Source organism: Salvelinus alpinus, chromosome 14, assembly GCF_045679555.1.
Source record: "Salvelinus alpinus chromosome 14, SLU_Salpinus.1, whole genome shotgun sequence".
Taxonomy (NCBI): domain Eukaryota; kingdom Metazoa; phylum Chordata; class Actinopteri; order Salmoniformes; family Salmonidae; genus Salvelinus; species Salvelinus alpinus.
In genome coordinates this window covers 13,902,275-14,046,453 of record NC_092099.1, presented here as the reverse complement: position 1 = coordinate 14,046,453, position 144,179 = coordinate 13,902,275, and the positions used below count along the sequence as shown (strand labels likewise).

The 144,179-nt window shown below is 42.6% G+C and overlaps 4 protein-coding genes across 7 annotated transcripts; 1 reads left to right on the top strand and 3 right to left on the bottom strand.

The window, feature by feature from the left end:
* The first annotated feature begins 35,183 nt into the window (after positions 1–35,183).
* On the top strand, positions 35,184–103,514 carry csrnp3 (cysteine-serine-rich nuclear protein 3). Of its 3 annotated transcripts, none has more exons than XM_071340527.1 (6): positions 35,184–35,460; positions 35,995–36,038; positions 92,897–93,070; positions 99,241–99,500; positions 99,749–100,045; positions 100,265–103,514. In XM_071340527.1, the coding sequence occupies exons 3-6, from the start codon at positions 92,926–92,928 to the stop codon at positions 101,411–101,413; spliced, it is 1,851 nt and encodes a 616-aa protein (XP_071196628.1). In that variant the 5' UTR covers positions 35,184–35,460; positions 35,995–36,038; positions 92,897–92,925; the 3' UTR covers positions 101,414–103,514. The 3 variants fall into 3 exon arrangements, with proteins under 3 accessions (XP_071196628.1, XP_071196627.1, XP_071196629.1); XM_071340526.1 differs by lacking the exons at positions 35,184–35,460; positions 35,995–36,038 and adding exons at positions 88,164–88,336; positions 88,607–88,673; XM_071340528.1 differs by lacking the exons at positions 35,184–35,460; positions 35,995–36,038 and adding an exon at positions 88,164–88,336.
* LOC139538459 (UDP-glucuronosyltransferase-like) lies at positions 56,238–65,673 on the bottom strand. Its single transcript, XM_071340531.1, has 5 exons — positions 64,596–65,673; positions 58,468–58,599; positions 57,294–57,381; positions 56,912–57,131; positions 56,238–56,616 (listed from the first exon to the last, which is right to left on the bottom strand). The coding sequence occupies exons 1-5, from the start codon at positions 65,520–65,522 to the stop codon at positions 56,331–56,333; spliced, it is 1,653 nt and encodes a 550-aa protein (XP_071196632.1). The 5' UTR covers positions 65,523–65,673; the 3' UTR covers positions 56,238–56,330.
* galnt3 (UDP-N-acetyl-alpha-D-galactosamine:polypeptide N-acetylgalactosaminyltransferase 3 (GalNAc-T3)) lies at positions 103,510–116,017 on the bottom strand. Of its 2 annotated transcripts, none has more exons than XM_071340530.1 (11): positions 115,326–116,017; positions 113,135–113,713; positions 110,022–110,194; positions 109,276–109,425; positions 108,672–108,906; positions 108,383–108,500; positions 108,009–108,209; positions 106,547–106,678; positions 106,235–106,336; positions 105,966–106,118; positions 103,510–105,781 (listed from the first exon to the last, which is right to left on the bottom strand). In XM_071340530.1, exons 2-11 carry the CDS (start codon positions 113,632–113,634, stop codon positions 105,668–105,670), a joined length of 1,878 nt encoding a protein of 625 aa, XP_071196631.1. In that variant the 5' UTR covers positions 113,635–113,713; positions 115,326–116,017; the 3' UTR covers positions 103,510–105,667. The 2 variants fall into 2 exon arrangements, with proteins under 2 accessions (XP_071196631.1, XP_071196630.1); XM_071340529.1 differs by lacking the exon at positions 115,326–116,017 and adding an exon at positions 114,028–114,751.
* A 2,366-nt stretch (positions 116,018–118,383) lies between these two features.
* Positions 118,384–138,108, bottom strand: ttc21b (tetratricopeptide repeat domain 21B). Its single transcript, XM_071340525.1, has 30 exons — positions 138,042–138,108; positions 137,745–137,796; positions 137,027–137,156; positions 134,135–134,245; positions 133,876–134,042; positions 133,459–133,581; positions 132,861–133,018; positions 132,070–132,154; positions 131,669–131,767; positions 131,212–131,404; positions 127,964–128,061; positions 126,036–126,236; positions 125,586–125,715; positions 125,314–125,471; positions 124,996–125,220; positions 124,519–124,757; positions 123,945–124,017; positions 123,561–123,671; positions 122,507–122,645; positions 122,251–122,357; positions 121,881–122,069; positions 121,462–121,572; positions 121,286–121,367; positions 120,958–121,108; positions 120,713–120,874; positions 119,699–119,894; positions 119,117–119,341; positions 118,916–119,036; positions 118,750–118,817; positions 118,384–118,637 (listed from the first exon to the last, which is right to left on the bottom strand). Exons 2-30 carry the CDS (start codon positions 137,775–137,777, stop codon positions 118,560–118,562), a joined length of 3,963 nt encoding a protein of 1,320 aa, XP_071196626.1. The 5' UTR covers positions 137,778–137,796; positions 138,042–138,108; the 3' UTR covers positions 118,384–118,559.
* Positions 138,109–144,179: the final 6,071 nt, after the last annotated feature.

Here is a 144,179-nt window from a genome sequence, read left to right as displayed (position 1 = left end):
TTTCAGTTTGCCATGGCAACAAACCAGGATCCATTAATGAAAATCTGTCCACTGGGCAGAGACATCAATTCAAGGTCTATTCCACATTGGTTCAACGCAATTTCGTTCAACTGACGTGGAACAAAGTTGATTCAACCAGTGAGTGCCCAGTGTGTTTATACTTTACTTTGAAAGACACCTGTGCATAGCCACGGGAAGTAGGGGTGCTGAGGGTGCTGCATTCACCCCCTGAAAAATCTCAATAAAAAAACAAAGATCATTTTTTGGGGAAAAGTAGTGTACTGAGCCTTTACTAGTCCTGTATTAGCAGTCCGATATAGCAGTCTATAGCACGTGCCAAAAAATTCTCAGCTCCCCTTCCCCCAAACATCTTCCCGCGGCTCCGCAACTGTGTGCGAAGATCTACAGGTAACTGCAAACATAAAAGGAAACACCAACATAAAGTGTCTTGCTAAGGTGTTGGGGCACCACGAGCCAGAAGAGCTTCAATCCACCTTGGCTTAGATTCTACAAGTGTCTGTAACTCTATTGGAGGGATGACACACCATTCTTCTATTACAAATTCCATAATTTGGTGTTTAGTTGAGGGTGCTGGAAAAATACTATCTCATGCACCGCTTCAGAATCTCCCATAAGTGTTCAATTGGGTTGAGATCTGGTGACTCATACAGCCATGGCATATGGTTTACATTGTTTTCATGCTCATCAAACCATTTAGTGACCACTTGTGCCCTGTGAATGGGTGGGGGCATTGTCATCCTATTGTCATCCTGTATAACGAACTGGATCCACAACTCTACCCGAACAATCAAATTAGGAATGAATAGAATCCTAGTCAACATGGGCGCTATTACCAAAGTTACTTTTTCATATACTACTGAGGTTTGCAATTGAAACCTGTTCCTCACAACGCTAACATGCTTGTGGATCTCAGGGAGTGGAGTGTGGCAGAAATGTTCTACAATGTCTGCAGGGACAGTACATATGTTCTGCAAAACAAACAATGTTCCATATTCTGTATAAAAACCCTGATTGTATTATCTAATAAACTGTCTTGTGGTGGTCTGTGACAGGGTGTCCTTGAAGATACTACTTTTGTTGAAATAATTAATGCCGAGGCAGAGAGCATATTGCTTTCTCTCACCAAGGATGCCTGGGTATCACAAGGAGGTGGGTGGATTAAACATTCTAATTTGTGTGAAGCTTAGTGGCAGCACAGAAAACTCCACACTGGAAAGAACTAAATGGCAGGTTGACAATTTGAAGAATGACCAATTTGAATTCACACAGGCAGGCAGGCAGAATGGGAAATCCTGGAATTATGCATGGGCTGGATGTTTGAGAGTGCGAGAGAGAGAGAATACTTCTATCTGTTATAGAACCAATTGCCCTCTATGGGTGTGAGGTCTGGTGTCCACTCACCAACCAAGAATATACAAAATGGGACAAACACCTGATTGCATTCAGAATTCTGCAAAAATATATTTAGCATACAACGCAAAACCCCAACAATGCATGCAGAGCAGAATTAGAACTATACCCACCAGTTATCAAAATCCAAAAAAGGGTTGTTAAATTCCACAACCACCTAAAAGGATGCAATGCCCACACATTCCACTACAAAGTCCTCAACTACAGAGAGATGAACCTAGAGAAGAGTCCCCTTAGCCAGCTGGTTCTGGGGCTCAAACAGAAACAGACCCCACAGAGCCCCAGACCAGCAACACAATTAGACCCAACCAAATTATTAGAAACAACCAAATTATTAGAAAGCAAAAAGATAACCATTTGACACCCTGGAAAGAATCAACCAAAAAAACTGAGCAAATTGGAATGCCATCTGGCCCTAAATGGAGATTACACACTGGCAGAATACCTGACCACTGTGACTGACCCAAAATGAAGAAAATCCTTGACTATGTACAGACTCAGTGAGCATAGCCTTGCTATTGAGAGAGATCACCATAGGCTGACCTGGCTTTCAAGAGAAGACAGCATAGCCATGGGAAGTAGGGGTGCTGAAGGTGCTGCAGCACCCCCTGAAAAATCGGAATTAAAAGTAGTGCTTTTACTAATCCTGTATTTGCAGAGCGATAATATAACCAGCACCCCCAGCCCCAGACCCACAATGAATTTGAAAACAAATCCAACATTAATAAAATCCCATATCTGAAAGGGGAAATACCACAATGTGCAGTCACAGCAGCAAGATTTGTGGCCCGTTGCCATGAGAAAACGGCAACCTGTGGAGCACAAAAAACATTGTAAATACCACCAGTACATATGTTTATTATTCGTACAACAGCTATTTGCACACTGCTAAAACAGTGTACCTAGCTGATAATATAACATAATATTTTTTCAACCTTTGAGTGCAATGTTTACTGTTCATTTATAAACAATTTTTGTTGTTCAATTGGTTTCTTCTCACTTTTGTTTGTCTTATTTCACTTTATTTCACTTTTTACGTCACTTGGAAATGTTAACATATGGTTTCCCTGGCCAATAAAGCACATTTGAATTGAATTTTGAGAGCGAGAGATGATCATGAATGAATCATGAATAATGGTGAGTGAGAAAGTCAGAGGCATAAATATCATAACCCCCCCAGAAAATGCTAACCTCCCCTCTTATTAGTAATGGTGAGAGGTTAGCATGTTTTGGGGAATGATCTTTGTACATCTCTAACTTTCTCACTCATCAACATGACACAATTTACCATACATTTCTATTCATTTATTATCTATTATATTCTATAATCTGAAACACAACAAAAACAAACTGCCCAAATCCATCCAAGAAGTTTGTAGTCACAAGCTTGATGTAGTTATTGCGTGCTAGGAATATGGGACCAAATACTAAACTTTTGACTAAAAGTAATACACTATAAGTTGATTTGTCCAAATACTTATGACACCTTCAAATGGGTTAACGAGATACATAACGTGCATTCATTTATAAACGGTAAAACAGACATGTATGAAAATATTCTCAAATTAAAAAGGTGCCATTCCGTACTTATTTCAAATCCAAAAGAAGAATCTATTAAGAAGATATTTTGTGAATTGGTATCATGCCTTTTGCTCTATGTGTGACATGACATGCAATAAGAAGTTTGCACAGAGGTTAAGAAAATATTTGGAGGATATTCTACCTGAGCAGCCAGATCATTAAAATTGAATGTCAGGTATGGCTTTCCACCCCTAATCATTATGTGGAACAGGGACAGATAAATGGCTGTTCTGACTACCCACACACACACAGCTGTCCGTCACTTACACCGTCAGGTATTCATCCATGACTTTACCCTCATCTACTAGAAGCTTCCCACTGGGAAAAAAGTCAACGTTGTTTTCACATAATTTCAACAAAAAATGTAAGTGATGATGTTGAATCAACGTGAAAACTAACTGGATTCGCAAAAAGTCATCAACATAAGGGAATTTTATTTAGGAAGACCTACAGTATGATGGAAAAGACACTACATACACTATATAGACAAAAGAATGTGGACACCCCTTCAAATTAGTGGATTCGGCAATTTCAGCCACACCCATTGCTGACAGGTGTATAAAATCGAGCACACTGCCATGCAATCTCCATAGACAAACTTTGGCAGTAGAATGGTCTTACAGAAGAACTCAGTGACTTTCAACGTGGAACCGTCATAGGATGCCACCTTTCCAACAAGTCAGTTCGTCAAATTTCTGCCCTGGGCTCCCAAGTGGCGCAGCGGTCTCAGGTACTGCATCTCAGTGCAAGAGGCATCACTACAGTCCCTGGTTCGAATCCAGGCTGTATCACATCTGGCTGTGGTTGGGAGTCCCATAGGGCGGGGCACAATTAGCCCAGCGTCGTCCGGGTTTGGCCGGGGCAGCTCTATTTATAATTTTTTACATTTTATTTAACTAGGCAAGTCAGTTAAGAACAAATTCTTATTTACAATGACGGCCTGCCCCGGCCAAACCCGGTCAACTGTAAGTGCTGTTATTGTGAAGTAAAGCTTGACACCATTGTACTCTGGAGCAGTGGGAACGTGTTCTCTGGAGTGATGAATCACGCTTCACCATCTGGCAGTCCGATGGATGAATCTGGGTTTGGCGGATGCCAGGAGAACACTACCTGCCTCAATGCATAGTGCCAACTGTAAAGTTTTATGGAGGAGGAATAATGGTCTGGGGCTGTTTTTCATGGTTCGGGCTAGGCCCCTTAGTTCCAGTGAAGGGAAATCTTAAAGCTACAGCATACAATGATATTCTAGACGATTCTGTCGTTCCAACTATGTGGAAACAGTTTGGGGAAGGCCCTTTCCTATTTCAGCATGATAATGCCCCCGTGCACAAAGCGACATTTGTCGAGATCGGTGTGGAAGAACTTGACTGGTCTGCAAAGAGCCCTGACCTCTACCCGATTGAACACCTTTGACATTAATTAGAACGCTGACTGCGAGCCAAGCCTAATCACCCAACATCAGTGCCCGACCTCACTAAGGCTCATGGCTGAATGGAAGCAAGTCCCTGCAGCAATGTTCCAACATCTAGTGAAAAGCCTTCCCAGAAGAGTGGAGGCTGTTATAGCAGCAAAGGGGGAACCAACTCCATATTAATGCCCATGAGTTTGGAATGAGATGTTTGACAAGCAGCTGTCCACATACTTTTGGACACGTAGTGTATCTTAAGGTGTCAAATAAACAGCAAATACAGCGTCTGTCAAACAGACACACACACAGGACATGGATGAGCACAACATTCACATTCATGGCAACAGCACATATATTTAGCCTGTGCTTGTCCTATGACACACAGTCACGCCTGTCATCCAATCTCAGACCCCCAAAGCCACTATGGACACTCAAGAAATAAGCTAAAAATAACCGTGAAGAAAAAAAGAGCCTTGATGACATAACAGCATTGACCTACATTCCCATGGGTAAATTATGGTTAATGGTTTGCCAATAACCAATTACAATATCTCGACATTTCCCTCAGTATAGTTTACAGTAAAATCCAGGCTTTTGCACTTATTGGAGATCAGTTAGACATAGATCTGTAAAGTAAAGCTATGTGTCTCATTCATTTGGGGAGTGTTGCCTGAAAGGACAGCTTATGTATAGGTACAGAACATGAAACAACATGTTCTCAGGAGGCCACGATGACATGGGTGTGGTATTTACTGTGTCTGGGAGAGTATACATGTGACAAAATCAAAAGGCTTTGTGCAATGCAGCCAGAGACTCACAAGGTCTATGAAGCAAACTCAGACAGAAATAACATGAGACTGATATGCAACATAAAAATGTCTGTCAAATCCTGCTATGATAAACATATTGGCACAGTGCAACTTCACATGTTCAATTTTTACAGATATTTGATATTGGCAAAATATTGGCAAACTTATTGTACTCAACACCTAAATTGAAGAACAATCAATAATACATATGCTTGATCTAGCAACTGCAACAGAACGTGTCTGTCACATTGTGACATAGTTTGCAAGAGCTCAATGTAAGCAGTCTTTCAATGGGACCCAAACCTTACATAGCCAGTCTCCTGGTGTGTAGAGTCTTGGCTGCCACTCTGTGGCAGAGACAAGTCATTACACTTTATTGAAGACCGCCTGTAATGCAGAGATCCTATACAACATCAGAAACGTAAAACCTCAAATCTGCATTTTGGGAAACAGCGCCACTGTTTGCCCCAGCACATTTGTTATAGTTTTTGTTTTGTTTATGAAACAGAGAAGAGGAGCATGGAGCATCTTGGTAAAAAAAAAAGCAATACATACTCTGCTGTTCTATCATGCGCACAATAACATGCAAGGATTTCTGAGGGAGGGATTTTTTTTGTATTTCTTTGTTGCTATAATATCACAAACAACAGTTTCACCTTTACTGATTCCATCTTTAATTGGTTACAGAATAACTAGCCTATTTCATTATATAACATATGACAGTTCAAGCTTCAGCCATATTAGGGATCACTCTAAGATATGTTGGAAACACAAATCTTAGGAGAGGCATTATTTTACCGTGCACTGCCACACAGCTGCTAGCTTGACGGAGATCCTGTCTTGCGCAGTATCATACAACTGTCATTTACTCACCAATATCCTGCCACTCTGCTCCATCGGCCATACACAGGATTGGCTTCCATTAGCAGAAGAAGCAGCTAGTAATCATGCATGTCTTGATATTGGACTGCATTTCCCAAGAAAAGCGATTCATATTTGTGTAATATGTCCATCGTCTTGTCTCTTGCACAATAATAACTAATCATGTAAAACGGAGTTAGCTCTGCAACATTAGAGAAACATTCATTACCCAATTGAGTTGGCTTTGTTGTATTTCATGTAAAAACATTGAGGTCTATTGCGCTGCATTGTGTTAACAGCCGTAGCCTAAGTTACGTTACAAAGTCATGCTGTGACTTTGTCAGGGGGGAGGTACACAAATGACATTGATGAAGAACATACTGTCATTGTGATTGGCTTTTGAATTCCCTAATCTACAGAATGTAGTGTCATGAGTTCAGCCCCAATGCCACAATTTGCTCCAATATAACTACCATCAGTGTGTGACATCATCATTTTTCATATCAGGTCACCTTGTTGCAAACGAGACCGCAGCAATAATCTGATTCAGGATACAAGTGAATTAAACAATCCACACAGACAGAGAGGGGGACACGATAGTGGCTTTAAAGAAGATGACAAGAGGGCATGTTTCATTAACACTCATTATTTATAATACAGGGAAAGTCCAAATATATTACTCAGGCAAATTAGATAGACAGTCGTAGCAGAAATTCATCCCAGACATACTAACCAGTGTGTGAATACACTGGGCATTCTAATCACCGGTCACTGTGAGCTTTGCCATCTCACACAGTGGGAGGATTGGCTCTTTCCTACAGAGGAGGAAGAGGAACACTTGGTGCATGTTTGGGTCAGGGCAACATTAGTCTGGCAATTAGGGATGCTGTTATGTCTGTCTTAATCCAGCTATATCCTAGAATTAAACAAATCAAGACAAGTCTAATCCTCTCCTAGCCACATGCTCACAATCCACAAAGCCTGACCTAAACTTTCTATTCCCCTCAGTCGCCACACTGCTCTCACATAGTAGTAATGAAAGGGAAGGATCACCCGATTATGGGACAAAGTGGATGTCATGCTTTAAATGGTCATAAACTGTACTGTATCAAGAGGGTGATTCATACATAGATCCCCATTCTCATCCATTATGAGTCAAATGGATTTTCCTTGCAGGAAATAATGTATTATGAGTTTGAGTCTTTGGCCATTAAAACAAATCTTAGGATTTGTTATTGAAAGCTGCATATACATAGCGAGAGCACAAACATTGCTGTGCATTTCCAGTGCTGTGTTACTTGAATTCAATAATTCAGATATTTCTATATTTTAAGAGTAGCACCCAAAGATAGCAGACTGTTTGAACTACCTCTAACATGACAGAAAGCACATGACTCTCACAAGGTATTATATTAGTATGCAAAGAAGGAACATACAGTTGAAGTCGGAAGTTAACATACACCTTAGCCAAATAAATTTAAACTCAGTTTTTCACAATTCCTGACATTTAATCCTTGTAAAAAATTCCCTGTCTTTGGTCAGTTAGGATCACCAGTTTATTTTAAGAATGTGAAATGTAAGAATAATAGTAGAGAATTATTTATTTCAGCTTTTATTTCTTTCATCACATTCCCAGTGGGTCAGAAGTCTACATACATTCAATTAGTATTTGGTAGCATTGCCTTTAAATAGTTTAACTTGGGTCAAACGTTTCCGGTAGCATTCCACAAGCTTCCCACAATGAGTTGGGTGAATTATGGCCCATTCCTCCTGACAGAGCTGGTGTAACTGAGTCAGGTTTGTAGGCCTCCTTGCTCGCACACGCTTTTTCAGTTCTGCCCACACATTTTCTATGGGATTGAGGTCAGGGCTTTGTGATGGCCACTCCAATACCTTGACTTTGTAGTCCTTAAGCCATTTTGCCACAACTTTGGAAGCATACTTGGGGTCATTGTCCATTTGGAAGACCCATTTGCAACCAAGCATTAACTTCTTGACTGATGTCTTGAGATGTTGCTTCAATATATCCACATAATTTTTCCTTCTTCACGATGCCATCTATTTTGTGGTTATGTTGATATAGGACTCGTTTTACTGTGGATATAGATATTTTTTGTACACGTTTCCTCCAGCATCTTCACAGGGTCCTTTGCTGTTGTTTTAATATTGATTTGCACTTTTCACACCAAAGTACGTTCATCTCTAGGAGACAGAACACGTCTCCTTCCTGAGCGGTATGATGACTGCGTGGTCCCATGGTGTTTATACTTGCGTACTATTGTTTGTACAGATGAACGTGGTACCTTCAGGCGTTTGGAAAATGCTCCCAATCATGAACCAGACTTGTGGAGGTCTACAATTTTTTTCTGAGGTCTTGGCTGTTTTCTTTTGATTTTCCCATGATGTCAAGCAAAGAGGCACTGAGTTTGAAGGTAGGCTTGAAATACATCCACAGGTACACCTCCAATTGACTCAAATTAGGTCAATTTGCCTATCAGTAGCTTCTAAAGCCGTGACATAATTTTCTGGAATTTTCCAAGCTGTTTAATAAAGGCACAGGTAACTTAGTGTATGTAAACTTCTGACCCACTGGAATTGTGATACGTTGAATTATAAGTGATATAATCTGTCTGTAAACAATTGTTGGAACAATTACTTGTGTCATGCACAAAGTAGATGTCCTAACAGTCTTGCCAAAACTATAGATTGTTAACAAGAAATTTGTGGAGTGGTTGACTGTATTTCTCACCTAAATCAATAAAACAGAGACCCAACCAGCCACAGGGTGGACTAAGTTCAAAGAGCATGTTAGCCAATCCTCACAGATAGGCTACAGTGGAATGATAATAGTTCACATTAAATAAATGAGTCAAAAAAATCTAAGCGGATAGGTCCTCAATTACCTTCAATTATCTCATAGTTGTCATGATTCATCACAAACCCCACAGAGACGCTTAGTGCTTTTGCCTGTTTATCCGTTTATCTTTTTTAAGTGCTGTAAGTAACATTATCAAATCCTACTTTTGATGCAAAGTTGAGACTGTACTTGAACATTGAACGAAGATTGTACGCAGTAATGGACTACTCGTGTACTATTCCTAGTGCTTTTATTTAAAGTACTTATGATTGTAAAAGGTGGGATGGATGTTGTCAACTCTTCCAGAGGTGAAACATGAAAGAGGATATTATGTTTTTTTATTGATGGTGTAAAGACAAAGAGCTGGTCTGTATCACTCAGTAGCATTGGGCCTGCTGCTCTCATGCATAGAAATTACACATTTGCATAAATGTTTACAACATATTCACTCAGTCCCTTACTTTGTTTCTATTTATTTTACGAGCAACATTTCAATGAGAACTGCCTTGGAGACATACAGCATATCTCAAGTTACGTAATGCTTTTCTACACAATGATCCAAATACCATATCCCCATCTACATAGATTGAATTATATGAATGAGTTTAAATAAAACGATTCAATTAAATCTATACAATTTATCGACAATACAGAACAGTCTCACAATCTGATGAAAAATATATAGTAATTTGATTTGATAGCATGATATAACAACACACTCACAGTCTGCTGTGCTGAAGGATTCTTCTGTCTTACTTCTGAAATTGTGAACCTCCCTCATCTTATTGTTGACTTGTTCTCCCTTAACCGGTTCATTATAGGCTGTGGCCACTTGCGGCTTGGAGAGACGAGAGCGTTTGTGGTTTGGGCTCCACTCACTTATACAGGTAGATTGAATTTCCATTGTTGGGGAATTGTATCGGCCTGGTCCACATACACAGGATACATGTAGCGGGAGGGGAGGACACAGGTCAGTACACTCCACAGGGTTTCACTTTCTATGAAATCTGAGAGGTCTCTTTCAACAGACTGGGGTAACTGACTGGCTTTGAACAAAATACCCGATGGGCACACACACACTGAAATTCTACTGTGTTCAACACTCTTTTTACAATACATCACATACTTTCAATGTGAATATTTCAACTTGACCGTACTGTAACTGTCAGCATGACTTTAAATGTAGACATTGATTGCTGTGAGTGTAGAGGTATCATCCTAATGCACGACCATGACAATACACTACATGACCAAATGTATGTGGACACCTGCTCGTCGAACATCTCATTCCAAAATAATATGGAGTTGGTCCCACCTTTGCTGCTATAACAGCCTCCACTTTTCTGGGAAGGCTTTCCACTAGATGTTGGAACATTGCTGCGGGGACTTGCTTCCATTCAGCCACAAGAGCATTAGTGAGGTCGGGCAAAGATGTTGGGAGATTAGGCCTGGCTCGCAGTCTGCGTTCCAATTCATCCCAAAGGTGTTCGATGGAGTTGAAGTCAGGGCTCTGTGCAGGCCAGTCAAGTTCTTCCACACCGATTTCGACAAACCATTTCTGTATGGACCTCGCGTTGTGCACGGGGGTATTGTCATGCTGAAATAGGAAAGGGTCTTCCCCAAACTGTTGCCACAAAATTGGACGCACAGATTAATCTAGAATGTCACTGTATGCTGTAGCGTTAAGATTTCCCTTCACTGGAACAAAGGGGCCTAGCCCAAACAATGAAAAACAACCCCAAACCATTATTCCTCCTCCACCAAACTTTACAGTTGGCACTATGCATTGAGACAGGTAGCGTTCTCCTGGCATCCGCCAAACCCAGATTTGTCTGCTGGACTGCCAGATGGTGAAGCGTGATTCATCACTCCAGAGAACACGTTTCCACTGCTCCAGACAAAAAATGGCGGCGAGCTTTACACCACTCCAGCCGACACTTGGCATTGCGCATGGTAATCTTCGGCTTGTGCTCGGCTATGGAAACCTATTTCATGAAGCTCCCGACAAACAGTTATTGTGCTGATGTTGATTCCAGAAGCAGTTTGGAACTCGGTAGTGAGTGTTGCACCTGGGGACAGATGATTTTTACACGCTACAGCAATGTGCAGTCCCGTTCTGTGAGCTTGTGTGGCCTACCACTTCGCAGGCTGAGCCATTGTTGCTCCTAGACTTTTCCACTTCACAATAACAGCACTTACAGTTGACCGGGGCAGCTCTAGCAGGGCAGAAATTTTACGAACTGAATTGTTGGAAAGGTGTCTATGGAGGTTGCATGGCTGTGTGCTTGATTTTATACACCTGTCAGCAACGGGTGTGGCTGAAATGGCCAAATCCAGTCATTTGAAGGGGTGTCTACATACTTTTGTATATACAGTACCAGTCATACGTTTGGACACACATACTCTTTATTTTTACTATTTTCTACATTGTAGAATAATAGTGAAGACATCAAAACTATGAAATAGCATATATGGAATCATGTAGTAACCAAAAAATGTGTTAAACAAATTGAAATATATTTTATATTTGAGAATCTTCAAAGTAGCCACCCTTTGCCTTGACGACAGCTTCGCTCACATGAGTAGGTGTGTCCAAACCTTTGACAGGTACTGTATAGTGTACATACAACAGTGACTGAATGACACCAGATATCCTCTGTTCACCTGAGAGGGATGCATAATTCAGCATAGGCCAGACCAGAGCAGGATCCCCTATCTATTCAGACCTCTCATGTTACACACCCCGGAGGCAGCAAGGCCATTGACCATTTAGATACTACTACACATAAAACACATGTCTTTAACAGGCTAATACAATACTTGTAATACCACAGCTATCATTATTGTCTCAAACTTTAAAAAAAAAGTAATAACCAATAATTAGCACTTTGTTTCTCATAGAATATAAGCACATCAGTTATAATTATATGGTTATGTAATGTGTCAGGGGCTAAAGTAATAAGCACTACCAAGACAGTGTTTTACTGCTAATTGTGATGCCAAAACATAACACAGTCACTCTGAATAAAACAAGGAGGAGAAATGCAAAAGGCAAAATGTATTTAAAACATTCGGGTTCACAGTAGTTGAATAAAGATGTGTGTTTATGTTCAGGTCACATGGTCAGGAAAAATGGGGCCCTACACAGAAAACATAATATTACATAATGGTACATATGCTGGGAGTACTGGTAGAAAAACTGGTAGACTCGCACTGTAGGCACCACAATGTATATCAAAAAAGATTTTTTACAATTCCTTTAGCAATGAAAGGCAATAACACTTGCTTGAGTGCTCATGTCAATTAGGTATGTAGGCGGAATGACAATGCTATGAAAGTGAGGTTCCAATGAAATGGGCAATAACATGTTACTTGCAGTAATAACCACAACCTCCTCTGTATACAATAGTACATGAAGCAGCACTGAAAAGCTATAGCTAGATGTATTATCACTGCATCATGAAGGAGTACCATAACATCTTGAGGATTTCTAACCATCCCTGCTCTAAGTGAGCTACTAGCATCATCTACTGTTCTTTCTGAGAAGCACATCCCCACCCAGCCAATAGTGTGTGATTGTGGCGTGCAATTCGGGGCGTTCCTGCATGTGGGCGTTGGACACCGCCGTCGAGCATCTCATTGGTTCGTTCCTGCACACTATCCTAACTAGCTAACATTACCCGTGTCGCCCCCTCCTACTGTGTACTGGAGTCTTCCTACCTAGCTAAGATAGCACACAGTGGCCTTCGTTTCCACTTGCCGATCACAGAACTGCGGGATAGTAGTGCCTGACAGGCAGGAGGTGAAGTAAACTGTCTACCGGTGTGCTAGCTAGATACTGGACCTATCCCGCCGGCTGTGTACACAGTGTCCTTCGCTAACGGCTGCTGAACACCTGCCCTCGCTGTTGTTAACAGAACTGCGGGAAAACAGTGCCCAACAGGTGGGGGCAAAGTAAACTGTCTACCAGTGTCCTAGCTAGCTACCTATCCCACCTGCTGTGTACCGGAGTCCAAGCTAGTTATTTTCATAAGTAGTAGCCTGTAGTCAGTGTTTTTTTTATTTACAATTAAATGCATAGGCTATTGCACAGGTGTATCATCATGGACCTAGGATCACTCAGAACTCATTCTTCTGAGTCCCTTGTTTCATATGCCTACAGTACATGGAATTGGTCAATAGGATGTGTACAGTACTGTAAACGCCTCTCACACATTGTATCTCCAAATAGTGCCCACTAGATGACAGTGTACTTCAATAATTTGCAACAGTCAGCATCAAGGCAAGTCTTAGTGGTAATCATGAGGCTATGGTTTTGAAAGCTTCCCGAACACTCAGTCTGGTGTCATAGAGTAGACGTAACATAGTAAATGATATGTTAGTTTGGTATGGTTACATAAGACAGATGGTTACTTAACCCTTTAACTAAACGCCTAGCTTTAACACTAATCTCTAAACCCTACCCTAGCTAATGTTAGCCACCTAGCCAAAATTCAAAATTATATTGTACGTTTGGAAAATTCGTAACAAAGACAATTGTTATATGAAATGGGTGATGACCTCCTCAAATGAATACATCATAACGTATCATACTAAATGGAACCACAGATTTACGTACAGAATAATATGAAATGCTCTGAGAGTCAGTTGCAGCACTAAACACAGTGTACACACAATTGGTGTAGACTCTACACAAAACTGTGTTTCTAGGCTACGTCAAATCAAACCAAATGTATTTATTAAGCCCTTTTAAGTTATTTTACAGAAACCCATCCTAAAACCCCAAAGAGCGAGCAATGCAGATATCCCACTGCAATGTGTTGTCAATAACAGAACACATTTAGCATTAAAACAGATAAGATGACTGAATGAGTGATAACAATCTAGTTTATTTATGAACACTTTAAAGTTTCAATTGAAAATTGAATGTGGTAGGAGAACAGCATGTGAATCTTTTTAATTGTCAGTCATACACTATGTCACAACGTCTGGAGTGGTGGGTGCGGAGTCAAACGCAGAGAGCAGAGGATACTGGGGAAACCGGAATTTATTTACGGTTCCAAAGCTAACGCCCAAAACAACAGGCAAAATAAATACAAAATTGTCCAACCCAACACAGGGCAAAAACGGACAGGAACACTACATGCACAACCTGACTAACAGAAAACAAGCCTGCACAAAAACAGGCGGGCCTAACCGGCTTAAATAGTACTGAATCAAAACAAAATAAGAGACATGTGCAACCAATAAGACAAAACAAACAGAAAAGGAAAAGGGGATCGGTGGCAGCTAGTAGACCGGCGACGACGACCGCCGAGCGCCGCCCGAACAAGCAGGGGAGCCACCTTCGGTGGGAGTCGTGACAGTACCCCCCCCTGACACGCGGCTCCCGCAGCGCACCGCCACTGGCCTCGAGGGCGACCCGGGGGACGAGGCGCAGGGCGATCTGGGTGGAGGCGGTGGAAGTCCCTCAGTAGTGATGGGTCCAAGATGTCCCCCACCAGTACCCAGCACCTCTCCTCCGGACCGTACCCCTCCCAGTCCACGAGGTACTGTAGGCCCCTCACCTGGCGTCTAGAGACCAGAATAGAACGTACAGTGTACGCCGGGGACCCCTCGATGTCCAGAGGCGGCGGAGGGACCTCCAGCACCTCACCTTCCTGCAGGGGACCAGCTACCACCGGCCTGAGGAGAGACAAATGAAACGAGGGGTTAATACGATAGTAAGAAGGAAGCTGTAACCTATAACACACCTTGTTTATCCTCCTCAGGACTTTAAATGGCCCCACACACTGCGGCCCCAGCTTCCGGCAGGGCAGGCGGAGGGGCAGGTTTCGCTTCGAGAGCCAGACCCGGTCCCCCGGTGTGAACACGGGGGCCTCACTGCGGTGCTGGTCAGCGCTCCTCTTCTGCCATCCACTAGCTTGTTTCAGTGATTCCTGGACGGCTCTCCAGGTCTCCTTCGAGCGCTGCACTCATTACTCCACCGCAGGAGCTTTGGTCTGGCTCTGATGCCATGGGGCCAGGACCGGCTGGTAGCCTAACACGCACTGGAACGGTGACATGTTAGTGGAGGAGTGGGGGAGGGAATTCTGAGCCACCTCCGCCCATGGGACGTACCTCGCCCATTCACCAGGCCGGTCCTGACAATACGACCACAGAAACCTACCCACATCCTGGTTCACTCTCTCCACCTGTCCATTACTCTCGGGGTGAAAACCCGAGGTCAGGCTGATCGAGACCCCCAGACGTTCCATGAACACCCTCCAAACTCTGGACGTGAACTGGGAACCCCGATCAGAAACGATGTCCTCAGGCACCCCATGGTGCCAGAAGACGTGGGTAAACAGGGCTTCCGCAGTCTGTAGGGCCGTAGGGAGACCGGGCAACGGGATGAGATGACAGGACTTAGAAAACCGATCCACAACGACCAGGATTGTGGTGTTTCCCTGAGACGGGGGAAGGTCGGTGAGAAAATCCACCGACAAATGCGACCACGGCCGTTGTGGAACGGGGAGGGGCTGTAACTTCCCTCTAGGCAGGTGTCGAGGAGCCTTGCTCTGAGCGCACACCGAGCAGGAGGAGACATAAAATCTCACGTCCTTGGCCAAAGTGGGCCACCAGTACCTCCCCCGAAGACTCCGCACTGTCCTCTCAATACCAGGATGACCCGAAGAGGGTAGTGTATGGGCCCATCGAATCAAACGATCACGGACACCAAGCGGCACGTACTGAACACCCGCTGGACACTGAGGAGGTGCAGATTCCAACCATAACGCTCGATTTCCACGTCCACCTCCCATACCACAAGTGCTACCAGACATGAAGCTGGAAGGATGGGAGTAGGATCGATGGACCGCTCCTCGGTGTCATAGAGACGGGACAGCGTGTCGGCCTTAATATTAAGGGAGCCTGGCCTATAGGAGATCGTGAAACAAAATCGGGTAAAAAACATGGCCCACCTGGCCTGATGCGGATTCAATCTCCTCGCTGCCCGGATATACTCGAGATTACGATGGCCAGTCCAGATGAGGACAGGGTGCTTGGCCCCCTCAAGCCAATGTCTCCACACCTTCAGAGCCTTGACCACAGCTAACAACTCCCGGTCCCCCATGTCATAGTTCCGCTCCGCCGGACCGAGCTTCCTCGAGCAGAAAGCGCAGGGGCGGAGCTTTGGTGGCGTGGCCGAGCGCTGTGATAGCACGGCTCCAACCCCAGCCTCGGATGTGTCCACCTCCACTATGAACGCCAAAGAGGGCTCCGGATGAGCCAGCACCGGAGCGTCGGTGAACAGCTCCTTCAGACGACTGAAGGCTCTGCCCGCCTCCGCTGACCAGCGCAAGCTTGCCGGCTTTCCCTTCAGCAGTGAGGTAATGGGAGCAGCCACCTGACCAAAACCCCAGATAAACCTCCGGTAGTAATTGGCAAACCCTAAAAACCGCTGCACCTCCTTTACCGTGGTCGGAGTCGGCCAATTACGCACGGCTGTAACGCGGTCACACTCCATCACCACCCTAGAGGTGGAAATGCGATAACCCAGGAAGGAAACGGCTTGTTTGGAGAACACACATTTCTCATCCTTGACGTACAGGTCATGTTCCAGCAGTCGCCCAAGTACCCTACGCACCAGAGACACGTGCGCGGCACGTGTGGCAGAATAGATTAGTGTATCATCGATATACACCACCACACCCTGCCCGTGCAGGTCTCTGAGAATCTCGTCTACGAAAGATTGGAAAACGGCTGGAGCATTCTTCAACCCATACGGCATGACGAGGTACTCATAATGGCCAGATGTGGTACTAAACGCGGTCTGCCACTCATCTCTCTCCCGGATACGCACCAAATTATACGCACTCCTAAGGTCCAGTTTTGTGAAAAAACGCGCCCAGTGAAATGATTCCACCGCCGTGGCGATGAGAGGTACCTGGTAACTAAACCCCACTGTGATGGAATTTATACCTCTATAATCAATGCACGGATGCAGACCTCCCTCCTTTCTCTTCACAAAAAAGAAGCTAGAGGAGACGGGTGACGTGGAGGGCCGAATGTACCCCTGTCCCAGAGATTCAGTGACATATGTCTCCATAGCCACTGTCTCCTCCTGGGACAACGGGTACACGTGACTCCTGGGAAGTGCAGCGTTTACTAGGAGGTTTATCGCGCAATCCCCTCGTCGATGAGGTGGTAATTGGGTCGCCTTCTTCTTACAGAAGCCGATAGCCAAATCGGCATATTCAGAGGGAATGCGCACAGTGGAAACCTGATCTGGACTCTCCACCGTCGTCGCACCGATGGAAACTCCTAGGCACCTACCTGAACACTCCTCTGACCACCCTCGGAGAGCCCCCTGTTTACATGAAATCTCAGGATTGTGATTAGCCAGCCAGGGAATCCCCAGCACCACTGGAAACGCAGGTGAATCAATAAGGAATAGACTAATCCGCTCCTTATGATCCCCCTGCATTACCATGTCCAGTGGCACTGAATCTAATGGTCGGCTATCTAAGGAGTGCACGGGGAAGTGTTGGTCTAGCGGCACCAGGGGAATCCCTAGCCTTAACGCGAGCCCACGATCCATAAAGTTCCCAGCTGCGCCTGAATCGACTAGCGCCTTATGCTGTAGAGAGGGAGAAAACTCAGAGAAAGAAATTAGTAGATACATATGACCAACAGGGAGCTCTGGGTGAGTCTGGTGCTGACTCACCTGAGGTGAACGAGGAGTGCTCTGCCTGCCCTCCCGACTCCCAGACGAGCTCCTCCAGCACCGATCGGCAGTGTGTCCTCTCCGACCACACCTGGTGCAGGAGGAGCCTCCTCCTCCGGTCCCCCTCGATGCGGCCCCCCCTAACTCCATGGGGATTGGAGCGGGAGGGCCGGGAGGTGGAACCAACAGGGCCCGTTCTGGACGCCCGCGGGCAGCCAGCAGGTTGTCTAGTCGGGTCGACATGTCAATGAGTTCGTCGAGGGAGAGGGTGGCGTCCCGACAAGCTAGCTGCCTGCGGACGCCCTCCCAGAGGCTACAGCGATAGTGGTCCATCAGGGCCCTGTCGTTCCACCCCGCCCCAGCGGGCAAGGTCCGGAACTCCAGCGCAAAGTCCTGCGCGCTCCTCGTCTCCTGTCGCAGGTGAAACAGCCGTACAACGGCGGGTGAACTCGGGGTAGTGGTCCCTCGCCGAGTCTGGGCCATTCCACACTGCGTTGGCCCACTCCAGGGCTCGACCCGTCAGATAGGAGACGAGGACGCTCACGCTCTCCTCCCCCGAAGGAGTCGGACGAACGGTAGCCAGGTACAGCTCAAGCTGTAATAAGAACCCGCCGTTCCGTCGTACTCCCTGGGGAGCGCCAGACTCAGAGCACCGGATCCAGACGCCATAGGAGGGGTAAGTGGTGCTGGCGGAGGAGGAGCTGGGGGTGAGGTAGGAAGGCCACTCCTCTCCCATCGGTCCATCCTCTCCATCATTTGGTCCATTGCCGACCCGATCCGGTGGAGAATGGCCGTATGTTGGAGGACTCGCTCCTTCATGGATGGGAGAGGAGGTGCAGCTGCTCCTGCTGACTCCATATGATGGTGCGGGCTTCTGTCACAACGTCTGGAGTGGTGGGTGCGGAGTCAAACGCAGAGAGCAGAGGATACTGGGGAAACCGGAATTTATTTACGGTTCCAAAGCTAACGCCCAAAACAACAGGCAAAATAAATATGAAATTGTCCAACCCAACACAGGGCACAAACGGACAGGAACACTACACGCACAACCTGACTAACAGAAAACAAGCCCGCACAAAAACAGGCGGGCCTAACCGGCTTAAATAGTACTGAATCAAAAACAAAATAAGAGATAGGTGCAACCAATAAGACCAAACAAACAGAAAAGGAAAAGGGGATCGGTGGCAGCTAGTAGACAGGCGACGACGACCGCTGAGTGCCGCCCGAACGGGCAGGGGAGCCACCTTCGGTGGGAGTCGTGACACACTAATCTCTTTCCCACACTTCAGCAACTAGCCTGGGTATGAGGTATTTATACACCAAGTTTGAAACTTGACTTTAAAAATATACAATTGTGTACAAGTTGAGAGTATTGGCCATATACACTGCTCAAAAAAATAAAGGGAACACTAAAATAACACATCCTAGATCTGAATGAATGAAATATTCTTATTAAATACTTTTTTCTTTACATAGTTGAATGTGCTGACAACAAAATCACACACAAATTATCAATGGAAATCAAATTTATCAACCCATGGAGGTCTGGATTTGGAGTCACACTCAAAATTAAAGTGGAAAACCACACTACAGGCTGATCCAACTTTGATGTAATGTCTTTAAAACAAGTCAAAATTAGGCTCAGTAGTGTGTGTGGCCTCCACGTGCCTGTATGACCTCCCTACAACGCCTGGGCATGCTCCTGATGAGGTGGCGGATGGTCTCCTGAGGGATCTCCTCCCAGACCTGGACTAAAGCATCCGCCAACTCCTGGACAGTCTGTGGTGCAATGTGGCGTTGGTGGATGGAGCGAGACATGATGTCCCAGATGTGCTCAATTGGATTCAGGTCTGGGGAACGGGCGGGCCAGTCCATAGCATCAATGCCTTCCTCTTGCAGGAACTGCTGACACACTCCAGCCACATGAGGTCTAGCATTGTCTTGCATTAGGAGGAACCCAGGGCCAACCGCACCAGCATATGGTCTCACAAGGGGTCTGAGGATCTCATCTCGGTACCTAATGGCAGTCAGGCTACCTCTGGCGAGCACATGGAGGGCTGTGCGGCCCCCCAAAGAAATGCCACCCCACACCATGACTGACCCACCGCCAAACCGGTCATGCTGGAGGATGTTGCAGGCAGCAGATCGTTCTCCACGGCGTCTCCAGACTCTGTCACATCTGTCACGTGCTCAGTGTGAACCTGCTTTCATCTGTGAAGAGCACAGGGCGCCAGTGGCGAATTTGCCAATCTTGGTGTTCTCTGGCAAATGCCAAACGTCCTGCACGGTGTTGGGCTGTAAGCACAACCCCCACCTGTGGACGTCGGGCCCTCATACCACCCTCATGGAGTCTGTTTCTGACCGTTTGAGCAGACACATGCACATTTGCAGGGCTCTGGCAGTGCTCCTCCTGCTCCTCCTTGCACAAAGGCGGAGGTAGCAGTCCTGCTGCTGGGTTGTTACCCTCCTACGGCCTCCTCCACGTCTCCTGATGTACTGGCCTGTCTTCTGGTAGCACCTCCATGCTCTGGACACTACGCTGACAGACACAGCAAACCTTCTTGCCACAGCTCGCATTGATGTGCCATCCTGGATGAGCTGCACTACCTGAGCCACTTGTGTGGGTTTTAGACTCCGTCTCATGCTACCACTAGAGTGAAAGCACCGCCAGCATTCAAAAGTGACCAAAACATCAGCCAGGAAGCATAGGAACTGAGAAGTGGTCTGTGGTCACCACCTGCAGAACCACTCCTTTATTGGGGGTGTCTTGCTAATTGCCTATAATTTCCACCTTTTGTCTATTCCATTTGCACAACAGCATGTGAAATTTATTTTCAATCAGTGTTGCTTCCTAAGTGGACAGTTTGATTTCACAGAAGTGTGATTGACTTGGAGTTACATTGTGTTGTTTAAGTGTTCCCTTTATTTTTTTGAGCAGTGTATAATTTGGATATAGTTGCTATCACTGATGTAAATAACCTGTTAGTTCATATGCCTTGACAAAGTGATATACAGGCCTAAGGCCAAGACAATAAGAAGACACAGTGGTAGAATAAATTCAACCACACCTTTGTTTCATCACACAAAACTGGAGAGCAACCTCTGTCCGGTGAAGTCCACAAAACCTATTGCATGTAACAAACAGTTACATGACCTACAGCATGGTCAAGCAAGTTCATGTTTCTGACATTTTCAGACTACTAAACAACTACTGATTTAGAACTAAAAGATACCAAAAACAATTTAGTCCAATCAACGTACGCTAAATATGATGTGGCTGTCCATGGTACTGATTTGTTAGATTTTTCTATTGTCTTATTGACTGTACGTTTGTTTGTGTGGAACTCTGTGTTGTTTTTGTCGCACTGCTGTTCTCAACTGGCCTACCTGGTTAAATAAAGGTGAAATAAAATAAATAAATGAAAATATTAAAATTGTGTTTGCGTGCAAGTAGAAAAAACATGTTGACTCACCCTACTTGTAGAATGCCTAAACATTCTATGACTCTGTCATACAGTACACACTTTTAGTTTTTGTTGTCCTAAGCTACCAGGCTACTGTCGCATACTGCCAGTCCCACCGTATCAGGAGCCTCTAGTGCACCATGAAAACATTGAGGTGCCAGCAAACTTTAGAGCTGGTATGTAAAATAAAAATGTTTAATGTATGATTATATGATACATTCCATTTCCAAATGTACATATGCCTAGACTTTTTTCCTCTTAGAATTAGTTGTCTCCCCTATAACACGGACGCCACATTGAGGGGCCAAGAGTCCGAATACAAGTAAGTGAAGCATTATTCATGAAAAAGTCATTTGGAGGATAAATACTGATGGAATTTCAGAGGAGAAACAAGCCCCTTTATTCATATAATCTGTCTTTCAATTAGGACAAGCATCATATTCCCCAACATCATATTCATCACAGCAGCACGTGGATGACAGATGTGAATGTACTACATACTGTACCTCCATTTAGCCCAGATGAGACTATGCTAATCTGGGCATAACTTGCACATCTCTTGTTGGTGTATAATTGTTTTCAGAAGTGTGACAGTGGTTAACTGCTCCTTTTTTCCTATAGGTCCGGGTGGTATCGGATCACTGAGTGAAGAAGTGGCGCAGGTTGCTACCATGCTAAGGAACTTTGTTGCTACTGGGCAATCAGGTAAGAACATCTCCTTTTGGTGTAGCCTTAAGCATCATGGTTTGTAATTGTTTTTCGGAGTTGTCATGACGTTGCCCTCTTTGGACACCGCGAGCACCATCCCCCTACCTCGGCACCATCTCTCTCTGTCTCCTACAACCAGGCTGCTGTGGTCAGAGAGGTTGTAAATTCCTAGGGAAGATCCTGCCTCATGGCCAGACAGTATAGAGAGAGAGTGAGTGTCATAGAGAGAACAAAGGAATTTCTTCCACCTCACAGAACTGGAGAACCGAACGACATTTATGTTCTGGAGAAGGTATAAAAGATTGGTGAAGAATCCAGCTACAAACTGGTCCGTTTGGTACAATTTTGTGAAACTCATGGGAGACAATACGGCCACATTACCATAATGCTGTTTATACAATAGCCTCAGATATGAGGCTTACATCTAATTGTTGTATAAGATGAATGAGTGAGGATGATACTGTTTGTGAAATTGTGTAATGCGATTTTGGACTGTTTAATGAAGGAAACTCCAATTCCCTTTGGAGTTTAACTAAATCAGAGGACCGCCCATGAGCACAGTTATGGTCTGGCGTCCTGGGACAGGCCCTTTTCTGCTCTTCCGAATAAAACCCCCACCCGGGTTTTCTATCATCAGACCGAGCTATCCTCAATTACGAGATGGCTAAAGGTTGCAGACCAGCTTATCACGAGAGGGCCAAGGTTTGAGTAGAGACCATAAACCTAAGGTTTGAGTAGATGGCTGAATCGTTTAACCATACCACTTGGTTAAACTCTTAGACTATTGATACCGACAGAATAAGAACAAGTCTTTGATATTAATTACTAGTCTGCAGCTAGGAATTCGGTATCATTGAACGCAAAGACCGACAACCGCCGAAACATCTATTCTATAACGACATGAATGAATGTCACTCTGAACTATTCATTCTAACCGCGACACAGAGAGCGAGAGGGCGGTCAGACTCTCCAACAGAAACAAACTTTTCAACAGAGATCCCGACGACACACTGAGCGTAAATATATATATATTGATTGCAATTGTTCCCGAATGAGTGAGCGTTCATGTGCAAAGGATTAGCATTTCAATTGTTATAATTATCACTCTGTCTAACAAGCCGCCATACCGGTTTAGCCCACTAGGGCACATCCCCCTATCATTTCTTTGTAAACATATCTATTTTGTTTGTTTGTGTGATGCATTTCTGTGAATTACTTAGTTAGTAAATAAATGATTTTAAGACAATTGATGTATGGATGACTCATAGTGAAGACTGGGTTCGTGCAGATAACCAACAATTTACGACGTTTGGAATGAGACTAACGTGAGGTAAATAATAATAATTTAATTCGAAGACTAATTGAGCAGATATTAAAATATCTGAAAGTTATATTAGGAAAATTATAACTTTGTAATCTGAATATTTTCCTTGGTGCCCTGACTTCCTACTTAATTACAGTTACATGATTAATCAGTTTAATCGCGTAATAATAATTACAGAGAGTTATTTGATAAATAATTCTTCAGTTTTAATGATGCCAAAGACACGACAGAGTGTTACGGGGATTAACTGCTTTTTTTTCAAATAACAAATTTTTGCTGTGGCGTACAGTATGGGAACAGTAAATGACCGAAAGCGTGAGATGGATAATAAGATGAATACCTTGTTAGCCTATCAACAGGCCAATGGGTCGGTTGGAGACTTGTCCTTTCCTGATGATATCAATCTCAAGCTGGAGGACAGGCAAGACCTGGAGCTGCTGGAGAACAGGCTGAGCCAGGACACCAAGCTCCAGAACAGACTTGTAAGTGTGCTCAGAATTGTATATAGCCATTGCTTTTTCCGGGAAGAGACATTCAACTTTGACCCTGTTGTTGCAACCGTTGTAACCTGACATGACAGCAGGGTGTTCTAAATTCCTCCACTGATATCAGTTTCTATAGACTGTCACAATACATGTATATAAAATATAGGGGGTGGGGGAGGGAAATATGTTAAGTGTGTCATTTCTAATACCTTTGCATTTGTAGCTAAGGTTTCTGTCTGTAAAGGGTGCCAAGGACCTGAAGTCAACAGGGTGGCAGATGCTACCTTGCATTCTGTCAAATCGGCTTGCCATCGCCATGACCTGGACTGGTGCAAGGGATAATGCCTGTTTCAAGGACTTGTTTCTAAAGACTATTCTTCACGGTAAGTTTTAATATTATTAATTGCGTTACTTTTAAGTACATTTTGTAAACTTTTTGTGTAAGATCTTGTGCAATTCAAATACAATTCAATGTTCTTTCTTTATTTATAGGAGCCCCTCGGAAGAACCCTGCAACCCGGGATCCCACGGATGAGGGGGTCCAGATACACGTCACCCGTTACCAGAAAGGGGCATGAAGGCGGGAGAAGGCGACGCGCAGCGGAGAGGGATCCACCGCAGTGAGGGTCAACATCAAGTCTCAGACCACCTGTCTCAAAGCCAGCCTCTACCCTTAAGTCACAAGACTGTTCCAACAGCTGAACCCTGGGCTGACTACTGCACCCTACCACCACACACTTACCATTTATTCATATTCTGTACACACTTAAATCTCCACAAAGCTTGATGATTATTTGAATGGTTATTTGAATCCGCTTTGTAGTGCTAGGGAAAAAACCAAAACGCACATCCAGGGGGGCCCCAGGACCGAGTTTGGGAAACCCTGGTCTACTGGACCAATACAATAGTTATGTAACCTTACTGCACTATGTAGATCATTTCATTATACTGTAATTCTATGCTGCTACTGCACTGTAGTTATTCCACTCTATGCACATGGGCAAAAATGTTCATAGTAGGGTGACAGGTTTTTAGACATTTTTGGTAATTTATTAAAAACAGAAATACCTTATTTACATAACTATTCAGACCCTTAGCTATGAGACTCGAAATTGAGCTCAGGTGTATAGTGTACCCAATGATCATCTTTGAGGTGTTTCTACAACTTGATTGGAGTCCACCTGTGGTAAATTCAATTGATTGGACATGATTTGGAAAGGCACACACCTGTCTATATAAGGTCCCACCGTTGACAGTGTATGTCAGAGCAAAAACCAAGCCATGAGGTTGAAGGAATTGTCCGTAGAGCTCCGGGACAGTATTGGATCGAGGCACAAATCTGGGGAAGGGTACCAAAAAAATGTCTGCAGCATTGAAGGTCCCCAAGAACACTGTGGCCTCCATCATTCTTAAATGGAAGATGTTTGGAACCCTCAAGAATCTTCCTAGAGCTGGCCGCCCGGCCAAACTGAGAAATCAGGGGAGAAGGGTCTTGGTCAGGGAAGTGACCAAGAACCCGATAGTCACTCTAACAGCGCTCTAGAGTTCCTCTGTGGAGATGGGAGAACCATCCAGAGGGACAACCATCTCTGCAGCACTCCACCAATCAGGCCTTTATGCTAGAGTGACCAGACAGAAGCCACTACTCCTCAGTAAAAGACATGACAGCCCGCTTGGTGTTTGCCAAACGGCACCTAAAGACTAAGACCATGAGAAACAATATTCTCTGGTCTGATGAAACCAAGATTGAACTCTTTGGCCTGAATGCCATGTGTCACATCTGGAGGAAACCTGGCACCATCCCTACAGTGAAGCATGGTGGTGGCAGCATCATGCTGTGGGGATGTTTTTCAGCGGCAGGGACTGGGAGACTAATCACGATCGAGACAAAGATGAACGGAGCAAAGTACAGAGAGATCCTTGATGACAACCTGCTCAATGAGGACTATAATAACTGTTTCCCAGTTTATCTAACTTGCTGTCAGTCTACCAAATGCGAACTGAAAATATGGTTTTGTCTCAGTGTACAAGAATGGGTGTCATGCCTCCTGTGAATATGATATCAGCATGGTTGTGTGTGTGATTAGGAAACATCTTGGGATTTCAGAAATGTACACTACATGACCAAATGTATGTGCACATCTGCTCATTAAACTTCTTATTCTAAAATCATGGGCATTAAAATGGAGTTGGTCCCCCCTTTGCTGCTATAACAGCCTCTACTCTTCTGAAAAGGCTTTCCACTAAATGTTGGAACATTGCTGCAGGTACTTGCTTCCATTCAACCACAAGAGCTTTAGTGAGGTCAGGCACTGATGTTGGGTGATTAGGCCTGGCTCGTAGTCACCGTTTCAATTTGACTAACTGACTTGCTGTAAAGGTGGCATCCTATGAAGGTGCCACGTTGAAAGTCACTGAGCTCTTCAGTGAGGCCTTTCTTTTGCCAATGTTTGTCTATGGTTATTGCATGGCTGTGTGCTCGATTTTATACACCTGTCAGCAACGGGTGTGGCTGAAATAGCCAAATCCACTAATTTCTTCTAATGTCCATATATTTTTTTATATAGTGTATAGTATATCATGTGTTGGGCTAATGTGTTGGATAGATGTAGAAAGACGTTATAGAAGATGGAAATGCAAAAAGTGCATTTCACCCTATATGCCTATAGGCTTATTTTATTGATCTGCATCCTTCTTTTATTCTTGATTTAGTTTAGTCTTATTTTATTACATTTTTTACTATATTTACAATGTCACTTATTTGATTCCTTTACGATGACACTTTGATTACTATGTGAGAAGCCTGTCAATAAAAAATACAATTTGATTTGTCTGTATTTATTTGTCGTTACCTGTTGATCCCGAGTGCTCATTACTAATTGGGTAGCCAACAAGCCTGCAAGCGTGTTTGAGGATTTCTATTGGAGAAGCAATTTTTGACTGTCTTCATACGGTACTGTCTTTGCCTGCACTGTTGGCTGCAATGACAAACAAGCCCAATAATTGTTACCAGAGTAGCTGAGTTGTGATGTTTCACCACTGACCTGCTACCTTTTCAACCAAAAGATTCCAACAAATACGTTTTTGACAGTTACAACCTTATCAATATGGATAATAGCTAGTCTGACCATATTGTCATTGTTAAGCAAGCTAGCTAACTTTATTATTAGCAATGTAAGCAAGGTTTTCAAGCTAACTAAAATCTTATTGGTTGAAGAATTGTTCCAACTTTAAAAGCACTTGAACACAGTGAGCTCGTTTGAGTGGTAAGGTGAAAGCAACCGACTGTAGACGAAAGTTGAGGAGTGAAGTCGGGGGAGGTGCATCTGCAACAGCCGAAAGTCAGAAACTGATGTGGTTTTCCTACAGCCAGGCTCAGTGCAACATGGCAGTTGCCATTGTTTAAAAAAAATATATCTTTATAATGTCAAAAAAACATCTCCAAAATATATGTGTGTACAATCAAGTGGTGACAGAGAGAGCCTCAAATATCACACTAATTTGTACATATCCACATGAATTATGGCAATTACGGTTCCTGTTTCAATCTTGTCTTCATCATGTTCACATGGGTCAAACAAAAACACCCTAATAATTGATTGACAAGAGCCTCCCACTATGCAGGCCATGGCCGCAGGATGAAGTTGGTGAAGAGCCTACATGGGTAGGCAGATGAAGTTGGTCTGCCTACATGGGTAGGCAGACCAGTCCAAATTTCATGACCTTTGATCACATGATTTTTGTAAAGTTCTTGCAGTTGATATGTAGGCGCAAGTCATAAAATGTTTATACTCACAATGCAACACACTTTGAAAGGCGGTAACCAATGATGGTCAGCGACGTGTAACAGTTTCCCATTTCCCAGGAGCATGTGAAGCCAGCATAGAGATATTTCTGTACAAAGGTTTTAGAGGACTATCGAGCTCCATAGTGGAGGTGTCATAATACCCATAAAACCTAGCGGTCAAACAGGGAAATGGTTCTAATGGTTTTTCCGCCATTCATTTTTCCCATTGATGGTTTTAAAAACACTTAAAATAAGGGTTGTGTTTTGTATAGGCTAACCCTGGTGTAAAATTTTGATTACCATGTAAATCTCTCTCGGACAAGGGGACTTTTATACATTTATTAGTCTCTATTTGCTGTCTGATTCAAAAATGCCAATTAGCATCAAAGAAGACATCATGCAATACTCCAAATCCCTGCAAGCTCTTGCACGTCATCTCTAGCTGACAGGTATTGTGTCAATTTTAAACTTGCACATGACAGTTCACAGAATTGTCAATGTAAAGAAATTAAGCAAATGTATTAATTACTAACAATAGATAGTTAATCCAAAGATTTTTACCTTTGCCTTGATTCGTCAGTCTCGTCCAGATCATCATTGGACTCCCGAGTGGGAGAGGTGTCACTACAGGTGTCACTACAGACACCCTGGTTCGAATCAAATCAAATGTATTTATATAGCCCTTCTTACATCAGCTGATATATCAAAGTGCTGTACAGAAACCCAGCCTAAAACCCCAAACAGCAAGCAATGCAGGTGTAGAAGCACGGTGGCTAGGAAAAACTCCCTGGAAAGGCCAAAACCTAGGAAGAAACCTAGAGAGGAACCAAGCTATGAGGGGTGGAGATTATAACAGAACATGACCAAGATGTTCAAATGTTCATAAATGACCAGCATGGTCAAATAATAATAATCACAGTAGTTGTCGAGGGTGCAACAAGTCAGCACCTCAGGAGTAAATGTCAGTTGGCTTTTCATAGCCAATCATTGAGAGTATCTCTACCGCTCCTGCTGTCTCTAGAGAGTTGAAACAGCAAGTCTGGGACAGGTAGCACGTCCGGTGAACAGGTCAGGGTTCCATAGCCGCAGGCAGAAAAGTTGAAACTGGAGCAGCAGCACGGCCAGATGGACTGGGGACAGCAAGGAGTCATCATGCCAGGTAGTCCTGAGGCATGGTCCTAGGGCTCAGGTCCTCCGAGAGAGAGAAAGAAAGAAAGGAAGAGAGAGAGAATTAGAGAGAGCATACTTAAATTCACACAGGACACTGGATAAGACAGGAGAAATACTCCAGATATAAGACTGACCCTAGCCCCCCGACACATAAACTACTGCAGCATAAATACTGGAGGCTGAGACTGGAGGGGTCAGGAGACACTGTGGCCCCATCCGATGATACCCCCGGACAGGGCCAAACAGGCAGGATATAATCCCACCCACTTTGCCAAAGCACAGCCCCCACACCACTAGAGGGATATCTTGAACCACCAACTTACCATCCTGAGACAAGGCCGAGTATAGCCCACAAAGATCTCCGCCACGGGGCGGGGGGGGGAAACCCAGACAGGAAGACCACGTCAGCGACTCAACCCACTCAAAAGATGCACCCCTCCTAGGGACGGCATGAAAGAGCACCAGTAAGCCAGTGACTCAGCCCCTGTAATAGGGTTAGAGGCAGAGAATCCCAGTGGAGAGAGGGGAACCGGCCAGGCAGAGACAGCAAGGGCGGTTTGTTGCTCCAGAGCCTTTCCGTTCACCTTCACACTCCTGGGCCAGACTACACTCAATCATATGACCTACTGAAGAGATGAGTCTTCAGTAAAAACTTAAAGGTTGAGACCGAGTCTGCGTCTCTCACATGGGTAGGCAGACCATTCCATAAAAATTGAGCTCTATAGGAGAAAGCCCTGCCTCCAGCTGTTTGCTTAGAAATTCTAGGGACAATTAGGAGGCCTGCGTCTTGTGACCGTAGCGTACGTGTAGGTATGTACGGAAGGACCAAATCGGAAAGATAGATAGGTAGGAGCAAGCCCATGTAATGCTTTGTAGGTTAGCAGTAAAACCTTGAAATCAGCCCTTGCCTTAACAGGAAGCCAGTGTAGGGAGGCTAACACTGGAGTAATATGATCAAATTTTTTGGTTCTAGTCAGGATTCTAGCAGCCGTATTTAGCACTAACTGAAGTTTATTTAGTGCTTTTTCCGGGTAGCAGGAAAGTAGAGCATTGCAGTAGTCTAACCTAGAAGTAACAAAAGCATGGATTAATTTTTCTGCATCATTTTTGGACAGAAAGTTTCTGATTTTTGCAATATTACGTAGATGGAAAAAAGCTGTCCTTGAAACAGTCTTGATATGTTCGTCAAATGAGAGATCAGGGTCCAGAGTAACGCCGAGGTCCTTCACAGTTTTATTTGAGACGACTGTACAACTATCAAGATTAATTGTCAGATTCAACAGAATATATATTTGTTTCTTGGGACCAAGAACAAGCATCTCTGTTTTGTCCGAGTTTAAAAGTAGAAAGTTTGCAGCCATCCACTTCCTTATGTCTGAAACTTTAGACTTCTAGGGAGGGCAATTTTGGGGCTTCACCCTGTTTCATTGAAATGTACAGCTGTGTGTCATCCTCATAGCAGTGAAAGTTAACATTATGTTTTCGAATGACATCCCCAAGATGTAAAATATATAGTGAAAACAATAGTGGTCCTAAAACGGAACCTTGAGGAACACCGAAATTTACAGTTGATTTGTCAGAGGACAAACCATTCACAGAGACAAATTGATATCTTTCCGATAGATAAGATCTAAACCAGGCCAGAACTTGTCCGTGTAGACCAATTTGGGTTTCCAATCTCTCCAAAAGAATGTGGTGATCGATGGTATCAAAAGCAACACTAAGGTCTAGGAGCACGAGGACAGATGCAGAGCCTCGGTCTGACGCCATTAAAAGGTAATTTACCACCTTCACAAGTGCAGTCTCAGTGCTATGATGGGGTCTAAAACCAGGCATTTCGTATACATTGTTTGTCTTCAGGAAGGCAGTGAGTTGCTGCGCGACAGCTTTTTCTAACATTTTTGAGAGGAATGGAAGATTCGATATAGGCCGATAGTTCTTTATATTTTCTGGGTCAAAGTTTGGCTTTTTCAAGAGAGGCTTTATTACTGCCACTTTTAGTGAGTTTGGTACACATCCGGTGGATAGAGAGCCATTTATTATGTTCGACATAGGAAGGCCAAGCACAGGAAGCAGCTCTTTCAGTAGTTTAGTTGGAATAGGGTCCAGTATGCAGCTTGAAGGTTTAGAGGCCATGATTATTTTCATCTTTGTGTCAAGAGATATAGTACTAAAACACTTGCGTGTCACCCTTGATCCTAGGTCCTGGCAGAGTTGTGCAGACTCAGGACAACTGAGCTTTGGAGGAATACGCAGATTTAAAGAGGAGTCCGTAATTTGCTTTCTAATGATCATGATATTTTCCTCAAAGAAGTTCATGAATGTATTACTGCTGAAGTGAAAGCCATCCTCTCTTGGGGAATGCTGCTTTTTAGTTAGCTTTGCGACAGTATCAAAAAGACATTTGGGATTGTTCTTATTTTCCTCAATTAAGTTGGAAAAATAGGTTGATCGAGCAGCAGTGAGGGCTCTTCGATACTGCACGGTACTGTCTTTCCAAGCTAGTCGGAAGACTTCCAGTTTGGTGTGGCGCCATTTCTGTTCCAATTTTCTGGAAGCTTGCTTCAGTGCTTGGGTATTTTCTGTATACCAGGGAGCTAGTTTCTTATGACAAATGTTTTTAGTTTTTAGGGGTGCAACTCCATCTAGGGTATTGCGCAGGGTTAAATTGAGTTCCTCAGTTAGGTGGTTAACAGATTTTTGTCCTCTGACGTCCTTGGGTAGGCAGAGGGAGTCTGGAAGGGCATCAAGGTATCTTTGGGTTGTCTGAGAATTTACAGTACGACTTTTGATGCTCCTTGGTTGGGGTCTGAGCTATTGCAAACGTAATAAAATGGTGGTCCGATAGTCCAGGGTTATGAGGAAAAACATTAAGATCCACAACATTTATTCCATGAGACAGAACTAGGTCCAGAGTATGACTGTGGCAGTGAGTAGTTCCAGAGACATGTTGGACAAAACCCACTGAGTCGATAATGGCTCCGAAAGCCTTTTGGAGTGGGTCTGTGGACTTTTCCATGTGAATATTAAAGTCACCAAAAATGTGAATATTATCTGCTATGACTACAAGGTCCGATAGGAATTCAGGGAACTCAGTGAGGAACGCTGTATATGGCCCAGGGGGGCTGTAAACAGTAGCTATAAAAAGTGATTGGGTGGGCTGCATAGATTTCATGACTAGAAGCTCAAAAGACGAAAACGTCATTTTTGGGGGGGGAATTGAAATTTGCTGTCGTAAATGTTAGCAACACCTCCGCCTTTACGGGATGCACGGGGGATATGGTCACTAGTGTAACCAGGAGGTGAGACCTCATTTAACACAGTAAATTCATCAGGCTTAAGCCATGTTTCAGTCAGGCCAATCACATCAAGATTATGATCAGTGATTAGTTCATTGACTTTAACTGCCTTTGAAGTGAGGGATCTAACATTAAGTAGCCCTATTTTGAGATGTGGTATCACGATCTCTTTCAATAATGGCAGGAATGGAAGAGGTCTTTATTCTAGTGAGATTGCTAAGGCGAACACCGCCATGTTTAGTTTTGCCCAACCTAGGTCGAGGCACAGACACGGTCTCAATTGGGATAGCTGAGCTGACTACACTGACTGTGCTAGTGGCAGACTCCACTAAGCTGGCAGGCTGGCTGACAGCCTGCTGCCTGGCCTGCACCCTATTTAATTGTGGAGCTAGGGGAGTTAGAGCCCTGTCTATGTTCGTAGATAAGATGAGAGCACCCCTCCAGCTAGGATGGAGTCCGTCACTCCTCAACAGGCCAGGCTTGGTCCCAGAAAGAGGGCCAATTATCTACAAATTCTATCTTGTGGGAGGGTTAGAAAACAGTTTTCAACCAGCGATTGAGTTGTGAGACTCTGCTGTAGAGCTCATCACTCCCCCTAACTGGGAGGGGGCCAGAGACAATTACTTGATGCCGACACATCTTTCTAGCTGATTTACACGCTGAAGCTATGTTGCGTTTGGTGACCTCTGACTGTTTCATCCTAACATCGTTGGTGCCGACGTGGATAACAATATCTCTATACTCTCTACACTCACCAGTTTTAGCTTCAGCCAGCACCATCTTCAGATTAACCTTAACGTCGGTAGCCCTGCCCCCTGGTAAACAGTGTATGATCGCTGGATGATTCGTTTTAAGTCTAATACTGCGGGTAATGGAGTCGCCAATGACTAGGGTTTTCAATTTGTCAGAGCTAAATGGTGGGAGCCTTCGGCGTCTCAGACTACGTAACGGGAGGAGTAGAGACCAGAGAAGGCTCGGCCTCTGACTCCGACTAGCTGATTAATGTTAATGGGGAGAACCGGTTGAAAGTTTCTGTCGGCTGAATGAGCGAAACCGGTTGAGCATTCCTACAGCATTTCCCTCCAGAAGCCATGAGAAAGTTGTCCGGCTGCGGGGATCGTGCAAGGGGATTTATACTAAAGTTACTATCTGTACTTACTGGTGGCACAGACGCTGTTTCATCCTTTCCTACACTGAAATTACCCTTGCCTAACGATTGCGTCTGAAGCTGGGCTTGCAGCACAGCTATCCTCGCCATAAGGCGATCGTTCTCCTGTATATTATGAGTACAGCGACTGCAATTAGAAGGCATCATGTTAATGTTACTAACGTAAACTCACTCACTTTTGTACATCGCCTTGGTCCGTACAATTGACCTTATTTTAGCGCCCCAAAAACGTAATACTTCCAGATCAACTGTAATGTCAATACCATTGTAAAGCACAATTTCTCCCCTTTCCAACAGAATCAATTACATGACCCCCACGCTGCCCGTTTCTGCATGATTCAAGAAGGCAATGAGCCCCGTAGGGTCTTTTTTTTAAATGGCGGGTGGGGAAGCGAAACTAATGCGTGATAGTGAGAAGGAGAGATGTTGTGTGGGAAAATTGCTTTTTTTCACCCGGTCTGTCCAACTTATCACCTTATCGCCTCTAAAATGTAAATAAAACACTATAAAGAGTTTATATAATGTGTCATTACATACCTATTTGAAGGTTTGTGTCGAATTTGAATCGGGTTTTTAGGGCGGTGCTAAAGTGATCTTAGAAGTAAACAGTGCCTTTGAGAATGATGATTGCATGCAATGATGTCGCAAAAAATGACTAGGTATCCCCCCTTACCCCTGTCACTGTCTATTTCTTGTTTTTAAACGATGAGAGAAGTGCTACACCTGGTGGAGAGAGATTATAAGACAGAAATAGTTGCTTTATGCGTTGCTGTACGTTACGACATGACACGTCACGATGTAACGGAGGGTCCGTTTTTTAAACTTTTCTCCAATACTATAGAGCCATTACCATGTCGATCAACGCTTGAATAGAAATGTAGTTCACACCAAAGATTTTGAAGTCAACACAGTCGCTACAGTCCCAATAGTTTTCTTTGTAGCCTCGTTTGAATGTTGCGGTTGGGCACATTTGTACGGAATGGGGTGAGTTTAGGAATGGGGTGAGTTTACGTTACTTAGCCTTGGCTGTTGGAAGTCTGACAAACCATGTCCAGATAAAACGTCCGGAGTGAAAAAGTTGAGTGAGGGAAAAACAAAAAATATAAACGTAATTAAAAAGTAAAAACCGTAAAGTTGTCAGGTAGCAAAGTAAGGTTGGCAACAAAACGCGCAGCAGCACGTAAACAAGTCTGCAAGTTGTGACCGGAAATGACTAATGGCTTCTCTCCTGTGTGTACATCATATGTAGTACCAGTTGAATCCAGGCTGTAATTCAACTGGCCGTGATTGGGAGTCCCATAGGGCGGTGCATAATTGGCCCAGCGTCGTCCGGGTTTGGCCGGTGTAGGCCGTCATTGTAAATGAGAATTTGTTCTTAACTAACTTGCCTAGTTAAATAAATAAAAATATTGCATTTGTAGTTCTTTATGATAGCCACATTAGCAGCTAAATAGCATTTCTTTTTGGGGGATAAATACAGGCGAATATATTGATAAAAGTAATCTTGTCCTAGAGAGATTTACACTGTTATCAAAATGTCACACCAGGGTAAGTCTACACAAAACACAGCCCTTATTTTAAGTGCTTCTAAAATCCTCTATGGGAAAAACGATTGGAACCATTTCCTTGTTGGACCGCTAGGATTTTATTATGACATACTGTGGTGCTCTATTCCTGATTCCTTGAACCATCTGAAATGATTGGTTGAGGGAAGTCACGTTGCTGATGTAGACTGACGCGCACCATTGCGCAGATTCGATTATGCTGATCTGCCGGGCACCAGGCAATGGCCCAACAGGCAAAAGCGTGGAGGGAGGCGCGCCATTCTCAAATTGAACAATAATCTGTGCCACTTGGTCATTTTGTCAAGGCAGCAGCATGGTGCATCGTCCAGAAACATACAACATATATTTTCCATAAAATAAATATTTCAATTTTCTAACTATTTTTCATTGGGAAGGCAGTTAAACTAATCACTTTTACATGGGAAACACATAATTCTATTAATTACACACATGATTAATTACGTTACTTTGGTTTTAAGCCGTGATCACAGTGGGCTTTGAATAGAATGCAGTCAACTTTCAGCCAATGCAAAACACAGGTACAATGGCGCCCGGGCGCGATTAATCGAGCACCCTCAATGTTCCACGAGCAGCCGGAAGAACTGCCTATGAACGCACACTTTGGATGCGACACAACTATGCCGGTTAGGCAAATCTTAATTACGGTGCACATCAATTAGGTATTACTGCGATACTGGAGCTTTTTTTATGAATGGAGTGAATTACATTCTTTAAGAAAAAGCGTATAATTTGCTCGCTTAATTAGGTTACTCAGAGAGAAGGACATCATTGAACAATCAGTGATTGCTTATAAAGGCAGAAAAACGAAATTAATGGTAAGTGCCGCAACTTGAGGATCATTATCCTTAGCAATCTGGCATAGAGTTAAATCATGTGTTTGATCACAGTTTTCATTGACGTATGATTGTCTTTGTGTTGGAACTAAATAATTGCTGCCTTCAGATTGCATGCTTTTCGATCTTGTCCAGGAACCGTCAGAAATGATCTGTGTATATTTTGTGACATATTGAATATCGTGTGCGCGTGTGTGTGTGTGTGGTGTGTGTGTGTGAAATGCAGGTCTAGCTTTTAACAGAACAATTTACAGTAGTTGTTTTGCATGTTTCTGTGACTATTATTGAAAGGATTAATGAAAACATAATTTCCAACAGGTCAATCTTTACAGACCTTTCCAGTGAAAAGTCATGTAATGCACTGTATTCTATTACCTATATCACCTCGAGTTCATTGGTGGTTACATTTTACAGTCACTTTCAGCTTGATTTTATGTGGCACCCTGGTTGCTACACTGCTTCTGGAATTAATCGTTCACTCCAGGCTCATTTACGGTACATGTATTTTTTTCACAGAATAGAGACAATTCGTTACAGCATACCTACATCTTTTATTTAAGGTAAGACTAAGTCTATTGTCTCTTTTGTACTGTCTAACATGTTTTGCCGTGGAATACAGAAATGTGATGTCTCCTGCCTTCGGTTTGGGTAGACATGTTGGATTCATGGCTGTGAGATTCCATTAAAAGCTTGCTCAGCTGTTGCAGTTTTGCTACAAAAGCTCTTATTATAACATCCGATGGTAAGATTTGATCTTGATATTCAGACTGACAACTGCTCTACTCAATATAGACTGGTTATTAAATAGGAAAAACTTGAGTCAGGATGGAAGGGTTAGACCAGATACAGCTTCTGGTATAAATATGAAATTGATGCAAACACATTGTAGCATCTGTGATGTGCATTTTGGCTGTTATTTAGTCAGGATCATTATGAGATGGCAATAAGATGATATAAGGTACTCAATACATGCTTCAATGTTTCAACAGCATATGAGATACATGGAGTTTTCCAATGGCTTTTGACGCTGTGAAACACCCAATGGCTTACATTATTGGGCCTTGTAGATAATGGCTGAAAAGTCCTCTGGTGGATGTGCATTTATTTTCTTCAACAGACACAATACAGGCTTTACCGAGCAGTCGTATACTGAGTGCCATTTTAGAGAGCAAAACATAGTCTTAGTGGATTGTGAATTTAGATTTTAGGTATAATTGCAAGGCTGATTATTCAATGCCTTAACAAAATGGGTTAGATAGCAAAGGTCATGTAATTGGATGTCAGTGTTGGCAGCAGCTGGGGAGACATGCTGTGCCAGTGAAGTGGTGGGTTGGAATATGGCAGCGTGTCTCGTTATCCAGCAATACACTCTTTGTTGTGGCTCAACCATTCTCTTTTGCCAAACAGGAAGGAGCTACTGAGACAGCTCTGTGCAACACACACACACATACACATACACATACACATACACATACACATACACGCACACCCAAACTCATTCCAGCAAAGTGATTGAGATCTGTGAGGCAAGAGTGGGGCTCCACCTCTTATCTTGGCAATGATTTTTTCCCTCCCTAATCCATCTGTTAGTCTATCCAATCCGTCAGCAACCTGTCCTCGCAGGAATATGACTTAATTAGTACATGTCTTGTTACATAGTTAAATATGCACTCTCAAACTTTTGTATAATTCCAGCCTGTAGTTTTGAAAGTGGTGCTCATGGGCCAAAAGGGGTCCACGTTTTTTGGGTACTACGTCGTCAAATTGTGTACAACGTCATCCGTTTTGTATGATATGTTACGTCCTGCAAATATTAGAAATAAAGTACCGCTCAACCAGCTTCATAAGGTAGTCACTTGGAATGCATTTCAGTTAACAGGTGTGCCTTGTTAAAAGTTAATTTGTGTAATTTATTTCCTTCTTAATGCGTTTCAGCCAATCAGTTGTTGGGGTGGTATACAGAAGAGAGCCCTATTTGGTAAAATACCAAGTCCATATTATGGCAAGAACAGCTCAAGTAAGCAAAGAGAAATGACAGTCCATCCTTACTTTAACACATAAAGGTCAGTCAATACGGAACATTTCAAGAACTTTGAAAGTTCTTTCAATTGCAGTCGCAAAAACCATCAAGCACTATGATGAAACTGGCTCTCATGAGGACCGCCACAGGAAAGAAAGACCCAGACTTACCTCTGCTGCAGAGGATAAGTTCATTAGAGTTACCAGATTCAGAAATTGCAGCCCAAATAAATGCTTCATAGAGTTCAAGCAACAGACATCTCAACATCAACTGTTCGGAGGAGACTGCGTGAATCAGGCCTTCATTGTCACGCCCTGACCTTAGAGATCCTTTTTATGTCTCTATTTTGGTTTGGTCAGGGCGTGAGTTGGGGTGGGCATTCTATGTTTTGTGTTCTGTGTGTTTGGCCGGGTGTGGTTCTCAATCAGAGGCAGCTGTCTATCGTTGTCTCTGATTGAGAACCATACTTAGGTAGCCTTTTCCCACCTGTGTTTTATGGGTAGTTGTTTTCTGTTTGTGTGTCTGCACCAGACAACTGTTTCTGTTTCGTTTGTTCTCTTTGTTGTTTTGTTATTTAGTGTTCAGTTTTCTTAATAAATCATGAACACTTACCACGCTGCGCTTTGGTCCACTCTTTCTTCATGCAACGATGATCGTTACATTCATGGTCAAATTGCTGCAAAGAAACCACTACTAAAAGACACCAATAATAAGAAGAGACTTGCTTGGGCCAAGAAACACGAGCAATGGACATTAGACTGGTGGAAATCTGTCCTTTGGTCTGATGACTCCAAATTTCAGATTTTTGGTTCCAACCGCCGTGTCTTTGTGAGACACAGAGTAGGTGAACGGATGATTTCCGCATGTGTAGTTCCCACCGTGAAGCATGGAGGTGTGATGTTGTGGGGATGCTTTGCTGGTGACAATGTTGTTGATTTATTTAGAGGTCAAGGCATACTTAACCAACATGGCTACCACAGCATTCTGCAGCAATATGCCATGCCATCTGGTTTGCGCTTAGTGGTACTATCAGATGACCTGGCCTCCACAATCACCCGAGCTCAACCCAATTGAGATGGTTTGGGATGAGTTGGACTGCAGAGTGAAGGAAAACCAGCCAACAGATGCTCAGCATATGTGGGAACTCCTTCAAGTCTGTTGGAAAAGCATTCCAGGTGAAGCTGGTTGAGTGCATGCCAAGAGTGTGCAAAGCTGTCATCAAAGCAAAGGGTGGCTACTTTGAAGAATCTAAATTCTTAAATCTTTTTTTTTGGTTACTACATGATTCCTTATGTGTTATTTCATAGTTTATGTCTTCACTATTATTCTACAATGTAGAAAATAGTAAAAATAAAGAAAACCCTTGAATGAGTAGGTGTGTCCAAACTTTTGACTGGTACTATATATATATTACATATTTATATTATATATGTATATTACATGCATATACAGTTGAAGTCGGAAGTTTACATACACCTTAGCCAAATACATTTAAACTCAGTATCAGAAGCTTCTAAAGCCATGACATAATTTTCTGGAATTGTCCAAGCTGTTTAAAGGCACAATCAACTTAGTGTATGTAAACTTCTGACCCACGGGAATTGTGATACAGTGAAATAATCTGTCTGTAAACAATTTGTTGGAAAAATGACTTGTGTCATGCACAAAGTAGATGTCCTAACCGACTTGCCAAAACTATAGTTTGTTAACAAGAAATTTGTGGAGTGGTTGAAAAACTAGTTTTAATGACTCCAACCTAAGTGTATGTAAACTTCCGACTTCAACTATATATATATATATATACATTGTGCCTTCGGATAGTATTCAGACCCATTGAGTTTTCCACATTTTACATCCTTATCCGAAAATGGATTACATTTTTTTAAATCCTCACACAATACCCCATAATGACAAAGCGAAAACAGGTTTTTAGAAATGTTTGCACATGTATAAACCCCCCCCAGAAATACCTTATTTACATAACTATTCAGCCCATTTGCTATGAGACTCAAAATTGATCTCAGGTGCATTCTGTTTCCATTGGTCATCCTTGAGATGTTTCTAAAACTTGATTGGAGTCCACCTGTGGTAAATTCAATTGATTGGAAATGATTGGGAAAGGCATACACCTGTCTATATAAGGTCCCACAGTTGACAGTGCATGTCAGAGAAAAAACCAAGCCATGAGGTCGAAGGAATTGTCCGTAGAGCTCCGAGACAGGATTATGTTGAGGCACAGATCTGGGGAAGGGTACCAAAACATGTCTGCAGCATTGAAGGTGCTCAAGAACACAGTGGCCTCCCATCATTCTTAAATGGGAAGATGTTTGGAATCAAGATTCTTCCTATAGCTGGCAGCCCGGCCAAACTGAGCAATTGGGGGAGAAGGGCCTTGGTCAGGGTGACCAAGTACCTGATGCTCACTCTAGAGTTCCTCTGTGGTGATGGAAGAACCTTCCAGAAGGACAAACATCTCTGCAGCACTCCACCAAAAGGCACCTAAAGACTCTCAGACCATGAGAAACAAGATTCTCTGGTCTGATGAAACCAAGATTGATCTCTTTGGCCTGAATATCAAGCGTCACGTCTGGAGGAAACCTGGCACCATCCCTACGGTGAAGCATGGTGGTGGCTGCATCATGCTGTGGGGATGTTTTTCAGCGGCAGAGAGAGTTGTCAGGATTGAGGCAAAGATGAGCAATGTACAGCGAGATTCTTGACATACCTGCTCCAGAGCACTCAGGACCTCAGCCTGGGGCGAAGGTTCACCTTCCAACAGGACACTGACCCTAAGCACACAGAAAATACAACGCAGGAGTGGCTTCGGGACAAGTCTCTGAATGTCCTTGAGTGGCCCAGCCAGAGCCCGGACTTGAACCCGATCAAAAATCTCTGAAGAGACCTGAAAATAGCTGTGCAGCAACGCTCCCCATCCAACCTGACAGAGGTTGAGAGGATCTGCAGAGAACAATGGAAGAAACTACCCAAATATAGGTTTTCCAAGCTTGTAGCGTCATACCCAAAATGATTTGATGCTTTAATCGCTACCAAAGGTCCTTCAACAAAGTACAGAGTAAAGGGTCTGAACACTTATGCAAATGTGATCCTTCAGTTTAAAAATGTTTAGAAATTAGCAAACATTTCTAAAACCTGTTTTTACTTTGTCATTATGGGGTATTGTTTGTAAATTGATTAGTGTTTTTCTTTATATATATATATATATATACATTTTAGAATGAGGCTGTAACAAAATGTCAACGGGTCTGAATACTTTCTTAACCTGTTTAAAAAAATATATACTGTAAATATTTAAAAATATATATTTGTATGATATGTTACAAATCCAATTTGTACACATATGTTACTAATTTGTTGTGCTTAAGAGAACATTAAAGAACATTGAAACATTCACTAAATGATATTACCGGGGGCAAACTTCCCACCCTACTGGAAACCTACAGCACCCGATTCCATAGGAAGGCCAAAAAGATAATCAAGGACATCAACCACCCGAGCCACTGCCTGTTCACCCCGCTATCATCCAGAAGGCGAGGTCAGTACAGGTGCAACAAAGCTGGGACAGAGAGACTGAAAAACAGCTTCTATCTCAAGGCCATCGGACTGCTAAACAGCGGCTGCCTGCACACACTATTCTACGGTATCTTAGTCACTTTGAAATTGTGTTTACATATTGCATCACCCATTTCATATATATATATACTGTATTCTATACTACACCACTGACTGTTAAACAGCCATCTCCAGCACATCAGAGGCTGCTGCCTATAGACATAGATTAGGAATCACTGGCCACTTTAAGGAAATTAAACACTAGCCTCTTTAATAATGTCTCTGTATCTTGCAATACTCATCTCATATGTGTAAACTGTACTCTATACTATTCTATGTTATCTTAGTCACTTTAATTGTTTGTAAATATTGCATCATGCATCATATGTATATACTGTACTCTATACCATGCCACTGTATCTTAGTCCAATGCTGCTCTGACGTATATATATTCTTAATCCATTCCTTACTTAGATTTATGTGTATTTTGGGTATATGTTATGAAACTGTTAGATATTACTTGTTAGATATTACTGCACGGTCGGAGCTAGAAGCACAAGCATTTCCCTACACCCGGAATAACATCTGCTAAACACGTGTATGTGACCAATAAAATTTGATTTGATTTAAATGTATTTACCTTTTGAATAACTGAGCCTTTGAATGTTGGTACCTTTTGAATAACTGAATCTGCCATGCGTTGCTATTAAAAACTGTAGCATAGATGGCTGGGGCACATTGAATGTGGTTCATTAAAGATCTAGAGGGAAGGTAGTGCGACTTTTAAAGATAATAGTACAGAGTAGAATGTCCCTGCATGACTCTGGGGCGGGTGAGTAGTCTTCTCACAGTTTCACATTCAGAGCCAACAATTGTGGGGATGACAGGGATTCATGCTTTCCTTTAAACTTGGCCTGCAGTTCCATTCATACTGACTTGTAAAACAGGCCAACAGGCCAGGCTAGAAGATTGTTTTTGGGAGGGAGTAGCTGGTGCTTTAGATCAGCAGTTCATATCTTGTTGATCAGTTGGAATGTTCTGTTTAGGAAGCATGTCCTTAGGCTTAACAGGACATTGCATGTTGATTATTCAGGGGACAAGATCACAACACAACAATTCAACTGTTTTGAATCAGTCTTAGATAAATATTGATCTGATGATATTCCTATTTTCTCACCTTTAATGTCTCAACTAATGTTCACCCCTCTTGAAATTTGGACACCACGTCAATCCATTCTATAGACTTACAAAACTGTATATGCCAGTGTTAAATTAACGGCCAAATGCAACCATTTTTATCTCAATATCAAATCATTTCTGAGTAACAATTATGTACCTTAGTGTGATTGTTTCCAATTAAAATTGTCAAAAAGAAACAAAAATTGCTTCTTAGCAAAGAGCAATTTCTCAAGCAATAATTTTTCTAGGACTGTCTGGGAGTGGTCTGAGTGGGGCGGGTAAAACTGAAAACTAGCTGTAATTGGAAGAGAGGTTTGGAACACTCTTTCTTATTGGTCTATTAACTAATTTACTGACCGTTGATGTCACCAGGCAGGGCAAAACTCCATCCCAACAAAACAGGCAGGAGTTTTCAGCCGGTCTTTTCAAATAGCTGTAACATTAAAATGCATTATCATAATTTTCACAATTTCATATTTGATATGACTAGTCCTTGAGTGTCTTTGATCTGGTTATGTACAGGCTTTGCTGGGTCTTTCAGGGTTTGGGATCAGGCTCCCATGAGATGTTACCATGACATCAATGTGGAATGTGCTTTCTCTCTCCAGCTTATTATGGGTTGACTTGAAATGTGTTTTCCTTTCATCTTGATGAGCTTGAAGTGATGGTTCTATTTGGAAACAAAACAAATGATTTGGACCTGACATGAACAGTTATTGACCAGTGGTGTAAAATATTTAAGTAAAAATACTTTAAAGTACTACTTAAGTAGTTTTTTGGGAGTATCTGTACCATTTATATCTTTGACAACTTTTACTTCACTACATTCCTAAAAAAAATGATGTACTTTTTACTATACATTTTCCCTGACACACCCAAAAGTACAGTAACAGGACAGTAAAATGGTCAAATTAACATACTTGTCAAGAGAACATCCCTGGTCATCCCTACTGCCTCTGATCTGGAGGACTCACTAAACAGAGAACATCCCTGGTCATCCCTACTGCCTCTGATCTGGAGGACTCACTAAACAGAGAACATCCCTGGTCATCCCTACTGCCTCTGATCTGGAGGACTCACTAAACAGAGAACATCCCTGGTCATCCCTACTGCCTCTGATCTGGAGGACTCACTAAACAGAGAACATCCCTGGTCATCCCTACTGCCTCTGATCTGGAGGACTCACTAAACAGAGAACATCCCTGGTCATCCCTACTGCCTCTGATCTGGAGGACTCACTAAACAGAGAACATCCCTGGTCATCCCTACTGCCTCTGATCTGGCAGATTCACTAAACAGAGAACATCCCTGGTCATCCCTACTGCCTCTGATCTGGCAGATTCACTAAACACACAAGCGTCATTTGTAAATGATGTCTGAGTGTTGGGGTGTGCCCCTGGCTATCCGTAAACAACAAAAATAGGAAAAAAATAACATGGTGCCCTCTGGTTTGCTTAATATATGGAAATTAAAATGATTTATACTTTTACTTTTGATACTTAAGTATATTTAAAACCAAATACTTTACTGGGGGACTTTCATTTTCAACTCTATTAAGTAATCTTGACTTTTACTCAAGTATGACAATTGGGTACGTTTACCTGCACTGTTAATTACTGGAGGTCCACATAAATATATTCCCCTGGAATCCAACAATTTATTACTGTATGTTAACAACTCTGATAGTGTGTCTGAATGTCATAAACACAGTACCATAGTTACGCAACCTATCTATTTTGATGCACTCTCATTGATAATGGGCCTGCACACCTTTTTCAAGGCATTTTTTCAATTGGATGTGAATTTTGATCAACTATTTATTTTGATTCAGAGGAAAATCAAGAGCACCTCTTTTCCCATTCCTACGAGTCTGGGCATGTCATCTTTCTCTGAATAAATTCTCAACAAATGATTTCCATCATGCTGCTCTATGCCTGCCATCACTATGGCAACCAGTTTTAATGTGGGGGGGGGAACTCTTTGATGAAATGACTAGCATTGTGGTATATGTTTTTACTTTGTCAGACCATTAGTCAGAGAAGTTGCAATACTGTAAACAAAATATTCCTCAGATACAGTATGAATCAGTATGAATCGCTAAGTGTTGATTTAGTATAACCACAGAACTAGAATGAGAGCCATTTTATTTATTTGAATAACTACATGAGAAACTATCATGTTACATATTTCTTCACGTTTTTGCATTCCGCTACATTAAACAATGCACTGTATTAGATGTTCATTTACAGTAGATAATCAATTTCTAAGTTTGTCTGATGATGATCCTATTTGTAGCTTGCAGGAGTCCGTATCCATTAGGATGAAGTTAGTTAATTAGGCTAAATGTATCATTTAAAATGTGAGAGCTGCATATATAGCTTTTAGCCTACAAAGGCACCTTCAAACCATGTTTTCGTTTGGTGTACTGAGATTATTTACAGATGAATATAGTTATTATTCCACTGTCTACGTACAAGTACTGCATGACCCGCTTCATGAATTTGACCAGATAACAGAGCTAATGTTTTACATATGAAAACGCTTGAAGATCTCAACAGATACTATATATAAATAATAAGGACGTCTGCTAACATGGACCCACACCCCCTCGGCTCCCTCCGCATGTAACAGAGATGAAAGCATCTTTGTCTCTGTGAGGTGCCTTGGCAGCTCTGTCTCTGCCAGAGCTAGGGCTTCTGTGAACTTTTAGATGGCATGGGAAAACACAGTCATAAATAAAATATGCGTTTATCAATAATTCAGCTTAGCATTGTGATTGACAACTAGTGTGAAATAACCTGATTATGCCTCCACAGTGCATGACTTGAATTACACCAAAACATGCCCAAGTTTGAATGTGTTTTTAAAAAGTTAAGCCACTATAAGCTGTATGTTGACTAATTATGGCAGACAATGGATCAATTATGTTGTCAGACTGTCAGATTCATTCCTTTGCTGCTCCTTGCGAGCGTCAAACCAAGAGCAGCATTATTTCAGCTTTTGTCTTTTCGTGAGAGTGTAATGATTTTATGAATCCATGTTATGAAAGACCATATGTAAAACATTAAATAGCTTTTTTAGATTATACACCAGCTGCCTTTGAAAAAGAATCAGACAAAAAACCAACCCTTATTGGGTGCACCCATTATAATATGTTATTCTATTTCCCTGTCTTTGAAAAGTAATGACATCCCCCTAAGATCCCCCCTGAGAAACTCATATTATTGGCAGATGTATGTTAATGGCCGATGTTATGAAATGGAACAGAGCAGCCCAGTTTGATATAATGGTACTCCAAACAACCTAATGGTTGGTATAAGACTCTATCTCAGTCATCCCTGGACCTGCATTGATAATAGACAGCGCCGGTGTTTCCTCTATTGTTCTGTGAGGAGGAGCAGATAGATCAATGGTCCCTGTGCTAGCTGCAGCAGGCAGGCAGCTCCCATCCTCCGTGTACAGAGTGCTGAGCAGTGGGCTGGTCTGACTCCCTCCTTTCCTTTCGTGTGTGGAGCTGTCTACAGCCTCAGGCAACATCAAGTTAACAAATGTACGGAGCCCATGCGAAAGCTTGATTTGCATAAATCTGTAAATGTACTACATTTTCTTGAATGGATTCCTTTGTGTTTCATTTGTGCATTGTTCCTTATGCATGTGACTTTCCAATTGTCACTGAGCTGCCTGAACATCAATATCCTCTTGGACTGTGTTGTTCTCCTTTTGATTTAATTTGACCATGAGCTTATCATGTATAAGTAATATGTAGATAGATTATATTATTGTGTTATTGATAGTTGAGAAACATTGAGTGTTTGAATATGACTGTGCCCTCTCCACCACAGCTTATTTATTGTGATTAGACAGAGCGGTCATAGTTGTATTTTATAAATGCATAGAGTGTGGTTTTATGTGTAGATTGATATATTGGTAATGTATTGTGCTAATGTCTCATAGTATTGTTCGCTAGGTCTGAAAACATCATTCTGCTGCACATTTTGATTGTTCTCAATATAATCACTGATTTATTTTCAGATGTGGTAAAGTATTTATCCATACCACTTTGATTGAAACCATCCTGTAGCCTACATTGACTTATTTTGTGGGGGATGCAGGCTTGACCAAGTTCCCCTTGGGACACAGGGATGCAAATTACATTGAGCATTCTGTTATTCCTGAACACGTGATTAACTGACAAGCGAGAGAGAGAATTGAAGAGAGAGAGAATAGAAGAGGGGATGGAGAATTGGAGAGAGAGACGTTCACCAAACATATTCCTCCGCGGCCTTTTCATGTATAATTTAGGAGGCTCGCCACCCTCTAAACAGTGCCATCGAATGTGGAATACATCAGCGTTGTGTTTATGTTCTCTCCGCCACATGCTCTGTTGCAGGAATCCTCCGTCAACATCATCTGTAGATATATAATCATCCAGGCCTCAGCTCCTCCTCAGGGAGCCCAGCTGAGACCCGGCCTGCCTCTCAAGGTTGCTGTTTAAGGCCGCGTCTGACACCAGTGATTTATGAGGTTAAGCCTAACCTCAGACTTCTAATATGGCAGAAGATCTTTAAATCAAATCAAAAATAAATAAATAATGCTTATTTTCCTAGCTCCACAGGGCAGTGATACCTAACAACACAAACAATACATGCAAATCCCCAAAATAAAACAAAAGAAATGTAGAAATATTAGAACGAGCAATGTCAGAGTCCGGGAATATAAATATATATGTATATGATGGTGTGTACAGACATTATGGACAGTATATGTATAGAAAAGGTGTGTACAGCAGTAGTTATATAAGATGAGCCTTGACTAGAAAACAGTATAAACAGTGCCTTCAGAAAGTATTCACACCCCTTGACTTTTTCCACATTTTGTTGTGTTACAGCCTGCATTTCAAATGGATTGAGATTATGTGTCACTTGTATACAGTTGAAGTCGGAAGTTTATATACACCTTAGCCAAATACATTTAAACTCAGTTTTTCACATTTCCTAACATTTAATCCAAATAAAAATTGTCTTAGGTCAGTTAGGATCACCACTTTATTTTAAGAATGTGAAATGTCAGAATAATAGTAGAGAGAATGATTTATTTCAGCTTTTATTTCTTTCATCACATTCCCAGTGGGTCAGAAGTTTACATACACTCAATTAGTATTTGGTAGCATTGCCTTTAAATTGTTTAACTTGTGTCAAACGTTTCGGGTAGCCTTCCACAAGCTTCCCACAATAAGTTAGGTGAATTTTGGCCCATTCTTCCTGACAGAGCAAGTGTAACTGAGTCAGGTTTGTAGACCTCCTTGCTTGCACACACATTTTCAGTTCTGCCCACAAATGCTCTACAGGCTTGAGGTCAGGGTTTTGTGATGGCCACTCCAATACCTTGACTTTGTTGTCCCAACTTTGGAAGTATGCTTGGGGTCCCTGTCCATTTGGAAGACCCATTTGCGACCAAGCTTTAACTTCCAGACTGATGTCTTGAGATGTTTCTTCAATATATCCACATAATTTTACTTCCTCATGATGCCATATATTTTGTGAAGTGCACCAGTCCCTCCTGCAGCAAAGCACCCCCACAACATGATGCTGCCACCCCGGTGCTTCACGATTGGGATGGTGTTCTGCGGCTTGCAAGCCTCCCCCTTTTTTCCTCCAAACATAACGATGGTCATTTTGGCCAAACAGTTCTATTTTTATTTCATCAGAGCAGAGGACATTTCTCCAAAAAGTATGATCTTTGTCCCCATGTGCAGTTGCAAACCATAGTCTGGCTTTTTTTATGGCGGTTTTGGAGCAGTGGCTTCTTCCTTGCTGACTGGCCTTTTAGGTTATGTCGATTTTACTGTGGATATAGATACTTTTGTACCTGTTTCCTCCAGCATCTTCACAAGGTCCTTTGCTGTTGTTCTGGGATTGACTTGTACTTTTCCCACCAAAGTGCGTTCATCTCTAAGAGACAGAACGAGTCTGCTTCCTGAGCGGAATGACGCCTGTGTGATCCTTCAGGCATTTGGAAATTGCTCCCAAGGATGAACCAGACCTGTGGAGGTCTTGGCTGATTTCTTTTGGTATTCCCATGATGTCAAGCAAAGAGGCACTGAGTTTGAAGGTAGGCCTTCAAATACATCCACAGGTACACCTCTAATTGACTCAAATGATGTCAATTAGCCTAACAGAATCTTCTAAAGCCATGACATAATTTTCTGGAATTTTCCAAGCTGTTTAGAGGCTCAGTCAACTTAGTGTATGTAAACTTCTGACCCACTGGAATTGTGATACAGCGAATCATTAGTGAAATAATCTGTCTGTAAATTGTTGGGAAAATGACTTGTGTCATGCACAAAGTAGATGTTCTAACCGACTTGCCAAAAATATAGTTTGTTATCAAGACATTTGTGGAGTGGTTGAAAAATGTATTTGAATGACTCCAACCTAAGTGTATGGAAACTTCCGACTTCAACTGTACATACAATATCCCATAATGTCAAAGTGGAATTATGTTTTTAGAAATGTTTACAAATTAATACAAAATTTAAAGCTGACATGTCTTGAGTCAATAAGTATTCAACTCCTTCGTTATGGCAAGCCTAAATAAGTTCAGGAATAAACATTTGCTTAACAAGTCACATAATAACTTGCATGAACTTACTCTGTGTGCAATAATAGTGTTTAACATGATATTTGAATGACGACCTCATCTCTGGACCCCACAAATACAATTATCTGTAAGGTCCCTCAGTCAAGCAGTGAATTTCAAACACAAATTCAACCACAAAGATCAAGGTTTTCCAATGCCTCGCAAAGAAGGGCACCTATTGGTACATGGGTAAAGATATAAAAAAGCAGACATTGTCCCCTTGAGCATGGTGCATTTATTTATTATATCAATACACCCAGTCACTACAAAAATACAGGCGTCCTTCCTAACTCAGTTGCCGGAGAGGAAGGAAAGCGCTCAGGGATTTCACCATGAGGCCAATGGTGATTTTAAAACAGTTACAGAGTTTATTGGCTGTGATTGGAGAAAACTGAGGATGGATCAACAACATTGTAGTTACTCAACCACAAAACGAATCTAAATGACAGAGTGAAAAGAAGGAAGCCTGTACAGAATAAAAATATACCAAAACATGCATCCAATAAGGCAGTAAAGTAAAACTGCAAAAATGTGGCAAAGAAATTTACTTTATGTCCTGAATACAAAGCAATGTGTTTGGGGAAAATCTAACACAACACATCACTGAGTACCAGTCTTCATATTTTCAAGCATGGTGGTGGCTGCATCATGTTATGGGTATGCTTGTCATCGGCAAGACCGCAGATTTTTATGGGGGGGAAATGAAATAGAGCTAAGCACAGGCAAAATCCTAGAGGAAAACATGGTTAATTCTTCTTTCTAACAGACACTGGGACAACAACCTAAAATGCAAGGCCAAATATACACTGGAGTTGCTTACCAAGGCCACATCGAATGTTCCTGAGTGGCCATTTTTTTATTTTTTTTATTTAACCAGGTAGGCCAGTTGAGAACAAGTTCTCATTTACAACTGCGACCTGGCCAAGATAAAGCAAAGCAGTGCGACAAAAAACAACAACACAGAGTTACACATGGGATAAAAAAAGTACAGTCAATAACAATAGAAACATCTATGTACAGTGTGTGCAAATGGAGTAAAGAGGTAAGGCAATAAATAGGCTATAGTAGCGAAGTAATTACAATTTAGCAAATTAACGCTGGAGTGATAGATGTGCAAGTATAAATACTGGTGTGCAAAAGAGCAAAAAAAGTAAATAAAAACATTATGGGGATGAGGTAGGTAGTTGGGTGGGCTATTTACAGATGGTCTGTGTACAGCTGCAGCGATCAGTGAGCAGCTCAGATAGCTGAGGCTTAAAGTTAGTGAGGGAGATATAAGTATCCAAATTCAGCGATTTTGGCAATTCGTTCCAGTCATTGGCAGCAGAGAACTGGAAGGAAAGGCGGTCAAAGGAGGTGTTGGCTTTGGGGATGACTAGTGAGATATACCTGCTGGAGTGAGTGCTACTGTTGGGTGTTGTTATGGTGAACAGTGAGCTGAGATAAGACGGAGCTTTACCTAGCAAAGACTTATAGATGACCTGGAGCCAGGGGGTCTGGCGACTAATATGTAGAGAGGGCCAGAGGGGCTTTGGTGACAAAATGGATGGCACTGTGATAGACTGCATCCAGTTTGCTGAGTAGAGTGTTGCAGGCTATTTTGTAAATGACATCGTCAAGGATCGGTAGGATAGTCAGTTTTAGGAGGGTATCTTTGGCAGTGTGAGTGAAGGAGGCTTTTGTGAAATAGGATGCCGATTCTAGATTTAATTTTGGATTAGAGATGCTTAATGAGTCTGGAAGGAGAGTTTACAGTCTAGCCAGACACCTAGGTATTTGTAGTTGTCCACATATTCAAGGTCAGAACCGTTCAGAGTAGTGATGCTAGTCGGGCGGGCGGGTGCGGGCAGCGATCGGTTGAAGAGCATGCATTTAGTTTTACTAGCGTTTAAGAGCAGTTGAAGGCCACGGAAGGAGTGTTGTATGGCATTGAAGCTCATTTGGAGGTTAGTTAACACAGTGTCCAAAGAAGGGCCAGAAGTATACAGAATGGTGTCGTCTGTGTAGGGGTGGATCAGGGAATCAGCCGCAGCAAGAGCAACATCATTGATATATACAGAGAAAAGAGTCGGCCCGAGAATTGAACCCTGTGGTACCCCCATAGAGACTGCCAGAGGTCCGGACAGCAGGCCCTCCGATTTGACACACTGAACTCTATCTGAGAAGTAGTTGGTGAACCAGTCGAGGCAGTCATTTGAGAAACCAAGGCTATTGAGTCTGCTGATAAGAATACGGTGATTGACAGAGTCGAAAGCCTTGGCCAGGTCGATGAAGACGGCTGCACAGTACTGTCTTTTATCGATGGCGGTTATGATATTGTTTATTAGTACCTTGAGCATGGCTGAGGTGCACCCGTGACCAGCTCGGGAACCGGATTGCACAGCGGAGAAGGTACAGTGGGATTCAAAATGGTCAGTGATCTGTTTGCTAACTTGGCTTTCGAAGACTTTAGAAAGGCAGGGCAGGATGGATATAAGTCTGTAACAGTTTGGGTCTAGAGTGTCACCCCCTTTGAAGAGGTGGATGACCGCGTCAGCTTTCCAATCTTTAGGAATCTCGGACGACACAAAAGAGAGGTTGAACAGACTAGTAATAGGGGTTGCATATAATGGCGGCGGATAATTTTAGAAAGAGAGGGTCCAGATTGTCTATCCCAGCTGATTTGTACGGGTACGGGTAACAGTTTTGACTTAAATCACCTTGAAAATCTATGGCAAGACTTGAACATGGCTGTCTAGCAATGATCAACAACCAACTTGATAGAGCTTGAAGCATTTTCAAAAGAATAATGTGCTAATGTTGTAACAATCTAGGTGTATTGAGTGTTGGCTAAGGCTGGCGAGGTCCTCAGCCTTCTGAGAGAGAGAGACAGGGTTATATCCCAAATGGCACCCTATTCCCTATGGGCCCTGTAAAACGTACTGCACTATGTAGGAAATAGGGTGCCATTTGGGACGCAAGCTGTGGTGTCTTAAGTCTACCCAGCTTTCCCCCTCTCTAGCTTCACAATAATCAGGAATACCCTGCCCCAATGTCTCTTATGCACCAGCGTCACTGCTGCACTGTCAAGGGATCTACCGAGACTGTGCATATGATTTTCAATAGCTTAAGTGTCAGAGTAACATCTGAAATAAGGACTTCTGCCAACGATGCTTCTTCAGCCTTCGTTTAGTAGAAACTGTTCAGCAAGACACACAAGGTGTGTAGGTAGACTGAAAACTGTATGCAGGATAAGACACATTCATCAGATATGATGTCAGTCACAGCTCAGACTTAACAACAATAGGACTCTTGGACAGCAGAAGTAGTTCTTCACCAATGCATTAGATACAGTAAATATGTTAGCTTTGGGATATATATTTCAAAATGTTTCTTCTATTTTATTTCCTATTTTCTAGTGTCATGTCTTCACTGAACATTCTGGGTTGGACACTTCATTAGCATATGACCTCAATACAACTGCACAGTTTGGCCACACATACTGCTTTAAGATTGATTGATTCACAACATTTTGTATGTTTATTTTCATGCCTGCAGTCACAAAATTGCTTCACAGAAATCATAAAGCCACTTTGCAAGTCAGACAAAATATAGGTCAATAGCAGTGGTGCAATGGAATTGTGTGTAACAAAATGCCTTCTCTCCAGCTTATGATTTGCATTTTTATTTAATAGAGCTAAATATGTGATACACTCATAAGAGTTCAGTTCAGTGTGTCCTCTATATCCCCAATTTGTATATATATAATGTAGATGTGTACAAGCTTAGAGAAAATAGTTACAAAAGGGTTATTGTGGGTTCCAGCTCAGGTAGAACTCTTTTGGGTTCCACGTAGAACCATGGCCACTGGAAGAATTTTTCCGTTGGGGGTGCATCTATAATGGCATTTGCATACAGTTGAGTAGGATTTCCACACATGGGCCATTTTTTCTGTGTTAGGTAATGTCAAAAATGATCCTTTTATAAACGCATGTCATGCAATTCTACGTCATTTACATTTACATTATACCACACACGACTGAAATGAGTGGCTACTCTGACACTGACAAACTGAGAGCAATAAAAATGACTTGGTTTTGAATGCAAACAATAGCCCAGGCCAATGAAGAGACACATGTAAATGATGTAAATTATGTAGAATTGCATGACATGTTTATAAAAGGCCCAATAATAGAGCACCATAGTGCCCACAAAGCTCATCACTAAGCTGAGGACCATGGGACTAAACACCTCCCTCTGCAACTGGATCCTGCACTTCCTGACGGGCCGCCCCCAGGTGGTAAGGGTAGGCAACAACACATCTGTCACGCTGATCCTCAACATTGGGGACCCTCAGGAGTGCGTGCTTAGTCCCCTCCTGTACTCCCTGTTCACCCACGACTGCGTGGCCAAACACAACTCTCACACCATTAAGTTTGCTGACGACGCCACAGTAGGTAGGCCTGATTACCGACAACAATGAGACAGCCTATAGGGAGGAGGTCAGAGACTTGGCTGTGTGGTGCCAGGACAACAGCCTCTCCCTCAACGTGAGCAAGACAAAGGAGCTGATCGTTGACTACAGGAAAAGGCGGGCCGAACAGGCCTCCATTAACATTGACGGGCTGTAGTGGAGCGGGTCGAGAGTTTCAAGTTTCTTGATGTCCACATCACCGACAAACTATCATAGTCCAAACACACCAAGATGGTCGTAAAGATGGCACGACAACTAATTTTCCCCCTCTGGAGACTGAAAAGATTTGGCATGGGTCCCCAGATCCTCAAAAAGTTCTACAGCTGCACCATTGAGAACATCCTGACCGGTTGCATCACCGCCTAGTATGGCAACTGCCCGGCAGCTGACCGCAAGGCGCGACAGAGGGTAGTGCGTACGGCCTAGTCCATCACTGGGGCCAGGCTTCCTGCCGTCCAGAACCTATATACTAGGCGATGTCAGAGGAAAGCCCAAAAATTGTCAAGGTCTCCAGTCACCCAAGTCATAGACTGTTCTCTCTGCCACCGCACGGCAAGCGGTACCGGAGTGCCAAGTCCTTAACAGCTTCTACCCCCAAGCCATAAGACTGCTGAACAATTAATTAAATGGCCACCCGGACTATTTACATCGACACGTCCCCTTCCCTTTTTTTTTTACTGAGACCGCTGGGCCACTCAGGAGCCCCGGTGAGTACTCTGTGCGCATATTCACTCTTTATCATTGGGCTGTGCCACTTGAAACGTTGTTTTTGGACAATCATTTCCTCCTCCAGGTTAGATGGACATCATATTGTAAAAATTGTGTCTCCCCTTTTCATAGGCCTAGATGAGATGGTTGTAGACAAGGTCGTTGGTATTGATCTGTTGTCACTGTCAGTAGTAGCCTATAGGCCTATACTACCCTATAATTTTTGTCGTATTAAAAAATATTCTGCTAATGTCTCCAGACATATAATGTGTATTAAAATAGCATTGAATGTGTCAATAAACACAAAAAGAAAGGAGAAGAAATGTATCTGATATATCAAATCAAATGTATTTACATTTACATTTACATTTAAGTCATTTAGCAGACGCTCTTATCCAGAGCGACTTACAAATTGGTGCATTCACCTTATGATATCCAGTGGAACAACCACTTTACAATAGTGCATCTAACTCTTTTAAGGGGGGGGGGGGGGTTAGAAGGATTACTTTATCCTATCCTAGGTATTCCTTAAAGAGGTGGGGTTTCAGGTGTCTCCGGAAGGTGGTGATTGACTCCGCTGACCTGGCGTCGTGAGGGAGTTTGTTCCACCATTGGGGTGCCAGAGCAGCGAACAGTTTTGACTGGGCTGAGCGGGAACTGTACTTCCTCAGAGGTAGGGAGGCGAGCAGGCCAGAGGTGGATGAACGCAGTGCCCTTGTTTGGGTGTAGGGCCTGATCAGAGCCTGAAGGTACGGAGGTGCCGTTCCCCTCACAGCTCCGTAGGCAAGCACCATGGTCTTGTAACGGATGTGAGCTTCAACTGGAAGCCAGTGGAGAGAGCGGAGGAGCGGGGTGACGTGAGAGAACTTGGGAAAGTTGAACACCAGACGGGCTGCGGCGTTCTGGATGAGTTGTAGGGGTTTAATGGCACAGGCAGGGAGCCCAGCCAACAGCGAGTTGCAGTAATCCAGACGGGAGATGACAAGTGCCTGGATTAGGACCTGCGCCGCTTCCTGCGTGAGGCAGGGTCGTACTCTGCGAATGTTGTAGAGCATGAACCTACAGGAATGGGTCACCGCCTTGATGTTAGTTGAGAACGACAGGGTGTTGTCCAGGATCACGCCAAGGTTCTTAGCACTCTGGGAGGAGGACACAATGGAGTTGTCAACCGTGATGGCGAGATCATGGAACGGGCAGTCCTTCCCCGGGAGGAAGAGCAGCTCCGTCTTGCCGAGGTTCAGCTTGAGGTGGTGATCCGTCATCCACACTGATATGTCTGCCAGACATGCAGAGATGCGATTCACCACCTGGTTATCAGAGGGGGGAAAGGAGAAGATTAATTGTGTGTCGTCTGCATAGCAATGATAGGAGAGACCATGTGAGGATATGACAGAGCCAAGTGACTTGGTGTATAGCGAGAATAGGAGAGGGCCTAGAACAGAGCCCTGGGGGACACCAGTGGTGAGAGCACGTGGTGCGGAGACAGATTCTCGCCACGCCACCTGGTTTATTTATATAGCCATTCTTACATCAGCTGATATCTCCAAGTGCTATACAGAAACAGCAAGCAATGCAGGTGTAAAATCACGGTGGCTAGGAAAAACTCCCTAGAAAGGCCAAAACCTAGGAAGAAACCTAGAGAGGAACCAGGCTATGAGGGGTGGCCAGTCCTCTTCTGGCTGTGCCTAGCCTATAGCCTAGGCCTACTCTTCGTCACTACACGCTCAGGTGTGCATGCATTGAACACTGCAGTCTTTTTTTTTAATAGCGATTGAGTTATATTATTAGCCTAAATTAACTATCCAATCTACTCATCACATTAGGAATAGTAGGCTATCTTACATAAGTCTACAAATGCGATGATAGATAGTTCCATGGAATGCTTTATTATAAAGGTGCATTTTCATGGTGAAAATATGCTTCCCCAAACTAGAAACTCACGCGCCCACTATGGGAGAGGGAAGAAGGAGAGACTCAACTCAAACTAAACTGTCTATCGTACAGCAGAGTGTGTGTCCAACTCCAAACCTCCACAATTGAATAGATAAGAGCATATCATGAGCGCACCGTTTACAAAATGGAGCTGAGATCTCTCCATGCAGAATGGGGCCCATATATAAATATCCCATGTTTTTTTTTCTCTCCCCTAACCCAATCCCATGATCATTTATATCAATAAGGCAACGGAAAAACCTTTTACAATCGTTTTATTTTATTCTTACAGTTTTACCATCCCACCACCAGGGGGTGCTGCAGCACCTCCAGCACCCCTACTTCCCACGGCTATGCACTCTTCTTCTTCATAGTCCTCTTCGTTCCACAGCACTTGCGGAAGCAGACTTTGCAGCATTTAACGGTGACGATGACAACAACGAGAACTATAGTGAGTAGCAGAGTGAACACGTCCAGACTGTGGTACTGGATCCAGTTGAGGTCGTGAGCGGCGGGTCTCAGGTGTTCCGCTCCGCCGTGACGCATCACAAACTCTGACCAGAACACGGCCAGGTCCAGGGGCTCGATGGGACGGTCCTTATGCACCGCTGACAGCTTCATCATCTTCTCCTTGTAACTGGGGAGGAAGGACAATACAACAGGATTTACAATCTCCTCATAGACAGCTCATGACTGCTAATACAGTATATAGGAACCACTGTGTCACACTACACAGTGCAGTATTCACCTGGGGCTGAATTTTAATGAGGAACTCAGACTTTCATGTAAATCATGCATGGCTGACAAAATTATATTTGCACTGAAACTCAATATGTGCGTGTAGATCTCAAGTTAGGATTTGGTCTCTGTACTGTTTGCACTGCTACTTGAGGTCATAGTATCTCCTAGTATTATATAACATGATGTCTGACCTCTTGTCGTTGATGACCTTGTTGAGAGCCTCCACCAGTTTTTCTGAGGTGAGATCAAACAAGCTGAGCACCTCCCCGACGCCCCTCACTGCCATGCGGTGTACGTTGTCACCCTGTTCAGCGAACAACGGCAGCATCACCATGGGAACGCCATTACAGATCCCCTCGTAGGTACCGTGGGTTCCTCCGTGGGTTATAAAGGCCTTGACATTGGGGTGGCCTAGAACATGGAACATAGAACATGAAACCACAAAGAAGAAGAAGGTATTGCTTCTCTTGCACAATGGCAACAAAGTAGCATGTTGTGTTTACTGAGAAGAGATCCCATCTGTAACTTCTGTAACCCAGGTGGTTTTCATTATAACTGAGAGACTAAACTAACCCAGCAGCTCATTCTGAGGAAGCCACTTCATCAATCTGACGTTGGCTGGAGCGTTTTTAGGCATTACTCCTGTGTACCTCCACACCACCTGAAAACATAGAGAACAACCGCTTACCTTCCTAATCAAGTCATATAGAATCATCCGCCAGTTCTGGATATAGTGGTGGAGGCACACCAGTCTGTAGTGGGATATAAATGTGTCTGGATTGTTTTAAGGCATAGCTCCAGTGTATATTTCCACACAAACTGAACAACATAGAACTGAAGCTTGCCATGACATTTGACATAGTATATGAAGAATGGAGAATATGCAAATGCCATTGAAACTCCACGTTATTAAAGGACTTGTTTTTAGTTTAGACTAACATGCTGACCAGACCAGACACATTGCGTGCACGAGCGTTGCAAAATACATTTACACATACATGTTATTCAATCATTGCACAGACGCTCGCGACAGGCGCTAAAATAGAAATTGGCTCTATTTGTGATGCAAGTCCTGTGTCTTAAATCTCCTCATTGGCTTTTAGGAGCATATACCCACGTGGGTGATTGAAAGATGAACTGACGTCCACACTCCAGTCTGTTGTAGTAATGCACCGTAAAGTTAATTGCCAACTGCCATATAAAGTCCAAAGTAGAAAAAGAAGCCTGAAGGAAGGAGGAGAGATGACAAGAAACAAATTCGGTTTACCGTTTTATCAGTGGATTAATTGTCTGAGTAGAGGACCATGTGCATTTCAGGTAAAATAACAACCCACATGTTTATATTCCAGGACAAATTAGCTAGCAACAGCAAGCTAAATTGCCATAAATGTTGAATGCTTTTCAACATGTCCCCAAATCAATATAATTGGTTGAGAGTTTTGATATTTTAACCTGTGTTTCCTGATCGTGTCTGGTGTGGTGGTACAAAATCAACATGAACGCGATGGCGCAGGCGCGCGAGCGAATTGGTCAGCATGTAATAGTGGATTGGAGATTAGGCCTATATGCTTAACATGCATAGTACTGTGCTTCTACATCTCAACTGTGAGTGAGAATTTATATTTTTAAGATGTAGAAAATATATTGTCAATTGTTGATATTTACAGAAGACGTATAGACTGTAAAGATTGTGTTTGTCAGAAAGGGTTACTTTTTGCCATTTGGGACATATTCGAGGTGTCCTTACCCTCTGAGGGATCTTGCTGAAGGCATCAAAAAACTGCTTGGCTTTCTCCTCTGGCATCTGAGAGACCATAGAGCCCAGGGTGAAGACCACGAAGCCATCCTCTCCCGACTCATCCACAAACTCCTGCAGATCCTGTTGAGGCACGGTGAAGAAATTTGTTCATTTACATTTTCGTCATCTAGCAGACGCTCTTATCTAGAGTGACTTACAGTCAGTGCATTCAACCACATATTATAGTTATTACAAGTAAATTTGATCATTTATGCTGCTGCTGTTGCTTTTCACGGGAGTGGAGAAGGATGCGTGTAGTTTGTTGTTGTTGGTCATAAGTCAAAAGAAAAATATACATTTCAGGTAAACAACCCAATGTTTATCTCCTAGGACAAATTAGTTAGCAACAACAAGCTAGCTAAATGTGACCGACCGGCTCAAAATCGGTCTTATGTAGCAAAATTTTAAATTGTGTTTTTTCTTTTTACATTGGATTAAAGTAGAGACTCAGAGCTACAAAATGGTATATCATACAATGCATTTTTGAGGAACAATGGGAAAGTAATTTTGCTTTGAAAGTTGATTAACTTGTGAACTCCCTTTTGAGAAAATGGCATTTTGAATGTTTTGGTACCTACTGGAGAGCTCTCCTTTGTCTTCACCCATTTAGCATTGTTCACACCCTCTTAAGCCAGCCCCACCCATCTCTTTAAGGATTCACATGTGAGGTCATGTGCTAAACAGTGAGTAGTGTAGTAAAGATTAAGACTAAAAGTGGTAAAAGTAGTAGCCTACAATAAGGAAAAATTCCAGATAAACAGAAAGTGTCCAGATAAAAATATTTTATAAATATTAGATGACACTTACCCAGACACACTTGTCTAAATTGATAGGTCATGTGAAATAAATGCTATAACCCACAGCCACATCAAATCAAATGTTATTTGTCACATACACATGGTTAGCAGATGTTAATGCAAGTGTAGCGAAATGCTTGTGGTGTAAAAAGTACTACATTGTCATACTTGAGTAAAAGTAAAGATACCTTAATAGAAAATGACTCAGGTAAAAGTACTACTACTCACCCAATAAAATACTACTTGAGTAAAAGTATTTGGTTTAAAAAAAACTTAAGTATCAAAAGTAAATAGAATTGCTAAAATGTACTTAAGTATCAAAAGTAAAAGTATAAATCATTTCAAATTCCTTATATTAAGCAAACCAGATGGCACAATTAGCTAGTTAGCTAGCTAACATTAGGTTATACTGTAACTAGCAATGCGAAATGGCATTCTGAGATAACATTACTACACACAGATCATAAACGTAATGTTAGCTAGAGAGCCGGCCATCTAACGTCAACTAGCTAGCTAACTGTACGCTTTAACTTGCAATGTATACATGGATGAATGCTTCACGGCAGACTGCAACCCCTTTCATTAAATAAGACATCCCGTGTAATTTCTGTTTTGTTTGTACAGCTTGCTTGGCACGTTATTCTGTCTAGTCACTCTGGGTTACACTGAGCGTGTGCAATGCCATAGCTTTAAGAATCATCTTAAGCTTTAACCCCCACCCAAACCCCATTTTACTCGCCGTAGCAGAGCTGGTTAGGCTGTTTTCATGTTATCCAGAGCATTGGTGACTATAAGTGTGCCCCTGACAACAATTTAATTACACTTTTTTGCCGACGTTTACTGACACCGGCCATATTCAACCAGTGTTGAGCGTTCGTAAATTCATCAGTTATTCTGCGCTCTGGCACACTCAGACGAGAGTGCTCAGAAACAGTTGTTGCAGTGACGTTCTATTGAAATGGATAGTCGAGTCTTTTGTTAAATTTTGTTAAATTCTACTACACGATACATTAAAAAAATGCCTCGTTAGACAGGATTACCTACACAAGCTGACCAGCTCAAATAAACAGAAGCGTGCTATATGGCATGGCTTTATCCAAACTCATCTCTCGGCATGTCCAGCCCACTCATTATCCCAGCCAATCATGGGTATTGGGAAGTTTGCTGTCTTTTTCTATGGCTTAACCAACTAGGCTCATTATTTAACAATTTTATTTGTATTTACAGATGGCATACAAGTTTGTTATTAAGGCACATGAAAGTTGAAGAAGTAATTTCTGCCCCCCAAAACTTTTTGATAAAAAAAAGTTTTAAGTTCAAACGGCTCTCCTGTGAGGTAGTGACCTACGACATACGTCTAGTTTCCTGGAACGGGTCACAAATGTCCATGAATGTTTCATGTGTGTTTCGACCTGTTCCAAAATTAATATAGTTGGTTCACAATTGGTGTTGGTATTGTAACCTGCGTGTCATGAACATTTCTGGTGGGGATAGATAAAATCAACATGCACACGATGGTGCATGCAGACACATGCGCGGATCAGGTTTGGTCAGCATGTTAAAGGCACTGAGTGGTCAATCTGACTTCTGCATTTGATGAGCAGCATTTATGCCTTGATCACGCCAACAGCGTCATTGCATTTTGGTACAACAGAAGTACATTAATTTCCAATGGAAAGCTGTGTTTGCCTTGCAGCATTGCATTGCAGAGGCAGTTGCAGTGCGTTCTGTGTGGTGCTTATGTTGGATTTATCGAACATGTGCCTCAAACTGTATTTGTAGAAGGCTTGACAGAAATGGTAGCAGAAGGTGAACGTTGAACTTTTGATGCACACATATCCAGATGATGCTGCGTACCATTTTGTGCAACGACGCGCTATAGGTGTGATCAAGGTGTTACGGTGATATGGTATTCATATTTCTTGCACTTTGCAGAGCAGCGCAGAGCTGTTGTCAAGGAAGTTGTCAAGGAAGTGAGTTTGTGTTTATACAGGATCTCCGGCCCTCACCTACCGTCAACCAATCATGTCAATGCGGAGCTATACGGAGCCTGCCGCATTATTACAACATTTGAGAGGTGCAAGGCAATGCAGTACGGAGCTCAATTTGCCCTCTGCGTGCTTCCGAAGGCTCCGCATTGCATCACACCATCCAAATGGAGCCTCCGACCATATTTTTGGTTCAAGCCCAAATTGTCTCTTGGTCTACTATAGTGCGAATCGGCTTGGTTGGTGGTTGGTGCTGTCTCTTCCTCCTTTCTTCACGTGTCACTCACTCACAGAACTGCCCCTCTCCCGCCTGCTCAAGCTGTACCTCTCTCTCCATCCCTCCAGTGTTGCCAACTATTTTTCAGTGAGATCTGCTATTGGCTCCTTGATTTGTCACTAGAAGTCGCGAGATGATGTTTTGCCATTGCTGCGACGACACAGCTGCAGTCCCCGACATAGTGTTTTGGTCCCCTCTCCCGCTGCACACCACCGCCTCTTGTACTTCTCAGCTTCTCTCACTCTCATTTACGGATGAATTGAGTGGAAAAAGTAGCTAAACGCTATCAAAACCATAGAAACCGTCGGTGTCAAAACTCCCCAAAGGCAGCCTGTAAGTAGTTGAATTTGTCGCTAGAATCTTTTACCAATAAAAGTCGCTAGAGGGGTCTAAAAACTCGCTAAATATCGACAAAATCACTAAGTTGGCAACACTGAGCCTATCACGCTTTATCAGCTCCGGTTAATAAAAAATGAAATTTCTGCTGCTTCCCTCACCGGGATTGGAATGCGTCTGGATCTGTCTATATGGAATGGGTCTAGCTGTTCTCGGGTCTGTTGGGAACGGGTCTCTATATTTTAAAAATTGTATTTATGCATATCGGGTCCGGATGGGAAAGCCTCATGTCCATTTCAGAATGTGTACAACTTTTTGGACCCTTGTCAAACTAGTTGGAACTAGAACACAATAGGGCCCCTCAGTTCTTCTGTATAGTGGCCACAGTCCAGGGGGAAAGAACTGTGCTATGTCCCAAATGGCACCCTATTACCTATGTAGTGCATTATTTTTGACCAGGGCCCAGAGGGCTCTGGTCAAAAGTAGTTCACTGTATAGGGAATAGGGTACCATTTGAGGCACATCAATGCTGTTCCTGGCTCAGGTTTCACTAACTGAACACGGTCTTTAGAGAAGAGACAGAATGGAGGGTAATACAGAGAGGGACATTCCTTCAACATTAATGTTGAGCAATACTTGAGTGTTTGAACAGTCTTCGGTCTGGTTAGCAAAATATTGACTGAAGGAGGGAAGGTGAAGTTGTGAAAGGATACCATTCTCTGATAACACACCCTGTATTCATAGAAGATAAAGGCATAATAAACCCCATAACAATCACAGCTAACCCTAACCCCACAAAACAATCCCTGCAGAGTAGTTTCCCTTCCTGAGGTTTGTAGGGTTGGAACTAGAACACAATAGGGCCCCTCAGTTCTTCTGTTAGATTATAGTGGCCACAGTCCAGGAGGAAATAACTGTGTTATGTCCTAAATGGCACCATATTACCTATGTGGTGCATTATTTTTGACCAGGGCCCAGAGGGCTCTGGTCAAAAGTAGTTCACTGTATAGGAAATAGGGTACCATTTGGGGAACATCAATGCTGTTCCTGGCTCAGGTTTCACTGACTGAACACAGTCTTTAGAGAAGCGAGAGAATGGAGGGTAGTACAGAGAGGGACATTCCCCCAATGTTAATTTTGAGCAATACTTCTCTTTCTACAAAATATGAGGAACCACACCTTAACTTTCCCTGCACATCTATCTGCCTTGTCCTTTTTCCTTCCCCAAGCTGAAGGACGTGATTAGGAAACATTTGAAAAGTAATGGGTGCGATTTGAAAGTTATGGGTGCGATTATGGAGCATTTCTATTGGTGAATTGCTTTTTATATTCTCTAAAACATTGTCAGGATTACTTGTGTTTGGCATGACTCCCATAGCACTCTGGCGTCTTTTATCAGTACCCACAATATTTACAAATGACAGGGAAGTAACTTGAACTCTAGGTTACACCAGGTTTGACAGATTGCAAGGCAAACTAGATGGTAAGTGTACATGAAGTGCAATTGATGGGACTTGCTTTAACTCTATTAAATTATTTTTGTGATAGTGGTAGAACTTTAAAAAGTGTAACGTTACTATTTAAAGCAAAGCACTTACATATAGTCAAAGTTAAATGTAGTAAAATAATTGGTCTGATTACCTTGATAGACCACTATATCAACCATATTTCTTTGGATTGTGGGGCATTTAGATCACAAAAATGTCTAAACTACAGTTGTTGCGTGTGAAAACTAAAAGAAGAAAGACAAGACAAAGTGATCTTCTGTCATAAAACGGGAATAAAAGGGAGGATCATGTGGACAACACTCTTAGGAAAGCAAAGCAACTCTCATTCAAGCTGTGGGTTTCAGATAAACAGATGCACGATTGACTTTTGTAAAATGTTCAGTGTAAAAGAAGTTTGATTTGAGTTGAATGATGTAATGATTAGAAAATTTTAGGCTACAATTTGGGAAGAGAAATAGGATTGTGGATCTAGTGATGACAGCTCTTTAAAAGTATTTTTATGGTTGTTGAAGAACTATGCAGAATAGGTTTGTATGCAGACCTACTGATAGCTAGCTGTTGTTCTAATAGATTAACTCTTTAGGCTAACAATGATCACTGAAAAGTACATTTCCTGAAGAAAATGTGGTGTGTTTGCTAGAATGTTTTAAACTATGTATGCTTTTGAAATACATTATAGTAGTGGTAGTTTCTGCAGTGGTAATGGTGGTGATTGGTTATAGTTGTATTGATTGATTGATTGGTTGGTTGATAGGATAGGCTAGCCTGGACATGTGAAAGTCGGTTTGGTGTCTCTAGCTTGAACGGTTCAAGAGTTACAATTATTGCTGGTAGGTATTATATGTGAACCAGAGCTAGGTAGCGATGCCCAGGAACAGAGCTGGACCAGAGCTATGGCAGACCAGAGCAGTAGTTGTGGTCAGTAGTTGTGTGGTCAGTGGTTGTGTTGCAGATTCTTTAGACCCTACAGTATGGAAATTCTGAAGAAATTCTAATTCATCAATCAAGTACAAGGGTGGAGCGAAAACCCGCAGACACTTGGCCATCTGTGGAAATAGTTTGACACATGTACCGTAAGGTTTCTAGACCTGAATCCATATAAGATATAGGGTGCACAGCTCTGCACAGTTGAATTTTCTGAACAGTTGAAGTATTTTTATAAGAGATTTACCTCTGGAAGTGGATCTCTTTTACCACAGTTGATGCCTCCAATGTGGACCATGTTGGGCATCGTGGGTTTGGGATACTCAAAGGAGTAGTCATACCTCAGCAACCAGATTGCCCCATGACCCAGCAGTTCTCTGTACGTCATGTCTTTCTCCAGGTACCTACTGGTCAGCTCGTCAAAGCTAGCAAACATTACCGTACACAGGTAGCTCTCCAGACTGTACATGAGCATGTTCTTAACTCTCCCTAGGAAGTCCATGTGGTCAGTGTTGCCGGAGAAGAAGCGTGGTACATAGGATGGGGGATTGGGGCACTGGGCAGCCCTATCCTCCATCCCACAGGGGATCCCCTTCAAGAAGTACACCACTGGAATGTTGAAGGAGTCAGCGATGATGGATCCACAGGGTAGGAAGGGGTCGGTCAGCATCATCTTGAACCCTTCTCCTCTCAGTCGCTGCATCAGGGGCTCGTCATACAGCAGACCCTCACAGCCTTTCACCTGCATGTCGGTGAAGTCAATCAGGCCCTGCACGTTCATAAATATGTCCGTTACCTTCGGGGCCTTGCGGAACATGTCGTCCTTCAATTTGTTGATGTTCTTGTCCAGCTCTGCCTTGTTGAAGGGGACCCTAAAGATCTCAGTCCTGTGGTAGTCAGAGCTCTTGATGAGGATGGATGTCTCAGGGACCAGCACCACCATCTCATGGCCCCTGGCCGCAAGCTCCTTCACCAGCAGCTTCATACTCAGCCAGTGGCTCCCTTCTACAGGCATCACCAGGACCTTGTCCCCATGGATGGGCCCTGGACACAGGGCTAAGCAGCACAGCAGAACCAGCAGTCCCAGCCTATGCCCCGGCCTCAGCACCAGCCCTGGCCCCAGCCTCAGCCCCTGCCCCAGCTTAACCACAGGAAAACTTTTCCCCCAGCCCATGCCTCTCTGCTTCTCTGCTCAGTTACACAAGCTGTGTTGTGAGATGGACACTACCTCCCTGAGGTCTGGCACTGAGTGCTACTGAGAGGCGGCTAGACCTCAGACTAAGCTGTGGGAGTATGTGTCTCCCTGCTAGGTCTGGGTCTGCCTGTGCAAGCAGGCTGTTATATAACCCTAGTCAGTCCTTCCTGTGGACTAAAGTTTAACTGCAGGCTGAATGGTTCAGGTTAATGATTCCTTAGGGCAACTGAGAGATGGAGAGGATTAGCTCGCTAGTAATCTCAATGTGACAGCCTTAACATACAGTATAGAGTAGCTGAGTTGGTTCTGGGTGCTGAGATTAGCTGGCTACTGGCTAGTGAATTATAATGCAAAAGTATAACAGCGATACTGATGAATAGTTGGATTTACTACTAACAAGTAAGCATTGCTAATTTAAAAGGAAGGGATAAAAAGCTTATTTCCAATAGTACTCATATTGTTATAAGTTGAATTGTTGGTTTTATTAGTTCTACAAAATAAACAGTTATTTATTAACTTCCAATTGATCAGCATGACATTGGAAAATAAAAGTAACATGAAAGGTAACCCGATGTCACAGGAAGGCTAAAAAGATCATCAAGGACAACAACCACCCGAGCCACTGCCTGTTCACCCAGCTATCATCCAGAAGGCGAGGTCAGTACAGTTGCATCAAAGCTGGGCCCGAGAGACTGAAAAACAGATTCTATCTCAAGGCCATCAGACTGTTAAACAGCCAATCATAACATAGAGGCTGCTGCCAACATACAGACTCAAGTCTCTGGCCACTTTAATACATGGATTTAATAAAGTTATCACTAGTCACTTTCAATAACGCCACTTTAATAATGTTTACATATCCTACATTACTCATCTCATATGTATATACTGTATTCTATACCATCTACTGCATCTTGCCTATGCCGCACGGCCATCGCTCATCCATATATTTATATGTACATATTCTTATTCATCCCTTTACATTTGTGTGTATAAGGTAGTCGTTGTGAATTTGTTAGATTACTTGTTAGATATTACTGCACTGTCGGAACTAGAAGCATAAGCATGTCGCTACACTCGCATTAACATCTGCTAATCATGTGTATGTGACCAATAAAATTTGATTTGATTTGATACAGATCATGCAACATGCAAGTCATAGTTACACTGTTAACCCTGCTCTGGGAGGAGTCATGGTGGTTTTCTAACATTTGAGCTATACCCTGAAGCTCAAAGTATTATCTCATATTTCGTGAGGAATCTTGACCATTTACCGTCAGCTCCTCCCACCCAAAACACTGACACGCAAACTTACGCTCTCAGTCGCGCAAACCTCCACACAAGTTTTTTAGCCTATACATTCTTTGTAAGAATTAGATATTTCATTGCTTTTTACTAGTAGCTAATCAGTTACATGGTAAAAATACAGATTGAGGGCTTCAATCAAACTGAGGACAGAGAAATATGTGTATATTGTTGAATAGATGCAGTTTTCATTAATTCGTCTATTTTCTCTTAAACCAGATGGTCTCTCTACCAGAAAGTAATGGACAATATTGACACAGATATAAAACATGTATTCTATTTATAAGGGGTGTCAAACTCATTCCATGGTGTGCCCAGTGTCTGCTGGCTTTTGTTTTTTTCCTTTCAATTAAGACCTAGACAACCAGGTGAGGGGAGTTCTTTAGTAATTAGTGACCTTAATTCATCAGTCAAGTACAATGGAGTAGCGAAAACCCACAGACACTCGGCCCTCAATGTAATGATTTTGACACATGCTATATATGAATACATTTTTTTAAAGTTATTAAAGGATAAATTACCAAAGTTACGATAGATTGGCATAGATTTTCTTTTAATTACCAAATATTCCAGTAACTTTGGGAAATTACAAAGTCCCCAGTCTAGACTGAAGATCATAATTAGTTGATTAGCTTGAATCAATTGTGTTGTGGCTTGGCTGGGGAGAAATGTTGTATACTGTTGGCTCTCGAGGAACAGTTGGCCTCACATTTAAAGGTAGATTTAGTAGACCTAACTCCCAGTTTATGTTAGCTCCCAGTTTATCAATTGTTTGTTTAAATAGCATTTATACAAGGTAGAAACATTGTTTCCTTGCTGAAAAATATATAGAATGCCAGTTTCAGTGAGAAGCATAGGCAACTTCAAGGCAACTTTGTAACAGCTGGCCGTGTTTTTCTAATGCCAAACCCGCCCATTAGCCGCTGAGTACCTTTTTAACCTGTTTCTGCAGTGGGCTTAAACAGGGTCCACACAGAGCGTTTCTTGTTAGTCATAAACAAATCTACTTTGAAACAAAAGTATAGAGCATACCTTATACTAGTCTGTCTGTATGTGTTTTTATCCATAACAAGGCCTAGATGTCTTTTAGGTGTCAAAAACCTCTCAAATGTCAAATTGTGTAAAATCTTTCTATCCATTCCTTAGAACTTACTGTATATGACATAATTTGTATGGCAAAAATTATGTAGACAATACTTTTTTCATGTTGTCATGAATGTTTGGGTTTAGGCCCATAAGCGGCTATAAACATCTTCAAAAGTTTTACCTATTTACAGTTTACAATTGGCTCATTCATCCCCCTCCTCTCCCCTGTAACTATTCCCCAGGTCGTTGCTGCAAATGAGAACGTGTTCTCAGTCAACTTACCTGGTAAAATAACGGATAAAGAAAAAAAAAAGAAAAAAAAAAAAAAAAAAAATTCACGAAATATACACTGAGTGAACAAAACATTAGGAACACCTTCCTAATATTGAGTTGCACGCCCTTTTGCCCTTAGAACAGCCTCAATTAGTTGGGGCATGGACTATAAGGTGTCGAAGCATTCCACAGGGATGCTAGGCCATTTTGACTCCAATGCTTCCCACAGTTGTGTCAAGTTGGCTGGATATCCTTTGGGTAGTGGACCATTCTTGATACGCACAGGTAACTGTTGAGTGTGAAAAACCCCAGCAGCATTGCAGTTCTTGACACACTCAAACTGGTGCGCCTGGCACCAACTACCATACCCCGTTCAAAGGCACTTAAATATTTTGTCTTGCCCTTTCACCCGCTGAATGGCATACATACACAGTCCGTGTCTCAATTGTCTCAAGGCTTAAAAATCCTTCTTCAACCTCTCTCCTTCCCTTCATCTACACTGATGGATCAAGTGGCAAGATGCTGCCGACAGAAAGGGCAGCTCTGCTTCTAGCTCATAAGCAACTTTGTAGTATTTCGTTTTTGTGTGTGTTATTTCTTACATTATAAGCCCAGGAATTGTTTTGTGTTATTACATACAGCCAGAAATATATTTTAGATGTCAGAGCGGCGTTAATACGACTTGCCCGAATTGGACCCTTTGTTCGTACCCACAGGGCAATTGAACTGATTCCAGAGGCTGATCCAAAACACTGCTGGTGGAGAAGAGGTATTCGGAGTGAACTTCTAGTACGACTCAGAAGGCGCGCACACCATCCACCGCTTCCAAGTATATTACTCGCTAATGTTCAATCTCTTGATAATAAAGTAGACGAGCACAGGGCGAGAATCTCCTCCCAGAGAGACATCAGGGATTGTAACATACTCTGTTTCAGGGAAATATACTGTCTTTGTCCTTACAGCCAGCTGGGTTCTCAGTATATCGCGCAGACAAGAATAAAGAACTCTCCGGGAAGAAGAAAGGCAGGGTTGCATGTTTCATGATTAACCACTCATGGTGTGATTGTAATAACATACAGCAACTCAAGTCCTTTTGTTCACCCGACCTAAAATACCTCACAATCAAATGCCGACCGTATTACCTCCCAAGAGAATTATCTTCGGTTATAGTCACAACTGTGTATATTCTCCGTCAAGCCAATACACTACAGCCCTCAAAGAACTTCACTGGACTTTATGCAAACTGGAAACCACATATCCTGAGGTCGCATTTATTGTAGCTGGGGATTTTAACAAAGCAAATTTGAGGAAAATGCTACCGACGTTCTACCAACACATTGACTGTAGCACTCACTCTGAGAAAACATTAGACCACTGCTATTCAGCTTTTCGAAATGTCTACAAGGCCCTCCCCCGCCCTCCCTTCTGAAAATCTGATCACGACTCCATTTTGCTCCTCTCTTCCTATAGGCAGACACTCAAACAGGAAGTACCCGTGCTAAGGACTACTCAACACTGGTCTGACCAATCGGAATCCACACTTCAAGATTGTTTTGATCACGCGGACTGGGGTATGTTCTGGATAGCCTCTTAGAATAACATGGACGAATACACGGATACGGTGACTGAGTTTATCAGGAAGTGTATAGGAGATGTTGTATGTAATGAGTCTGTGACTCAAATAGCATCTTGATAGACTGAAGGTGATGCTGTTGAATGACAGCAATCTGTCTTAGTGTTTGCCAGCATTAAGCAGAAGGATTTTCATAATTTAAAAAATAATACAGTTTATAAATTATGAAAATATGAAAAATATTAATAAATGGACGCCTGGCCACAAGATCGCATCTAAAGCAGGATCAGGATTTAAGATGCCAAAATAAAATACTTTTCAGTAATTGTTTTCACTATCCTAATGTTGTTTTTGTTTTGTGTTTTCTGATTGTTTTAGTGCATGCATTCAACAAACTTTGGACAATGTACTTCCATAGGGCCGCCATCTCCAAAGTTTACTCAAAAAAGCAATAGTTCTGAACTGTGTTTGATTTAGATTTTGTTGTTTTAGTTATTTCAAATTTGTTTACTCTCTTTTAAACTTCCATTGGTTGAAAGCTATTGCTCAGTTATCACTTGGCTCATGTAAATTCTGTAGTTGCCCCTTTAAACCTCTTAATGCCAACATCCCCTTAGTTTTCAATTTTTTCTCATGTAAATGTTGTAGCTAGATAAAATAATTAAATGCACAATTTAATTGCGAAATATTCAGTCTTTGCTCTTTTTTTCATTAGCATGCTGATGATTTCAAGTTGTATTGGATTTAGTTTGATCTGTTAAGACATTGAATACATGTTGTTTAGTATATTTAGTACATTTAGCTCAATTTTCTCAGTGAGAAGCAAGTTCATTTAAAGTTATACACTACCGTTCAAAAGTTTGGGGTCACAGAAATTTAAATTTTTTGTCCATTAAAATAACATCAAATTGATCAGAAATACAGTGTAGACATTGTTAATGTTGTAAATGACTATTGTAGCTGGAAACGGCTGATTTTTATTGGAATATCTACATAGGCGTAAAGAGGCCCATTATCAGCAACCATCACTCCTGTGTTCCAATGGCACATTGTGTTAGCTAATCCAAGTTCATAATTTTAAAACGCTAATTGATCATTAGAAAACCCTTTTGTGGGTTCGATTACAGGCTCAAAATGGCCAGAAACAAAGAACTTTCTTCTGAAACTCGTCAGTCTATTCTTGTTCTGAGAAATGAAGGCTATTCCATGCGAGAAATTGCCAAGAAACTGAAGATCTCGTACAACGCTGTGTACTACTCCCTTCACAGAACAGCGTAAACTGGCTCGAACCACAATAGAAAGAGGAGTGGGAGGCCCCGGTGCACAACTGGGCAAGAGGACAAGTACATTAGAGTGTCTAGTTTGAGAAACAGACGTCTCACAAGTCCTCAACTGGCAGCTTCATTTAATAGTACCCGCAAAACACCAGTCTCAACGTCAACAGTGAAGAAGCGACTCCAGGATGCCTTTTCAATGTTGTTAATACACAAAGTAGCAAAAAGACAGATCTAATTTGCATATTCATAATGGATTTGCAGTAAATTTGCAGCAACAGTAGAATGTTCGCCACAAGTTTCCCAGAAATGCCAATTTGCCACACCAGTTTGCCACAAAACGAATTTGCATGTGAAAATATTAGCTTGCTGCGAATTTGTGGCAAAAAAAATGTAATAAAAATGTAGATGATGAGCTCATTAAAAGTACATGTACAGAGCTGAACACAACCTCATTGTTGGAATATGAGGACATCACCACTGTTGGAACTGTATTAGAAATCAGTGTGTCAGGTCATGCCTTTGTATCAAGGACACCTATAACTTGTGAATTTTAAACAAAACGCATAAGGCATCCCTGTCCTTGGGCTTGTTAGCATTAAGCTATCATTACTTGAAGTTGAAGCATTTGCGGTTCCTCTTCAGTAAAAGCTGTTTTCAACATTTCTGGAACCCTGGGGCTGAAAACAAGTCCTGCAACTCTGAACAGCCTTTCACAGGCAGCTGAGGCAGGTAAGGGTGTGTTTCGCATCAGAGACAGTTTACAGACTGCTGGGAAGGACTTGAGCAACTCCATATGCTCAGCTGAACAGGCCAGGTATCCGTCCAGCTGTTTGAAGCTTTCTTGTGCTTGAGACGTCTTCATGGCAGAGAATAAGTTCTCCTCATCTGATGAACTGGTGCCATCACCTAGCAGCAGCCAGGGTTCTTCCATGTGGGCCTTGATGTAGTCCATTCCTGAAATGCAAGGGAGATGACAATAGAATTCATGCAGTTATGTTTTTTGTGAGCCTACATTAATCCCATCCCCCATTTATATAAACCAAGCAACAGGGCTAAGTAGGCTACTCATTGGACTGAACCACAAAGTCAGGATTGTAGTTTAAATGGGTGGTTCTCAAATCTATGAAGTGTCAACATGTACAATATACACAGTTGTTTATGAATAATAAAATATTGTTCATTAACCACATGCTGTCTTACCCATTCTGATGGTGGTGTCATCCTTTGTCCACGTTGTTGTGATTTTGGGGAGAAGGATTGCACCTGCGATCAGCTCAGGTTCTTGAAACGTGGCTAAAGCACTTCTTCAGTCCCAGTTGTAGCGCATCCACCAGAGGCTTACAGTATTTCAGGGACAACTTGATTCAGTCATGTTTTGTGATCAGTAGGTTGATAGTTGGAAGTAGCCACCCCATCTGGACATTGGTTTCAGCCTGCAGGATGTTGATGGCCTTTGCGACTGGGTTCATGGTGGCAGCATACTCTGTGAGGAAGGCGAGTTCAGATGGATTGAACCTGTGAAAAATAAATATACTGTATAATACTGTGTTTCCTAACCCTATAGAAAGGGAACCATTTCACCTGATTATAACTACAGTAATCAATGGCTGGATGAGTAGTTGACTAAATGGATCAATGATAATGTATGGCTACAATATGTGAAACAGTTATTTGTTCCCAAGCAAAGGGTCAGGAAACACTGCAACAGATTAAGACAACATTGAAGACCTTACATTATGATAAAATAATACATAATCCTTACTTACATTGGAACCTCGAAGTCTGTGCAGAGAACTCCCGACTCTCTTTTGTCTTTGACAATCCTCAGGAGTCTTTCTTCCGCTATCAACCAGGAGTTCCACCTTGTAGCATTCGGGTGCAGCAGCTGGAGGTCGCAAGCATTTTTAACCATTTTGGCTGCAAGTGTGGATCTGTAAGCCTCACTGGATGTTGCTTTCAGGGCAAGGACTGTAAATACTAAGTTGAGTTGGTGGCAAGCACAGCACTGGAGCTTCGGCAGCTGGTACTCGAAACCATCATCTTCATTCATGATCGTTACCACATCAACAAACTCCACTTCTTCACTCTCCTCTTGTTCCTCTTCACCATTTCCTGTACTGGCTGAGCTGCTTCACCACCCACTGCTTTGACTGCCTCGTCTTGTCATCTTCTCCAATAACTTGGAAAGCAAGAAGTTAGTGCCGTTTGTTGTTGTTCTCACAATCTTACCCCGGACTTCAAACTCAAAATGGATGTAATTTAGGGCGCCTGCCAACACATCAAAGGTGTACGATCCTCTCAACCGTTTACAGGCCAGGGCTGCAGAGCATCTGTTGAGACTGTCAGGGTCTATTCAATGGGCTGTAATGACAATGAAGCTCTGTCTTCTTGCAACCCAGCAGTCGGTGGTGGTGGCGATATGGCCAACTCCTCTCATGGCCTCAGTCACCTTATTCTTCATTTCCTTGGAGGCTTCATCAATAATGGAGCGCAGTGTGGGCCTTGATATGATCTTCAAGTTAGGCTGCAGATCCTGGACAAACTCTCTGAATGATTCTTGTTCTACAATATCAACTGACTGGAGCCCTTGGACCACATACTTCACCACAGCATTGTCAAGGGAGTTTTGAGACACTGTCTTTAGTAATGTGCTTTGCTTGATGGTGGAGGGAGTCTCAGGGGTATGTTTTCTCTTCAGTATGTTTTCTGTCAGTTCTCCAAACTTCTTAAGATGGTGTACATGCTTTCTTTAAAATAATAAGAACAGGAAAAGAGAAAGACATTAGTTACTTAGCTAGATAACTACCATCACCAAAGGTAAGGTAGTTAAGGTATAGGATCCACATTTTTTAAGCTATAAACAACATTAGTTAATTGAGAGTTTTTGACCACTATTTAATTAAGTCTACATTAATTAGCTAGGTAAGAAGAACAACTTTATCAACTAACACAAGGAATAAAATGGCTAGCTAACTAGCTAATCTAGTCGGTGTTAGCTCAAATTTGAACGCTAACGTTAGCTAGCTAGCTTGACCAGGGGTGTTAAGAGAAAAGGTTTTTGGCTACACTAATGTTAGTTGACTAAAATGTTCCCAGGTTCAGAAACTACTAGCTAGTTAGCTCACGTTAGTTTAGTTAGATAACAAAGCTTCCGAATCTGGGCATATTTTAGCCAGCTAAAGTAGGTAGCAACTAGCTAGTGAACTATTTAGCTATAGGATTAGCTAGAATACTCTAACACTGCTTGTTGCATTAGCAAATGTGGGCTAGCTAGGTTAGCTAATGTTAGCTAGCATGCTAACATTATTCTAGCTAGCTAGCTAGCTAGCATTTATTTTAGATGCGGCCAAGGGGGTTTGTCTTCATCAGGAGGTGGTGGTGGTAGAGTGATGTCAGTCATGATTGTGCAATGTCCGACATGCTTGGTCAAAGTGCTGCTGAGTGGATGACTGTTTTGCAAGTGACAGGCTCCCGGTTGGTGGTGTTTACACTTTAGAACCATTGGATTTGCCCAAACTGATGAACTGTCTTTTTTCCCCTGTCCTTGTTCCTGCCTATTTGATAATGGTCCATTCTAAATCTAAACAAATTTTACATATTAGTAAAGACAATATTAAATTGAGAATAGTCTGATGGGTGAAAATATGATCACTTGATGAGAGAACAGCTGTGCAGCCTGAGGCAAGGAACAGAGCGCAAGTTTTTATTGCGACTCTCAAATCATCAATAGCCTATAGTCGCATCATGCAGCCCATATATGTTTTGATTTCTAAGACATTCTAAGATTTGTATCATTCACAACTAAAGTTGCCAAATTACTCAAGATCTAGCTTATAGGACCTGTTTCAAATGATCGCTCCGAAATGGGAAATGTATCCGTTCTATTTTATTCAGCTAAGTTAAAATATATTCTTCTTACTATAAAATCATATAATATTAAATAAAGGCACAGGACTATAAGCATATCTTGTCAGCATATCTTATAAGCATATCTTGTCAGCTAAATGAACAAGCCTACAGCCTATGGCATGGAGCATAGCCAGATAATATACAGTAACTCATATTCTGTTCTTCGGAAATACATTTTCTTCATATAATATTGTTCCTTTAGACCTGAATAAAGTAAATAATGGATTTATTTAGATGGTGTAGATTACATTTATTTATTACACTTGTTAAACGTAGATGTTCCAAAGGCGCGCATCAGCGGCTTGTATGTGTGGAGGCCTGGAGATGCAAAATGTGTTTATGTTAATTACGGTCAATTACCATGAGACCATCAGACTTGTGTTGGAGGCTATTTTGTAAATGACATTGCCGAAGTCAAGGATCGGTAGAATAGTCCGTTTTACGAGGGTATGTTTGGCAGCATGAGTGAAGGATGCTTTGTTGCGAAATAGGAAGCCGATTCTAGATTTAATTTTGGATTGGAGATACTTAATGTGAGTCTGGAAGGAGAGTTTACGTCTAACCATACACCTAGTCATTTGTAGTTGTCCACATATTCTAAGTCAGAACAGGCAGGTGTGGGCAGCGATCGGTTGAAGAGCATGCACTTAGTTTTACTTGCATTTAAAAGCAGTTGGAGGCCATGGAAGGAGAGTTGTATGGCATTGAAGCTCGTCTGGAGGTTAGTTAACACAGTGTCCAAAGAAGGGCCAGAAGTATACAGAATGATGTCGTCTGCGTAGAGGTGGATCAGAGAATCACCAGCAGCAAGAGCGACATCATTGATGTACACGGAGAAGAGAGTCGGCCCGAGAATTGAACCCTGTGGCACGCCCATAGAGACTGCCAGAGGTCCGGACAACAGGCCCTCCGATTTGACACACTGAACTCTGTCTGAGAAGTAGTTGGTGAACCAGGCGAGGCAGTCATTTGAGAAGCCAAGGCTATTGAGTCTGCCGATAAGAATGCGGTGATTGACAGAGTCGAAAACCTTGTCCAGGTCGATGAATACAGCTGCACAGTATTGTCTCTTATCTATGGCGGTTATGATGCACCCATGACCAGCTCGGAAACCAGATTAAATAGCAGTGAAGGTACGGTGGGATTCGAAATGGTCGGTGATCTGTTTGTTAACTTGGCTTTCGACGACCTTAGAAAAGCAGGGTAGGATAGATATAGGTCTGTCGCAGTTTGGGTCTAGAGTGTCGCCCCCTTTGAAGAGGGGAATTACCACGGCAGCTTTACAATCTTTGGGGATCTCAGACGATACGAAAGAGAGGTTGAATAGGCTAGTAATAGGGGTTGCAACAATTTCGGTGGATAATTTTAGAAAGAGAGGATCCAGATTGTCTAGCCCAGCTGATTTGTAGGGGTCCAGATTTTGCAGTTCTTTCAGAACATCAGCTATCTGGATTTGGGTGAAGGAGAAATGGGGAGGCTTGGGCAAGTTGCTGTGGGGGGTGCAGGGCTGTTGCCCGGGGTAGGGGTAGCCAGGTGGAAAGCATGGCCAGCCGTGAAAAAATGCTTATTGAAATTCTCAATTGTAGTGGATTTATCGGTGGTGACCGTGTTTCCTAGCCTCAGTGCAGTGGGCAGCTGGGAGGAGGTGCTCTTATTCTCCATGGACTTTACAGTGTCCCAGAACTTTTTGGAGTTAGTGCTACAGGGTGCTAATTTCTGTTTGAAAAAGCTAGCCTTAGCTTTCCTAACTGCCTGTGTGTATTGGTTCCTAACTTCCCTGAACAGTTGCATATCGCGGGGACTATTCAATGCTAATGCAGTACGCCACAAGATGTTTTTGTGCTGGTCAAGGGCAGTCAGGTCTTGAGTGAACCAAGGGCTATATCTGTTCCTAGTTCTACATTTTTTTAACGGGGCATGCTTATTTAAGATGTTGAGGAAAGCCCTTTTAAAGAATAACCAGGCATCCTCTACTGACGGAATGAGGTCAATATCCTTCCAGGATGCCCGGGCCAGGTCGATTAGAAAGGCCTGCTCGCTGAAGTGTTTTAGGGAGCGTTTGACAGTGATGAGGTGTGGTCGTTTGACCGCAGACCCATTACGGACGCAGGCAATGAGGCAGTGATCGCTGAGATCCTGGTTGAAGACAGCAGAGGTGTATTTGGAGGGTAGGTTGGTTAGGATGACATCTATGAGGGTGCCCGTGTTTACGGATTTGGGGTTGTACCTGGTGGGTTCATTGATAATTTGTGTGAGATTGAGGGCATTTAGCTTAGATTGTAGGACGGCCGGGGTGTTAAGCATGTCCCAGTTTAGGTCACCTAACAGCACGAGCTCTGAAGATAGATGGGGGGCAATCAATTCACATATGGTGTCCAGGGCACAGCTGGGGGCAGAAGGTGGCTGGGCCAGTAACCTAAAGGTTGCTAGATCAAATCCCCAAGCTGACAAGGTAAAAATCTGTCGTTCTGCCCCTAAACAAGGCAGTTAACCCACTGTTCCTAGGCCGTCATTGTAAATAAGAATTTGTTCTTAACTGACTTGCCTAGTTAAAGAAAGGTAAAAAAATAAACAAAAATAAGCCTATGCATAATTTTGAAAATGCATATGCATATATACTACCTACCTCATCCCCATATTGTTTTTATTTACTTTTTTTCTCTTTTGCACACCAGTATTTCTACTTGTACATCATCATCTGCACATCTATCACCAGTGGTTCATTTGCTAAATTGTAATTACTTCGCTACTATTGCCTATTTATTGCCTTACCTCCTTACTCCATTTGCACACACTGTATATAGATTGTTCTATTGTGTTATTGACTGTACTTTTGTTTATCCCATGTGTAACTCTGTGTAGTTGTTTTTTGTCGCACAGCTTTGCTTTATCTTGGCCAGGTCGCAGTTGTAAGTGAGAACTTGTTCTCAACTGGCTTACCTGGTTAAATAAAGGTGAAATATTTTATTTTAAAAAAAGGTCACAGTTATTAAAATGTAGGACACTAAAGAGGCCTTTCTACTGACTTTGAAAAACACCAAAAGAAAGATGCCCAGAGTCCCTGCTCATCTGCGTGAACGTGCCTTAGGCATGCTGCAAGGAGGCCTCAGGACTGCAGATGTGGCCAGGGCAATAAATTGCAATGTCCGTACTGTGAGACGCCTAAGACAGCGCTACAGGGAGACAGGACGGACAGCTGATCGTCCTCGCAGTGGCAAACCACATGTAACAACACCTGCACAGGATCGGTACATCCAAACATCACACCTGCGGGACAGGTACAGGATGGCAACAACAACTGCCTGAGTTACACCAGGAATGCACAATCCCTCCATCAGTGCTCAGACTGTCCGCAATAGGCTGAGAGAGGCTGGACTGAGGGCTTGTAAGCCTGTTGTAAGGCCGGTCCTCACCAGACATCACTGGCAACAACGTCGCCTATGGGCACAAACCCACCGTCGCTGGACCAGACAGGACTGGCAAAAAGTGCTCTTCACTGACGAGTCGCGGTTTTGTTTCACCAGGGGTGATGGTCGGATTCGCGTTTATCGTCGAAGGAATGAGCGTTACACTGAGGCCTGTACTCTGGATCGGGATCGATTTGGAGGTGGAGGGTCCGTCATGGTCTGGGGCAGTGTGTCACAGCATCATCGGACTGAGCTTGTTGTCATTGCAGGCAATCTCAACGCTGTGCATTACTGGGAAGACATCCTCCTCCCTCATTTGGTACCCTTCCTGCAGGCTCATCCTGACATGACCCTCCAGCATGACAATGCCACCAGCCATACTGCTCATTCTGTGCCTGATTTCCTGCAAGACAGGAATGTCAGTGTTCTGCCATGGCCAGCGAAGAGCCCGGATCTAAATCCCATTGAGCACGTCTGGGACCTGTTGGATCGGAGGGTGAGGGCATCTCACAGTGGGGTAACATCTCACAGCAAGAACTGACAAATATAGTGCAGTCCATGAGGAGGAGATGCACTGCAATACTTAATGCAGCTGGTGGCCACACCAGATACTGACTGTTACTTTTGATTTTGACCCCCCTTTGTTCAGGGACACATTATTCCATTTCTGTTAGTCACATGTCTGTGGAACTGTTTCAGTTTATGTCTCAGTTGTTGAATCTCATGTTCATACAAATAAATCAAATCAAAGTTTATTTTTCATGTGCGCTGAAACAACAGGTGTAGACCTTACAGTGAAATGCTTAAATATTTACACATGTTAAGTTTGCTGAAAATAAACGCAGTTGACAGTGAGATTTTTTATGTGATTTTCGATTGCATTTGCATTGATGTCAGAGTGGTTAAAGAGACAATAGGGCCCTGAGTACCAGGCCATTAGGACCTGATGGTCGTTAGCAAGTTGGGTACTACTAAAGCATGTCCAGTGTGCATAAAAGGAGATTACCGCAACTCAACGGTCACGTGGATTTTTACTGCGGTCTTGACTCATGACTGCCCGTGTGACTGTAACACGGCCACTGCACCAGCCCTTGTCAGGAACCTTAGCCGAGTAGTTCGCTCAGGAATCCCTCTGTCTCCTACGGAAAGCAACCGGCATGCATATCAGGAGTATCTCTACTCTCCCAGTAGCACAAGTTTGAGTTCATTGTTGTTGGGTTTACATTAACCTTTGCTAGAAGCGGTCTGTTTGGTGGCTTGTATGGGTTCTTCAGTCTGAAATGCACTAAATGTTCCATCCCTTTAATCTTGCAAGCTATATCAAATTATATTGTTTGATGGACACTTACATTTTGAAAGTTATTTTATACTCAGCGATGAAGAATTGACAATGGAACACAATGTCGTCATAACAAGAACTAACATTGCTTTGTCCTCTCTTTCATGTTATGCTACCTGCATGCTGAGCATGGGCGGCACCTGGCTAACCCTTGTTCAACACCGATGCTGGCAACCAATGACAAGATCCTGGAACTCCTCACTGCTCTGGTTCCTTTGTCAGCGCTATGCGTCAGCTCTGAGCTATGGGCTGCACACTCCTGCATCGGCGCTGCTTCTCATTGGTCACGGCTTGACCCTCAAGATTATGGGCCATAATCTTCTACTGCCTACGATGTTTCACTCTGAGAGCGTGGAGCCTACATGAGTTCCGGCACTAATTACTAATATGATCATGATTGCGTCATCCATATGGTCCAGTAACTAGGTTGCTTTTGTTCTGCATCGCATCTGATACAATATATAACACTGTTAGCTCAGGTGGGTGGCTGGCACCCAGCAGTGCATCTATTTTGCAGGTGGTTGCTTGGGCTCATACGTAGAAAATTCTCATGCACAGATGACAGCTCATTGCTCAGCAAGACCACCTGGCGGTGGATCTATATTGCAGGTGGTTGGCTGTGTTCATATGTAGAATATCCTCATGATCCAAGATGACAGCTCATCTTGCCTCATCGAGGGTACCCGGTGGTGCGTCATATGTGAAATAGTCATACGGCTGCATTAGCTCATGCTACACATAGTTAGTACGTACACATAGGCCTAGTAGTCAGTCATGTATGGTAGAATGACCTTCGCTGGTCTATTGAGCGCTCTTAAACGGTGCATTCTGTCATACACATAGTTAATCAGCTGGCTGTAGTTATAATATCATCTTCATATGACACTTCGCTTGGGCTGTGAACTATCCTGAAGGAGCAGAGCCCTAACGCCAAACCATGCATCTTTTCTGATAAATGGTTAAACTTACACGTGATATTTTCTTTCTGAAATAATATACACTGAGTGTACAAAACATTAGGAACAACTTGGCTGGATGTCCTTTGGGTGGTGGACCATTCTTGATACACACAGGAAACCGTTGAGTGTCAAAAACCCAGCAGCGTTTCAGTTCTTGACACACTCAAACCGGTGCACCTGGCACCTACTACCATACCTTGTTCAAAGGCAGTTCAATCTTTTGTCTTGCCCATTCAACCTCTGAATTGTGCACATACATAACCCATGTCTCAATTGTCTGAAGGCTTTAAACCTGTCTTCTCCCCTTCATCTACAATGATTTGAAGTGGATTTAACAAGTAACATCAATAAGGGATAATAGCTTTCACCTGGATTCACCTCGTCAGTCTATGTCATGGAAAGAGCAGGTGTTCATAATGTTTTGTACACTCAGTTTCTGTTCGAATTTCATATTTAAATGGCAGAGAAGAATATGGAGTGATTTAAGTGTCGACAGAAATTGTATTTGAATTCATTGTTTTTGAAATTGTAATGCACAAATTGAATAGTTAAATTCATAAATTGAACTTATATTTAATGATTTGAAACTGAATTGAATGAATATTGCATTCCGTTTTAAAATTCTATTTAAATTCAATATACAGTACCAGTCAAAAGTTTGTACACACCTAATCATTCCAGGGTCTTTCTTTATTTGTAATATTTTCTACATTGTAGAATAATAGTGAAGACATCAAAATGATGAAATAACACATATGGATTCATGTAGTAACCAATTTTTTTTTTAACAAATCAAAATATATTTTATATTTGAGATTCTTCCAAGTAGCCACCCTTTGACCTTGATGACAGCTTTGCACACTCTTGACATTCTCTCAACCAGCTCATGAGGTAGTCACCTGGAATGCATTTCAATTAACAGGTCTGCCTTGTTAAAAGTTAATTTGTGGAATTTCTTTCCTTAATGCATTTAAGCCAGTCAGTTGTGTTGTGACAAGGTAGGGGTGGTATACAGAAGATTTCCCTATTTGGTAAAAGACCAAGTCCATATTATGGTAAGAACAACTCAAATAAGCAAAGAGAAACGACAGTCTATCATTACTTTAAGACATGAAGGTCAGTCAATCCGGAACATTTCAAGAACTTTGAAAGTTTATTCAAGTGCATTCAAAAGAAAACATCAAGCGGTATGATGAAACTGGCTGTCATGAGGACCGCCACAGGAAAGGAAGACCTAAAGTTACTTCTGCTGATAAGTTCATTAGAGATACCAGCCTAAGAAATTCCACCCCAAATAAATGCTTCACAGAGTTCAAGTAACAGACACATCTCAACATCAACTGTTCAGAGGAGACTGCGTGAATCAGGCCATCATGGTCGAATTGTTGCAAAGAAACCACTACGAAAGGACGCCAATAATAATAAGAGACTTGCTTGGGCCAAGAAATACGAGCAATGGACATTAGACCGGTGGAAATCTGTCCTTTGGTGTGATGAGTCCAAATGTGGCAATTTTTGGTTCCAACCGCCGTGTCTTTGTGAGACACAGAGGTGAACAGATTATCTCCTCACGTGTAGTTCCTACCATGAACCATGGAGGAGGAGGTGTAAGGGTGCTTTGATGGTGACACTGTCTGTGATTTATTTAGAGTTCAGGCACACTTAACCAGCATGCATACCACAGCATTCTGCAGCGATACGCCATCCCATCTGGTTTGCAATTAGTGGGACTGTCAATTGTTTTTCAACAGGACAATGACCCAACACACCTCCAGGCTGTGTAAGGGCTATTTGACCAAGAAGGAGAGTGATGGAGTGCTGCATCAGATGACCTGGCCTCCACAATCACCCTAGGATTAGTTGGACCACAGAGTGAAGGAAAAGCAGCCAACAAGTGCTCAGAATATGTGGGAACTCCTTCAAGACTGTTGTAAAAGCATTCCAGGTGAAACTGGTTGAGAGAATCCCAAGAGTGTGCAAAGCTGTCATCAGGGCAAAGGGTGGCTACTTTGAAGAATCTCAAATATAACATAGATTTTGATTTATTGAAAAAAAAATTGGTTGCTACATGATTCCATATGTGTTATTTCATAGTTTTGTTATCTTCACTATTCTTTTACAATGTAGAACATAGTTAAAATGAAGAAAAAACCCTTGAATAAGTAGGTGTGTCCAAACCTTAGACTGGTACTGTATATTCAATTTCAATATTGTAGATATTGCAATCCTTGTCTGTGTATCAAGTTTACAAACCATAATTTCAAGTGCACCAAAGTTTAAAATATTCTTCTCAGTTGCATTCAGATTCTGTTTTCAAATTCAGTTCTCAAAATTGATATTTGTGCATCTAACTTTCTCACTCATCTTTATTCATGATTTATTCAGGACCTTCCGTAATCATGTTAGCATGTGTGTTTAGTGTTAAGTAACATATTTTATTCTTAATTACAATAAAAGTGACTCCAAAATGACACAATACATTATTTTCCGTAAATGTATATTTGGCACAAAATTATCTGAGACAACTTAACAAACAGTAAATACATCCAACATGTTTGTAGATTAACAAGCTTGATGTAATCATTGTGTTCTATGAATATGGGACCAAATACTAAACTTTGGAAGACTTTAAGTGAATTTGTCCAAATTATTTTTGTCCCCTATGTACAAAAAGTGCTGTAGTTTCGAAACGGTTCAAAATTAATGGATGGAAATAACCTCAAATTAAACCTGACAGTCTGCACGATAGTCATTAGTCATAGTCATAGTCATTGTCATTGTATAATTTCAAATCCAAAGTGCTGGAGTACAGAGCTTAAACAATACTTTTGGAGCTCACTGTAGTTGAATATCCCTGTGTAGCAGAGCCTGGGGAGGGGCCACTGCCATGGACCTGAGATAGGAGGGATTTCAGGGTACAAAGGCTCAGTGAGGCACAGTAAACAGTTCAAACATAGATTTATATTACATAACTTAAAAACAGAAATGCTCAAGAAGAAGGAACTTAGACTCTAACCTCAGTAACAAAAAACGTTGTCCCTAATTGAAACGATAACAAAGCAACACCCCACCTCTGATTTGGTAAAAAACTGAGGGATGGGACTGGCGCGGTTGTATAAGTTGGTTAACCCACTTATACAACCGCACGCATGTGTCAACTGCACGCATGTGTCAACTGCACCGTGATCTTTAAGGCTGTAACATCTGTAATACATTATCATATACAATCTCAAAGTGCAGCAAACTTTGGCCCTGTTTTACGCTTTCAGGGTTATGATGGCTGTAACATCTGTAACTAATAAACGTATACAATGTCCAGAGTTCAGCAAACTCACTCAGCCTAGTTATTACAAATTAGTACAAATAATAAAAACCTACGTTTGAACTCTGCCTCACTGAGCCTATGTACCATGAAACCCCTCCTAGCTCTGGTCTGTGGTAGTGGCCTCTCCCCAGGCTCTGCTACACAGGGATATTCAACAATATTCTTATGGGGGCCAAATTGTGTTTGTTTGTCACACTCCCTTGTAATGTGTCCTGTGCGGCTTGTGAGTATCGTAAAGGGAAACAGAAGGCATGTAAATGCTCCATAGTCTCAGCTTTCAGGCATGGGGTCATAATAGCTGGCAAAGTACCAGGATGTTGGTTTGAATCAGAAAACCGAACCTGAACGCATTAGAGAAGTTGAATATATAAAACTTTGCTCAACTTGAAATGATGATTAAACTTCATACACAGACCAAGAATGCAATATCTACCATATTGCAACTTAATACAGAAATATTTCATTTTAATATTTAATTAAATAGAAATGACATTTTACAACTGAATTCAATATTCATTTCATTATTTAAACAGAAATTCAATTTCTGAATTCAGTTATTCAATTTGTGCATTACCAATGCAACATCTTAATAACATTTGTTTTATGGAAATAAACATACAATTTATGTTGGCACTAAAATCACTCCATAGAAGTAGAACAAGATGTCATACCCTCCAAGTTTATGTTTAAGTTGTTGGGAAAGTGGTCAAAGTGGCTGATTTGTGTCAAAAGTTAGAATGTTTACAGTGAGTAGAATGTTGGTAGTCATGGGAGTTTTCAACAATGGAAGCTTTAGAATGTGAAAGAAACCCGATTTCCTTCAGTCGATTGCCCGAAGCATCCTCTAGTGGCCTCCTCTAGTGGCCTCATGGGTGGAATGTTATTAATATTTTTCATAATTTCATAATTAATAAACATACTTTTTTTCAAACGCAGAAAATCCAGTGTTTTAATGTCAAACTTTTTTGTTATATTTCAGTCTTCTGTGATGTTTATAAAATGTAAATATTTGGATGCAATCTCAAAATTGAATACATTTCAACTCTATATTTAACATGGTACAGATGTCTTATTTTTTAAACTCATAACCATGTGTGAGGTGTATACTTTTGTTTCAAATTTGTTTAAGACTACCAAGAAACACACTGTGTGACTGTCACGATCGTGTGGAAGAGATTCGGACCAAAACGCAGCATGAGGAAAATAAGCCATCTTCTTTTAATTATTGAAGAAGGCAAAACGAAACAAAACACTTACAAACTACCAAAACAACAAATGATCGTGAAGCTAAATAACATAGTGCACACACACAGGCTACAAACGTTGTACATAGACAATTCCCCACACCAAACTAAAGCCTATGGCTACCTTAAATATGGCTCCCAATCAGAGACAACAGAAACCAGCTGTCTCTAATTGGGAACCCATTCAGGCAACCATAGACTTTCCTAGACAACTACACACAACATAGACACAGCTAGACAACTATACTAAACATAAAGCCAACTACTCTAAATAAACCCCCTAAACCTTACAATCACCCTGGACACTACAAAACCCACATAAATACCCATGTCACACCCTGACCTAACTAAAAAAATAAAGAAAACAAAGAATACTAAGGCCAGGGCGTGACAGTGACCCTGATTTAGCCAACTGCAGTGAAAGGTTAAACGGTTCAAGACTTACTTTTGGTGTGAGGTTTTATACTAATTTATGCACATGTTTATAGTTATAGTTGATAAAAAGTTTTAAAGAATTTGAAGTTGGAAAAGTGGTCAAAGTAACTGATTTGTGTAATAAGTTACATTGTTTACAGTGAATAGAATAGAATGTTGGGTGTGATGAATGCTGAAGAAATCCCTTTTTAATCTTGACATTTGTATTAAATTTTAAATTTTATTCACCTTCATTTAACCAGGTAGGCCAGTTGAGAACTTGTTCTCATTTACAATTGCGACCTGGCCAAGATAAAGCAAAGCAGTGCGACAAAAACAACAACACAGAATTACACAAAAACAAACGTACTGTCAATGGTGTGCGTACTGGTAGCGGAATCAGGTGCAGGAGAGGAGAGAGTTGTGAACAGGCGCATACTTTATTTAGGCAGGAGAAACCAACAGACGAACACCACTGTGTCAAAACCTCCAGCCAATATGCAAAAGTGCAAAACGCGCAAACAGTCACAATAATTATGTTCAAACAAATAAACATACCTCGTGACAAAACACGGAAATATACAAACACCAGTCTGGCGCACATAACACAAACCAATTTCACACAAAGACATGAGGAGGAACAGAGGAATAAATACATGTAGTGTGATTGGGGAATGAAAACCAGGTGTGCAGGGAACAAGACAAAACAAATGGATACATGAAAAATGGAGTGGCGATGGCTAGAAAGCCGGCGACGTCGACCGCCGAACGCCGCCCGAACAAGGAGAGGAGCCGACTTCGGCGGAAGTCGTGACACGTACATTCAATAACAGAAAAGAAAAATCTAGTACCGTGTGTGCAAATGTAGAAGACTAGGGAGGTAGGCAATAAATAGGCCCTAGAGGCGAAAATAATTCCAATTTAGCACTAATACTGGAGTGATAGATGTGCAGATGATGATGTTTCAAGTAGAGATACTGGGGTGAAAAAGAGCAAGAGGGTAAGTAATAATATGTGGATGAGGTAGTCGGGTGTGCTATTTACAGATTGGCTGTGTACAGGTACAGTGATCGGTAAGCTGCTAAGACAGCTGATGCTTAAAGTTAGAGAGGGAGATAAGCCAGGTGCGGTGTAATTAATAACTTCCCCATGCTCAAATGGATATTCAATGTCTGCTTTTTATATCTACCAATAGGTGCCCTTTTTGAGAGTCTTTAGAATACCTACCTGTTCTTTGTGGTTGAATCCCTATTTGAAAGTCACTGCTCGACTGAGGGACCTTACAGATGATTTGTATGTGTGGGGTACAGAGATGAGGTAGTCATTCAAAAATCATGTTAAAGACTATTATTGCACACAGATTGAGTCCATGCAACTTATTATGTGACTTGTTAAGTACATTTTTACTCCTGAACTTATTTAGGCTTGCCATAACAAAGGGGTTAAATATATGTATTGATTTATTGACTCATGTTGACATTTCAGCTTTTCAATTGTTATTAATTTACACAAAAAAACCTGGGGGAAAAAGTCAAGGGGAGTTTGTCAGACCTCTTCACTTTTCCCATATTTTGTTGCATTACAGCCTTATTCTAAAATTGTGGATTTACATTATGCACTGTGTATTAGGCCCTCGCACAAAGTGTTACATGTCTTCATCTTGGAATACACATTTTGTGGGCAGAGGAGTAAATATAATATATTTGTGTGTGTATTGAAGTACATTTATTGACATTTGGTGTAACTCTGTCTCTGTATGTTTGCCTTTTGTCTGTAATCAGCCATAGTGCCTGTAGCTCCTAACAGCACTGCTCCAGTGTTGATTTTATTTCCTGTCTGTGACTATAAAGCAGTAGATTAAGCCAAAGCTGTAGGAGGAAGTGCAGTGCTTCTAATGTTGAATCATTCTCCGATTGCGTGTAAGAATGGTATCATCCCTCCGACTCCACAAGCCACAGCCACACTAAACAGGACTTCCTTGGATAGGAAGTGCTTCTGCTTTAATCACTTCACTGGGGACAACTATTACAAAGGTAGATGGGCTCCTCTCTGCGGGTGATATACTGTAGTATTCACTGTGATGTGAGATCCTTATATTATTACTGTGATGGTTTGGATATTTAGTTGGTTTTGGGGCCAGTAAACTTTTGGCATAATTAGCTTGTATGGGGTAGGCTAATTCCCATTTGTCTGAGGTATACTTACAATTTTCAATGATTCGAAGACCTTTAGAATAAGCACAAATAATGCTCTTTTGCTGGATTTGTCACTTTCTGGAGATTTTACTTCCAATCTCAACGTTGTGAGCCATGCAATGGTTCCTCCTGTGGTTTTAAGCATTGTGCCCATTCATCTTACTGGGTTATTGAGCCTGGAATCAACTGTTTTTCTTCCGCTCCCTGCCCCTCTCTCGCTCACTCTCTCGCTCTACCTCTCTTCCCCTCCCCTTCACCATACCCTCCCCCTCTGCATCACTCTTACCCCCCTCCTCTCCCTCTGTCTTTCCCTCCCTCCCAGGCTCATGCTGATAAAAAATATATATCTGCAGACAGCAGGAGCACAGGCACGCCTGACTCTCTCTCAGACATCCCTCCCATGTGATCTCACAGGCTTCCTCCCTCCACTCCAGTCAGGATCCAGCCTTTCAGCCGGCAGCAGCTAATGAGTCTTTGTGTGGCTAGGGTGAGTAAGACAGAGAGGGGGAGGTAGAGAGGAAGGGATAGGGAGAGTTAAAGAGAGAGTGCCTATCTTCATTTAACAATAAACATATGGTACCGGCAGTGGCAGTCAGGGCTGGGAAATGTACAAGTCTCTCTGTGTCTCTCCCTATCTCTCCCTCTCAGCCGGCACTCGTGCCCTCAGAGCAGCAGGGTCGCAGTAAGTCAGTGGACTAAAGCAAAATGGGAGCCCTTCATTTATCATGTTTCACCTCTTTTTGAGTGCTTCATTTAGATTTTGCTCCCAAGTCTCACTGTGAGAAGGGGGTCAAAGGAGTCGGAAAACACGCCAGTGGACACAGGTCAGTCGTTTCTACCAGGGTTGGCACAAAGTGCACCCTTATGTATTCCTTTGCAGGACCTGATGTGTCATGACTTGCTACAGATGCTGTGGGCTTGTTAGTATTACTTGGGACGAGAGCTTTCACGGTGTCTCTCTCCATATAGCAGATCTGCAGTGTGAGTCTTGTGTGTCACCTCTGTGTATGGTGATTTGTGAACCTTATGAATGGGGAAAACGTTGTCCGTTTAATTCAGAATATGAGTGTGCCACCGCGGGCTGTGGATACAGTTCCTAAAGGAATACAGTTGGTTTGTACATGTGTGTGCGCTCAGTGAAGCCAGCACAGGGAGGGGCTTTGCAAGCAGGCTTTTGCTGCATTATTTCTCCCAGCATTTTCTCATGCACCGTGGTGTATTCCCAGCCTTGATTAGTTAGAACACAACATTGGAGGAGACAAAGAAAGAACTGCATGATGTAGAGGAGGAACGAGCGCTGTTCTCTGGCTTGTGCTGTTAGAAGTGGAGTCTGCTTACATTAACCACTGTGTTACAATACAGATGATGTTACCCTGTCCGAATGGATCTATTTTGGGATAGCTACAGTGTGAAATAAGACATCATGATCCTTGTTCATACAGAAAATAATATTTGTGTGCCTTTGGATTCTGGTAATAGGATATTTATCTTGTTATATTCTTAATTTGTGTGATTTCCTCAAAAATGATTATCCTCAATCTATATTGTATTCATGTGTTTTCAGATGTAGTGCTGCGGTGACATTTATGCTTCACAGACATAGGGCTGGAGGAGTATCACTGTGAAATCACTATTTGTGCTAGTATATTAGCATTTCCATGGAAACCACTTTGTCTATCAAAGAATAGTGCAGCATCCGCTGAGGGCTAAGAATACGAATGGTTTTCAACAATGGGGAACCACTTAAAATAATGACAAAATAGACTTACATTGTATGGGCCATCCCATTTGTAAAATGGAACTCAAATGTCCGTACTATTTTGTATTTTTCCTGAATTACATGGAGCATTGTCCAACTTCCCAGTTGGACACCTGTAGAAAAAGAGGTATTAACCCTCTTATGCCTTTTTACATTTCCTCCGTTGGTTATAGTCTACATCAAAAGGCTCAGTAGGTTACAGGAAACTGCTCAATGTCCTTGACATTTACGGTGTTTCATTTTCACACCGAATGACCCAAAAGGTGGATGAAAGTCTTTCAAGTTTTTCAATTATCTTAGCATTCAGGCAGTCTTTGATAGTTGCGTCATCTGTGCACCCTTTGATGCTAAATGATAAGGTCCAGTGACCATTCTAGACTGATTCAATATTTCATGAATGGAAATGCTGATAGGTTTTGGATCAAGGTATGTAGAGTTTGTTGTGATCCATTAAAGTGACAATGGAAAAGAATGATTGGCGTCAACAGCATGAGTTGCCTACTGTACATGCAGCGGGTGCCTCACATTGATGCCTCACATTGGACATTCCACAGTGCAAGTTACTGTAGTCGACGTTGAATCTCCTCCAGGGGCAAGCAGACCTATGTCATAGCAACTACCACACATGGTCAAAATAAAATGTCAAAGTTGATTTAACGTACAATTTTAAGGCAGCCATCTGCAATGGGATTGTGAGTTGGCTTAACATTTTGGCATATAGATGAACAAACATACATTCTTAAGTTAAATTGCATGTTCACTCAACTTTGAATTATAGGTTGAGTGAACAATGAACAGACAATTTAACTTGAGAATTTATTCTACCTTTAATTATTACATATATCATAAGGCCTTTCTTTGAGGGCCTAGTTGAAACTCCTGGTTAACAGGCTATATCAAGACTGCAAGTGCCATTATGCTGCCTTGCAAAGTGATGCGTAATTCCTATTGGAATCCAGCCAGAGTGAGGATATCTAACAATTTGAACTTTTAATCACCTGCATTGAGTATGACTGCCAGGGTAGGGAAGATTGATTATTGAGACAACCTAAGTCATATAAACTGGTACAGCCATCTCAGTAACGGGTGCAAAAAGTCCAACTACTAACAGATTGGATTAGTTTAGAAAAATGTATTTAATTTATGTTAGTGTAGCATAAGATATTAATCAACCAAACACAGATATTGAAACAAACAATTCTGAAAATCAACCTGCAATAGAGCATGCTGGGAAATATGATAATGATGGGTATGGCTTTTAGTGGTTTTGAGCAAACATACATTTGTAATTTGACTTGTCAAGCTTGTTCAAATTCAGCTCACTTCGAGCTGAGTTTGTTGATTCAACGTGCAATTGTAAGGCAACCAGCTGCAATATGATTGCGAATTTTGTCAAAATTTGAGCATAAAGCTGAACCAACAGCAGTGTTGCCTTCCAAAGGCAAACATGAATCTGTAATTCGACAACACGTTTTTATACATTCAGCTCAAATTGAGCAAAGTTTTTTGAGGGAACAAACGTTCACACATTACCTCAATGTCTTGTTTCTTTATTTCCGTGTCGAAAACAAAGAGGAGTCGGAGAACCTGCCAGTCATGCTTCTCTAGCTCTGCTGTCTATCTGTATGATAATGGTCTTGGATGCGTTTTAGAAGATGACTTCCTAAGTCATATAGTAAGAGAAACAAAAGCCAGACTCTTGTTGTCACATATAACGTTACGTTGTCAACATGTTGAGGGACATACATTTATTAGACAAAATGCAATTACTATTGTTTGTGTAATAACGCATAGATTTATTGATGTTTAAAATGACATTATTCATATCAAAATAATTGCTACAGATTACTGATGCAGACAATGACTGGCTGAAGACCAAGTGATGTAACATGATTTGTGGAGGGAAGGTATAGCAAGTTCCAGAAAAACAATGTTTGACAGTTACAAAGTAAGACTTCTTAAAGTCAGTAGCCTAATTTGGCACTTAGTATCTGTGTAGTTGACTGATGAGCCTGCTCTTGTTTTGATTGGTTTAATTGCATCATCTGTCAGAGTTTAATGGCTGTCATTGGTGGCTGCTCTCCACTGGCCTCTCGTGTAGTGGTCTGCTGTGTAGTGGCATTGGGGAGGATGAGGGACTCAGAAAGGGGCTGTATCCCGAATGTGTATCCCGAATGGCGCCCTATTCCTAATGGCACCATATTCCCTATTTAGTGCACTACTTTTAACAAAATCCCGACTATATAGGGAATAGGGTGCCATTTTGGACGCATACCAGGGTCTTTCCTCCGTCTCTGTGACACTGACAGCTAGCTAAACACTCAGGTTCCTTTATTCAGCCAATAGCACTTTACAGCCCTCTGGGTGCTCATCCCGGTCCACTGGAAAATGTTCACTTTCTTTTATAGAAGGTATAACCATGTCACTCATAATTTCCCCCTAAATACTACAAGTCATGCCTCAGATTGGAACCCCTCTATGGAGGAGCACTGAATGTGCAACGTTAACCATTTCACAAATCACTATTTGATTTTACATGCATGCATCTTATGCGCGCACACCCACACACATTCACGTGCGCACGCCCACGCACACGCACACACCCACACACATTCAGACAGTTTGTACAGGCATATTTAAATTCACTGCATAACCCAAAATAAGTCAAGCTGTAGTCAGGCTTTTTTAATTTCCCCTAAAATGTAATTAATACATTTTGAAGCCAGTGGATAATTTCAATCAGTAGCCGGCTGGATGCATTCATTGTGTTTCTGAGGTGCAACAACAATTAAGTACAGTCACATAATGTTTTGAATTTGTCATATGGTGCTGTGGCCGGATACTAAAAGCCTGCTTTGGGCATTAATGTCTCATTTCATTTTCACCCCATGTTGTTCTTTTGTGATAACATTTTTATTGAGTTGAACAACAGTCAGGCAGTGTTTTTATGAATACCATCACGAGGACAGGGCAGAAGAAACAGTCTCAGTCCAGTGTCCTTTTTCTGTGGTCACTCAATCAAAGACAGCAGAATGAACTTCCTGAGAGGTAGACGTAGCATGCAATTCGCAGCCTTTGCCATGCATCCAAGCTCCTTTGTGGCAAGGTGATCAATTGCCTGGGGACCATCAGGGAGGTGGGGGGGGGGGGGAGCTGGGCAGCAGCTGGGGTTGTTGTGTTCTGTGACTCACTGCTAATTGACTGTGTTGAGGAGTACTGCCCAGACCGGCGGGGCCTAAGCTGGGCATTAAATCATGTGTTACCTTCCTTCCCTGTTGATTGTTGCAGGTGCAGTGGCGGAGACGGAGAAGAGGGCCATGAGCGGAATACTTAAGAGGAGGTTTGAGGAGGTGTCCTCCTCGCCATGCTCCTCGTTGCGGGAGTCTGATTACGAGGTCTCCTGCAGCGAGAGCGGGGACAGCAGCGACAGTGTCAACCCCTCGGCCTCGGCCACCTTCACCCGTGAGTCACCTGGCTCCCACACACACAAGCACACACACACATGCACACACACACACACTGCTCTCTCCCCCTACAGTCAACGAAACACTACAAAACACTCATTGATATGCTCAACACTGACACAGTGTCGAAAGAACGAACAAATAGCTACATTCATTGTTCATATTGTACATTAGTGAAAGAGACATTCCTTTTTTAATGAAGCATGTGTCATTCTGTTACTAATCCATCATAATGTTGCTTTTGTAATGGATGTTGAGTGTGTTAGGAAACATATTGTCAATAATAACTTGTGATGTTCTGAGTTCTGAAGCCAAAAACAACCCATAGCCAGTAGGAATATAATTCCGATAACACAGTTGAAGAGGAAAGAGAAAAAACTGGATCAATCTGTGTGCTTTAACCCTGAAAGCGGCAAAATATTTTTATCGCAAAGGGGGGGGGTCCATTTTGACCCCAAACTGGTAATGATTGCAAAGAGACACTCTCTGTCAAGCAGTGACACTTTAGATTTGATTAGGTTTTTGTAATACAAGTAAATGGTTTAATTTCTCAAAGATAAGCATTCATGTAAAAACAATCTCACATGTATAGTCAAATTTGATGTTTGAAAACATATGTTTTTGTATGTTTACCATGCTATGAACAGATTTTGATCAATTTCTTTCATAGCCACTTCTTATGAACATGTGTCATTTATTAATTCAAAGTGTGTGCTTCTGTGATACTCAGAGGCTGAGAAATTGGTGACTGAGCTAATCTGACATAACGGTAGGACCTAAGATGGCCACCAATATGGGCAATATATGGGCCTATTGATTTTTTTTATAGTGGCTGCCATGCCCCCCAGGGGCCAAATCTGGGGTGTCTCCATATCTATATATTTTCATACTGTACACTATATATACAAAAGTATGTGGACACCCCTTAAAATTAGTGGATTTGGCTATTTCAGCCACACCCGTTGCTGACGTGTATAAAATCGAGCACATATCCATGCAATCTCCATAGCCAGAAATTGGCAGTAGAATGGCCTTACTAAAGAGCTTAGTGACTTTCAACGTGGGACCGTCATAGGATGCCACCTATGTCCTGACCTCGACTCCATCGAACACCATTGGGTTGTATTGGAACGCCGACTGCGAGCCAGGCCTAATCGCCCAACATCAGTGCCCAACCTCACTAATGCTCTTATGGCTGAATGGAGGCAAATCCCTGCAGCAATGTTCCAACATCTAGTGTAAAGCATTCCCAGAAGAGTGGAGGATGTTATAGCATCAAAGGGGGACCAACTCCATATTAATGCCCATGGTTTTGCAATGAGATGTTTGACTAGCAGGTGTGCACATACTTTTGGTCATGTAGTGTATATCTACCTCTGTGCCAAATTTGGTGCTTTTATCACAAAGTGTTTTACTGAGTCCACATTTTCAGCTTAGCCTCGCACCACTAGTATAGAAATACGATTATTTTTAATTCCTCCATATTAACACAGAAATCCTGGTAATTTATGTATTTTTTGTCTGAACTAGTGTCTGTGTTCTCAGCTGAGCAGCCATAGGGAGGGCTGTCTAGTCTCTAGCCATGTCTGAGCTGAACTAGTGTCTGTGTTCTCAGCTGAGCAGCCATAGGGAGGACTGTCTAGTCTCTAGCCATGTCTGAGCTGAACTAGTGTCTGTGTTCTCAGCTGAGCAGCCATAGGGAGGGCTGTCTAGTCTCTAGCCATGTCTGAGCTGAACTAGTGTCTGTGTTCTCAGCTGAGCAGCCATAGGGAGGACTGTCTAGTCTCTAGCCATGTCTGAGCTGAACTAGTGTCTGTGTTCTCAGCTGAGCAGCCATAGGGAGGACTGTCTAGTCTCTAGCCATGTCTGAGCTGAACTAGTGTATGTGTTCTCAGCTGAGCAGCCATAGGGAGGACTGTCTAGTCTCTAGCCATGTCTGAGCTGAACTAGTGTCTGTGTTCTCAGCTGAGCAGCCATAGGGAGGACTGTCTAGTCTCTAGCCATGTCTGAGCTGAACTAGTGTCTGTGTTTTCAGCTGAGCAGCCATAGGGAGGGCTGTCTAGTCTCTAGCCATGTCTGAGCTGAACTAGTGTATGTGTTCTCAGCTGAGCAGCCATAGGGAGGGCTGTCTAGTCTCTAGCCATGTCTGAGCTGAACTAGTGTCTGTGTTCTCAGCTGAGCAGCCATAGGGAGGACTGTCTAGTCTCTAGCCATGTCTGAGCTGAACTAGTGTCTGTGTTTTCAGCTGAGCAGCCATAGGGAGGGCTGTCTAGTCTCTAGCCATGTCTGAGCTGAACTAGTGTAGTGTCTGTGTTCTCAGCTGAGTAGCCATAGGGAGGACTGTCTAGTCTCTAGCCATGTCTGAGTTAAACTAGTGTAGTGTCTGTGTTCTCAGCTAAGTAGCCATAGTGCGGGCTGTCTCGTCTCTAGCCACGTGCAAAGCTATTGGTGTGTCTGTCAGGCTCTCTAAGAAGCTCTCAGTCGAGTGAACCTGTTCTCTGCTCCACAGCTACTTATTGGAAAGGCTACAGCCAGTTTGGCAGGCACCACTGATGGCGCCACTGATAAAAAAGAACTGTGTATTAGATTACCTGTATCTTTCTATGAGCAGATATGATGCTATTCGTAGGCAACCTACGGAAAATTTGGTGGATGGTTCCTCAGGTGACAGATCTATGTTGTGTTTGGTGACAGATGCATACAGTAACCCTGCCCTGGTTTATTATGGGTGTGAGTGACAGGGCTCCTCCCAGGGGTATGTGTGGACCAGTGACCAGGGTACTGTTTCCCCAGGCTCCTGAGCCTTCTGTGTCAGCTGCTGCAGATAAAGGCAACCAGGAGGACGCTACTCTAAGCTGTAGTCTGCACTATGCAGCACAATACATGGCTCCCCCAGCTTCTCCCCACTAAAGAGGTGCCACAATGTATCAGGCTTGCTCCTGAGATGTACAGTAGCATTGTTTCCTGGTGAATACAGAACAAACCTGTCTCGGGTCACGTTAGTGTTGAAGAAATAATCCAGCTCCTCTCCTGGTGTGATTGCTTTTAGTGAAGAAGCCTTGGAATTGTGAGGTCTTTGAAAAGGGCTACTATGTATTCTCAAAGATACATTTTTAGACATGGTTGTAGCAACCCTAATCGAAAATGGACAAGAAATAGGAAGAAATACAGAGAAAAATCCAACTATGTTAGGTATCGCAAGAACAGAAGAAAAGGCACTCAATGAATGAATGAAAGATTCATCTTTGGTTATAAAACCTGCAGACAAGGGGGGTGCTGTGGTTGTTTTAGACTATGAAAAATATCAAGAAGAAATTCAGAGACAACTCAGCAATGAACGTTTCTATAGAAAACTGAGTGTTGATCCCACACAGGTGTTCCAAAGGGATATATGCTCTAATCTGGAGCAAGCCCTATTAAACAACCTTATCTCAAAACCTGAATATGAATATCTTTGCTGCAAATGCCATACGTCCATGCTTGTCACAATGTGTGGATGAAGCTCATAATCTGGCATTGGAAAAAACACGAGATGAACTGCTACAAAAAAGACCCGCTAAAGAACACTCCGTAATGTTCACAACTACATATATACTTTGAATTCGCGAAAAGTGGGAGGTGTGGTCAAGAAACACTAGCGTATTTTATCATCGGACCCAGTTTTGCCGCCTGAATTTAAAAATCCACCACTTATTGTGTATAGGAGAGGTCGCAATTTACGCGATAAATTGGTTCATGCCAACTGCCAGTGTAACAGTATAACTTTAAACCGTCCCCTCGCCCCGACTCGGGCGCGAACCAGGGACCCTCTGCACACATCGACAACAGTCGCCCACGAAGCACGGTCGTTACCCATCGCTCCACAAAAGCCGCGGCCCTTGCAAAGCAAGGGGCAACACTACTTAAGTCTCAGAGCAAGTGACGTAACTGATTGAAATGCTACTAGCGCGTACCCGCTAACTAGCTAGCCATTTCACATCCGTTACACTCACCCCCCCTTTCAACCTCCTCCTTTTTCCGCAGCAACCAGTGATCCGGGTCAACAGCATCAATGTAACAGTATAACTTTAAACCGTCCCCTCGCCCCGACTCGGGCGCGAACCAGGGACCCTCTGCACACATCGACAACAGTCGCCCACGAAGCACGGTCGTTACCCATCGCTCCACAAAAGCCGCGGCCCTTGCAAAGCAAGGGGCAACACTACTTAAGTCTCAGAGCAAGTGACGTAACTGATTGAAATGCTACTAGCGCGTACCCGCTAACTAGCTAGCCATTTCACATCCGTTACACCAGCCAATAAAGAAAATCAGCCAGGCTCTTTTACGCCCTCTACCAAATGGTAGCTATAAATGCAGAGGATGCGCACAGTGCAACAATATGATGAAGTGTGAATATTTCTGCCACCCACACACAGGAAAACGGTTCCAAAATAAATGACATTATTACGTGTTCCACCACCCATGTTATTTACATTATTAAATGTCCATGTGGGCTCTGCTATGTCGGTAAAATCTCCCGCTCTCTCAAACAGAGAATTTGTGAACATATAGGTTCAATCAGGAGAAACGACAGGGATTATCCAGTCGCTGTACATTTCAATGACCTGAAGCATGACATTTCTACCTTTTAGATTTTGTGGCATAGAGAAAGTTAAGATATCAGACAGGGGAGGTGATATTAATAATACTCTGAGTAAAAAATAATGTTTTGGGATTTTCACCCTCTAGACATTATTTCTTAAAGGTCTTAATGATGAAATGCCTATGTATGTTATGTTGTGAATTTGAACATGAATTATGTGCCTATTTCAGATTACTCTGATGTTTGTCGTACGATGTACCCAATGATTAATGAAAACTTGCTATGTCTTCATTGTGGTTTTACAGACGTGTTCAATACGTCTTGTTTATACACTTTTGTAATATTTATGAAATGCATATTGTTATATTTGGTAGCACTTGTTTGTTTTTCCTTTGCCTCCAACCCCCTTCGATGTGTGGAACGGATGTGGGTGGGGCCAGGTCTACATAAGGGTGCAAATTTAAAAAAATCACAAAAGCTCTGACGAAGGCCGTGAGGCCGATACGTAAGCTTATTAAATATCAGTGATACTATCAAGAGCAGTGTGCGGTTTCCTTTTTCCTTCATCTTGTTAAATTGTTGCCATGCACCTGCAAATAAGATTGCTCAGATGTGCTAGTGCCTTTTGAATTTAGGTATTGCAAGCTTTAAAAACAAAGAGAGCCACATGTATAACCTCCCAGTAATTTATTGGGTAAGAAAAACACCAACGTTTCGGCATCACTGTGCCTTCTTCAGGGTGCAAGCTTGAAAACCACGTGGATACCCAAAATAACATTTTATAAACCTTTTTTCAAGACAATAAAGAAAAATTCCAATCATGAAGCCCAGACTGGCACTCCCATGTTGTTAATGAAGACATTGTCCTTATGGCACCGGGTGGAGAGCTGCACCAACCAGATGGTCCCCATTTGTCCTGTTTGTCTGACCTCAAGTGACCGCTGGGAAAGCGACTCTACATCCAGGCCAGGAAGGGGGATTATTTATGCTCTCAGTCTTTGCTTTCCTTTTTCCCCTCCCTCCCTCCCTCCCTCTCATAGAACTGCCCTTAAAAAGCCACAAGTAGGATCGACATGCCAAATGGCAGCGTTGGGATGATGAAACACTGCTTTACTGAACTGGGTTGGGTTACAGCATGTCCTTGTTGTCTGAGAGCTAGCAAAACGACTCCTGAGGTTCTAGGGTCATGAAAAGTCAAATAAAAATAGGTATTCAAATCATGCAAATAGTAAGTAAGCACAGAATATAACGTTTTTTTTTTATCTTGTTGTAGTATGGCTACACATCTACACCATTGAGAGCGCATCACAGACAGCAAAAACATACAACACTTTCCCATGTACATGATGCAGTTTTAAATAGGTGCATTTCCTTGAAACAGTGTTCTTGTTCTTGCATGCTGTAATGATGGTTAAATCTAGCTTTTTGTCATACTGGCGGTTCCACCACATGGAACTGTTTAATCTTTCATTCATGTATGAACAAATAACCCTGCTTCCCCCTGTTATTCATGTATGAGTAGGCCAGCTATCACTGCTTTTTAATGCTCCTTTTACCGTCCACTTCTTCTTCATTTGGTCCTCTAGCTGATTCCATACTGAAGCGAGAGAAGCGTGTGAGGACGAGGAGGGTGCACTTTGAGAACGTGACGGTGTACTACTTCAGCCGGCGCCAGGGTTTCACCAGTGTGCCCAGTCAGGGAGGCAGTACGCTGGGCATGTCCAACAGACACAGCTGTGTCAGGCAGTTCTCCCTGGGAGAGTTTGCCCTGGAGCAGGAGAGGATCCACAGAGACATGCTCCGAGATCATCTGAAGGAGGAGAAAATCAACTCCATTAAACTCAAGGTATTAAAAGAAACGGAAGCTACTGAGCTAATGAAATGTACTGTACACAGGGAGATGATATAGTGCATCATGATATACAGACGGTACTAGATGCACAGTTGTGACATAGCATATCCTCGTAGAAATCCAGAACGTGTTTTCAACGGCTAACTCTGTATCCTCTTTTGAGATGCAGTATGTCATTTGTTTCGGCTGGTTGCTTACTCTTCAAACCAGACTGAATTTGATCCCCCCTCGTTCGTTTTCAGCTGACTAAGAACGGTACAGTGGAGTCGGAGGAGGCCAACACGCTCACGGCTGAGGACATCTCTGACGATGACATTGACCTGGAAAACACGGAGGTGGATGAGTACTTCTTCCTCCAGCCCCTCACCACGAAGAAGCGCCGGGCTCTGCTGCGGACCTCGGGGGTGAAGAAAATTGACGTGGAGGAGAAGCACGAGCTGCGGGCCATCCGGTTGTCCAGGGAGGACTGTGGCTGCGACTGCAGAGTGTTCTGTGACCCAGAGACATGTGCGTGCAGTGTAGCAGGAATCAAATGCCAGGTAAATCTCTGGGTAGTCTGACCCAGACATACTGACGCTGATGTATCGTTAAGTGATCAAATATTTTAGACGCTGTAGATGAAAGCACTGCATTATTGAAAAAGCATTATATAATTACAGTTGCTTATCTGATATTGCCAAAAGGATTACACTAATTCATCTATTACATGCAAACTGGAGAATATATGGTCATATAACCCAATGTGGTCCAATCTACAGGTGGACCGCATGTCTTTTCCCTGTGGCTGTACCAAGGAGGGCTGTAGCAACGCGGCCGGCCGGGTGGAATTTAACCCCATCCGTGTACGGACCCACTTCCTGCACACCATCATGAAGCTAGAGCTGGAGAAGAGCCGCGAGCAGCAGCAGGCCTCCCCTGCCAATGGTTACCATGGCGAAAGCAACAGCCACAGCCACGGCAACCCGCTGGTCCAGACCCAACATAGTCTGGAGTACTCTCTGACAGACCCAACACTCCAACAGTCTGCCATCATGCACCTCCAGACAGCTGACAACATGGAAGAGCCTCTAGATGATGAGGATGAGGACGATGAGGAGAATGAGGAGGATGAGGAGGACGAAGAGGACAACAGCAGTTTATGCAGCGGACTGTCTGACTCCAGCACTCGGAGCTTGGCTAACAGTGACTCTGAGGAAGAGGAGGATGAGGAGGAGGAGAAGTCGGAGGACTTTGAGGATGGTGTGAGGACGGCGCCTGTGTCCCACACAGAGGTTGTCCCCCTGTCCTCTGTGTTGTGTTACTCTGATGGCACCGTGCCACAGGACAACCACATTGAAAAGCACATGAATGGAAACTCTTATTTACTCAGCTCCCAAGCCGAGTATTATCAGCAGGAGAACCCCAGTGCTGTTGCCTCTGCCAACGGGACGGCCAGCCAACCCAGTGAAACTTACGGAGAGGCCTTATCATTCCCACACCCAGTTAGCACTAGCAGCGGGGCCATGCCACAAGGACCATTCAACATGGCCGCCGACAAGGCAGAGCAGTACACAGACTACGCCCACCAGGCTGAGGAACAGTACACCAATCAACACTTTACCCTGACCAACGGCAGAGCAGCAACCACTGCCATGGGCTGCTGCACACCTGACCTGGAAAACAACATGGTCCAATCTAAAGGAACATTCCCTGAGCAGCCTGGGGGCATTAGCCAGATGGAGTTCCACAACAACTACCTGAACAATAAGAGCTCCCAGAAAGGCTACGGTAGTAATGGGAAGTGTTTTGTAACAGAGCAGCCAAAGGAAGTGTCTAGTGCTAATGATTTGTCTGAAGGGCCTTCTCTAGCAGACAGTACAAAGACCTCTGCATTAGCAGAGAATCTCCCCCAGGTCGCACCAGTTTAGTGGGCCTAGCTCACCTGTCTGTAGACTTCATGTTGTCTTTTCTTAATGAACGACCCACTGGGCACAGTTCAATGTCAACTAACGTGAATTCAATGTGAAATCAACAACAAATGTTACCATGTCATTGGATTTAGGTTAAAAGCTGGGTGAAAGAAAAGACTAAATGCCCTTACATTGATTCTTTTTTGCAAATCCAATCAGTTTTCGACATTGATTCAATGTCATCGCATAGATTTTGGGGTTGAAATGACGTGGAAACAACGTTGATTCAACCAGTGTTTGGCCCGTGGGAAGGCTGACCAAGTGTTGAAGATCTTTATGGCCTTTAATGGGAACTAAACTTTCCAAGTAATTCGCAAGACCATACATCACATTGACATTATTTAGCTAAAGGTTCCATGATGAGAAACATTTCTAATGAACCCCCTGATTTCTAATATTCTAAAGTGCAAGATGGAATCAGTCAACAAAAACTGAAAGCTATAAGCCTGTGCAATGTATCTTGTAATTTTAAAGGTAAAGATTTAAGCATATATTGTGAGTGGGACTTTTCTATGTTTGTGTCAAATGTGTAAAAAAAATATTGTCACAGTTTATTTATTGGTTCTGAAGTATGTGTATACTTATGTTTTGATAACTATAAATGCATGTTCCTTTGGGTCTTTCAATGGCATTTATGAGAAATTGACCATGGTCAATTTGGGTTGATAAAATCTGTATCAATGTACTGTACAAACCTTATTATTGTGTTGTCACATCCATGCTTTTATATGGTCTGGAAAAGCTTGAAACAGACTACCACTTGTATTTATTTATTTTGAATTATAATGCCAAGAGCATAATTTCATTGGAAACATTCAAGTTAAAATGATTCACACAGTAGATGTTTAGACTACTAATGTAGTACTTTGACAGCTCTCAAAGACCATATACAACTATCAAATATATGGGAACAGGACAATAATATGATCAGTAAATCATATTTCATGGGGCTTAATTTCCAATAAATATGTCATAATAAACAATACGTAACTCTTCGAAACTGGGGACAACATTTGTATTGCTGAGTTGGACAGGGAAATTATTTCAAGTACATATTTGCACAAACATTCCATTCTCTTATGACAACGGACAGTAAATACCTGAAGAGATTGTTTGTCCAGATAAGAACGTTATTGTGTGACACAGAAGTGTGAACAGGAAATGCAAAACAACCCTTCGAAGGTCTTAATGAAAGCCATGTCATACTCTCGAAGAGCCACATCAGGCATTTAAGGTCGGACAATCAAGCAAGCCTATGATTCATATCAGCGCCAAGTTAGAGAATGACTGATCAGCCTGAGACATTGGGAGAAAAGTATGATTTGCAGAAAATCTGTAAATAACATTGAACCCCTCATATGAAATAACTTACAAGGCCATTGAACAGAATGCTCCAGATTTGTATTGCTACAACTGTATTAAAACGTTAGGGACAGCCTTTACAATGAAATACCAACATTCCCTCCCCATTAAAGGAGTGGGCAGCCCTGCATGTATCCCTGTCCTCTAAGTCTGCACCGTGTCTCTATTCAACCAACACTACTTGATTTGTGATTCTGCACCTGACTGAAACATAAAGTAATAATGTTACCTCACCTCATTGGCAAACAAAGTGCATCCAGCTGTCAGCCAATCAGTGCTACTGTATGGACTATACAGTAGCACTGCCAAAGTATTTAAGGGAAGGCAAGATACAGTAACATTGCATCCAATTGAGTAATTCTGCTGTGTTTATGATTTTCAGTATTTATTATGAATGATATATTGAAATGTGTATTTATTGTGCTTTACTGAACTGTCTGTATTGGATTAAAACATGTTTCTGTCTAAAATGTTGCTTGTTTCATGATGGTTGTGAGTTGTACAGCTCCATGTGCCTGATTTCATTATATCGCTTACTATAATGTGAAACAGAATACTTTTTGTACAGAATGGTATTAATGCTTCAATGTGTTTTGGTTTCTTAACGTTAGATAAAGCCAAAATGTTATGCCATTTTTTGTTGCGTTTTTGCTTTAACAATACATGACCTTTAAATAAAATGAAACCGTGTGTTGTTTTTCTTTATCCGTTTAATGCGTTTAGCTTGAACAACTTTTATTCAGAAAAAGGGTACACTAACAGCCCAGTAAGGATGGGTCAAGGATGAATTCCTTTGTGCACAGCGCCCTCTCCCGTTGAACATAAGAAATGGTGAAGAACGGTACTCATGCCATACAGCATAGGTGTGAAACTCATTCCACGGAGGGCCTGGTGTCTACGGGTTTCACGCCCTTGTACTTGATTGATGAATGAAGGTCACTAATTACTAATGATCTCACCTCACCTGGTTATCTAGGGCTTAATTGAAGAGAAAAAAAGACACTAGGCTCTCCATGGAACAAGTTCAACACCCCTGACATATTCAGTCATTGTACTCATTACACAGAGTTCCTTTTACTAAAATAGAAAACCTCAAGGATCCAAACATAAAAGGCACACGGTTCTAATTTGTTAACAGACTGCCGTAGACCCATCTGTTTAAGTCCCAGACATATTCAATATTCAACAAAATTCTAACATTCCATTGTCAGTCAGCATTCTCCCATAGATTCGTATAAACTAGCCCACACCCTCACATCGAAACACTGACGTTTGTGTGATACTGGGAACTCTGAGACTTGAATAATAAAAAATAAAAAAAATACAATCATGTTGTAAACCAAGTTAACATTTTTCCCCTTTCTACAGATCCCATTTAAGCCCACATATACAATTTCCAATCCCCATGAACATGATAGAAAAACATGTACATTCATTTAAGAGAGATTTCAAAGAAAAAAAGACAATATTTCATTGCAATCAAACTTGAAATCAACCAGAGTGTACACAACAGGTCATTTCAAATACCACAGCAGTGACTGGAATTGTGTTTAAAAATGCTATGTTGATAAAGTCTCAGAAAAAGGTCAACTGTATACATGATTAAAACACCTTTGAACGCCCCAGCCAAGCAATATGGAAAAGCAAAAGAAAATGATTTATCTTGCAAATACCGGATGATTATGAATTAGAGGTGCCCAATTAAACAGTACCACACGACTCAAGCCCTTGGTTAAAATACCACTTTGGAGACTTCATATTTTATCCTCCTGCTTGTGAGGAAAACCAGCTGGATGAGAGGGGAAATCAGACCCTCTAGCAGTGGTAATGGAGGATGCATGTCTAGTGCTTTCCTGTCACATCTGACAGACTAGTTCACATAATAAAAATAAGCAGTAGTGGTAGATATTGAATAACCTATAATAAACATTTTAAAATAGATTTTCCCATATACTTCTTAGCCAGTAGTTCTGAAAGTAGAGCTTACGAGCCAAAAATTATCCCCGAAAATTGCATACATCACATATGTGCACCACATAATTTCTCTCTCCGAGGGGCTGAACCTCATTTGCTGGAACTCGAATTGTAAGGAAAATGACACTGCACCGCTTCCAGTAAATGGATTTTCGTGTCTAATTGAGGTAAGACAGTAATTCTCCTCATAGTATTTTTTTAACCTTCCGCTATGGGCTGGATGCATAATCTAACTAGTTGCCAATGTTCTGGAGCATGTCTTTAATAGAAAAAAAACTAAACTTGATTAGTCTTTGGTGTATAACATCGAAGTTATTCAGTTTGTGCAAGAGGCAAGTGCACTATTGCATTATTTGACAGTCCATTTTGTTGTTGGTTTTCACATTTATATTAATAAATTATTCAGTGTGGGCAATAAAGAACAAACCTTGGTAATTAAATAAAATGTCATGTTGATTTGCCTCCGAAGTACACACTATAAGAAAAAAAGACAAGTTGTATTCTTCAAAGAAATCTCTCTTCATTCAGTATCCATCCAAAGTCTTTCCACAGTCCCAGCTACCTCCGTCAATCTACAGAGAGCGGTTGGCGTGAATGACAAGAAAAACAATTCCTTTACCCAAATCATGATTAAAAAAAAGGAAGGAGTAAAACAAACAGTCTTCAGTATCAGTTTTAACGCTTCCTTCCCGAGGTCACGTTCTCAAAAATCGCAAACTTTCCAGCAGCAGTTCTTCTACGTATAAAAATAAATTAAAATTCAACTTCGATAATAAAACGTAAAAAAATGTACGCCAATTGCTACTTGTTCTAATGGTTCTAGGATACCAAGGCACACATCGTCCACTAGTGCCGAGGACCATGTGTGTCCTGTAGTCAGACGTAGAGCCACAGCTGGTATCTGTCTGAGGGATTACAGGCCACCAAGGAGGGGTGCTCATGACGAGCACTCAGACACAGGTTCCATCCTGGGATGTAGAATAGCTGGTTCTACAGAGAGGAGACACAGATTAGTCACCAACAACCACTTCTATGGTGAAGATGATGCAAGAGAATGAGGCAAACGTCAAAAGATTTGGTCATAATTGACAGTGAAAAAATAAATAAAAACAGGCTTTCAAGTAGAAATGTTGACTGAGCCCATTAGGATAGAAATGTGGGTATTTGGTCTCACCTCCCTTAACTCCCACTTCTGTTCTGCTCCTACAAACGTGTTGCGGCCTTTATACTGGCAGTCTTCCAACTTCACGGCTCCATCCGTCCCATGCAAACACAGCTCCTTCTGAATGTTGTGCCGGATCTCATGATGGGTCGAGTACTCAAAATACTGAGGGATCACAAAGAACACCAGAAGTAATCCTTTTGATTTTGAAAGTGACCGAGAAAGTACTTTAGCATTTCCTTCATGACTGAACCCAGTCCCTTCATTCCCTTCCCTCTGACCTGGTTTCCTCCGAGGCCGTGGCATGGATACAAGATCAGCGGTTTCCCTCCCTCGTTGTTCTCCCCTGCATCCAGACACGAGTCTTTACCTACATTTTTCACCTGGAGGCACAAGGAAAGGGATTTCAGTCAGACACACAAGCTGTTCAAACAAGCCCAGCCACCTCCCAACCTTAGGTAGTGTGGAGCTGCTCTCTCCCCTGGCCTACCCTGAAGCTCTCCTCAGAGCCCTCTGGAGATGCTAAGTGGAAACCCACTATTGCCAGAAAGCTCTCTGTGGTCTGGAAAGAGTCTTGGAGAGGGGGGACTTACCGAGCCAAAGTGGAGCGGGTTGAGATCGGGCATGAAGACCTCTGGATACACATTTTTCAAATACCAGGAGAAGCTCTTGCACTGCAGCCGCTCCCGGAGGTCCACGCGACGCCCGACATCTCCGAAGGCCCTCTGTGGAAACAATTCCAGGCAGCAGCCATTAAAGGGGGGGGGGGGCTTTCCTCATTACTCACACTGCCCAGGCTTTGGACTGGGGGGAAAAACTCCATTACCACTTCCCCACAGTCGGTCCAGTGCTGGAGCTCCGTGGTTGATGGGTGACTGCTTGAAGACAGCACCATGTATGGCAGCGTTTCAGTCTGCCCGATCTTGTTTCAAGTAATTGGCACGCACAAAAATTATCCGGTACACATACAGAAGACAACAGAGCTGAAATACCATAGCAAATGATGAACCCTCTAGTCCAGAAATGACTGAATTTTTCCTCTCTTTGCTTCATTTAAATTCATTCATGCCATCAACGTTTCAAAAGAATGCATGCAGACATTGCTCAGTCATTGATTCACCTATTGCCAGTATAAACACAGAGTATTTCAAGGAACAGAGAGCTTCTCCAGGCAGGTCTTCAGTAACGAGAGCATTCGAGAGAGATAATGACGCGGATGCTGTAAACAGCCGTGTGTGATGATAACTACCGTAGCTGTGCTCCTTGAAGCGGTTAGAGACACAGGGGGTGTTTGAAGGCAGCAGGAGAGGCCTCTTGGTCTGCTTCACTCTGAGGTACGTAACTACACATGGCCTGAGGGGGGACTGTTTATGGCGTGGAGATGAGAAAACCTGTTACGTGTTGAGATGCAGCAGCACTACAAATCCCCGTCATTTAACAGACTCTGCTGCCTCCAGAGGGCTCCCCTTCCTGCCTGTTAACAACTCTAAACACCTAATAGCCTGGAGCCCAGCAGAAGGTTTTTAGAGGGATACTATTCATTTCACGTCACAAAGTTCTACAGTACATACTAGGGACCTCAAAATGTATGTTCCCCTCAGGGGAATGGGTTTGTACATTCAACTGTGTTCAGACGATACCTAACCAAAAGATGATCTTTGTTTAGGGGTCAGTGCTCTAAAATGAGTCTCTGGGGAACATGACACCAAAGGTACAAGGTGAGATTAAAATTTTCTTTAAGAATTTATGAAGACTTTATTTCCAAAACGCTATATCACATAAAAAATATATATTTTTAAATCGCATCAGCCTGTGGCTGCACAAACTTGTCCTACAAGGGGGATAACAAGTGGTCTGCAGTCAGAATGAGAACATTCATATGTCCATGTGAGATATAGTGGAGGGCAAACATTCCAGAGCAAACTGCTAAAACATTACTTTAGGGAATAGATGAACTGTTTTAGAATTCCTGTCCCATTTCTTGGGATATCAACCTGCCTCGCTGGGTTTAAAACGTACAACAATATGACAATGTCACTCAGAAATACCACATACGTCTTTGGCCAGCTGGGCGGCTTGCTGGTTGCGTCGGTAGAAGATTTCCTTGTAGTCGTCCATCCAGACCTCGGCCAGCCGCACCTGGTTGCGTGCGATCACCTGGGTGCCCTTGGGGAAGGTGTGGGGGCTCTTGGTGCGGAACACGTGACCCACAATGGAGCAAGGGATGATTTCTAGCTGACCCCCACACTGCCACACCTACAGACAGACAGAGGCAACACACCCAACACTGTTAGTCATACTTGGTAACCGGTTGGTTGGGTTCTACTGCACAATACAAAGATACAGAGAATGAATCACAAAAAAATTTGCAGCGATGACACTAACACAAGGTGTTTTCTAACTAGAAAGCCAAGTGAATCAGCTCATACTCTGAAAGACATTTCAATATTCTCTCCGCCCCAGATTTCCATTTGTTCATCATAGCTTCCGATGAGATAGAAGTAGTCCTTGGAGATAGAGAAGAGTCCCCCAGCAAAAGTTGGTGTCCTGTGAGGTAAAAGATATCCACTGAATAGAGGGTCCAGATAAGTATGTTTACACACAGTTGAAAAATAGACAATTCACAACCACATATCAAGGTATATAGACACAGGTGTTCGTCATGTCAGTATTTCCTCCTGAAAATAGGCATTCAATCATTCACATAGTTCTTCTCACTTGATAGGATAGGTCTCATCCTTCCTCCTTTGTTTCTCGTGGTCCGGTAGACTCTCCCAGCCGAAGGACAGGCCCCAGTCGAAGTTACCACGGTTGTGATTCTGCCCGTACGGCGAGGGCTTCATAAACTCAAAAGTGTTGAGGTCAATGGTAGTGATGTCAGGACTCACTACTGCAGTGTAGTTCTCTGCTATCCTGGCCAGCAGAGGCTCCAGCCAGCCACTGAAGCATTCACCTGTTGGATACGCATTCACCACCAGCCTTAAAATAGAACCACTAAATAACATAGCATTTTAAAATGTGAAACACTACATCGGCACGGAACATAGAAGGCTGTTGTATAAACAACTCAATTTAACACTGATTTGATCTTTTCCCTGGCCAACCCAAAGCAGGCTACCCGAAAATGTTACATTCGAATATTCATAATGTTTTGTGGTTTTCCTGCCACGCCCGAAACAGCATCTGCATAGTGCTAGTATTCTGGGGTGTAGGTGGATAAATAAACAGGTGTGTCTAAAAAGGCAGAGCTGTTCTGGTTGTTCCAGCCTGATGACTCAGTTGTTTGATGTCTGTGCTGGGGTGTGGGTGTGCATGTACTAACAGTGAGCGTCGAGGAAGGTGAGGATGTCTCCGGTGGCCACCGAGGCTCCCAGTAGCCGAGCGGTGATCAGGCCCTTCCTCTCCCGCTGCCGCACCACATGCACAATGTGCAGCCGCTTCAAATATTCATCCAACTCCTCTTTCAAGGCGTCTGTGAAAGGAAATGAGCCCACAGCATTGGACCATGCAGATCTAGAACAGACAGTCAAGATACAGTAATAGACCTTGTAACACTTTCTGGGAGAGTTGGCCTCTACCTCAACTTGTCCCCCCCCCAGTATGGAAGCTTGCACTTCTACATAGAGACACACCATGGCTAGCTGCCAAGTTTGCCTGATCAGTTCCTAGCCTTATCCTATTGGGCCAGGGAAATAGCTTTAGTACAGATGTCTAATAGTAGGCTATTCCCAACAAACGACAGAGGGCTTTGAGCGTCACTCAGTTGGGCTGCATTCCCTGCTCCCTCGTCTTTTTACCCACAGCCTCGTTTCCCCCTCAGCCTAAGGCCTGTTTACAAGAGAAAATAGACATATTTCTCTACACCGCCACGGACTAGCTAGCCCCTCTTAAGGAAAGTATTCACTAGCAGTGCTGCTTCCTGCTATAACCCCCTTCACAAGAAGCCGGGGCTCCAGCCTGCACATTTCATGGCACACCAGCGGGCCGCCCAGCAGGCCGACTGAAATCAATTCCAAGTGAAAACAAGGTGGTCCTGCCGTCTGCCTGTCTGGCCAGTTAGTTCCTTACCGTCCACACTGGCATCGTCCACCAGGATGATCTCCTTGAGGAAGATGGCAGGGGAGGTGTGGAGGACGCTGTACACCGTCCTCAGCAGAGTAGTCCAGCCTTCATTGTGAAACACAATGATCACGCTGGTGGTCAGCAAAGGGGGACAGCGCTTGAACGTTTGCTCGATACATCTGCAAAAGAGCATTTTTTTTTTTTAAAGGTGTATTTTTGAGTCCCTGAGAGGCCTTTCAGTGTAGGACTGTGGTTGAAACATCTGAAGTCTTCCCATAAAGGGGTGTCTGTTTCAGTTGTTTCATTGGGATGTGAGACTCCCTTTGAAATGCCAACCGCATCAGACAGTCTGAATCTGTGTAAATTACCCCATTAAAAATAATAGGAACATGGACAGACTTGTTTAATTAGCCAAACAAAACTAAGCTTTTTCTTGACCCAGACACATTTACTGGGCACACATGCTGAAACAATGTTTCAGACAGAGAAACTCAGCCTGTGGTTGGAGTGAAATTTTCCTCAATAACTCAAAGAAAATATCAAAGACTTGGAGTTAAAACTGTCATTTCTGTTGGAGACACATTATGGTTATCTCCTTCTGTGGTCATTCAGTATGTGACTTTGGTTTCATATTGAGCCACTGAGACAAGACATAAAAGTATATGCAAACTGAATTCCTCTACAGAGAAACGGTTCTATTGAACACCACTAGATGGTGCTGCTACGTGATGAGGAGAAACCCCACTTCAGATGTTTGCTTCATATTAGGATGTTTTACAAGATATACCCTACAATGATAGAATTATCATAATAAACAGGGCCACCAACCCCAAGATTGACTCGACATTTTTACATGGCTACGTAGCCGAAGCATATGGCACTGAGACAATACGTTTTAGACAGTGGTGTAAAGTACTTAAGTAAAAATACTTTGAAGTACTACGGAAGTAGTTTTTTGGGGTATCTGTACTGCACCATTTATAATTATTTATATTTTTGACAGCATTCCTGACAAAACTATGTACTTTTTTACTCCCATACGTTTTTCCCTGACACCAAAAAGTACTTGTTACATTTCTAATGCTCAGGCAGGACAGAATTATGGTCCAATTCACCCACCTATAAATATAACGCTTTGTCCGCCCTACTGCCTCTGATCTGGTGGACTCACTAAGCATAAATGCTGTGTTCGTAAATCTGTCCATAATTATTATTATTATAAAAATAAAAAAAGTGTGTGTTGTCTGGTTTGCTTAATATAAGGAATTTGATGGATTCTCTCACATACATACAGTTGAGGTCGGAAGTTTACATACACTTAGGTTGGAGTCATTAAAACTTGTTTTTCAACCACTCCACAAATTTCTTGTTAAAAACTATAGTTTTGCCAAGTCGGTTAGGACATCTACTTTGTGCATGACACAATTAATTTTTCCAATAATTGTTTACAAACAATTGTAATATTTATAATTTATATACAACTTATAATTCACTGTATCACAATTCCAGTGGGTCAGAAGTTAAAATACACAAAGTTGACTGTGCCTTTAAACAGCTTGGAAAATTCCAGAAAATTATGTCATGGCTTTAGAAGCTTCGGATAGGCTAATTGACATCATTTGAGTCAATTGGAGGTGTACCTGTGGATGTATTAAGGCCGACCTTCAAACTCAGTGCTTCTTTGCTTGACATCATGGGAAAATCAAAAGAAATCAGCCAAGACCTCAGAAAAAAAATTGTAGACCTCCACAAGTCTGGTTCAAACGCCTGAAGGTACCACGTTCACCAGTACAAACAATAGTACCCCAGTATAAACACCATGGGACCACGCAGCCGTCATACCGCTCAGGAAGGAGACGCGTTCTGTCTCCTAGAGATGTACGTACGTTAGTGCAAAAAGTGCAAATCAATCCCAGAACAGCAGCAAAGGACCTTGTGAAGATGCTGGAGGAAACAGGTACAAAAGTATCTATATCCACAGTAAAAATGAGTCCTATATCGACATAACCTGAAAGGCAGCTCAGCAAGGAATAAGCCACTGCTCCAAAAAAGCCAGACTATGGTTTGCAACTGCACATGGGGACAAAGATCACACTTTTTGGAGAAATGTACTCTGGTCTGATGAAACAGAAATAGAACTGTTTGGCCATAATGACCATCGTTATGTTTGGAGGAAAAAGGGGGAGGCTTGCAAGCCGAAGAACACCATTCCAACCGTGAAGCACGGGGGTGGCAGCATCATGTTTTGGAGTGACTGTCCCTGCTGCAGGAGGGACTGGTGCGCTTCACAAAATAGATGGCATCATGAGGAGGGAAATGATGTGGATATATTGAAGCAACATCTCAAGACATCAGTCAGGAAGTTAAAGCTTTGTCGCAAATGGGTCTTCCAAATGGACAATGACCCCAAGCATACTTCCAAAGTTGTGGCAAAATGGCTTAAGGACAACAAAGTCAAGGTATTGGAGTGGCCATCTCAAAGCCCTGACCTCAATCCTATAGAACATTTGTGGGCACTACTGAAAAAGCATGTACGAGCAAGGAGGCCTACAAACCTGACTCAGTTACACCAGCTCTGCCAGGAGGAATGTGCCAAAATTCACCCAACTTATTGTGGTAAGCTTGTGGAAGGCTATCCGAAACATTTGACCCAAGTTAAACAATTTCAAGGCAATGCTACCAAATACTAATTGAGTGCATGTAAACTTCTGACCGAATGGGAATGTGATGAAAGAAATAAGTCATTCTCTCTACCATTATTCTGACATTTCACATTCTTAAAATAAAGTGGTGATACTAACTGACCTAAGACAGGGAATTTTTACTAAAATTAAAATGTCAGGAATTGTGAAAAACTGAGTTTAAATGTATTTGGCTAAGGTGTATGTAAACTTCCGACTTCAACTGTACATGCATACATACATATATCCAGATACTTTTAGTCAAGTAGTATTTTACTTGGTGACTTGAGTAATTTTCTATTAAGATATCTTTAATTTAACTCAAGTATGACAATTGGGTACTTTTTCCACCACAGAATTTAAAGCATGGATATGGAAACTGTGATGGCTACCATAAGAGCACAAAAATGGCCAGTCAATTATGGAGAGATAACATACTCCGGTGGTCTGGTGTCAGGACCCAGGTCACGGCTGAGAGAAATGCGGTCGCTGGCGTAGAGGTTAAAGCAGTGTTTCTCCTCTCCCCGGTCCTTCTCCTTCTGTTCAGCAGGGCTCAGTTTATCTGTGTGAAAGGGCTTCCCAGAGGCCCCGGGACTGTTGGGGTCCTGAGGTGGACGCTCCAGGGATGGCCTCAGCTCAGCAGCCGTGTAGGTCCCTGGCAAACAGGAGAAGTCCCCTGCATTGTCCTGCTGACGCACTGGGGCTTTGATCTGCATCTTTGGCATAGCATCCCTAAAGTTATTGACGGCCCCCATCACCATGCCCAGCACGGCATCCCGCTTGACAGCTATCTCCTTCAGCCAGGGCTCTTCTAGGGAGGGACTTTGGCTTACTACCTCACGTTGTATTAGAAAGAGAAATGTGACAAAGATAAGGGCCACTATCACCAGTTTTAAGGGGTGTAATCGCCTTCTGAGAACTCTGCGGAGACCACTCATTCTTCTGGAGATGTGTGGGGTAGATCGCTTTGAGACAGTACTTCACCTACCAGTCAGTTGCACCACCAGAGGAGGTAACCTTAAAAAGAAAGAAAGGTGACAAATATGTCAAATTAACAGAGGTAAAAAGCAGGATCACAAAACTCAGTCTCACATGAATGGAAGACAAGTATTTCTTGTGTTACATGCTATGCCACTTTGAATTATGACCATACACAAGCAGGAATGTACAAGCAGGATTGTTTTTCTCCACAACCTACTGTCCAACAAAGTTGGAAAACGTTCTACTGTACAGCAGTCTACTAAATGACAGGATAGATCAGGCTACTATAAAAAGTATCTTGTCATAGTCCCGCATGTTCACATTCTTTTCGGGAAAATGATATGACTTACCGGGACGTTACATAAAAAGGATGGGAAATGGCCTCCAAATTATTGATTTAAAAGTCCATCAAGTTATGTCGAGCATATCGCTAAATGAAAATCATCTTCGAAATAACGTGAAATTCCAGAGTAATTGTTGCCCAAAAAGAATACAGTTGTGCAGCGTTTCTCAATCTTTGCAAACTACTTCCGTCTCGTTGGATTCAGGTGCGCTCCTTTCAGGTAGAGGGTGGGACCCTTATATTTGGCACGCGTGCGTAGAGCGGATCTCCCTTTGTCAAACCCCTAAAGTCATGCCATTTGTTACATTAGTGAAACATTGCAAAACAGTGGCTTAAAAATTAACAATTTGTCATTTGGCGCATGAAGTATGAGTCTATTTGTGTCAGTTGCAAAAGTCACTTTGATTTACTTCGTTTCTCAATCTTTGCAAACTACTTCCGTCTCGTTGGATTCAGGTGCGCTCCTTTCAGGTAGAGGGTGGGACCCTTATATTTGGCACGCGTGCGTAGAGCGGATCTCCCTTTGTCAAACCCCTAAAGTCATGCCATTTGTTACATTAGTGAAACATTGCAAAACAGTGGCTTAAAAATTAACAATTTGTCATTTGGCGCATGAAGTATGAGTCTATTTGTGTCAGTTGCAAAAGTCACTTTGATTTACTTCAGCTACAAAGCTATAACTCGCTGTGCCCAGTTTGGTTAAATAAATGTAAAAAGTGTCATCTTGCAGAGTAACTTTGTCTCATGCAATTTTGGAAATAGTCTACACCGCGGGATATGCCTGATCTAATAATGGTATCAATTCTTACAATCATGGATTTGTTCAGCAAGTCATTCATTGAGACTGTTGCTGGGTTACAAATATCGGAGGAGCGTATCTTATACCTCCCTGCATCCAATCAGGCTAGAAGAATAATGGGTCGCTTACAGAATACGGGTTAGCCTATAGCCTACACTGCAAAAATAAGTTAGGACAATTTTTTGGTTTGTTTAACAGATCAACATCGGGCATGAGCTATGTTGGATTATGTACAAGTGTTTAATTATAGTAGGCATAATACAATTAGAACTCAAACTGTTTATCAGAATTGCCAAATATTCAAGCAAAGGCGCTCAAGCGCATCTGTTACAAAGTATCATACAGTAGGATCGCGTAAGAAAGCTATAGAACTCCTCAGATGGTAAAGAGCATTACACGACAGGCAAATACGTCTAAGGTTACGGTTTACACTAGAATCAAAGTCCAACCTTGCATATTTTATCTCAAGGCTTAAGAAAAGGAATGACTAAACATCTGCCACTCACCAAACATGTTGGACCCTCTGAGACATATCCCAACATATTCCTGTTTGCCAAGTCACCCCTGGCAGATGGTATTCGTAAAGTGTTCGATGCTTGAGGTGGTAAAGATAAGACGTGGACACGGTAGACATTCGGAGGAGGAATACTCCGGTGCGCAGTAGGAGTCTTGTCAAGTAGGTTCAACGAGGGACACAGTTTACCGTGACCGTTCTCCTGTCCTTCTTGGTACTTAGCCTACAGATCACAATCTCACCGAGTTGTGGAAGTGACTTTTTCATATGCAGGAGTAGTCCGTCTCTATTATATATTATGTTTGAAATAGGCGAATAGCTTATGCGAATAATAGGCGAGTCTCAGTGCATTCGTTAAGTATTCAGACCCTTTGACTTTTTCCACATTTTGTTACGTTACAGCCATATTCTAAAATTGATAAAATATATGTTAATAAAATAAAAAACGGAAAAAAATAAAAATAAAAAACGGAAATATGGCTTCCAGTTGAAGCTCGCATCCGCTACAAGACCATGGTGCTTGCCTACGGAGCTGTGAGGGGAACGGCACCTCCGTACCTTCAGGCTCTGATCAGGCCCTACACCCAAACAAGGGCACTGCGTTCATCCACCTCTGGCCTGCTCGCCTCCCTACCTCTGAGGAAGTACAGTTCCCGCTCAGCCCAGTCAAAACTGTTCGCTGCTCTGGCACCCCAATGGTGGAACAAACTCCCTCACGACGCCAGGTCAGCGGAGTCAATCACCACCTTCCGGAGACACCTGAAACCCCACCTCTTTAATTAAGGAATACCTAGGATAGGATAAAGTAATCCTTCTAACCCCCCCCCCCCCCCCCCTTAAAAGAGTTAGATGCACTATTGTAAAGTGGTTGTTCCACTGGATATCATAAGGTGAATGCACCAATTTGTAAGTCGCTCTGGATAAGAGCGTCTGCTAAATGACTTAAATGTAATGTAAATGAAATATCAAATTTCAATATGTATTCAGAGGGTCTGAATACATATTGAAATTTGATATTTCCGTTTTTTATTTTTAATACATTTGCAAAAAATTAGAAACCTGTTTTTGCTTTGACATCGGGTACTGTGTGTGCATCAGTACTTTGTTGGAAGCACCTTTGGCAGCGATTACAGCCTCGAGTTGTCTTGGCTATGACACTTCTCCCATTCTTCTCTACAAATCCTCTCAAACTCTGTCAGGTTGGATGGGGAGCGTTGCTGCACAGCTATTTTCAGGTCTCTCCAGAGATATTCAATCCAGTTCAAGTCCAGGCTCTGGCTGGGCCACTCAAGGACATTCAGAGACTTGTCCCGAAGCCACTCCTGCATTGTCTTGGCTGTGTGCTTAGGGTCGTTGTCCTGTTGGAAGGTGAACCGTTGTCCCAGTCTGAGATCCTGAGCAGGTTTTCATCAAGGATCTCTCTGTACTTTGCTCTGTTCATCTTTCCCTTGATCCTGACTAGTCTCCCAGTCCCTGCTGCTGAAATACATCCACACAGCATGATGCTGCCACCACCATGCTTCACCGTAGGGATTGTGCCAGGTTTCCTCCAGATGGGACACATGGCATTCAGGCCAAAGAGTTCAATCTTGGTTTCATCAGACCAGAGAATCTTGTTTCTCATGGTCTGAGAGTGCTTTAGGTGCCTTTTGGCAAACTCCAAGCGGGCTGTCATGTGCCTTTTACTGAGGTGTGGCTTCCGTCTGGCCACTCTACCATAAAGGCCTGATTGTTGGAGTGCTGCAGAGATGGTTGTCCTTCTGGAAGGTTCTCCCATCTCCACAGAGGAACTCTGGAGCTCTGTCAGAGTGACCATCGGGTTCTTGGTCAATTCCCGACGAAGGTCCTTCTACCCCGATTGCTCAGTTTGGCCAGGCGGCCAGCTCTAGGAAGAGTCCTGGTGGTTCCAAACTTCTTCCATTTAAAAATGAGAGGCCACTGTGTTCTTGGAGACCTTCAATGCTGCAGAAATGTTTTTGTACCCTTCCCCAGATCTGTGCCTCGACACAATCCTGTCTCTGATCTCTATGGACAATTCCTTCGACCTCGTGGATTGGTTTTTGCTCTGACATGCACTGTCAACTGTGGGACCTTATATAGAAAGGTGTGACTTTCCAAATCATGTCCCATCAATTGCATTTACCACAGGTGGACTCCAATCAAGTTGTAGAAACATCTCAAGGATGATCAATGGAAACAGGATGCACCCAAGCTCAATTTCAAGTCTCAGAGCAAAGGGGCTGAATATATATATGTAAATAAGATATTTGTTTTTATTTTCAATACATTTTCAAATATTTCTAAAAACCTGTTTTTGCTTTTTCATTATGGGATGTGTAGATTGATGAGGGATTTAAAAAATATATATTCATTCTAGATTCTTAATATCAATGCTTTACTAAACATAGTCAATGCATACAATTTCAATTAGTGTGTGAACGTTTCAATATTATGTCCTTACACTGGTAATTGGCATAATGTAGGCTACTTGCCGTTTTTATAACCTAAACTAAATAGATAACAGTGCAAATACTTTTGGAAAGAAATACATTTGAATGTCAAATTATGGACTGCTACAAGACAATCGGGTGTGTGACTTGATGTCAACATTTAATAGTAGCCACAACCTCCTTATGGGAGGGTGCTGTCAAGTTGGCAACTCCCAGAGTGGCATTTCCCTTCATTAAAAAGTAACAACCATGTATGTATATTTATAAATAAAAACGGTGTGGACGATACCATATCTAGATCGAGTCTATGTGGCACTGAGTTGGATGTTCATATTCATTCTTAACCTCGAAATCAGTGTCCCAAATGGCACCCTATTCCCTATGTAGTGAACTACTTTAGACCAGGAACATTTGGGACATCACCATGTCTGCTCTCGTATATAATGACATGTTAATAAGGTGTACAATTAAGATTTATTGAAGATTAAGATTGAACTCTGTGACATTTATTGCAAAGCAATACGTCTTTCTTTAGAGTGTTGAAACAGAGTCACTGTTTTCATTGCATTGTAAGAAAAACACAATAACTCTACAACAATGTGTTTTGTATTGTAATCACGTTTATAAAAAGCACTGTCTCTCATCCCTCCAAAATTCCATTTATAATTACATCCAAATACTTACCTAAGTAATAATGCTTGATAACAAAACACATCAAAAAAGATTTAGCAATAATACACCCACACACTGCACTCTCTCTCGCTAAAACATTTATGTTAAGACCGCAAAGCTGCCCGAGCTTTGTCCAAGATGTCCTTCCTCATCTTTGGATAATTGGGATGAGCATCCAAAACCTAAACAAAACATGAATATTTAGTTTATGCATATGATATTATTCAATGACAACACGTAAACAAAAATCACAATTCAACAAAAATAACATGTGAAGCTACGATTTCAACTTACCTTATGACAGACATCTATGGCATCAACATGCCTCTTTGCTTTCAGGTAGTTGAATGCAAGCTTGTATCCTGGGACAAACACATACTACTATTCATGGACTGTTGTATATTTACATTATTTTTTTTTAAATCTAATGGCAGCATGTACAAGATGTCCTTAAACATACCTATCGTGGGGTTCGTTTGGTTTCCATATTTCCAAGCCATTTCATAGTTCAGCGCTGCATCCCGGAATGCCTGCTCCTTCTCCATAATGTAGCCCATGTATTCATAAGCTTTACAGCAGGACTGTGAAAATTAACAATGACTGTTACCGTGAGTGACTCAAACTCATTCGGATACATTTTTGATCAAGGGTATGCATTGACCTTATTATGGCGAAGGCATCTCTTCAAGAGGTCCCCGGCCATGTCATATTTCCCTGACTGGATGTAGATGTCGGCCAGAAGCAGCCAGCTCTTCTCAAACTCGTCAGCGTCAACAATGCTCCAGTTCATCTTAGCTACGCGTTTGAGCTGGTTCCTGGCTCGAGGGGTTTGTTTGAGAATCATGTAGGCTGTCGCCATGGCTAGCAGTGCAGGCACATGGTCCTTCTAAGTTAAAACAGAGAGCTCTGGTTAGTTCGGTGTCATTTTACAGCGAATCAGGTCTAACATTTCCCTCTATTTCTATGAAGTAGACAAGAGTATCCAAAAATGCAAACAAAGGCTTCCTTGTCAGCAAGGAGGATTCAATTTGCGCAACAGGATATTATCTTACACAAGTTATCTTACTATGTTAAAGACATAGTAAGTTACTCAATAAATAAGCTGTTAAGGAAACCTCCAAAGTCAGCATCAAGAAAGTGTAAAGCAAAGAGAAAGCCTAAGATAATTCACCCGTGTAGTGATGTTAGATTTGCTAAGGGTGTGTGTGTGAACACTTATGTACACCATCTAGAGTTGATTTACCTCATTGTTTGCAATCTCTGTGAAAACATTCAGGGCTTTCTCGACGTTGGCTTTCTGCTTGGTGGCCAGAAAGCAGTAGTTCTCTAGGATCCGTAGTTGGACGTGTCCACCGGCTGTCTGGGGCTTTAACTCATTCAGGAGCTTCTCTGCTGTCCTCACGGCGAGCTGCTCTGACTCCTGCTTCTCAGTAGAGTTCCTGAGCATAGATGAAAATGGAAAAGGAAGTGCATTTACATCAATGACAGCCAGATAAATGAGCAAGTATAACATGGACATAAGAATTTGTGTTTTAGCTAAGATATACACTGAGTGTACAACACATTAAGAACACCTTCCTAATATTGAGTTGCACCCTTCCCCCCCTCTTTGCCCTCAGAACAGCCTCAATTCGTCGGGGTATGGACTCTATAAGGTGTCGAAACAGTTCCACAGGGATGCTGGCTCATGTTGACTCCAATGCTTCCCACAGTTGGCTGGATGTCCTTTGGGTGGTGGACCATTCTTGATACATGCAGGAAACTGTTCATCTACACTGATTGAAGTGGATTTAACAAGAGACATCAATAAGGGATCACAGCATTCCCCTGGTCAGTCTATGTCATGGAAATAGCAGGTGTTCCTAATGTTTTGTACACTCAGTGTATAGTCACTGTAAGCATTAAAAAAACATCTCCACAGCTAATATTCAGCTGTTCATTGAAATACATAGCTGAATGGAACTCCATGTTCCTCACGCAAAAAGTAAATCCACCTCCAAGAAAGGTGAAATGCGATAGACCATATGACTGGACAGGAAATAGAAAGCATCAACTGAATGTTAAATGTGTTTCCTGTCAGATATTTTGTCTGTATTGTCTACTTGTTTAATGTTTGTGAAGTCTTGATTTGTGGTTATTTATAATGTCTTCTTAATTGGTGTTGGAGCCCAGTAAGATTAGCTAGCGTTACAGCGTTAGCTAATGGGGATCCTAATAAAAATGACAAAAATAACAAATTACTGCACATGTAACACACCCCATGTCACCATCTAGGTTCTCAAAGACTTCTCCTCCCATGGTGTCATTGTCTGGGTTAAGACAGATCTCAATCATGTTGTACACAGCATTCTGCCCCCAGTCGTTGTCTTTCCGTGCCTTGTTGAAGTGTCGCAACCCATCATTGGGTTCACCTGTGTACCTGGGCAACAAATACAACTTAATTATTTAAAAAAAGACACCATAATCAATCTAGCTAAAGATACTTTTGACTAATGCACTTACCACAGATAAAGTCCTTTGCAGTAGTTAAACCCAGGGTCAAACTTTGCCCTGGAGGAATGTTTTTCAGCCATCTCCAGAAACCTGGGAACTTCCTCTAACTTCCCAGCTCTCCTCAGCAGGTCGATTAGACGTGATAGTGTTGGGTAGTTGTCTGGCAGGAACATATGGGAAAGACATTACTTCCCTTCCAGGGGAGGTCAAATCAGCAGTGCATATTTACATTGAGGTTCTTACGCTTCCTTTTCAAGCTTTACAAATCTCAATTTAAATTCTATTTCAGGGGGGAAGTTGTGTATTCAGACCTAAGAGAAACAGAGACCTGTCACACCTGGTTTGCGCTCCAGTAGCTGCTGAAAGTGGAAAACGGCTTGCTCATAGTCCTGCTTCCTGAACATCAGGTCAGCCATCATCTACGAGGAAACAGAGAAGTTCGGAAAACAATCAAGTTTTACAATAGGATTTTCCTTTGGGACTTGACAGAAATGGCATATAAATAGAACTAACCAGTGTTGCATCTTCATTGACCTGGTCACTCTTCAGAAGGACACTGCATTGCTGTTGGCAGCCATCCACATCATCTAGAGTGAGGTACAACCGCGCCAGCTCCAGCATCACCTGGTAACAATGAAAGCATTCAATTGAATTAAACTTTTTTAACCAATTACGTTCTAGCATCATAACTATAATACCATTTCCTATGAGCAATTGTTGCAGTATGCCCTGCTGGCATTAAACATACATTTACACATTCATAATAATTTATTTGAATGTAATTATAAACATTTATTGATTATTAACATGATAAACTACTGTAATATGCAAATGAGCAAATACAAAAACTGCATAGAAAGAAAGGGATGCTGGGGATTCACAAATACAGCTGCAGGGAGCACACACTGAAGGCTTGATTCAGCTGCACCGACCTTGCCATCACTCTCACAATAGACAAGAGCTTCTTTGTAGAATTTCACTGCTCTCTCATAGCCTCTAAGACTCGTGTAGTGTTTAGCGATCTCGCCACAGATCTCTGCAGCGAGCTGCTTCTGCATGGAGACAGCGTCTGGCTGCTCCAACTGCACCCGCTTCAACACCTTGGCCTGCACATCCCGGGCCTAAAAGAAAACACAAGTCTGGGCTCAGAGCATAGCTAAGAAATAGCAATGTTGTGAATTATGCATGTATTTTAGAGGAGACAGATTTTCAATCTTAGAAATGATCATAATAATATATTTCAGTTATTTCAGTTTCTCTCATTGCTTAGCATAATGGCTATTACAATATCAGAATACTTACTCGTTGCAAGGAAAGTAAAGCATCCTCGTTTTTGTCAACCTTGCCTTGGATCTTGGCCAACAGGACCAGATAGCGACAATCATCGGTCAGCAACGGCAGCTCATTTACTAGACAAAACAACACAAGGTGACGAGTGAGAAGTCGGAAAAGCGCTATATAAGTAACTATGTATTATCATTGTAATTTATGAACAGCAACAAAACATAGAATTTAACATACAAAATGTTCAAAACTGTAGCAATGATGTCCAGCTTACCTGGTTCATGGGCGAGAGCCTCTTGCAAAACTTTCTCACACCTCTCGTACTGTCTCATCTTCATAAGCAGTTCAGCCAGGTCATATCGCAGGAAGTTCTGCTGCTCAGTCTTCAGAGCAGCTTCATAGTAATTGATTGCCTGTGAATAACAGTGGTGAATCATACAGCTATTGACTACTATAGATTGATCTTTGAATGAATTTTTTCTTACAGGCCTGCTACACTGGATACGTAACTTTTGCAGTGCGTGCGCCATCGCGCTCATGTAGATTTTTTTCCACCCGCCACTAGACGTGATCAGGACACGTAGGTTGAAATATCAAAACGAACTCGGAACCAAGTATATTAATTTGGGGACAGGTCGAAAAGCATTAAACATTTATGGAAATGTAGCTAGCTAGCTTGCTGTTGCTAGCTAATTTGTCCTGGGATATAAACATTGCGTTGTTATTTTACCTGAAATGCACAAGGTCCTCTACTCTGACAATTAATCCACTGAAGAAATGGTAAACTGAGTTCGTTTCTAGTAATCTCTCCTCCTTCAGGCTTCTTCTTCTTTGGACATTATATGGCGGTTGGCAACCAACTTTAAGATGCATTACCACCACCAACTGGACTGGAGTGTGGATCTCAGTTCATCTTTCAATCACCAACGTGGGTATATGGTCCTAAGAACAAATGAGGAGATGGGAGAGGCGGGACTTGCAGCGCATCAAGCATCACAAATAGAACCAAATTCTATTTTAGCACCTGGCTACGCAGACGCGTGCGAGCAGTGTGGGTCCAATGATTGAAGAACATGTATGTGTACATTTATTTTGCAACGCACGCGATGTGGGCGGTGTGGTCAGCATGTAAGACACTCCAATTTATTTCAAAGAAACCTGGGCATAAGGAGCACAGCTGTGAAAGGATTGCATTACTTAGCATAAAATTACGCTCTGGTTTTATTTGTAATAATTTGACGTGCTTGCGCGGCAAAAATGTACACATCCAGTGTAGCAGCTACTGTTTTCCCGATGCCTCAGTGTAGCTCCCCAGTTAGTATACAGACCTTGACGTAATTGTGAGTCTTGACGAGAGCTTTCCCAATCTTGCTGGCCAGAGCTCCATCTTTGGGGTTTTTCTTCAGAGCCTGTTCGTAGATTTCAATGGCCTTCTCTGGCTGTGGATAAACGGACTTGACTTAGTGACATTTAGCTGTACCGAACATTAACTGTGATGATTCAACATTCCACAGTGAGGGAGTCATGAAGGAAGATATAAGCACAATGCACAGATGTTTACTCTTTATAAATATATGCATGAATTAATAAAACACTGCATAATACTACTTCCTATGAACACACTACTGTAAAAGACCCCAAAACCCTGCAAGCCTTGCATTGCCTCGTTTTGGGCAACAACGAGATTAATGGATATTCAATTTCATACCTACCTCTTGGATATTCACATAAGCATCCCCAAGTAAAAGATATGTATGAGGACTGGGCAGCTTCTCTACTAATTCTCTGAGGAAAGACAGGAAAAATATCACATAGAATATCTAGAATAAGATTCAATCACATTATACAGACATGGGTCTGCTCTGCTCTGCTCTGAGGTTCACTCATCCTTAATGGCTTCCCAGCAGTGTCTCTGTGTGGAAAATTCTGTCAACACAAGTATAGTATCAGAGATGAGGTGATGGGCCTTCGGCTCACTTTTAAACACTGCAGGCAGCTTTGCACATTACAGCCTTGCTGCATGAGTGGATAAAGTTGAACATTTACACTTGATTTGCTGTGAACTTGTGGCCTGCATACTGTTATGGACTGACTGCTGCTATGGCATGGGTGGGTGGGCTGACACAGCAATGGGGGATGTGGTTAGTACACTGAATAAGAGACGTGGTTTCAAGAAATAATAAACTATTTGTTACCCTAAGCTACATGTCAAACACCATTAGTGAACAGCTTGTGTGCCTAACGGTCAGACTATAGCCTTTTTTATAATGCCGTGTTGTTCCTCACCTGTAACAACTGGCATAAAGGCGCTTCTCTTTCCTGTGATTCAGATATATGTTGGCCATCTTCTCCTTGGCCTGTATATAGTAGGGCTGCTCAGGGGTGATGTTTCTGAGCATGCTCAGCGCAAGCTCGGTGTCGCCACGCAGCAGAGCCAGGTCAGCATTGGCGATGGTGACACGCAGCTCCTCAGGAGTGCCCGAGAACTCGTTGATGGCGTCTTGCATCACTTTGGCGGCTTCGTGCTGAAACGTCAAACCCACATTCATGAATCAGACTTCACTGTTCAACACTGGGCAACGACATGACTGAGACAGAAGAGAATGGACAAACACTACCGGGAATGTAAGTACAATAAAATATGGAGGATCTGCATTTCATGAGTTCCTGGAAAGTACACGGTTCCTAGAAAGATGGGCATATCTCAAGATATATTGAATAATACTCTCTGTTGCTGAGCTTGTTCTCTCCATGTTCCCTTACCTGTTCTCCGTTGAGCCAGAGGGCCTCGGCGAGTTCCAGGAACACGGACACACAGTCAGCAGAGCTCAGCTCCACCTTCTTGTTCTTGGATTTGGCTGAGGCACCAGCCCTGCGGACCCCCGGCAGGATCATGGCCATCTGCAGAGTCTGGATGGCCTCTTGGAGCTCTCCCATCTTCTTCTGGGCCTGGGCCTTTATAAGGTGATACACAGGGTGCTCTCGGACCTGGCAGGGAGCAGCACAGTTATTAGAGGATGGATGTTCCCATAACAGTTCTGTTTGATCTAATATCACGTTCATCTGGAATGCTGTTCTTACCGCAAAGTTGTGACTGAGGCAAAGCTCCAGAGACTGGGAGGAGAGCTTGTAGTTGCCTTGTAAGAGGTGGATCTGTGCCATGAGCAGGTGGGCCTCAGCATGGGAGGGACATTGGTCCAGGCAGTGTTGGAGGCTGCTCTGTGCAGAGTCAATGTCACCTAAAGGACATCAGCATTGCCATCAAACCCATTAATTGTTGTCAGCCATGTTGAGAACAACTTGGCATGAAAACAGAGCAGAATTGTGTCACATGCAATTCCGTTGAAACTCACCAGACTGAAACCTAACTTTGGCCAATAGGAAGACACCTTGTAGGAGTCCAGGTACTATCTTGACCACAGTGTCCAACACAGAGGCACAGTGTTGGAGCTGAGGGGCAGGAGGCTGGCCCTGGGCTGGAGGCTAACACACACATCTCTACGATCAAGACCACATTGAATGACACGACGGGGGCTAAAAATCTATTTACGACCTGTGACAACATTTTTGTATTGTTTGTTAATCCCAGTAAATGTGGTGTCAGAAATGACTGACAGTAATCTCTATAAATGTATCTGTAGATATGCAAAGCCCCCCCCCCCCCCCCCACCTGGAGACCGGGGTTCAATCCCCAAGTTGATCTTTCCACCTTTCTCTCCTCTCCTTATCTATAGTCCCCTATAATAAAACCTTAAAATATGTATTGAACAAATGTATCCATAGACATCTCTCTCCAGACTGACCTTAGCAGGACAGAGTGCTATGTACTCCTTGACGATCTCCAGCAGGAAGTCAGGGTTGAGCTTCTCAAAGTAGTCCACCCCCAGTGGCAGGCCCTGCAGTGTGGAGAAGTGGGTGTCCACGGCATCATTCAGCAGGTTGGTGACCTCATCCTGTGACCTGCGTTTCTTCACAGCCAGCATGGCACGCAGGTACAGCAGCTCCTGACAGACAGGAAAGAGCATGCCAATGGTGTCAACAGGTTCACACAACAGTATTCAGCTCAGTAGAGCAGCTCTAACACAACATGGTTTGTAGGACCAAGGTACAGCAGAGCGTGCCAAATGGCACCCTATTACCTATATAGTGCACTACTTTTGACCAGAGCCCTATGGGCCTTTATAGTGCACTATAAAGGGAATAAGGTGCCATTTGGAATGTACCCAGAGTCTCCTCTATAATACTTAAGATCCACAGGACCAGCTGTTACTCACCGGTTACTTATCCAAGCTGATGTCACTGTTAAGGGCTTAGCAAACACAGGAAAGCCCACACATTTCTAAAGAACTACCATTACCTAAACAAAAAGCTGCCAAAAAGCTACTACATTACATTTTACATTTAAGTCATTTAGCAGACGCTCTTATCCAGAGCGACTTACAAATTGGTGCATTCACCTTATGATATCCAGTGGAACAACCACTTTACAATAGTGCATCTAACTCTTTTAAGGGGGGGGGGGGGTTAGAAGGATTACTTTATCCTATCCTAGGTATTCCTTAAAGAGGTGGGGTTTCAGGTGTCTCCGGAAGGTGGTGATTGACTCCGCTGACCTGGCGTCGTGAGGGAGTTTGTTCCACCATTGGGGTGCCAGAGCAGCGAACAGTTTTGACTGGGCTGAGCGGGAACTGTACTTCCTCAGAGGTAGGGAGGCGAGCAGGCCAGAGGTGGATGAACGCAGTGCCCTTGTTTGGGTGTAGGGCCTGATCAGAGCCTGAAGGTACGGAGGTGCCGTTCCCCTCACAGCTCCGTAGGCAAGCACCATGGTCTTGTAGCGGATGCGAGCTTCAACTGGAAGCCAGTGGAGAGAGCGGAGGAGCGGGGTGACGTGAGAGAACTTGGGAAAGTTGAACACCAGACGGGCTGCGGCGTTCTGGATGAGTTGTAGGGGTTTAATGGCACAGGCAGGGAGCCCAGCCAACAGCGAGTTGCAGTAATCCAGACGGGAGATGACAAGTGCCTGGATTAGGACCTGCGCCGCTTCCTGCGTGAGGCAGGGTCGTACTCTGCGAATGTTGTAGAGCATGAACCTACAGGAACGGGTCACCGCCTTGATGTTAGTTGAGAACGACAGGGTGTTGTCCAGGATCACGCCAAGGTTCTTAGCACTCTGGGAGGAGGACACAATGGAGTTGTCAACCGTGATGGTGAGATCATGGAACGGGCAGTCCTTCCCCGGGAGGAAGAGCAGCTCCGTCTTGCCGAGGTTCAGCTTGAGGTGGTGATCCGTCATCCACACTGATATGTCTGCCAGACATGCAGAGATGCGATTCACCACCTGGTTATCAGAGGGGGGAAAGGAGAAGATTAATTGTGTGTCGTCTGCATAGCAATGATAGGAGAGACCATGTGAGGATATGACAGAGCCAAGTGACTTGGTGTATAGCGAGAATAGGAGAGGGCCTAGAACAGAGCCCTGGGGGACACCAGTGGTGAGAGCACGTGGTGCGGAGACAGATTCTCGCCACGCCACCTGGTAGGAGCGACCTGTCAGGTAGGACGCAATCCAAGCGTGGGCCGCGCCGGAGATGCCCAGCTCGGAGAGCTTCACTAAGCTTCACTAGATGACCAAACACTAGATATTAATGTCAAAAGTAGAATTAGAAATATAATACTTCGGCGAGGACTTTGAACTGGATTGAACAGAGCAATATCTCTCTATCAGCCTTACCCCTGATTTCCCGATAGACTGCTGGATCTCTGTGAGAAACTCCAGCTGTTGCTCTGCATCCTCCAAGTTTCCCTCGATCAGCTGGCACCTGATAATACCTGGAAATACAGATCAGATGTTTTTACAATCTACATCTAAAGGATTTACAACTTCATTATTTGTTTATAGCTGGTTTATAATATTATAATGAAGAATAAACGTTACCAAATTCTATATAGTTGATGTCGGAAGTTTACATACATCTTAGCCAAATACATTTAATAAACTCAGTTTTTCAGAATTCTTGACATTTAATCCGAGTAAAAATTCCCTGTCTTAGGTCAGTTAGGATCACCACTTTATTGTAAGAATGTGAAATGTCAGAATAATAGGAGAGAATTATGTATTTCAGCTTTTATTTCTTTCATCACATTCCCAGTGGGTCAGAAGTTTACATACACTCAATTAGTATTTGGTAGCATTGCCTTTAAATTGTTTAACTTGGGTCAAACGTTTTGGGTAGCCTTCCACAAGCTTCCCACAATAAGTTGGGTGAATTTTGGCCCATTCCTCCTGACAGAGCTGGTGTAACTGAGTCAGGTTTATAGGCCTCCTTGCTCGCACATGCTTTTTCAGTTCTGTCCACAAATGTTCTATAGCATTGAGGTCAGGGCTTTGTGATGGCCACTCCAATACCTTGATTTTGTTGTCCTTAAGCCATTTTGCCACAACTTTGGAAGTATGCTTGGGGTCATTGTCCATTTGGAAGACCCATTTGCGACCAAGCTTTAACTTCCTGACTGATGTCTTGAGATGTTGCTTCAAAATATCCACAGAATTTTCCTACCTCATGACACCATCTATTTTGTGAAGTGCACCAGTCCCTCTTGCAGCAAAGCACCCCCACAACATGATGCTGCCACCCCCGTGCTTCACGGTTGGGATGGTGTTCTTCGGCTTGCAAGCCTCCCCCTTTTTCCTCCAAACATAATGATGGTCATTAAGGCCAAACAGTTCTATTTCTGTTTCATCAGATCAGAGGACATTTCTCCAAAAAGTACAATCTTTGTCCCCATGTGCAGTTGCAAACCGTAGTCTGGCATTTTATGGTGGTTTTGGAGCAGTGGCTTCTTCCTTGCTGAGCGGCCTTTCAGGTTATGTCGATATAGGACTCGTTTTACTGTGGATATAGGTACTTTTGTACCCGTTTCCTCCAGCATCGTCACAAGGTCCTTTGTGTCACGCCCTGACCTTAGAGAGCCTTTTTTATGTCTCTTTTTGGTTTGGTCAGGGTGTGATTTGGGTGGGCATTCTATGGCCTTTACTTCTATGATTTTGTGTTTCTATGTTTTGGCCGGGTATGGTTCTCAATCAGGGACAGCTGTCTATCGTTGTCTCTGATTGGGAATCATACTTAGGCAGCCCTTTTTCCCACCTGTGATTGTGGGTAGTTAACTTTGTTTGTGGCACTATAGCCCTGTAAGCTTCACGGTTGTTTCGTTCGTTTGTTGTTTTGTTGGCGACATTTTAAATAAAAAGGAAAATGTACGCTCACCACGCTGGACTTTGGTCCACTTCTTTTGACGGCTGTGACACTTTGCTGTTGTTCTAGTAACCGAAGATCGAATCCCCAAGCTGACATGGTGAAAATCTGTCGTTCTGTCCCTGAACAAGGCAGTTAACCCACTGTTCCTAGGCTGTCATTGAAAATATGATTTTCTTCTTAACTGACTTGCCTAGTTAAATAAAGATAAATAGATACCCGTATTATTAGGAACCTGGTTGCAGTTCCTGTGGCTTCCACTAGATGTCAAGTCTTAAGAAATTGGTCGATGTTTTTCTTTTGAGAAATGAAGAAGTAGTGCTATTCATTCCATGTGTCACTCTGAAGGTCCCTACTATTTTCGTGTGCGTGAACAGGAGTGCGCTCCGTGTTATTTTTCATCGGTATTGGAAACAGATTATCCCGTCTTAAATTTTATCGATTATTTACATTTTAGGATACCTGAGGTTGGATTAGGAACGTTGCTTGAAATGTTTGGACCAAGTTTACAGGTAACTTATTAGATACTTTGTAGTCATGTTGGGCGAGTTGGAACCGGTGTATTTCTGAATCAAACGCACCAAATAAATGGACATTTTGGGGATATAAAGAAGGAATTTATTGAACAAAACGACCATTCATTGTGTCACTGAGACATTTGGGATTGTAAAAAGAAGATCTTCAAAGGTAAGGAATTTATTATATCGTTATTTCTGACTTTTGTGTCGCACCTGCCTGGCTGAAAAATTATTTTCATGTGTTTGTATGCAGGGCGCTGTCCTCAGATAATTGCATGGTCTGCTTTCGCCGTAAAGCCTTTTTGAAATCTGACATGGCGGCTGGATTAACAAGAAGTTAAGCTTTATTTTGATGTATTACTTATATTTTTGTGAATGTTGAATATTGATATTTCTGTAGTTTGAATTTGGCGCTCTGAAATTTCACTGGATGTTGTCAAATCGAACCCGCTAAAGGGATTGGCGCGTGAAGGGATCACTAATAGGTTAAATAAAGGTCAAATAAAATACATTTTCACACCAAAGTAAGTTCATCTCTAGTAGACAGAACGCGTCTTCCTCCTGAGCGGTATGACGGCTGTGTGGTCCCATGCTGTTTATACTTGCATACTATTGTTTGTACAGATGAACGTGGTACCTTCAGGCGTTTGGAAATTGCTCCCAAGGATGAACCAGACTTGTGGAGGTCTCCAATTTTTTTCTGGGGTCTTGGCTGATTTCTTTTGATTTTCCCATGATGTCAAGCAAAGAGGCACTGAGTTTGAAGTTTGAAGGTAGACCTTGAAAAACATCCACAGGTACGCCTTCAACTGACTCAAATTATGTAAATTAGCCTATCAGAAGCTTCTAAAGCCATGACATAATTTTCTGGAATTTTCCATGCTGTTTAAAGGCACAGTCAACTTTGTGTATTTTAACTTCTGACCCACTGGAATTGTGATACAGTGAAATAGTCTGTCTGTAAACAATTGTTGGAAAAAATGAATTGTCATGCACAAAGTAGATGTCCTAACCGACTTGCCAAAACTATAGTTTGTTAACAAGAAACTTGTGGAGTGGTTGAAAAACGAGTTGTAATGACTCCAACATAAGTGTATGTAAACTTCAGACTTCAACTGTAGGTATAGAATTACATGCATAGCTACATTACAGCTAAAAAGTTTGAGATCTATGGCATATGTCTAAACAATCAGGGAAGCCTGTCTCACCTGTCAAAGCCGAGACACTTGTTTCGTCCAGAGTCATGGCAGTCTTGTACCACTTCATAGCCTCTTTGATTCTTCCCTGCAGAACAAACTGGTAGCCCAGCTCTGTGGCCAGATCAGAATCCCCTTGGGCCTGGGAGAAGGCTCTGTCCACCATGATGTGGGTCTGCTGAATCACTTTCTCATTTCTTCCACACTAGCAAATGACAACAGAGTTAAGTCTTTGTGTATACCTCATGTCAGACATGCAATTGTCCTGGTTCAGGGACTGTAATGTTACAAGGTGAAGTGAAAGGGTTCTCGATCTATTCAGAGGTGACACCTAGTCACAGTAGTTTCCATGTAAAAATTTTTTTTATCAAAAACCATTAAAACACTGAATAGAGTGTCTTATAAGCCCATGTGGGCTGGGCATCCTGAAGATGCAATACGCTCGAATAATAAATCAAATTAGTCTTACCACCCGTGTGAAAGCCAAGGACATCCTGTAGAAAAGCTCTGGGCTGTGAGGCTCTTGGGCGTCCAGGTTGCTGACGAGACTTGAGAGCAGATTTAGTGACTGCCAAAAGTAAAAAGGGTATCCCATTTGACCACGTACACATCATGGGAATCATTATGTACCATTCACACGTAGTTGTGTGGTGACAGGTTGAAGTGCATGCTAGCTGATCCCTAAGACTTCCAGTCTTTGCGGCAACGCTAGTTAGCAGTGGCTCGAAACTACCTCTAACTTTCTTCATACTGGAAGCAGAGATATAAAAAATGGTATCCACGAGTTCATCTGACTCTGGGGAAATATATAAAGGGCTTCATTGCCAAAATCCCGAACCATCCCTTTAACTCTTAATGTTTGGAAATTACCTCTGTGATGTCCCCCTCTCTGCATAAGGAGTGAAGAGCGAGCATTCTCAGGGCTTCTAGGTTGTTTTTATCCCTCTGCAAGAGCCTAGAATGGGACAGGAAACATCTCTTTAATGATCAGCACTGTTTGTTTGATGCTAATGAAAATGTGGTGTTGTCAGAGTATTGTATTCGTTTCTTCCCATGATGGCTTATATGCCCGACAAGGCTGGAGGAAAGGGAGAGAGAATACAATCTAAGGAAGAACACCCACTTAGACAATGAGAAAAGAGAGAACCGGACTGTGCACTGCATGTGTCCATTCCTGTTCAAAGAGCTATGGCTAAGCAGGGCTAAACCAGTGGCTCTGGCCTTGGGCTTAGTCCCCTTAGAAATGGGCTCCACCTGAGTGATCCTCCTTCCTGCAGTTCATAGAACCTGGAGAAGTGCATCCTGGGAAACGTGTGGCTCTAGCGCTTCAGCTCAAAAGCCTTTTCATATTCCCTGGCTCTGGCCAGGGTCCAGCGGGCGAGCAGTCAGGAACAATGGCTCAGTCATTATGCCACTGGTTCCAGGCATCACGCTCCATTTTAATTTGCACTTCAATACGGGCCACTTGCAAAGGCTGACTGGCTCGTTCTTTATATGGCTGCTATTGATTGACCAAATCCATCAATGAACGTATTTATTTGATCCAAACAAATCTTTACAAACTAAGATTAAAGCCAGCTATTATTTCCAGTGTCATTAGCTTAAGTAACAAGAAAACAGAAATTCTAGAGCAAAATCACCTCTAATATGAGATACTATACCTCTGTGCTGCATCTACAGTTTGCTCCCAGTCCTGCAGCGTCAATAGAAGCTTCATCTTCTTGATAAAGGCAGGAAGGAACCCAGGGAAACTAACAATCACTTGGTTGACTGTCTCCAAAGCTCCAGAATAATTATGCCGATACTCATAGTAATGTGCCTGAAACAGATAAAATATCACACAATTTATGGACATGTTGAGGGAAAGTAAAATGCACTGTTGTACATCTGTTTCAAAAGCAAATTACTCTCCACAAAGAGCAAAAGATAGCAAGCTAACAATTGGTCTCACTGTATTACCACAGATAAGGCAACATAGAGCATTGGCATTTCAAAACGGTCCATTCAATATTCAAGATATGGTACAAATTGAGAAACAGGTTGTGTTAGTGAATAATAGCCTCGGTCATCCTAGTGAGGTTGTGGGATACAGAGAATCCAGCACAATGGGGGATTATCATGCAGGCACAATAACTAGGTGCCACATGAAATATGAGACGTGACAAAGACCTCAACAATGTCTCCAATATCTTAACATCTCTTCTCATTGCAAGTGAAGTAATCTATTCATGGCAACACAAGGGTTGTGTGCCTTCTTACCTTTCCCATCAGAGCGAAAACATCTGCTTTCTCTTTCAGGCCTTCGTCAAAGTATTTCCCAGCCTTCTTGGCATATGCATCCTTACCAGAGGTCAGATCTATCCAGCCTTTAAGGATAATCCCCTGAACAACAGACATTAATCCAAATGTTAGAAGGGTAGACAAATATAAATCAGAGTAGACCTCTACCTGGTTTTCAAGTAATTCCACTCAAAATGCTCCTAAAACAAATTCTCAAATAGCCTAGTGCTGACAAAGGCCATCCATAGGCAACCCTATAGTGGGCATAATTTCATCCATTTAACTGTTTGAGGTATGTATACAGTGACACTTGCAGACTTCGTAAGTTTTTGCAAATGCATCTTCAAAAGAAAAAAAATATTTGATACAAGTTGAGAGAAACATAACCAAACTCACTTCTCGGGAACCATTAGAGACTTTGATCATCCTCTCTATGTATTCCCTTGCTTTGTCATTTCGTCCCAGAAGCCAGAGGAACATCCCAGCGTAGTAGAGACCCTTAGGTGTTGCACTTTTACGGTCCTCTTTCACCTTGGCATCCAGTTCCTGAATGACATCTCGATCTGAAGTCAACATAAAAAGTTAAGTGTATAGATTCAGCTACAAAAAAAATACACAGAGACATAAACATGGATCAAGACAAATATGGGTTTACCTGGGTTGGGCCTTTTCTTTTCAGCAAAAACAAGAGCCATGAATGTACAGAGGGACATATCTCTTCTATCTTTTATCGTCTCAAACTCATGGATGGCTTCCTGAATTTGATCTAAAACGAAACATATAAATCATTTGTATTTATTATGGATCCACATTAGCTGCTGCCAAAATTAAGGCAGTTATACATTTTTTTTAAACATTACAATACAGGTTTCACAACACACTGTGATTGATATTACATGAAACAGATATACAGGTCCAAAAGTATTTGAACAGTGACAGATTTTTTGTTGATTTGGCTCTGTACTCCAGCACTTCGGATTTTAAATGATACAATGACTATGAGGTTAAAGGGATACTTCGGTATTTTGGCAATGATGTCAGATTAATTTATGGATACTATTTTTATGTCTCTGTGTCCAGTATGAAGAAAGTTAGTGGTAGTTTTGTGAGACAATGCTAACTAGCGTTAGCACATTGACTGGAAGTCTATATTCTTATTTACAATAAAAGTGACTCCAAAATTAAGTGTGGGGGGGGGGCTGCTATGTACAAAAAATGCTGCAATTTCTAAACGGTTAACCAGATATGGATGAAATTACCCTATAACTAAAGCTGACAGTTTGCAATTTAACACTTCTATTGCCTCTCCCTCTACGATACGCACTTCCGGTTTGGTTTGGAGCGAGTAGTTGCATTCCGCTTTGCTCCACAGGTAGTATTACAGGTAGTATTACATTTAATTTCATTACAGTACAACAGTTTGATTTGTTTGATCTTAGCTGGCTACATAGCCGTCTTTGTATCCAAGATAATTGTGTAGTCTAGAGTAATTGTCGAGGTTACCTAGCCAGTTAGAGGTTACCTAGCCAGCTACACTTTCAAACAAAGTCAACAACGCAGCCACTGCTAGCTAGCCTATTTCACCAGCCAGCAGTACTATATCATTTTAGTCAATAAGATTTTTTGCAACGTAAGCTTAACTTTCTGAACATTCGAGACGTGTAGTCCACTTGTCATTCCAATCTCCTTTGCATTAGCGTAGCCTCTTCTGTAGCCTGTCAACTATGTGTCTGTCTATCCCTGTTCTCTCCTCTCTGCACAGACCATACAAACGCTTCACACCGCGTGGCCGCTGCTACTCTAACCTGGTGGTCCCAGCGCGCACGACCCACGTGGAGTTCCAGGTCTCAGGCAGCCTCTGGAACTGCCGATCTGCGGCCAACAAGGCAGAGTTCATCTCAGCCTATGCTTCCCTCCAGTCCCTCGACTTCTTGGCACTGACGGAAACATGGATTACCACTGATAACACTGCTACTCCTACTGCTCTCTCCTCGTCTGCCCACGTGTTCTCGCACACCCCGAGAGCTTCTGGTCAGCGGGGTGGTGGCACTGGGATCCTCATCTCTCCCAAGTGGACATTCTCTCTTTCTCCCCTGACCCATCTGTCTATCGCCTCCTTTGAATTCCATGCTGTCACAGTTACCAGCCCTTTCAAGCTTAACATCCTTATCATTTATCGCCCTCCAGGTTCCCTTGGAGAGTTCATCAATGAGCTTGACGCCCTGATAAGTTCCTTTCCTGAGGATGGCTCACCTCTCACAGTTCTGGGTGACTTTAACCTCCCCACGTCTACCTTTGACTCATTCCTCTCTGCCTCCTTCTTTCCACTCCTCTCCTCTTTTGACCTCACCCTCTCACCTTCCCCTCCGTGACACAGAGAAGAGCAGTCTCAGTTGAATGACTAGTCTTGAAACCTGACTGATTTGGATCAAGAAGGTCATTCTGAGAGAGATAGCAGGAGAGCTGGCCAAGGACGGCACGTTCAAGAGTTTTGGAGAGAAAAGAAAGAAGGGATACTGGTCTGTAGTTGTTGACATCGGAGGGATCGAGTGTAGGTTTTTTCAGAAGGGGTGCAACTCTCGTTCCATGATCTCGCCATCACGGTTGACAACTCCATTGTGTCCTCCTCCCAGAGTGCTAAGAACCTTGGCGTGATCCCGGACAACACCCTGTCGTTCTCAACTAACATCAAGGCGGTGACCCGTTCCTGTAGGTTCATGCTCTACAACATTCGCAGAGTACGACCCTGCCTCACGCAGGAAGCGGCGCAGGTCCTAATCCAGGCACTTGTCATCTCCCGTCTGGATTACTGCAACTCGCTGTTGGCTGGGCTCCCTGCCTGTGCCATTAAACCCCTACAACTCATCCAGAACGCCGCAGCCCGTCTGGTGTTCAACTTTCCCAAGTTCTCTCACGTCACCCCGCTCCTCCGCTCTCTCCACTGGCTTCCAGTTGAAGCTCGCATCCGCTACAAGACCATGGTGCTTGCCTACGGAGCTGTGAGGGGAACGGCACCTCCGTACCTTCAGGCTCTGATCAGGCCCTACACCCAAACAAGGGCACTGCGTTCATCCACCTCTGGCCTGCTCGCCTCCCTACCTCTGAGGAAGTACAGTTCCCGCTCAGCCCAGTCAAAACTGTTCGCTGCTCTGGCACCCCAATGGTGGAACAAACTCCCTCACGACGCCAGGTCAGCGGAGTCAATCACCACCTTCCGGAGACACCTGAAACCCCACCTCTTTAAGGAATACCTAGGATAGGATAAAGTAATCCTTCTAACCCCCCCCCCCCCCTTAAAAGAGTTAGATGCACTATTGTAAAGTGGTTGTTCCACTGGATATCATAAGGTGAATGCACCAATTTGTAAGTCGCTCTGGATAAGAGCGTCTGCTAAATGACTTAAATGTAAATGTAAATGTAACCTCATAGTTGTGTCATTTCAAATCCAGAGTGCTGGAGTATAGAGCCAAAACAACAAATAATTGTGGACCTCCCTGTTGCTGCTTTATTTAATTGTTTTAAACTAAGCAATGGAGTACTCATTTACCTTGCATCAGGGTGCTGTAGGCATGGAAAAAGCTGAAGATTGGATCATTGCTGAATTTCCTCTGTGCCACAGCTGCAGCATTTAATACATGATTGAAATACTTCTCGTGGCAATAGTAGTTGATCAAGGCCTGGGAACAAAAACATGAAATGTAGAGCTGTGATAGAAAATAGCTTAATTTATGGCAGAGATCAAAACCACAAAAACATTTCAGAAAATACCTGAGTAAATCAAAGTAGGCTGTAAACCAACATTGTGCTGATAAAAATAAAAACTTATGGAATGCAAACGGTCAGCATGACAATACTTGTACGTAATATCCTCCATGTCCAAGTTGGCCTGTGTTACTGATGGGAAGTCGTGTGTTTATTCAACAATGTAACCAATATGCTGATGAAGACCATTCATAACCTGAATAACGTAGGAGCTTTATCCTGAATGTTTTGCCCCTTATTCTGTGAGAATAAATAAATACCTTACACGTTTTTATAATAAATGTCACTTGCATGTCATCATAACCTTATCTGCCAGGCAGGATGTTTAACTGTGCGTTTTTATTTTCAGAACTTTGAAAGAACCAAGTAGGCTACACTGCAGCTTGACATTCTAAACAAGCTAAACAGGCTACACGGTGATGTGTTGCTTTATTGTATACGTTGAGGTGAACATGTCTCAGTACAAATAGAAATTGGCTACAGCGCAACACTACAACACTTACCAGCATTGACTCTTCGTCCTCCATTTCTGCCATGGCAACGTTTCACCTCAAACTGCAGCAATGAAATAGATCTTAAATATTTAACTGAATACTGCGGCCACATGTACTCTTAAAAGGCAAGATAGAAACCGATTATAGGTAAATTTTTTGCCATCTTACAAGCACCAGTATGCGTCTTTCGTTTACTTGACAACCACCAACGCCATTTTTAAATTGTAGAGGAAGTTGAAAATCATTGGTTTAACAATAATGTTTCACAAGGTGGCGCACCAAACACGCTGAATGTAAAATACTGACCCCACCCGCATGCCGCGCTTGTGGTTCTTTGGCACAAAGGCTGTGAGAAGAGGACGCTTGTGGCTACTTTTTCGGGTTTTCTTGTTTGGACAAAAGTAACCTAGGTTCCCATCTTTAGGCTGTGACCCTTAAACCGATTCTAAGTGGTTGAGGTTTACACTAGTTACCACAAAGTAAAAATGTCTATATTAAATTCATGAAAACAACAATTTGAAGAAGATACATTTTAGAAATAGGCGGGGTCTATAACTTTGTGGCTGTGGTAACTAGTGACGACCAGTGGACGAGGAGTGTCATTTCGTTCGTAGGCAAACGGAAGACGGTCCTCCCACAGAGGTTCATTAAAGACAGTACAGTATGAAGATAGACTAAAGCTGCTTGTCCAAAATAAATCCCCGATCACACTCGTAGGTGATGTCATGGCGACGTTGATTAGCTAAACTGATACGTAGGAAACACGTCATCGGGTATAACGGTCTCTCGAACCGAACTGCGCATGTGCAGGCCGTCAACTCAAAGGCACTCCTTCGATATAAAGTTGTTTTTGACGAAAATCAAAACGTGTCACTTTCATGAGGTTGGGGTAATAACATGTTCTACTACCAAAGACATTGCCTCAAATCTAGGTTGTGCCTATAGATTTCGAGAAAATGAACAACTAAGGAAGAATTGTTCCTTTCTCTCATTGACTTCTCAAACCCCAGACCCCGGTCTGGTCTTGAAAACGTTTTGAAAACCATACACACGCTTAAAAACAACATGCTACTGATATGTTTTATTTATAAAATGTCTTGCACAACTAACTTCACTTGTTTATAGCCCTTTAAACATGTATTTGGTGATCCCCTGTCTGTAAATGTAATTTGCCTGATGACACGTGAGTGGCGAATGAGTTTCCTCGATTACCTTTGACCTTTTTCAAAAGTAGGCAAGAGAAAATATAAACGCAACATGCAACAATTTCAAATATTTGACTGAGTTACAGTTCATATAGGGAAATCGGTCAATTAAATAAATTAATAAGGCCCTAATTTATGGATTTCACTGGACTGGGCAGGGGTGCATAGGCCCACCCACTGGGGAGCCAGGCCCAGCCAATCAGAATGAGTTTTCCCCACACAAAAGGGTTTTATTACAGACAGAAATACTCCTCAGCACCCCCCATATGCACATTTTCGTGGAACAGTTTAATTTCAATAATTACGTTTTCGTTTCTCAAATCATTGTCACATGTTTAATAAAAAAATCTGATGTAAAATGCAAACTCTAAAAGTTCAAATTCAACTATGACGAGTGAACATGTCTCTGCCATATGGACACTGATAAACTGTGATCCATTGACGGCTAATGAAATGAGAGCATAGAACTCAGATAGTCTATAGGCCAATGCAGCAGTAGGCCTATAAGTCTATATGCCAATGCAGCAGTAGGCCTATAACTTCCATCATCAACTAAGTAAAATACATAAGTCTAAAGCCAACAAATAAAAACATTCATCTCTCTTCTCCGCCTGTCTGCCTCCCTTTCTACATTACCAAAAGTTTGTGGACACCTGCTCATCGAACATCTCATTCTAAAATCACCATGAGCATTAGTATGGAGTTGGTCCCCCCTTTGTTGCTATAACAGCCTCCGTTCTTCCGGGAAGGCTTTCCACTAGATGCTGGAACATTTCTGTGGGGACTTGCTTCCATTCACACACAAGAGCATTAGTGAGGTCGGGTACTGATGTTGGGCAGTTAGGCCTGACTCGTAGTCGACTTTCCAATTCATCCCAAAGGTTGGGGTTGAGGTCAGGCATCTGTGCAGGCTAGTAACTTTATTATTAGCAATGTTAGCTATCTTATCAAGCTAGCTAAAATCTAATTGGTTGAAGAATTGGTCAAAACACACACAAAAAAACACTAACACAATCATGTCAGACTTTTGACAACCCACTTCTCAGTTTCCCACTTTCCACGAGCACGTGAATGCCCCAACAGCCTTTGAGAGTACAGATCCTCCTTCTTCGTCAATGATATAATGGCGGTCCGCAAACCAATGTTAAAGGTGCTGGAGTGTGTGGTCAATCACGGTTTACAACATTACTAAATCCTCCTACCTAACTCAGTACTTCTGAGAAAATAAAAAAGAGACCTATGAACTTCTAATAGACCCTCCCTCATCCCCCAAATCCCTTCCAAACCCCCCCAACCCCAATGACCCAACACTTCAATCTTTCCCTCTCTTCAACATACTTACAACAATATAACAACACATGCTCCACCGTTTCATCGACCATACACTCCTGAAACAAACCATTCACATGCTTGCCAACCAGATGTAATGACGAGTTCAATGTACAATGTTCTAAGCGCAGTCGAGCGAACACCACCTCTTCCTTCCTAATCTGACCTTTGAGTCTTGGTCCACCGACCTTTCATTGGAGGGCATATAAATTCCGTCCTTGGGCTCAGAGTCCATCTTCACACATCTATCAAAAGGGCTCTAATCTTACATTTAGAGCATTAATATCCATTATATCTCGTTTTTCAAAGCTCTGTTGGCTAACTGATCTACAATTTCATTCCCTTCCACACCCTAATGTGCTGCGACCCAGCAGAATCTCACTACCTCACCCATTCTCTCAATTCTCCATAATAACATTATTCCTAGGATGCATAGTAAACATGGCACCCCAAGAATGCATGTGCCGGGTCAAAATGACCCGATAATGTAATATCTGTGTTTTATTTATATGAGTCTAAAATATTATCAATTTGTGGAACATAATTATTTTGAGTGGTGATTTGGAACTTTCAATAATTAATTGTTTGAAATGTTTTTAGTCGCTCTTCAACAGTTTGATACGCATTTCAATGATAACATATTATGAAAATTCATAACAGCTGTTGAAAATATTAGCATATTTTTCTTACAATCAATCTTACATTCAACCTTTTAGTGTGAAGAACCAAATAAAACCACCTTAAGCATGTTTTATAATATTTCAAAACATTTATTTGAAAATCCAAAGTTCATCATCAATATAAATGACAACACTAACAATTGTGAATTTAGAAAACATGAACACTAAAAGGAACAAAGTGTGCGTGTGTGATGCTTACTTATGCTGTCTTAGTCCATGTTATTTGCATTTGTTACAAACCACAAGCATGTGACTGTGCTCTTTGCAGACGGGTGTGTTGCACTGAGAACACCAGCAGCTGACTTTTCTATCCTTTGTGTGTGGGCAGAGCTGGCACCTCTTCCGGCCCTGGCTACTCTGAGTGGTGGTGGCATGGCTCTCTTTCATCACCCCACATCTTTCCATTGCCTCAGTTCTTCTGTGGAGATGAAAGAACCTTCCAGAAGGACAACCATCTCTGCAGCACTCCAACAATCAGGCCTTTATGGTAGAGTGGCCAGACGGAAGCTATTCCTCGGCAAAAGGCACATGACAGCCCGCTTGGAGTTTGCCAAAAGGCACCTAAAGGACTCTCAGTCCATGAGAAACAAGAGTCTCTGGTCTGATGAAACCAAGATTGAACTCTTTGGATGGAATGACAAGCGCCACATCTGGAGGAAAGCTGCAGTAAGACCCCCTTTTGACTGGTTTTCACTCTCCTCAGAGGAGGAGTCTTTCCCGTCTGTAGAATCATCTAGGACAGCTGGACTACCAGGTGCATCCACAACTCCAACTTGACCCACAGGCACATAGTCTGTGTAATCTGAATTGGATACCTCAGATTCTGAGTCAGAGGCACCAATGGCTTTCTCATCCAGCATCTGTAAAACCATTTTGGTTGTATATCTGCCAACATTCTTATGAGCCTCCTTATGAAACTCCTTTTACTCAATGAGTTACAGTGCCTTGCAAAAGTATTCATCCCACTTTACATTTTTCCTATTTTGTTGCATTACAACCTGTAAATTAAATAGATTTTTATTTGGATTTCATGTAATGGACATACACAAAATAGTCCAAATTGGTGAAGTAAAAAAAATTACTTGTTTCAAAAAATTCAACAAAAAAAAAAACGGAAAAGTGGTGTGTGCATAACTATTCACCCCTTTGCTATGAAGCCCCTAAATAAGATCTTGTGCAACCAATTACCTTCAGAAGTCACATAATTAGTTAAATAAAGTCCACCTGTGTGTAATCTAAGTGTCACATGATCTGTCACATGATCTCAGTATACATACACCTGTTCTGAAAGGACACAGATTCTGCAACACCACTAAGCAAGGGGCACCACCAAGCAAGCGCCACCATGAAGACCAAGAGCTCTCCAAACACGTCAGGGACAAAGTTGTGGAGAAGTACAGATCAGGGTTGGGTTATAAAAAAATATCAGAAACTTTGAACATCCCACGGAGCACAATTAAATCATTATTAAAAAATGGAAAGAATATGGCACAACAAGAAACCTTGCCAGAGAGGGCCGCCGACCAAAACTCATAGACCAGGCAAGGAGGGCATTAATCAGAGAGGCAACAAAGAGACCAAAGATAACCCTGAAGGAGCTGCAAAGCTCCACAGCGGAGATTGGAGTATCTGTCCATAGGACCACTTTAAGCCATACACTCCACAGAGCTGGGCTTTACGGAAGAGTGGACAGAAAAAAGCCAATGCTTAAAGAAAGAAATAAGCAAACACGTTTGGTGTTCGCCAAAAGGCATGTGGGAGACTCCACAAACATATGGAAGAAGGTACTCTGGTCAGATGAGACTAAAATTGAGCTTTTTGGCCATCAAGGAAAACGCTATGTCTGGCGCAAACTCAACACCTTTCGAGAACACCATCCCCACAGTGAAGCATGGTGGTGGCAGCATCATGCTGTGGGGATGTTTTTCATCGACAGGGACTGGGAACTGGTCAGAATTGAAGGAATGATGGATAGAGCTAAATACAGGGAAATTCTTGAGGGAAACCTGTTTCAGTCTTCCAGAGATTTGAGACTGGGACAGAGGTTCACCTTCCAGCAGGACAATGACCATAAGCATACTGCTAAAGCAACACTCGAGTTGTTTAAGGGGAAACGTCTAAATGTCTTGGAATGGCATAGTCAAAGCCCAGACCTCAATCCAATTGAGAATCTGTGGTATGACTTAAAGATTGCTGTACACCAGCGGCACCCATCCAACTTGAAGGAGCTGGAGCAGTTTTGCCTTGAAGAATGGGCAAAAATCCCAGTGGCTAGATGTGCAAGCTTATAGAGACATTCCCCAAGAGACTTGCAGCTGTAATTGCTGCAAAAGGTGGCTCTACGAAGTATTGACTTTGGGGGGGTGAATAGTTATGCACTCTCAAGTTTTCTGTAATTTTTTGCCTTATTTCTTGTTTGTTTCACAATAAAACATATTTTGTATCTTCAAAGTGGTAGGCATGTTGTGTAAATCAAATGATACAACCCCCCCAAAAATCTATTTTCATTCCAAGTTGTATAAAAATCGGAAAATGCCAAGGGGGTGAATACTTTCGCAAGCCACTGTAAAAAGGAGAAATGAATATATTGAATAAATATTTTATTAATTACTTTGATTTTATTGTTGTAGCAAAAAGAAAGGTCAGTTTGACGAGTGCAATGCAGTGAATTCCATAGGAAATACATATGGGTCATATTTGACCCACATATGAAAACTTGGGGTAGTGATGCAAAAGCTATTTTTGCTGAAAAAATATTAAATTAAAAAACAAAACTAGGATGTTAGAACATTAAAGACACATTGTTTAAGGAATTACTGGAATATTAGATGATTACATTTTGGGGGGGGGGGGGGGGGAGCTGGTCACTCCTATTAGATTTACCAGATGATAAACTACTCAGAGAATCTGAGCATACTATAATTCTGCCAGGTTGTATGTCCTCCACCCACTGGAGGGCAACTACTATCGCCAACAGTTCAACTGAGTATACTGACAGTTCATCTGTTAGTCTTCTATCTGCACTTATCTGCACATCAAATGCAGAAACATAAACACCTGGTCCTGTGCGCCCACTATCTGGGTCCTTGGATCCATCTGTGAAAAGCGATAAAAAGGCATAAACACTTCTACCAATGTAATTGTCAACCAGTTTCCCTATATCACTGACTTCTGATCAATCTTTCATTTTCTCTGCCAACTCCCTCAAACCCTTTTCATCAGAAAGCTTT

Coding starts and splice junctions, on each gene's coding strand:
- galnt3 (XM_071340530.1), bottom strand. CDS start 113,634: ATGAGTGGTCTCCGCAGAGTTCTCAGAAGGCGATTACACCCCTTAAAA. Junction 108,907..109,275: donor CACCTTCCTCGACGCTCACT/GTTAGTACATGC, acceptor CGTATCCAACAG/GTGAATGCTTCAGTGGCTGG. Junction 108,501..108,671: donor GATGAGACCTATCCTATCAA/GTGAGAAGAACT, acceptor TTTACCTCACAG/GACACCAACTTTTGCTGGGG.
- LOC139538459 (XM_071340531.1), bottom strand. CDS start 65,522: ATGGGCTGGGGGAAAAGTTTTCCTGTGGTTAAGCTGGGGCAGGGGCTG. Junction 57,382..58,467: donor TCAGCAAGATCCCTCAGAGG/GTAAGGACACCT, acceptor CTATGTTTTCAG/GTGGTGTGGAGGTACACAGG. Junction 56,617..56,911: donor AAGGTCATCAACGACAAGAG/GTCAGACATCAT, acceptor CTTCCTCCCCAG/TTACAAGGAGAAGATGATGA.
- csrnp3 (XM_071340526.1), top strand. CDS start 88,316: ATGAGTCTTTGTGTGGCTAGG. Junction 88,674..92,896: donor AAACACGCCAGTGGACACAG/GTCAGTCGTTTC, acceptor TGATTGTTGCAG/GTGCAGTGGCGGAGACGGAG. Junction 93,071..99,240: donor GGCCTCGGCCACCTTCACCC/GTGAGTCACCTG, acceptor TTGGTCCTCTAG/CTGATTCCATACTGAAGCGA.
- ttc21b (XM_071340525.1), bottom strand. CDS start 137,777: ATGGCAGAAATGGAGGACGAAGAGTCAATGCTG. Junction 121,109..121,285: donor GCTACTGGAGCGCAAACCAG/GTGTGACAGGTC, acceptor TGTTCCTGCCAG/ACAACTACCCAACACTATCA. Junction 120,875..120,957: donor TGCAAAGGACTTTATCTGTG/GTAAGTGCATTA, acceptor TTTGTTGCCCAG/GTACACAGGTGAACCCAATG.